This window comes from Pecten maximus, chromosome 3 (assembly GCF_902652985.1).
Source record: "Pecten maximus chromosome 3, xPecMax1.1, whole genome shotgun sequence".
Classification (NCBI taxonomy): domain Eukaryota; kingdom Metazoa; phylum Mollusca; class Bivalvia; order Pectinida; family Pectinidae; genus Pecten; species Pecten maximus.
The window spans coordinates 1,805,312-1,949,490 of record NC_047017.1 but is presented as its reverse complement, the minus strand read 5'-3'; the positions used below and the strand labels follow the sequence as shown (position 1 = coordinate 1,949,490).

The 144,179-nt window shown below is 36.6% G+C and overlaps 3 protein-coding genes and 1 long non-coding RNA gene across 4 annotated transcripts in view; 2 read left to right on the top strand and 2 right to left on the bottom strand.

Moving 5' to 3' along the window:
* Positions 1 to 49,233, top strand: part of LOC117324561 (xanthine dehydrogenase/oxidase-like) — a 53,833-nt gene extending 4,600 nt beyond the window's left edge. The window contains exons 2-35 of the mRNA XM_033880479.1: positions 1,839 to 1,896; positions 6,164 to 6,260; positions 7,068 to 7,176; positions 9,144 to 9,270; positions 10,292 to 10,353; positions 10,997 to 11,152; positions 14,860 to 14,940; positions 15,076 to 15,214; positions 17,054 to 17,221; positions 17,884 to 17,960; positions 18,442 to 18,535; positions 18,909 to 19,021; positions 22,336 to 22,514; positions 23,364 to 23,526; positions 24,653 to 24,863; positions 30,218 to 30,396; positions 31,423 to 31,542; positions 32,315 to 32,536; positions 33,737 to 33,800; positions 34,282 to 34,351; positions 35,139 to 35,226; positions 36,358 to 36,444; positions 36,717 to 36,908; positions 38,210 to 38,355; positions 39,483 to 39,564; positions 39,666 to 39,761; positions 39,936 to 40,064; positions 40,324 to 40,398; positions 40,982 to 41,034; positions 42,045 to 42,159; positions 43,883 to 43,969; positions 44,540 to 44,707; positions 45,859 to 46,026; positions 46,699 to 49,233. Coding sequence (XP_033736370.1) covers positions 1,839 to 1,896; positions 6,164 to 6,260; positions 7,068 to 7,176; positions 9,144 to 9,270; positions 10,292 to 10,353; positions 10,997 to 11,152; positions 14,860 to 14,940; positions 15,076 to 15,214; positions 17,054 to 17,221; positions 17,884 to 17,960; positions 18,442 to 18,535; positions 18,909 to 19,021; positions 22,336 to 22,514; positions 23,364 to 23,526; positions 24,653 to 24,863; positions 30,218 to 30,396; positions 31,423 to 31,542; positions 32,315 to 32,536; positions 33,737 to 33,800; positions 34,282 to 34,351; positions 35,139 to 35,226; positions 36,358 to 36,444; positions 36,717 to 36,908; positions 38,210 to 38,355; positions 39,483 to 39,564; positions 39,666 to 39,761; positions 39,936 to 40,064; positions 40,324 to 40,398; positions 40,982 to 41,034; positions 42,045 to 42,159; positions 43,883 to 43,969; positions 44,540 to 44,707; positions 45,859 to 46,026; positions 46,699 to 46,749 — 4,026 coding nt within the window. The 3' untranslated portion in view covers positions 46,750 to 49,233. The remainder of the gene's footprint in view (positions 1 to 1,838; positions 1,897 to 6,163; positions 6,261 to 7,067; positions 7,177 to 9,143; positions 9,271 to 10,291; positions 10,354 to 10,996; positions 11,153 to 14,859; positions 14,941 to 15,075; positions 15,215 to 17,053; positions 17,222 to 17,883; positions 17,961 to 18,441; positions 18,536 to 18,908; positions 19,022 to 22,335; positions 22,515 to 23,363; positions 23,527 to 24,652; positions 24,864 to 30,217; positions 30,397 to 31,422; positions 31,543 to 32,314; positions 32,537 to 33,736; positions 33,801 to 34,281; positions 34,352 to 35,138; positions 35,227 to 36,357; positions 36,445 to 36,716; positions 36,909 to 38,209; positions 38,356 to 39,482; positions 39,565 to 39,665; positions 39,762 to 39,935; positions 40,065 to 40,323; positions 40,399 to 40,981; positions 41,035 to 42,044; positions 42,160 to 43,882; positions 43,970 to 44,539; positions 44,708 to 45,858; positions 46,027 to 46,698) is intronic.
* An 11,774-nt stretch (positions 49,234 to 61,007) lies between these two features.
* Positions 61,008 to 139,988, bottom strand: LOC117322923 (atypical kinase COQ8A, mitochondrial-like). The gene is made up of 14 exons (XM_033877888.1): positions 139,788 to 139,988; positions 138,528 to 138,730; positions 136,761 to 137,298; positions 134,749 to 134,815; positions 132,976 to 133,050; positions 127,901 to 128,014; positions 126,721 to 126,806; positions 123,796 to 123,933; positions 122,776 to 122,857; positions 121,764 to 121,857; positions 121,126 to 121,267; positions 65,910 to 66,017; positions 62,782 to 62,934; positions 61,008 to 61,354 (listed from the first exon to the last, which is right to left on the bottom strand). The coding sequence occupies exons 3-14, from the start codon at positions 137,115 to 137,117 to the stop codon at positions 61,064 to 61,066; spliced, it is 1,707 nt and encodes a 568-aa protein (XP_033733779.1). The 5' UTR covers positions 137,118 to 137,298; positions 138,528 to 138,730; positions 139,788 to 139,988; the 3' UTR covers positions 61,008 to 61,063.
* Positions 95,667 to 111,447, top strand: LOC117322924 (adenosine receptor A2a-like). Its single transcript, XM_033877889.1, has 2 exons — positions 95,667 to 96,279; positions 110,005 to 111,447. Exon 2 carries the CDS (start codon positions 110,479 to 110,481, stop codon positions 111,280 to 111,282), a length of 804 nt encoding a protein of 267 aa, XP_033733780.1. The 5' UTR covers positions 95,667 to 96,279; positions 110,005 to 110,478; the 3' UTR covers positions 111,283 to 111,447.
* On the bottom strand, positions 105,814 to 107,453 carry LOC117322925. Its single transcript, XR_004531619.1, has 3 exons — positions 107,260 to 107,453; positions 107,075 to 107,145; positions 105,814 to 106,508 (listed from the first exon to the last, which is right to left on the bottom strand). It is a non-coding gene; the product is annotated as an uncharacterized LOC117322925 (long non-coding RNA).
* Positions 139,989 to 144,179: the final 4,191 nt, after the last annotated feature.

Sequence of the window (144,179 nt, the reverse complement as noted above, 5' to 3'; positions counted from 1 at the left end):
CGACAATGAATACAGATAGTCTAGCTATAACCAAGTTGCTTTGCAAGTTTAAGACACTCGATGTGAGCTTATTTTATCTGTTTGTTTCGTATTTTCGAGAGGAGCTGTACGCACCGTGACTGGTAAACAGTTCCTTCTAATCTGGGTTAGATTAAAGAAGACTGACCTTGACCTCTCGTTGTTATCCGCTGCAGAGATATTACCTGAGCAGAAACCTGGATGAACACACAAGACACACACATATGTCGTTATCATTTTACAGTGTTCTTCAAGTAGTGTGTATTTATATTCTATTGGGATATCCCAAATGGTATATGGATTATCTTCATGTATACTATAAAAGGTTCAACCAAAGGTCACATGTCGAGAGTTTGGCATCTTACTTGAAAGATACCACAAACTATCTGAAATAGACACCCTTTAGTAATCTACCTGATGATAAACTCTTAGTTACCATGTATTTTGTCTCCCTCTACACCAACATTCCACACAAAATTGCTGTGCAGCTTGGGACACTCTCGAGAATAAGCATCCTTCAACAGATGGTTGGGTGGAACTTCTGAACCTAGTGCTCGTATTGAACAATGTTTCCAATCAACGAGGAACACTACTGCAAACAGTTAGTGTTGTTAGAAGGATCGCTTGGCATTTAAATTATAATTATATACACGACGTCCTGCATTAGGCTTCCATGTTTTTATTCATCTTCACCATACATTAACAATCAAATCAACTTCCGGTAACAATATCCGGATTTTGGTAAAAACCAATATCAACAAAATAAATCAATTCCGGAATAGGATTGTCTCACTTCGACCATACGCATGATACAACCAGATATATCACAGACCAGTAAATACTTAATATACGACATGCCCCCGCCCCCCGGAAAATTGGGCTCCGTGAAATTTAAACCTGGCCGTGAGAAATTTGATCACAACATTTCGGCCATTGGCACCAAGATGGCACCGTCATACATGTTTATTGGCTACTTAAGGTAACATTACTCGTAACAGCTCACTCGAAACCACTCAGCAGATTTGAAGTCATTGATGGTGGACATCAATTTGAGAGTCTATTAGGTAATTCATTCGTTTTGCGACAAAAACACTTTGGAACGCTAATGGAAAATGATCACGGATTTACACACTAAATCCATCCAGTTGTCATCCACCTCAAACCACAGGGAGCATTCCATATCCACAAGCGTTGGGCTTTGAGAATCACACGCATTGTCTCTGACGAGGATGTCGATGCAGCTCTAGCTGATACCGAGATCGACAGAGGGAAAAGGCAATGTCAGACTAAAACCTGGCAGAGTGCTAGCTGTGGAAACATTTCACCATGGCACGCCACTTTTTTCAGCAATCTTCCAGAAACACTGATATATCCTGCTGTTGTTTAGTTAATTCGGGGGTATTTCCCCCGAAACCCCAAAGTAACAGCAGACCATTCATTCAATTATGCTTTCGCTCTCTCGTTCTTACCTCGTATTTTCGCGCCATCCACCCAAATACATGTATATGAAAGCTACGTTCAGAGTCCAACAAAGATTTAATATGTTCGGTGTTTACACTGTGCTTTGGGGGTTTACATTATGTTTTTGGTGTCTTCACGATGTTTTTGGTGTGTGTTTTATCATATTGTCCGCGTTATAAATCCTTATGTCTGCGTGATTAATCGGTTTGTTAGATCTAATTGTTGCTGTTTTTGCCAGCGGCTGAAAGCTTTCTTTCTTGAACAACCTTTGATCTGGCTGTCAGAAAACCACAATTCGATTAATCGGGGACTGAAACAAAATTATATTATATTGATTTTCCTTTTAAATCATTTTGCAGGTTGTCGATAACGACTCCGACCCGGAAACAACTCTTCTTCAATTTCTTCGCACAAACTGTATCCTTGAATGTTTGGTATTTCGATAAGGAAAATCCACATAATTGTATAAGACAATCTGGGTATGATCTGAAATGGCTTGTTCGCTCAAAACACAGCTACCTTTGTCTACATTTGTAGTTTCTGTAATCTAGCAGTTGTGTTCTCAAACAGAATGAACTGAACTCTCGCTTACATATCGATAGCTCTAACGATTGTTTGCTGAATCAGGTCCTACCATAATACGCTGTGTTATTCCACTCTTTTGATCAGTCGGAATTTTCTCGCGTGCTTCGTATTCCGTGATATTTTGTTGACGTCATCGCGAATTGCTTCGACACAATACCGTCGTGTTAAGGCTGTGACCTGTTACACAATTTGCTACTGATCGGTATGGAAAACTGTTACGTTCTCCCAGCTCTTGCAACATATTCATGATCCATGCAACGACTTTGCCGACAAGAATTTCCTCAATGATTTTGATAGTGATGACTTTATAGCATCTAAACACAAGAATTGTCGGCGACGTATAGAAAGTCGGGATTCCTTTTAAAATGTTAACGAGAAAAAGACACAGATTGAAATATCATCTGTCACTCAGAATACATTATAATTTTTATAATACTTATATACTATTTGGATAATAGGATGAAAATAGTTTGCCATATCAAAAAGGGACTTTTATTTTTTATATTTTCACTTATTTGCATATGTCAGCAAACAACGTCACCATCCTGCCGTTGCCGACTCGTATTCTTTAGGTAGAAACATGTCACAAGACTCGTAGTTGTTGGATGCAGTATGTATTTCACTCCTGTTAGTTATGTTTTAAAAGTTCCAAAAAACGCTCTCTAAAGCTCGTGTCTTTTGTAACCTAAAAACATCACTCGAGTAAAATAAATGCCATATCCAAACAACCACTCTTTGTGTAACCTCTATTAATCAAATATTGTTCGTGACTTCACTTTTTTCACATGTCCTACTGTATGAATGCATACAGACTGTGACTAGAAGCAACGCTAGATAACAATGATTTCATATTTTTGTTTATTTACATGGTCACGGTAGGTTGACCATACTGAGTAACGTGTTTGTATACTTCTTTTATATTTCAGTATACACTAGTTTTGATGTGAAATAAACAAGCCATACATATTTTATAAAAATTCTCAAAATCTAAGATTTTTTATCTCATCTGTATGAATCCAAGGTGTCACATAATTGTAAAGCGAATCAGGTTTGCTTAAACGACATATGCTTCGAAGCGAAATGTGAACGACACCACCGTCCTTGGGAAACCAAAGCAAAGTCGAAAAAGGTTGATATTTGTCATGTTAATATTTTAGGGCCCGACAAAGGAAAACACCTGTTGTTGTTGTTGATTTTAGGACGATGTATTTGAGAACCCCATGTGGAATCAGTTTTCCTATTTATTCCCCAATATCTCTCATTTTTTGTTTGCTGTGTTGTGAGAAAAGACATCAGTCCTTGAAAAAGGTGTTTCTCAAAACTGCCTGATGCGCATTCAGTGTTGAAAGATATAGCACTGTTCAGTCCGTCGGAGGTCAAATGAGGCTAGGTAGCGTGTAATGTCTTCGTGTTTAGTTTACAATATTTTCTTTAAAATTCAGCGAAGCGGCACAGTCAACTTTGTATGTTGTTTCCATAAGTAGGTCACGTCTCTAGATAAAGTTTAGACGTAATACAGCTAATTATTTAGAAATTCATTCCGAAACATGCAACTGGAAACTATATAAGATCAAAGGTGAAATATCAACCCCATACGGTAAAATGCATTGTTTAGCATATATTAGCCCAGCTACAGAAACGTAAAGGTTTACGGCACACCAAAAATCGTCCGTACAGTGTAAGCACAATCGTTCGATGTGCGATCGTAGTGCAAAGTTGTGCGATTACAACTATAGTTAAGTATGATTGGGTGATACATATTGCTAACTGACAAAAAAATACGGAATGTGTCGTGTCATGGACTTGTGGATTACAATCATAATACATATAATGTTATTTTAGTTTGTGTTCGTTTGAAATCGAAAACGGAACTTTTATCATATGCATAGACATGTACAGTTAGATAGTTAATATTCCTATTCATATATCTTCATATCCGAATATATTTTTATCATTTTACATTGACGTATATTAGTTTCGCGCTTGAAATGCATACAAAAGTGAATTTTGGTATGGTTTCTATATGTGACGACGGATATTTCATGCCTCGACTACGAGTGATATTCTAAGGTGTACTATGTTATATACCCTAATCTTTTGTCCTGGCGGTATTTACAATCAACATCTTTAAGTCATTGGCATGTTTGAAAAACATAAATCTTCGTTATCACGACTCAAATGAACATTACACACCGACCCAATGGGATCGCAACACTCTGTTGATATCTTGTTGAAAAAAAATCGATAACGTAGACTTAATATATTATTCAGATTTAAGCTGATCTGTCTTGGTAGAATACAAGATAACCTAGTTTCTACCTGATGTCGTGTAGGATATTATAGAAACGATCTTATCATGAAAACTGTTACAGACAGTTAAGTATTAGTCATAATCATTTCATTGTTTTTTAATTTTATATCAACAACGATAGCAATCATACAATCATACAATTATGCAATCTTGATCGCCCATCGCACGACACAATCGCACGTATATTATATTGTTATACGTAATCCACACATCGTGTCACTACTATAACAGTATCATAGCTATGATACTATAGATAACAGGAAATCACAGGCTTGGTATAATAATCACATGCTATCATTGCCTTAGTACAACAGCATATAAGTTGGCATTGCCTTGGTACAACAGCATATAAGTTGGCATTGCCTTAGTACAACAGTAAGTTATCATTGTCTTAGTACAACAGCTTATAAGTTATCATTGCCTTAGTACAACAGCATATAAGTTATCATTGCCTTAGTACAACAGCATATAAGTTATCATTGCCTTAGTACAACAGCATATAAGTTATCTTTGCCTTGGAACAACAACTCACAAGTTGTCATTACCTTGGAACAATAACTCACAAGTTGTCATTACCTTGGAACAATAACTCACAAGTTGTCATTACCTTGGAACAATAACTCACAAATTGTCATTACCTTGGTACAATAACTCACAAGTTGTCATTACCTTGGTACAATAACTCACAAGTTATCATTACCTTGGTACAATAACTCACAAGTTGTCATTACCTTGGAACAATAACTCACAAGTTATCATTACCTTGGTACAATAACTCACAAGTTGTCATTACCTTGGAACAATAACTCACAAGTTGTCATTACCTTGGAACAATAACTCACAAGTTGTCATTACCTTGGAACAATAACTCACAAGTTGTCATTACCTTGGTACAATAACTCACAAGTTGTCATTACCTTGAAACAATAATACAAGTTGTCATTACCTTGGAACAATAACTCACAAGTTATCATTGCCTTGGAACAATAACTCACAAGTTATCATTGCCTTGGAGCAATAACTCACAAGTTATCATTGCCTTGGAACAATAACTCACAAGTTGTCATTACCTTGGTACAACAACTCACAAGTTGTCATTACCTTGGTACAACAACTCACAGTTGTCATTCATTGCCTTGGTACAACAACTCACAAGTTGTCATTGTCTTGGAACAATAACTCACAAGTTGTCATTACTTTGGAACAATAACTCACAAGTTGTCATTACCTTGGTACAATAACTCACAAGTTGTCATTACCTTGGTACAACAACTAACAAGTTATCATTACCTTGGAACAATAACTCACAAGTTGTCATTACCTTGGTACAATAACTCACAAGTTGTCATTACCTTGGTACAATAACTCACAAGTTGTCATTACCTTGAAACAATAATACAAGTTGTCATTACCTTGGAACAATAACTCACAAGTTATCATTGCCTTGGAACAATAACTCACAAGTTATCATTGCCTTGGAGCAATAACTCACAAGTTATCATTGCCTTGGAACAATAACTCACAAGTTGTCATTACCTTGGTACAACAACTCACAAGTTAGCATTGCCTTTGTACAATATCACACGAGTTGGCATTGCCTTGGTACAATAGCTTATAAGCTATTATAGTCTTTGATCAACTACTATTAAGTTACCATATCTTTCAAGTTATCCAAATTGAATTAAGAATATTGCATTTATATATTTTTAATATTGATCTGACACGATCAGTTGGTTCCAGTCTTTAAATAAACAAAAATTAGCATATAAGTTCCTTACCTTATATAAGTACGACTGACGGGGACCAAGCTTGGCTGTGGGGAAGGAGGATGTGGCGCATGTACAGTGATGGTCTCCAAGTACGACTCCCATAGCAACCAGGTCAGGTAAGTGGAAATTCATCTGTCTACAGATAATTTGTTTTATTATATGTATTATAGAAAGTCGGTACGACATCGTAAATATGAAATACATTTTGCTAAATGCTTAGCTATAAATGTGAACTACTTATTGTTAAATGCGAAATGCTTAAAGCTGTATTTTTTGTTTCTTCACCGTTGTACTACATATTTTAAAATGTTGGTAATGAGGGAAAATCGTTCCTTTGTAACTGAGGATTACAACACTAGAAATATTGAAAACACGCACGGTTTGCTTCAAAGACAGTATTGCCGCTTTGACAATAAGTCTAGAATAACGGGAGTATATTCAGCTTTTCGAATCACTATGGCCTATTAGATGCAAGTCTTTTTTACAAAAACAGCATTTTGCATTAGGAGGTCTGGCTAAAGGATTGATGCTAAATGCGAAATGCTCAGTAGACCTAAAAATAGAAGTGTCTGTCTTGAACCAATAGACGCCTTGTTTACAAATTATTCGTTTTAGTTCGATTACCCACAATTACAACGGAACGTTTTTCTTCCGGGTTTCTACATTAAAAATTACACACACAAAAACAAAACCAATTTAGCATTTCGAATAAAACATTTAGCATGTTGTACCGGCTTTCAATAATGTCTTTATACAAAAACAGGTCGATGAAATAATGTCTATATTGAAACGGAAATATAAACACTGTCGTAAACACTGATGTTAAATGGCGAATCTGTTATATAGCAGTAATAAACATACGATGTCCATATTATAGGTTATGCAATACAGATTTTTTTAAAATTATTATTATTTCTTTTTAGGCATTTCTCCGTAAATGCATGCCTGGCACCGATTTGTTCACTTCACGGTCTAGCCGTTACGACAGTGGAAGGCATCGGGAGCATCAAACATGGACTCCATCCAGTACAGGTACATAGAGAATACATATAGCCAGTGTCTTAATATAAAAATGGCGAGCCTTGGCGAGCCACTTTTGTCTTTCGGTCCCGAGCCAGCTTATATTCTAAGACACTGACCATGTATTCTATTTATCCTGCAACAGTAATAACAAGAAATATCTTTTAAAATGATAAACGGCATAGTTTTATTGCTGGTGGTTATAATGTAAAACTGCTGGTAAAATAAATTAACAAACTAATGCGCTTCACCACGGATAAAAAAATTATATCAGTTTGAATAATTTGTGTTGATTAGAAGACTGCATTTGAATCAGGAATACAATTTTATTAATTTGAAAAGATACATCCACTTATTCAGCTTGTATTCAATTTTAACTTGGTTTCGTTTTTAAATGCATATCTTCATTTTGCATTTACCGCAGCATTGACCAATCACATACTTCATCTTGACCAGTAACGCCATCTGTCGCGTCATATCCGGGGCGAAAAGAATATTATACTGCTATGCCGAAAAATAATCATTTTGAAGTGAAACGGTATCAACAATGATCCAATACGTTCGCCTTTTAAACGTTGTTTTACTTGGAAGGAAGTCAGTCGAATAAACGCACGTGCTAAGATTTCAAAATACAGCTGTTTTCCGTCACTGCCGTACACAGCAAAATATATGGTGGGTGTATTCCGACAATGCGCTAGCAGTTGCAGGATAAATAGCTGTTAGGATGCACATCACGTACTCGGCAGCTACGATGGTCACAGTAATCAATGAAATAAAAGTTAGATAACACATATTACCTAGAATTGTATTCGTGTGTCTGTATATGGTTCTGTAAATGAGGTATAGTGTAAAGTAACAAGATTAAATGTTTAAGATCCTATATCTGAGCGAGGTACGGACAACCCCCCCCCCCCCCCCCCCCCCCCAAAAAAGCCCCTTCACACTAATTAAAAAGTGGACAAAAGCCCCTTCATATGATATTTATTTTTCTGTTGATTTTTAATTGCTACATATACACATGTCATCAGTGGCTTCGGCAAAAGCCCCTTCATAAAAAAATGATATTTATTTTTTTATGATTTTTAATTGCTACATATACATATGTCATCAGTGGCTTCGGCAATGTAAACAACCGGTTCCAACAACAACTACTTGAACTGTTACATAAATAATAAGCTGTTACACAATATTTGCAGTATATTAGGAAGTCAAAAATTATGTGTAATCAGTGACAATTTGTTCATTGTGGAGAGCTTTCCTGATTTTTGTTTCTTACTTAATAACATAAAGTTTGAAAGAATAAATTATGATGTTTAACCACAGACATACAATGCTACACTGACATTGAACTAAGGACCTTCATTTTCCACACAATTATGCTCCAAATTTCAAATAAAAACCACAATATATATATAGTTTCTGTTTTTCAAAAGTACAGATTCATATAAAGTATACCAGCTAAATTCATAAAGAATGGGCTTTTGTCCAGGGGGGCTAATGTCCGGGGGGGGGGGGGGGGGGGGGGGGGGGGGGGGCTTTCGTCCGGAGGGGCTTTTGTCCTAGGGGCTAATGTCCGGGGGGGGGGGGGCTTTTGTCCTACACTCATCTGAGCACACAAAAAGTATAATAAAACTGAGTTGTTCTTTTAGTCCCAGTATCAGGTTGAATATTGGCCTTCATTTCAAACTTAACAAGTAAACACCCATACTCCTGAACAATTGATAAAAGATAGAGTATATCATTGGTGCCAACACTTTTGTAAATTGCTGTAAACCAAATTATTTCCGTGACGACTTAATTTCGAGTTTTGATGCCTAACGACTTTTCGCGGCGATTTACTTTCGCGATTTTCAGTCAGCAAAGGTCTGCTGTACCTTTTATTGAAACTGTTTCGCTGTGATAAATTTTCGCGAAATTAATCGCACGCAAAAATTATTTTGTTTAAAGTATCATCATTTTTTACACTTATCATATTGTAGGAGAAAATAGCCAAGTCCCATGGGTCTCAGTGCGGGTTCTGTACCCCCGGGATCGTCATGTCTATGTATACACTCCTAAGGAACATCCCTACTCCGACCATGAAGAACATGGAAAGTGCCTTTGAAGGTCAGTGAAATAGATTATGCCCAATCAAACCTTGAAAACTCAGCAAAATATATGAAAAAAGAATCAGCATAAATATAACTAATTTGTGGATGGTGAGATCTATAAATAACGAATGGGGATTAACGTGGTCTCTTTCTGTGAGGGTTTTAACTTTTGAATGAATATTTTTATGTTGATGACGTATTGAACGCTGGGTAATGATTGTGTGTATGCATATTATTGGCAACCAGCCCGGTCCATATTTTATCTAGGCAATTAGAAAAAATGCTACATATGAGGCCACGTTGGCACTTTGTAATTCCCTTTCTGGTGTACCATAACACCTTAACACACACCTAGTTACCAAGCCCGAGTTTCCTCTGGCCCTGACACTATGTCTGGTGTATGGCCATTGGGGCCCTACATCCCTACACCAGACATGGTGTCAGGGCCAGAGGAAACTCGGGTTACTTGAGTACACTTAGTACACACTAAGTGTACAGGAATATAACTTTATTAATGTGTCATTTGAAAAGATACATCCACTTATTCAGCTTATATTCAATCTTAACTTTGTTTCGTTTTTACTGGACATTGAACAATCACATACTTCATCTTGACCAGTAACGCCACCTGGCGCGTCATATCCGGGCCAAAAGAATTAATTTACGAAAAATCTGCCGAAAAATAGCCTGAAATAACTAAGATGTTAAAATGATCCTCATTGTTCTCCAATACTCAATGGAGGAAATGGACTAGGTTATGCAAGAAAGCGTTGGGAAGTCTTCGATTAGCCAATTACTCATTTATATCATTTCAAAAAATAAAAATCATTTTGTGTTGAGCTACTTTCAGCTATTTTCAACCTTCTTACTCCAAGCGTTGGGTTATATTTTTCTGTGATAAGTCGATATCTGTCACACGAATTCGTGATAACGGGAACTGGGCCTTCAATGTCGAATCGGCAGGGGCATGTTAACACCATAGAGCAGTAATAATGCCCGGATGTTATAAACAATTTAACCTATGACTTTTTGAACAGGTAATTTGTGCAGATGTACCGGATATAGGCCAATACTGGAGGGTTTTAAGGCCTTTACAAAAGTAAGTAGTTTGTTGTTGATGGATTTAGTTTATATAAACTGTCTATATATATATACATTTTTTTTTTAATTAAATTGAAATATAAAAGAGAAGCTACATATTAAAAGGAATGTTTATTGCACCGCTTTATCAGAGATATTGCAACGTAGTAGTATTCGTGGAATATTTTCGTATAAATGTTGTTGGCATAACCGATAATCTTGCCGATAATCTTGGATCATCGTTTCTACGTTTTTCACACACAAAAAAAGTGTTTAATGTGTAGCGGAATTGGACTTGACTGAACGTCGGTGGCCGGGTACTTAAATAGTTTGAGCGTCTGTATTATATATATAGTTCGGAGGTCCCGGGTTCGAGTCCCAGTCTGGTCGTTGCATTTCTTCCCTCCTGTTACATTTACCGCCCGACTAAATACCTAAGGAATTGGTATAGGGCCTCGTGTGTGTCTTTGAGTGGAAGACTATGAAGGAGGGAGGAATGTAGCGGAACTGGACTGGGCTGAACGCCGGTGGCAATGCAGCTCAAATGGTTATAGTGCCCGTCTAGAAATTGGAGGTCCCGGATTCGAGTCCCAGTCTGATTGCTGTATTTTCTCTCTCCTGTTACAAATGTACAATAATGTTGTATGGTCTATATATCCCAGGGAACCTGTGCTATGGGTGAAAACTGCTGTCGCAACCAAACCAAGGTGAACACCGATTCCACCAGACCCATGGTAAATGGGCACGGCTCAGTTGTTCAGATGTATAGCAACGGGACCTCGACAGACATATCTAATGGTCATGATGACAATCCCCAGGTAATTACATAATACAAAGTTTTATTAATACATACAAGATCAAAAGACAAGACATTCAAATCAATATAATAATATAATTTCTGCTCATTACCTTTATAATATCTTGTTTCATATTTTTATTTTTATTTTTTATTTATTTATTTATTTTTTTTAATTAAGCATTAATGTCATTTTTTTAGTTTCATCGGGGTATAAAACAAATTTTGTTTGCAAACTATATGAATCCGCGTATGAATATCTTTCATAGAAGAATGAAAAGAATTTTTCGACCAATCACATTTGAGTATTTACCATGAAAACAAAGAAAAATTAATTATATTACTTTGATACACAAATAAATATTTACACGTGCACAACTCACGCAAGTTATAAAAGATATGATTTAGTGATATTCCACTGTTTAGAGGGATAGTTCCGATGGTTGTATATTGGATGTATAAGGGGAACGCCTGTGGCCTGACTACACATACGTATAGTATTATCCTAAAACTGTAAACATTTTCGGATTAAAATTTAATATTGAACTAAATTGACACAAGGATTCTGTTGGTTAAACCTTACCCAGTGTATGCTGGAGCGAGGTTTGATATATATAATGCTACCCGATTATTTACTAATTCGTAAAACGTTGCTAGCCAGAAAACAACCTGTGCTTTTGAAGCATTTCAGTTATGGAGTCGTTGTTATGATATTTGTTGCCTAGCGACACTAAACTATTGTACTGTGTTTGAATTGTTATGTATTACCTGATTGGTTGGTTCTACCAGTACGTATAGGTAATTGATACCGATATAACAATATTGTAACGTCACAAAGAATTAAAATATATAATACATTACGTCGCACGGTTGTCTCTGCAGAGAAAGGTAACCGTCCTAGTAAAATAATCGACAGTGTCATATAGAAATTAATCTAAAATAATTCACTTATATTCTAAAAAACCTCAGTAATATTATCAATAAAATCTTACACTCCTGGCTACGTAACATGGAACTTATCAATATGTTAGATAGTTCCTCGCCAGGTAAACAGTTTAGATATTTCAAATATAGAGTCGCTCAAGCAAAACTGAAAAAGAATAGAAATCATTATTATATATATGGGTCACGGGCCGGTAAGCACTATTCATCTGGTGGTACAATATTAATGTACACCTGGTCAACGACCTTATACATTTGTGTTAATACTGGTACATGTAGGTCAGGAATGTGACTCCGATTATTTAAGATATACAGAAGTAAAATAAGTATGTCAAAGAAGATTTAATATCATGCTCTCCACCCAATATACATATATGGCCGTTGTACCGAATAGGTAAAGAATGGATTGGTACGAGTGTGAGAATAGGTTTTAAAAGATTATTGGGAAGTTGTGAGAAGGTAGAATTAACTCAATCAGAGAGGACGTGGAAAAGGAATAGGGGAGGTTGAGGGTAGTTGATTGCAAGGGAGGGGGTTATAAATATCGGATGTTGTGAAGAGGGGATGGAAGAGGTTGTGTGGAGGGGATGGAGGAGGTTGTGGGGAGGGGAAGGAGGAGGTTGTGGGGAGGGAATGAAGGAGGTTGTGTGGAGGGGATGAAGGATGTTGTGGGGAGGGGAAGGAGGAGGTTGTGGGGAGGGAATGAAGGAGGTTGTGGGGAGGGGATGGAGGAGGCTGTGGGAAGGGGATGGTGGAGGTCGTGGGAAGGGGATGAAGGAGGTTGTGTGGAGGGGATGGAGGAGGTTGTGGGGAGGGGAAGGAGGAGGTTGTGAGGGGGATGAAGGAGGTTGTGTGGAGGGGATGAAGGTGTGGGGAGGGGGAGGAGGAGGTTGTGGGGAGGGAATGAAGGAGGTTATTGGGAGGGGAAGGAGGAGGTTGTGGGGAGGGGAAGGAGGAGGTTGTGAGGGGGATGAAGGAGGTTGTGTGGAGGGGATGAAGGAGGTTGTGGGGAGGGGAAGGAGGAGGTTGTGGGGAGGGAATGAAGGAGGTTGTGGGGAGGGGATGGAGGAGGTTGTGGAGAGGGGATGAAGGAGGTTGTGGAGAGGGAATGAAGGAGGTTGTGGAGAGGGAATGAAGGAGGTTGTGGGGAGGGGAAGGAGGAGGTTGTGGGGAGGGGATGGAGGAGGGTTGTGGGGAGGGGAAGGAGGAGGTTGTGAGGGGGATGAAGGAGGTTGTGTGGAGGGGATGAAGGAGGTTGTGGGGAGGGGAAGGAGGAGGTTGTGGGGAGGGAATGAAGGAGGTTGTGGGGAGGGGATGGAGGAGGTTGTGGAGAGGGGATGAAGGAGGTTGTGGAGAGGGAATGAAGGAGGTTGTGGGGAGGGGAAGGAGGAGGTTGTGGGGAGGGGATGGAGGAGGTTGTGGGGAGGGGAAGGATAGGTTGTGTGGAGGGGATGAAGGAGGTTTTGTGAAGTGGATGAAGGGGGTTGTGGGGTGGGGAAGGATAGGTTGTGGGAAGGGGATGAAGGAGGTTGTGTGGAGGGGATGAAGGAGGTTGTGGGGAGGGGAAGGAGGAGGTTGTGGGGAGGGAATGAAGGAGGTTGTGGGGAGGGGATGGAGGAGGTTGTGTGGAGAGGAAGAAGGAGGTTGTGGGGAGGGGATGAAGGAGGTTGTGTGGAGGGGATGGAGGAGGTAGTGGGGAGGGGATGGATAGGTTGTGTGGAGGGGATGAAGGAGGTTGTGGGGAGGGGATGAAGGAGGTTGTGGGGAGGGGAAGAAGGAGGTTGTGGGGAGGGGAAGGAGGAGGTTGTGGGGAGGGAATGAAGGAGGTTGTGGGGAGGGGATGGAGGAGGTTGTGGGGAGGGGAAGGAGGAGGTTGTGGGGAGGGAATGAAGGAGGTTGTGGGGAGGGGATGGAGGAGGGTAGTGGGGAGGGGATGGATAGGTTGTGTGGAGGGGATGAAGGAGGTTGTGTGGAGGGGAAGGATAGGTTGTGGGAGGGGATGAAGGAGGTTGTGTGGAGGGGATGAAGAAGGTTGTGGGGAGGTGAAGGAGGAGGTTGTGGGGAGGGGATGGAGGAGGTTGTGGGGAGGGGATGAAGGAGATTGTGGGGAGGGGAAGGAGGAGGTTGTGAGGGGGGATGAAGGAGGTTGTGTGGAGGGGATGAAGGAGGTTGTGGGGAGGGGATGAAGGAGGTTGTAGGGAGGGGAAGGATGAGGTTGTGGGGAGGGGAAGGAGGAAGTTGTGGGGAGGGGATGGTGGAGGTTGTGGGGAGGGGAAGGAGGAAGTTGTGGGGAGGGGATGGTGGAGGTTGTGGGGAGGGGATGGATGAGGTTGTGGGGAGGGGATCTTGGAGGTTGTAGGCAGGGGAAGGAGGAGGTTGCTGGGAGGGGATGAAGGAGGTTGCTGGGAGGGGATGAAGGAGGTTGTGAGGAGGGGAAGGAGGAGGTTGTGAGGAGGGGATGGTGGAGGTTGTGGGTAGGGGATGAAAGAGGGTTGTCGGGAAAGAATGAAGGAGGTAGTTTGCGAAGATTATATTATGGATGATGTCGAGAGAGGATTGTGGACATTATGAGTAGGGGATTGGTGAGGTTGTTAGCAGTGGATTGGTGAGGTTGTTAGCAGTGGAATGTGGAGGTCGTTAGGAGTGGATTGGTGAGGTTGTTAGGAGTGGAATGTGGAGTAAGTATGGGATCGAGAAAGTTGTGGGAAGTTGATTGGGATTGTGAGGGGGTGGGGGATTTCGGAGGTTGTGATGATGGATCAATGTAGATAATTTGTACCAATTCAGGGACCGTCAAACGGAGACATCCAAACAGACCTTGTACCGAGTGACTCAACGCAGGATCCAATCTTTCCTCCTCAACTCAGGGTGAGTTTTACCTCATTATTTCTCGGTTAACTTAAATTTTACAAATTCGCAAATAAATATTATCTCTTTTAAAGATGATACGACTAAAAACCAACATATTGTAGAATTATTCCTAAGGTACCTTTTTTTTGCCAGACGAGCAAGTATGACGACCAGACCCTGTACTATAAAGGTGAACGGTCAGTATGGTATCGGCCGACCTCGCTTGACCAGCTACTCGAACTCAAGGACCGCCACCCAACAGCACGACTCGTCGTCGGTAACACGGAAGTCGGTACGTGTAATGATTGGTGTGTAAATCAATTACGTGTGGCAGACACTTTATAGAAGTGATTGGTGTTCATGTGAGGTCTGATATAACTTGCTTCGCAACTGTTGTAAAATATATTAAGGGTACATTGTACCTCAGAAAAAAACATCACTCCCCCACAGTTACGTTATCTGCGGATCGATTCTTCTGCTAGTACGGAGTGGATTAGGGAGGTTGTTAGGAGTGGATTGAGAGGTTGTTAGGGGTGGATTGGGAGGTTGTTAGGGGTGGATTGGGAGGTTGTTAGGAGTGGATTGGGGAGGTTGTTAGGAGTGGATTAGGGAGGTTGTTAGGAGTGGATTGGGAGGTTGTTAGGAGTGGATTGGGAAGTTGTTAGGAGTGGATTGGGGAGGTTGTTAGGAGTGGATTGGGAGGTTGTTAGATGAGGATTGGGAGGTTGTTAGGAGTGGATTGGGGAGGTTATTAGGAGTGGATTGGGAGGTTGTTAGGAGTGGATTCGGAGGTTGTTAGGAGTGGATTGGGAGGTTGTTAGATGATGATTGGGTAGGTTGTTAGGAGTGGATTGGGGAGGTTATTAGGAGTGGAATAGGGAGGTTGTTAGGTGAGGATTGGGAGGTTATTAGGAGTGGATTGGGGAGGTTATTAGGAGTGGATTGGGGAGGTTATTAGGAGTGGATTGGGAGGTTGTTAGGAGTGGATTGGGAGGTTGTTAGGTGAGGATTGGGAGGTTGCTAGGGGTGGATTGGGAGGTTGTTAGGAGTGGATTGGGAGGTTGTTAGGAGTAGATTGGGGAGGTTATTAGGAGTGGATTGGGAGGTTGTTAGGAGTGGATTGGGAGGTTGTTAGGAGTAGATTGGGAGGTGGTTAGGAGTGGATTGAGAGGTTGTTAGGAGTGAATTGGGAGGTTGTTAGGAGTGAATTGGGAGGTTGTTAGGAGTGGATTGGGAGGTTATTAGGAGTGGATTGGGGAGGTTATTAGGAGTGGATTGGGAGGTTGTTAGGAGTGGATTGGGAGGTTGTTAGGAGTAGATTGGGAGGTTGTTAGGAGTGGATTGGGAGATTGTTAGGAGTGGATTGGGAGGTTGTTAGGAGTGGATTGGGGAGGTTATTAGGAGTAGATTGGGAGGTTGTTAGGAGTGGATTGGGAGGTTGTTAGGAGTGGATTGAGAGGTTGTTAGGAGTGGATTGGGAGGTTGTTAGGTGAGGATTGGGAGGTTGTTAGGAGTGGATTGGGAGGTTGTTAGGAGTGGATTGGGAGGTTGTTAGGAGTGGATTGAGAGGTTGTTAGGAGTGGATTTGCAAGTTGTTAGGAGTGGAATAGGGAGGTTGTTACATGTAGGAGTGGATTGGGGAGGTGGTTATTGGGAGTGGAATGGAAAGGTTGTTAGGAGTGGATTGGAGAGGTTATGGGGAGGGTATGGAGTTAAATCGTTCTCTCTAAACGAGCAGTACGTGTATATTGAAAAAGGGTTACAACAATAAATAAATATATAAAGTTTTGCATAATTTTCTGCGTCACATGCAATTCGATAGATATTGACGACACATTGTTTTATTGTGTTTTGGTCAATATGGCAGATTTTGAGGTAAACTTCTCTCGGTTAGATTGTCCATATAAATAACAGATTTTGTAGCTTAGAGTGCACTAGTATCTTCTGCCATTGTAAGATCCTGTGTAAAGTGAAATTGATATTAATATGGCATTTGTCAAATGTTATCATATTTTGTAAAATTTATATTTATAACGTCTTTCCAATATATTTTTACAGAATTTCGGCAGAAAAATTTATGATAACAGACTAATTCTGTTCTATTTTCAATTGACCTTTATTGAAATTTCAGGCGTTGAGATAAAACTGAAGAGCATGCACTACCCAGTAATGATTTCTCCAAGTCATATACCGGAACTACAGAGTGTGGTCACGGACGCCGAGGGCATCACATTAGGAGCCTCCGTCACCCTCAGCCAGCTTGACGAAAACCTTCGTGCTGCTATTGACACCATGCCTGGTCATTAACTGTTTTCTGATACTATATATTTGTATTACTCGACTTGATTATTATAAATCATACCTCAATATACTATACCATAGACGAATTGTCAGAATAATGCCCGTCCATTTTAAACTGGCATTGTTTGCAAGGTTAAAGGTCATAATCACTGTATCTGTTGCCAGGTCAAAGATCAACATCCTGTTGATCGAAGTTCATTCTTTCTGATTTATGTCGTTAATAGAATTTCAATTTCCAAAAAAGCCAAATTCTCCTGAATATTTCTATAATATTGCATCTGGTTCATTACTGACCTCCGCAAATATATGGACTTACTCACTGAATCTGTGTTTTATTTTATCGCATGAGTGATGAGTTGGGTGCATGGCTATTTCCTTCATAATATTAAGTATCATAAATTACTTTTATTTTCGGAAGCTCCAATTCTATGAAGAAAATCGTTATCATTTTGAGGGAAAGTGTATCAACTCCTTCGGTGTTCAAATATTTTTGATAATTTTATACGTGCATCAACATTTTAAGAATTCATGAAGTAAGGGCGATTGGGTAATTGTTACCATTCCTGGTACAATAGTTCAGCTATTGACGTCTGACACATATTTGCCTAAATGCTTATTTTTGACGTCAAATACATTTCTTTGTTTGTTTTATTTGTACAGAACAAAAGACAGGTATATTCCGAGCTATTGTTGAAATGTTACGTTGGTTTGCTGGTCACCAAATAAGGAACGTGGCTGTAAGTATCACAAAGTCATCTTCTAAAGAACAAAAATTCTACTAAAACGTCTATTTGTTTTGTGTACTTATGCTCTTATTCACTGACATAATGCCTTTTTAACAACGTTTAATTAATACAACGAACACATAATTTATTTGGGTGGAGTGTAAGTGTAACTGTTGATGTATAAAGTGTGATTGTTTTTTTCGTTTTTTTGTTGTTTTTTTTTTTTTTTTTACTCATGTATTTTGTATATGTCATATATTGTAAACAAAATTTGGAAAAAAAAAATAAAAAATAGATTTTTTTAAAAATCTGTTAAGCTGAGATAAAGGCGTGCTCTCCTTTCGATATGTAACTCTAGTAGACAATTATTGACATTTCCTATTTTAACAAAGTAATGGTTAATATATTAGATAAAAAAAAATAACCTGATCTAATACATGCATATAATATGTCGTCCTGTCCACTTTTAATATTGTATCCACACGTGTTCCAGGCTATTGGTGGGAACATCATGACCGCCAGTCCAATCTCGGACCTCAACCCTCTCTTCATGGCGGCTGGCGTCAAATTACAATTCGTATCAAAAGGTAAATACTGATAAATGTGTCTAAAGGTTCACAATTGTTCAATTACATTTAAATGTATCTGTTTTTATGATTAATCATTCAACCAGATTTCTTTCATTTCTTTATATCCGTATTTACAATCATGAAAATAATAACTATCCACAAATGTCATCCTAAGATGGCATTACAACACAGCCGAGTGTCAGGGAGTAAAGGACACAAGAAATATATACCTAAGTGTCAGAAAGGTAAAGACCACTATGAATATGTATATTTGGATATTGCATTTTTTTTAATGCAATTTTTTTTTTTTTAAATGTATTTTTAATTTATTTTTTATTTTATTTTATTTTATTTTTTATTTATTTATTTATTTATTTATTTTTTAATTAAGGTGGTAAAAAACGAACGATACCCATGGATGAACATTTCTTCGTCGGATACCGAAAAACTGCAGCTCATTCGAATGAAGTTCTGGTGTCATTGACAATACCTTACACGCAACAGGTGAGATAGAATTTGTGTTTGAATGTAAAATAAATGAAGTTTCACTGATATTTTTTATGATAATAAATTTAACTTCATAAATAGCGAGGGTCGACAGGTATATTAAAGGCTCTGGGTTTATATTATTCTCGCCCACGAAGAAATGATTTTCTTTACCACATGATACTCATGGTCAATAGTATCTTTCTTCGGTTGATAAATCAAGGTATTAACCAAAAAGAAAGGCTACATAGAAACTGTACCCATGACAAAAATATGTATGGTATATTGATAGTGAAACAGTAAAAAATTCTCAGAATTTAACAAGAAGCTTAATCATTAATTATAAAGATGTTGTATTGAAATTAATATTTACTTTCTTCTTCGTCTTTGTAATTGTTTTATCGAATGTAAATTGTATTATTAATATCCCAAATACCTTCTTTTGTTAAATTCCGCATTCATACTTTAGAAAGTGAAATTTAAAAAAAAAATGGTGTTGACTTTGAAGTCAATAATCGTATTTAATAAACCGACACGTGATCCACTTCTGACTATTTGTAGACAGAAAAGAGTTAACGTACATAAAAGAATATCTATGTATGTATATCTTATATTCTATTTTAAGAATCTCTCCACAGTTGAACATGCGACTTTGGTTACATGAATAAATCGGTGAACATAATGCATAAAGAATGTTGCCTTCTCCTATTACAGACCCCTTTAGAATCGTCAGTAAAACGTGAGACATAATTCATTATTCCCAGACCAGTTAAGTTACCACAGCATGTATATATTTTAATTCTGTTACCATACTTTACATAAAATGCTACTTGTTTGGTTCGTTAAATTTTTTCAAGAAAGGCCGGAAAATCAGTAAAAAATATTTTATTTTCTTATATCAAACTGTCATGTTTTATGCTATGAATACCAGATAATTGCTTCTACTATAGGAACAATCAAACGTGTATATTGTTTTTCGGTTTTTGTTTGTTTTTGGTTGTCTTTTTTGGGGGGGAGGGGGGTATTACTGTCCACAATTAATTAATGAAATTACTTTTTCTTCATTAATGTTAAAATGGTTAGGCGTGTCCAAACTAATAGATACTGAAAATACTCAATTCATAGAACTGTATATGGCAATTAATGGTATCATTCTTTTAGGTGATATAAGTAATATCTGTATAAAGTTATATATAGTATATCTGTATATAATTATATATGTTAAATCTGTATAAAGTTATATATAGTATATCTGTATATAATTATATATGTTAAATCTGTATAAAGTTATATATAGTATATCTGTATATAATTATATATGTTAAATCTGTATAAAGTTATATATAACATAGCTGTATATAATTATAAATGTTATATCTGAATATAATTATATATGTTATATCTGTATATAATTATATATGTTATATCTGTATATAATTATATATGTTATATCTGTATAAAATTATATATGTTATATCTGTATATAATTATATATGTTATATCTGTATATAATTATAAATGTTATATCTGTATATAGTTATATATGGTATATCTGTATATAATTATATATGTTATATCTGTATATAATTATAAATGTTATATCTGTATATAGTTATATATAGTATATCTGTATATAGTTATATATGGTATATCTGTATATAATTATATATGTTAAATCTGTATATAGTTATATATGGTATATCTGTATATAATTATATATGTTAAATCTGTATATGGTTATATATGGTATAGCTGTATATAGTTATATAGTTATATATGGTATATCTGTATATAGTTATATATGTTATATCTGTATATAGTTACAATGTTATATCTATATATAATTATTTATGTTATATATGGTAGAGCTTTGATACAGATACACAAGGCAATTTTGTTTGTAAGACGAGTCGGACGATGTAATTTTACCATGACGCCATTTTACCTGAATAAATCTACAATACTGAACTTAACCCGTCAAGTTTTTAACACAGGTGTGTTTATTCATACAATCGTCAGAAGTTACATTGGAGCTAGCAACGCGGTTATCGTGATGTTTGCTCTGATCTTGAAAGTCCTTGAATTTTTATAATCAAGTGCGGTACATATTTTCTAATATTTACGATGTCCAGCCATAAATTTTATCTGAAATATCCTTGTGGAGGGTAAACATTTCTGAGATTGTATGTTTCTAGTCCTGTAGACTGGGAGGGGGTAAGAGATGGGGTCCAAACAGGGATTTTAAATTTAGATAAGAATACTTTGCTTTAAAACGCTTCTTATCCTAATCAACTAAGTTGATTTAACCAATTTTCTAATACTTTAACCTAAAGGTAAGTCTGATTCAGACCACACAGGGGTTTGTTTAGGGAGAATTCACTTGCGAGGAAAGTGAGGTTTTGTTCAACACTTTTACCATTCCAGAACACCTGATGTTGATTTCCTTGTATTTTTAAAAACAAAAAGATAAGCTCAAGCTGGTAATTCTTATAATGTCCCGAAACATTATTTCTATTTCTTCCACTTTTTCCCTCGACGAGGTTTGCAATATGTTTTTCGAAAAAATGAAGGTCGGGATTCAGACAAACAGGGGTACATGTCAAATGAACAAAGATTTTCATCCTAATTTTTGTTTAAAGATAAATGTCGTTGATGGTAGATTAGAAATTCTACCATGTTTCCTATGTAACGCCAGTTTTGATTGGTTTAAAACCATGTATTATTTTCCAATAACCCACGCTCGTGGCAATAATACACGGTAGTGAGTCACGGCTGTTACAATTTTATATATCTAATATTCACACATTTTACAAAAGGTTACCATAGCCGAGTGGGCTAATGGCTCCGTCTTCCAATAATTTTTTATCACGATGCGAGTTCGAATCCTAGGGAGGCCCCCCCCCCCTTTATTTTTTTTATTTTTTTATTTTTTTATCCTTTTTTTTCAAAATCAATGCCATATGATAGATGCTCTTGATCGTAGTACTGTATTGCCTGTATATTTCATCAACAAATAATGCAATACTCCAGAAATAAATTACAAGGTTTTCTCGGGGTTTCTTTGCTTTTTTTCTATTAGAAAGAGGTCGATCTCAGAACTAAACAGTACATGGTAGAATAGAAATAATCAACTTTGACTCGTGTATTGTTGCAGGATATACAACTCGGACTCGGATATTTTGCAATATTAATTAATAACTCAGGCCTGCGGCCTTCGTTATTAATTTAATTGCAAGATATCCTCGTCCTCGTTGTATATCCTGCAATAATACACGAATCATCGTTAATTATTTCTTAAATATGGCTGGCAATGGTGTTGATTTATATTGCAGAATGAATACTTCTATGGCTACAAGCAGGCGTACAGGAGAGAAGATGATATTGCCATCGTTAACGCTGGAATCCGTGTACTACTAGAGGGCAGCACTGTCAAAGAAATGAGTATGGCGTTTGGTGGAATGGCGCCCACCACCGTGATGCCGGTCAAGGCTATGAAACAGGCAGTTGGCCGGTAAAGGAAAACTCACTACAGCGTGTCTAATCTCACTTTTACGGGCTCACGGTTGTAAAGGTCATAACTAGAGGTCAAACACCAACTCGTTGTTGTGAACACTTAGCTGGAATCTGGGAGGTCCATTTGATTGCCATTGGTCAACAGCTTATTATTGTAGTGAAACTTTCCTGAATTAGGGTTGTCAAGGTCATAGCCAGGGATCATCAATCAAGTCAATGACGTGTACATTTTTCTAAACTTAGGCATGTCAGTGTCACTGCTTAGGTTGGAATGCAACTAATTGTAGCGTAGTTGGTCACGTGTTGGGTTGTCAATTTCAGAGAATGTGGTCGTCACTCGATCCATTGCAGTGTTCACTTGTATGGACAAGGGGGTTCTCAAAGTCACAGCTAGGGGTCAACGATCATCACATTGCTGTGTATGGTTGTCGGGGTCAGGGAAGGCAATGTCATAATTGGGGGTCAACTGTCAATAATTGCAGTTTGCATTTGTCTGAACTGCATGATGTCAAGGACATAACTTGATATCAACATTCAACTCATTGTAGTGAACACGTGTCTGACACGGGATTATCTAGGTCATAGCGATGGGTTCAACTGACAACTCATTGCAGCATAAACTTGGGTCTGGACTCAATGATGTGAAGGTCATAGATACATGTATTGGCCAACATGCAATTCATTTCAGTATACACTTGTGCTTAAACTCTATGATGCAAATGCCGAATGTATCCAACAGACACTTCTTCGCAGCGCACACATACTGATGCCAAATCGATAGCTATTGTACAAGTCACGCTGTTATTTGATTGACAGCATATTAATTGCCTCTGACTTTTTATTTTAGGGAGTGGAATGATGACCTTGTCAGTGACATGACCAAACTTTTGGTGGACGATCTTCCTCTGCCAGCTGGCTCACCAGGTGGTATGACAGAGTACCGCAGTACACTTACCGTTAGCTTCTTCTTCAAGTTTTATCTCACTGTCCAGCTCAGCCTCAACAAACAGGTACATATTTCTTGGAAAGTAACCGAACTTACCTTGATGACATCATCAATATTACAGCTTTTGTTATATCCAGATTAATGCATTAATGTGTAACCCCTCTGTTTTTATTTTTGCTTATTTGTTTGGTTACTTTCGGTGGTATTAATTAATTTTCCCAAACATGTCAATTAAATGAATGTATATATATCAAACTCTTCAAACATTACACGACACCATGGACCTTTTTGCATCCTTGCAAATAGGTCATTGTCAGATTTGAAAAACACGAAATTAAATTGACTTTGAGTACATGTAATATGCAAAATCATAGTAATTGAATACCTAGAAACTACCTTCCAGGTATGAGTCTAGGTTAAAATGGCTTAGCAGTTAGCATTGAAAACCTAAGAAAAATCTTTGATAAATATCATATTATATCATATACAAGTGGCATTTTTTTATGACTAAATGTCACAAATTGTAACTTAACCATGTGTCACACCATACCCTATACCAAGCTGTCACCTGGATTAAATACCTTATCATTAATGTTTTTCTACGATTGTAACATGTTAGAGGATATCAAACATAAAATAAAAACATTGGTACAATGACATCTGGCTCTTATGATCTCATTGTAACGTACTTTTTTTTAAAAGACTAAATAAGGGTTTGAGTATGTTTTTGTTAATTCGAAGAAATGAAGCTATCAAATTTTAAGGTCTTGGCGCAAAACATCGAGAACTCATGAAACGCGTTCTCATTGGGTCATGCTTTTTGGGTCATGCTTTAGTTATATTATTGGAACTACAGGAAGTTCCATAGTACTCAACTGAATGATCTCAACCTTGAAAGTATTTAATTTTTTTTAACGCAAAAAAAAAATAATATGACGTCATTCCGATTGGATCCTGTTTGACGTAACACTCTGTTTGTTGTTGTTGTCGTTGTCGTTGTTGTTGTTGTTGTTTTGTTGTCGTTGTTGTTGTTGTTGTTTTGTTGTCGTTGTCGTTGTTGTTGTTTTGTTGTTGTTGTATTCGTTTTCATTTTGTTTTTCACCCTTTATGCACGGTCTCTACTGTTACAGCAATTATGATACAACTTTAAAAGCACAAATATTATTATCACTAACAAATCTTCGTTTCAGAACCTGACCAATGGAAACAAAGTTCCGTCATCCTATCGCAGTGCCACAGCTCTGTTCCAAAAACAGTCCATCAACAGTACACAGGTATTTGAAGAAGTAGCCCCGGACCAGCCTGTTGACGATCCACTGGGGCGCCCCCTTAACCACCTATCTGCCGCCAAACAGGCGACAGGGGAGGCTACTTATGTTGATGACATTCCACCATACAAAGGTACCCGTTTATGTAAACTACACCATCGAGCGAGTATATTAGCTATTTCTGTGTTGAAATAAGAGAACTGTTTTGTTAACGACTGTGTTACTGAACTTTGACATGGAAATATGAGGATGCGTGCTACCCTACTGTGACTCGGGCACTAGGGATGCAAACATATACACTTCCTTGACATGGATAGCTAATCATGCGTGCTGTCTTTCTGTGACATGAACACTTAAGGACATATGTCACCCTACTGTGATTAAGACACTTCAGTAATAATGCTACCCTACAGGAACACGGAAATGTATGCTACCCAAATGTTAAATGGACACGTAAATATGTATGCTACCCTACTGTTACACAGACACTTAAGGATGTATGCTACCCTACTATTACACATACACTTAAGGTTGTATCCTACCCTACTGTTACATAGACACTTAAGGACGTATGCTACCTTACTGTTACACAGACACTTAAGGGTGTATGCTACCCTACTGTTATATAGACACTTAAGGACGTATGCTACCTTACTGTTACAGGCACTTAAGGGTGTATGCTACCCTACTGTTACACAGACACTTAAGGGTGTATGCTACCCTACTGTTACATAGACACTTGAGGATGTATGCTACCCTACTATTACATAGACACTTAAGGGTGTATGCTCCCCTACTATTACACAGACACTTAAGGATGCATGCTACCCTACTGTTACACAGACACTTAAAGGTGTATGCTGCCCTACTGTTACACAGACACTTAAGGACGTATGCTACCTTACTGTTACAGACACTTAAGGGTGTATGCTACCCTACTGTTACACAGACACTTAAGGGTGTATGCTACCCTACCGTTACACAGACACTTAAGGGTGTTGCTACCCTACTTTTACATAGACACTTAAGGATGTATGCTACCCTACTATTACATAGACACTTAAGGGTGTATGCTCCCCTACTATTACACAGACACTTAAGGGTGTATGCTACCCTACTGTTACACAGGCATTTAAGGATACATGCTACCCTACTGTTACACAGACACTTAAGGACGTATGCTAGCCTACTGTTATACTGACACTTAAGGGTGTATACTACCCTGCTGTTACACAGACACTTAAGGACGTATGCTACTCTACTGTGACATAGACACTTAAGGACGTATGTTACCCTACTGCGACATAGAGACTTAAGGGTGTATGCTAGCCTACTGTGACATAGACACTTAAGGACGTATGTTACCCTACTGTGACACAGACACTTAAGGACGTATGTTACCCTACTGTTACACATACACTTAAGGGTGTTTGCTACCCTACTGTTACACATACACTTAAGGGTGTATGCTAGCCTACTGTTACACATACACTTAAGGGTGTATGCTAGCCTACTGTTACACATACACTTAAGGGTGTATGCTAGCCTACTGTTATACTGACACTTAAGGACGTATGCTACTCTACTTTTACATAGACACTTAAGGACGTATGCTACTCTACTGTGACATAGACACTTAAGGACGTATGTTACCCTACTGTGACACAGACACTTAAGGACGTATGTTACCCTACTGTTACACATACACTTAAGGGTGTTTGCTACCCTACTGTGACATAGACACTTAAGGACGTATTCTACCCTACTGTTACACAGACACTTAAGGGTGTTGCTACCCTACTGTTACATAGACACTTAAGGACGTATGCTACCCTGCTGTTATACTGACACTTAAGGATGTATGCTACCCTACTATTACACAGACACTTAAGGGTGTATGCTACCCTACTGTTACACAGACACTTAAGGACGTATGCTACCCTACTGTTACACAGACACTTAAGGGTGTATGCTACCCTACTGTTACACAGACACTTAAGGACGTATGCTACCCTACTGTTATACTGACACTTAAGGGTGTATGCTACCCGACTGTGACATAGACACTTAAGGACGTATGTTACCCTACTGCGACATAGACACTTAAGGGTGTATGCTACCCTACTGTTACACGGACACTTAAGGACGTATGTTACCCTACTGTGACACAGACACTTAAGGGTGTATGCTACCCTACTGTTACACAGACACTTAAGGGTGTATGCTATCCTACTGTTACACAGATACTTAAGGACGTATGCTACCCTACTGTTACACAGACACTTAAGGACGTATGTTACCCTACTGTTACACAGACACTTAAAGATGTATGCTACCCTACTGTGACATAGACACTTAAGGGTGTATGCTACCCTACTGTTACACAGACACTTAGGGGTGTATGCTACCCTACTGTTATACAGACACCTAAGGACGTATGCTACCCTATATAGCTACTGTAACACAGACACTTAAGGACGTATGCTTCCCTATATAGCTACTGTTACACAGACACTTAAGGGTGTATGCTACCCTACTGTGACATAGACACTTAAGGGTGTATGCTACCCTACTGTTACACAGACACTTAAGGGTGTATGCTACCCTACTGTTACACAGACACTTAAGGACGTATGCTACCCTACTGTAACACAGACACTTAAGGACGTATGCTACCCTACTGTAACACAAACACTTAAGGACGTATGCTACCCTACTGTTACACAGACACTTAAGGACGTATACTACCCTATATAGCTACTGTTACACAGATGCTACCCTACTGTTACACAGACACTTAAGGGTGTATGCTACCCTACTGTTATACAGACACTTAACGATGCATGCTACCCTATATAGCTACTGTTACACAGACACTTAAGGACGTATGCTTCCCTACTGTTACACAGACACATAAGGACGTATGCTACCCGACTGTGACACGGACATTAAAAGTGTACCCAGAATGATACTTGATATCACTTGATACTTGATAAGAGAAGTTATCGAAAACTGCACCTAAAACTGTCTTCGCTGACCCGAGATATAATCTGTCTTTATATAGCCAAGCATTGGGGCTGTTCTTCGCTTATAGATATATAGCTGTGACATCACAATTGACCAGCCATTTCCCGAATATCAATCCATCATTATATATAAAATGTTGATACAGCAACCAATCTCCTCAGTACAACATATACTTCAATGTCAAATGTTAAAATACAGTGACATCGCACTGTATTACACGGTGATATTTGATAGCCTGCTTCATCTGTCTCATTTGCGTATATGACGTCACTGTTAGATAAGTGACTATCTAGGACGAATGACATTCGCATACAGGTATACATTCCACGAAATCGCACATATCTCGAAAACGATACAATATTGTCACATAATTCTTTTCACTGTACTTTATTTACAATTTTATCTAAAAATAAATTACCATAAACATAAAAATAATTCAAGGTACACTTTAAGGATGTATGCTACCCTACTATGGTACGACACTTCTGCATACTACCCTATTCTAACAGTAATTCTTAAGGGTATATACTACCCTTCTCTGACATGGAGACTTAAGGGTATATACTACCTTCTCTGACATGGAGACTTAAGGGTATATACTACCTTTCCCTGACACGGAGAGTTAAGGATGTATACTACCCTTCTCTGACATGGAGACTTAAGGGTATATACTACCTTTCCCTGACATGGAGAGTTAAGGGTGTATACTACCCTTCTCTGACATGGAGACTTAAGGGTATATACTACCTTCTCTGACATGGAGACTTAAGGGTATATACTACCTTTCCCTGACACGGAGAGTTAAGGATGTATACTACCCTTCTCTGACATGGAGACTTAAGGGTATATACTACCTTTCCCTGACATGGAGAGTTAAGGGTGTATACTACCCTTCTCTGACATGGAGACTTAAGGGTATATGCCACCTTCTCTGACATGGAGACTTAAGGGTATATACTACCTTTCCCTGACACGGAGAGTTAAGGATGTATACTACCCTTCTCTGACATGGAGACTTAAGGGTATATACTACCTTCTCTGACATGGAGACTTAAGGGTATATACTACCTTCTCTGACATGGAGACTTAAGGGTATATACTACCTTTCCCTGACACGGAGAGTTAAGGGTGTATACTACCCTTCTCTCACATGGAGAGTTAAGGGTATACACTACCCTTCTCTGACATGGAGACTTAAGGGTGTATAATACCCTTCTCTGACATGGAGACTTAAGGGTGTATACTACCTATCTATGACATGGAGACTTAAGGCTGTATACTACCTTCTCTGACATGGATACTTAAGGGTGTATACTACCCTTCTTTGACACGGAGACTTAAGGGTGTATACTACCCTTCTTTGACACGGAGACTTAAGGGTGTATACTACGTTTCTCTGACACGGAGACTTAAGGATGTATACTACCTTTCTCTGACATAGAGACTTAAGGGTGTATACTACCTTTCTCTGACACGGAGACTTAAGGATGTATACTACCTTTCTCTGATATGGAGACTTAAGGATGTATACTACCTTTCCCTGACACGGAGACTTAAGGGTGTATACTACCTATCTCTGACACGGAGACTTAAGGGTGTATACTACCTTTTCCTGACATGGAGACTTAAGGGTATATACTACCTTTCCCTGACATGGAGACTTAAGGGTATATACTACCTTCTCTGACATGGAGACTTAAGGGTATATACTACCTTTCCCTGACATGGAGACTTAAGGATGTATACTACCTTCTCTGACATGGAGACTTAAGGGTATATACTACCTTTCCCTGACACGGAGACTTAAGGGTGTATACTACCTTTCCCTGACATGGAGACTTAAGGGTATATACTACCTTTCCCTGACACGGAGACTTAAGGGTGTATACTACCTATCTCTGACACGGAGACTTAAGGGTGTATACTACCTTTCCCTGACATGGAGACTTAAGGGTGTATACTACCTTCTCTGACACGGAGACTTAAGGGTGTATGCTACCTTTCCCTGACATGGAGACTTAAGGGTGTATACTACCTATCTCTGACATGGATACTTAAAATTGTATACTAGCCTTCTATGACATGAAGACTTAAGAATGGACACTGCCAATCTCTGACATTGAGGCTTAAGAATGTATGCTACCTATCTCTGACATGGAGACTTAAAGATATATGCTACCATTCCCTTAATAATAGGGAATACTATATTCATACTTAAGGATGTATACTATTATACTCTGACATTAAGACTTAATTATATATACTGACATGGAGATTTGATAATGCATATTACCTAGGATATTTTCCTGTGACAAGAAAGTATTAGTTTGTATTGTGATATAAAGGTTATCATCTATAAGCTTCCTTAAATATTAACATTAATACTTAGTCCTAGAAATATTTCCCTATATGAAGACTTATTAATTTTACTCCGAATGATTCTTTTTGCCATTCCTTTAGATGAGCTGAACCTGGCATTCGTATTCAGTACCAAAGCCAATGCCAAACTTATAGAAGTAGATCCCAGTGTTTCCTTGACAATGCCAGGTGTTGTGGACTTCATTTCCTATAAGGATATTCCTGGACATAACATGTGGGGACCCATTGAACACGATGAAGAGTTTATGGCTTCAGAAAAGGTATTTTCTTCATATATTGGCTGAACGGTTTTGTCACTTAAAGTCATTTATAGCAGATATTAGGGTATTACGATTGGATTTATATTGGAAATATATGTATAAGTATATGTGAGTATAGGAAATTTGATTTGAAGTATTATATTGGTATATGTGAGTATAGTATATAACAGTATTATGATTAAAGTTGAAGTATAAGTCTATGTATGATATATGGGTATAGGGTATTGCGATTGGGTTTGAAGTATATATATATTGATATATGTGAGTGTATTATATTACGATGGGATTTGATATAAGTATATGTATAATATATGAGTTTTTTAGTTCCATTGGTTGGCTTTGAAAACCAAGTATGAAATAAAGAAAACATCATCATATGTATTCACATGAACGGTACACAAACGCCGATTAAGAAATGGAAACTACTTGCTGTTAAATGCGAAACATTGTCTATGGTTGCTAAACATTTTCATTATTACTATGAGACAATGAAAAACTCAATAACTTAGATGGAGAGCATCAGTTAGTTGGAGAGCATCAGTTAGTTGGATAGCATCAATTGAATTGTATACAACAAGAAAGATCTTTTTTAAAAAAGATAAACGGCATAGTTTTAATGCTGGTGGTAATAATGTAAAACTGCTGGTTAAATAAATATAAATTAACGAATTAATGCGTTTCAGCAATGATAACAAATCAGTTTGAATCATTTTTGGTGATAACAAGACTGAAGTTGAATCAGGAATATAATTTTATTAATGTGTCATTTGAAAGAAAAACATCCACTTATTCATCTTGCATTCAATCTCAACTTTGTTTCGTTTTAACTGCATATCTGCATTTTGCAATTACCGCTACATGGACCAATCAAATACTTCATCTTGACCAGTAACGCCACCTGCCGCGTCATATCCGGGGCCAAAAGAATATTATACGACTATGACGGAAAATATTTTACCAGACAGTTTTGCTACCTATACCTTTTGATGACATGTTTGATGACCACGATACCTCCATTTGTTACAGGTAGTGTGTATGGGACAGATAATTGGTGCCGTTATTGCAGACACACAGACACACGCCCAGAGGGCTGCCAAGGCTGTCGAAGTTAAATATGAAGAGTTTAAACCCATCATCACGATAAAAGTAGGTTGATATTAAACACTGAATGTCACAAACATTGAAACTAATATATCTATGTCCCTTTAATCACAAACTTTAGTCAACAACCGACAGAACTTGTATCCCTTTAAGGGCCGCAGTGGTCGTGTGGTTAAGGTGTCCCGACATTTTATCACTAGCCCTCCACCTCTGGTTTGCGAGTTCGAAACCTATGTGGGGCAGTTGCCAGGTACTGACCTTAGGTCGGTGGTGTTTCTCCGGGTGCTCCGGCTTTCCTCCACCTCCAAAACCTGGCACGTCCTTAAATGACCCTGGCTGTTAATAGGACGTTAAACAAAACCAAACCAAACCAATTTTTCCGTTAAATTCCATTCGGTCAATAAATGAAATATATTATAAAACATGCCCTTCAGGTTGTTAAATGTGAATGTGCCCGTGCTTTGGTAAATTACAGCCAGTGTATGATTTGAGCGTGACGTTTTGGTGATTACACTGTAACCTTCTCAAGACATTTGATATTTCAGTCGGATTGAACTTGAATTGGAAGTGAATGAAACTTCAGCTCCAGTTCCGACTTTTTGAGTGTTTCACCTTTTGGATACAATAAGAGTAGGGGCTAATATATTTTTCTATAAATACTGACCAGAAACAGACGTCTGTGTAATAACTAATACGTTTCCTTTGTCGAGAAGTATATACAAATGTATGTGTTACATGTATGTCCGAATATACCAGAAACCCAGTAGATGATAGAAAAGGGAGACAACTGAAGCACAATTCATATATTTTCAAACAGGAAGCCATTGCTGCAAATTCATACTATGGAGAACCAGGGGTGATTAAGAAAGGAAACCTGGGAGAAGGATTTAAAATGAGTGACCATATACTTGAGGGGGAGGTACACGTAGGAGGACAGGAACACTTCTATCTGGAGACAAATGCGGCTTTGGCTGTACCTAAACACGAAGATGGAGAAATCGAGATGTTTGTTTCTACACAGAACCCTGCTGAGACTCAGGTAAAGCATAAAATCCTACTGAGACTCAGGTAAAGCATAAAATCCTACTGGGACTCAGATAAAGCATAAAATCCTACTGAGACTCAGGTAAAGCATAAAACCCTGCTGAGACTCAGGTAAAGCATAAAATCCTACTGGGACTCAGGTAAAGCATAAAACCCTGCTGAGACTCAGGTAAAGCATAAAACCCTGCTGAGACTCAGGTAAAGCATAAAATCTTACTGAGACTCAGGTAAAGCATAAAATCCTACTGAGACTCAGGTAAAGCATAAAACCCTGCTGAGACTCAGGTAAAGCATAAAATCCTACTGAGACTCAGGTAAAGCATAAAATCCTACTGAGACTCAGGTAAAACATAAAATCCTACTGAGACTCAGGTAAAGCATAAAATCCTACTGAGACTCAGGTAAAACATAAAATCCTACTGAGACTCAGGTAAAGCATAAAATCCTACTGAGACTCAGGTAAAGCATAAAACCCTGCTGAGACTCAGGTAAAGCATAAAATCCTACTCAGACTCAGGTAAAGAATCCGATCCTGCTGAGACTTAGATAAAGCACCAAATCCTGTTGAGACGAAGATAGGTAAAAACAAATACCTGTTTCGACTCGGATATAAAGATAACCCTGCTGAGATTAAACACAACACCCTGTTGTGACTTTGGTAAAACTCAAAACCTGTTGTGACTTTGGTAAAACTCAAAACCTGTTGTGACTTTGGTAAAACTCAAAACCTGTTGTGACTTTGGTAAAACTCAAAACCTGTTGTGACTTTGGTAAAACTAAAAACCTGTTGTGACTTTGGTAAAACTCAAAACCTGCTGTGACTCTGGTCAAGCAAAGAACCCTGCTTAGGTTCAGATTAAACACAAAACCTGTTATGATTATGGTAAAAGACAAAAAAAAACATTATAATGGATTCATAATCAATAAACTGTGGATCAACTTTGATTATCACAAAATTAACAATATTCGGGAATAAAATGCATTTTGTTTGTTCATTCCGTTTAAAGTACTCTATGATTTTGGCTCACTAGCCATTATCTCTATTGTGACACCAGAATTCACTTTAAAATATTTGACAGAATTATCAAATATGATGACATCACTTAAGGTATTGATAATTTAAATACATATTGGTCTTTTTTGATTGTTAAACTTGTTTCGATGTATTGATTTCGTATCTGAAAATTGTTTACAGATGATGGTAGCTCAGGCTCTTGGTGTTGCCGAAAATAAGATTGTCATCCGTGTGAAAAGAATGGGTGAGAAATGAGTATCCAATTTAACAATCCAACAGTTATGATTTTTTTTTTTTTCAAAATTAAGTTCAAGTTATGTTGAATGTGCAGTTTAAAGTGTACCCTGAATGCTTTTGTTATGGTTGTTCATTGCTAGCTAACGTTGAAGTATGAAATGTCGTGAAGGAATTACGCGCTAATATTGTGTCGTTTTTGAAACTTGCGCGATTTTCTGGAACATAGTAGATAGTGACCTATCTAGCTGTGACGTCACAAAAGTGTAATATCCACCATAATGTATATAGACGAATGAGACAAACGTATTTGAAGCGCGAGATCGAATATCACCATGTATTAACTTATTTAATATTTACTCACGTGCTCGGTAGTTGAATCTAGACTTTCAGATTCCACATCGCATGCGCAATCTATACGTACTCCAGAAATGTATGTGAACCTTAAAATTCGTGCCTAAACTCATTTGACTAGTTCTTGAAAACCACAGGAGGCGGGTTTGGAGGGAAGGAAACACGAAGTGTCATTTATAGTGTACCAGTCGCCTTAGCTGCAGCGAAGTAAGTAAAACCTTATTTTACCGACACCCGAGTTACACTAACTGACATCTACAATATACCAGAAAACCTGGCTACAATAAAGCAAATACACTTGACTTTATCATAACCTGAGTTTACCGACCACTGCCTTTACTGACATATACACTATACAGCAACCCTGGCTTCAATACACCAAGTACATTTGACTTTACCATATTCTTGGTTTGCCGACAATTGGCTTTACTGACGCACAACCTTAATGATAGCCTAGCTTTTTTGTCTGACATGACCTTATTTATTTTGGCCTTTATCAACATTTATTTAATTGACTTGACAATTTATCTTCATCGGGACATTAAATATGGTAACTGGCAATTTCACAAATATTAAGTGGAAGTTGCAGCATAGTCTGCAATCATAATGAATAATGGTAGGGTTCAAAATATACAGAATGTCATGGTCTTGACGTTCTGTTGAATATAAAAATTTGAAAATTGTGAAATTTATTTAATTATGAGGCTTTTGCAACTTCCCATCTAAATTTTATCATTTCTGTTTACATTTTTTAAAAGTCTTTTCAAATATTGGTACTGATTATTTTGTTTTCAGACCTCTTCGCCTTTTAGTTTTATTATATATTTTTTCCAGACTTGGTGTCCCTGTGAAATATTGCTGTATATTGTTTGAGAATTAGTCGCCCTGTGAAGCATCACTGTATATTGTTTCAGACTTGGTGTCCCTGTGAAATATCACTGTATATTGTTTCAGACTTGGCCGCCCCGTGAAATATCACTGTATATTGTTTCAGACTTGGCCGCCCCGTGAAATGTATGTTGGACAGAGACGAGGATATGATTTCTTCAGGCGGCAGACATCCCTTCTATGGCAAGTATAAGGTAAATCATCTGACAGACCATTATCACGTCCAATATTATACCACCATCATCTGACAGACCAGTATCACGTCCAATATCATACCACCATCATCTGACAGACCATTATCACGTCCAATATCATACCACCATCATCTGGCAGACCATTATCACCTCCAATATCATACCACCATCATCTGACAGACCATTATCACGTCCAATATCATACCACCATCATCTGACAGACCATTATTACGTCCAATATCATACCACCATCATCTGACAGACCATTATCACGTCCAATATCATACCACCATCATCTGACAGACCATTATTACGTCCAATATCATACCACCATCATCTGACAGACCATTATCACGTCCAATATCATACCACCATCATCTGACAGACCATTATCACGTCCAATATCATACCACCATCATCTGACAGACCATTATCACGTCCAATATTATACCACCATCATCTGACAGACCATTATCACGTCCAATATTATACCATCAATATTTACTATTAGTCACAAGGCTATATGTCCACTCAACCATCGCATTATAAGTCTGCATGACAAAACGTCTGGATGTTTCTGTCACCCTTTTGACATATTGTGTATTTCCAAAGGTGTTGTCGGGGAAAACAAAAGAAGTTATTTGAACCTGTTATAATATTCCCAGTGGACCAGGGAAAATATGAAACATGAAACGTTTAGCATAGCAAAAGACAACCAATTTGAAACGTTTAGCTAACAAAAGACAATACAAAAATGAAACGCTTAGCATAACGAAAGACACAAAAAATGAAGCGTTTTGCATAGCAGAAAGCACTACTAAATGAAGCGTTTAGCTTAAGATATCACACTCTTTTTCGCCCTAGAATTCTATTTAATATTAGTATGAATATTTTCAATTTGAAACTACTTTAAAACACATTATATATTACTTCCGTGATTAATTCTCCCCTTTCCGATACGTTTTGGATACGGCCACTGATAATGCTACACCCCAAAAACTCTACCATAAGTTCGAGATAATAATGTTGTCATTAAGAAAGATTTCGTAATTTTAAATGATTGTATAGTCTTTTTCAAAACAAACTATATATGCTTTTATAAACATGTAATGCTCTCGATGTCCTGCCTAGGTTGGATTTACAAAAGATGGAAAGATTCTCGCACTTGAACTGGATATATACTCCAATGTCGGGTGCTCCCTCGACCTGTCCAGACCGGTGAGTAACCTTTTTTGTGATAATAGAAGGAATTTGTTGTCGTCCGATCTAAGTAATGTGGTGAAATGGTTGTGGATTCAATCTGAGTGATGGCAAGAAGTGCGGCGGTTTCTTAAATAGAGTTGTGTAAACTGGAATGGTGATCGTAAAGGGTATTAGTTATGTCTCCGTAGTAGTAGTATAGTAGTAGTAGTAGTAGTAGTAGTAGATAATATAAATAATTTTCTTACCTATCTACGTGACTGTTTTGGATGTTTTTGTCTGCATTTCAGGTCATTGAGAGAGCGATGTTCCATTCTGATGGATGTTATAACATACCAAACATCTGTGTAACGGGACGGTTATGTCGGACAAACATACCCTCAAACACTGCCTTCCGTGGCTTTGGTGGACCACAAGGCAATTTTCTGTCCGAAACCTATATGGCTGACATAGCAACTGCGCTTGAAATGTCCCCTACCAAGGTAAGATTATATATAGCAGAGGATATCTCCTTGTCTGTCTGTAAGTGTTTTTAGATTATATACTTTATACAGATTATCATGATATGGAGTTTTCGTACAAAATCACAGCAAAATGCCCTCCAATTGACCTTGAATCTCAAATTCAAAACAAAGGTGATTTCTTAACACAAGTTCACTGTAGCGGTCTTACAGTTATCAGTTATCATATGTTTAAAACGTTTTCTTGTTCTTTTTAGAAGATGATTTGTTCAAACATTTTTTTTGTAGTGTTAATCGGCATAAAGATTATTCATAACGATATGTTTTTCGGTATGTCCTTGGTCCCTCCTCACCAATTGTACTCTAAAATTGTAATCACTCAGTAGACAATTGTTACTGTGCTTGTTCTTCCGGTCTGAGTGAAAGGAAGGAAATTCTTCAGCTGATATTGCACTTGGTTTACCTGTGCGATAAAAGGCATCCATACATTGAAGGACATTGGACGAATACAATCTGATGGGTTTTTCTTCATTTGTCCATTTATACACATGATGTGAGGATTCAATTCTTTTGTGATCCCGCGTTGTTGTGCACGTGCCGCGTATACAGTGATTAATGTATTTGACAGATGAACAAACTTACGTCCAGGCCAACAAACGTGATAGATACATCTCGTTATTTTATCAGTTTTTGTAAAATAGATATAATTCCTGAAAAAAAGCATGCTTAATACAATTAAACACACCGTGTATGTTAGAGGAAAATGACAATTTGGGAATTAATATCAATTTAAATATTTATGAGATATTTGAATACTTAATCAACTTTAAATCAACTGCAATCTTGAGTCTTGATTATTCATAAATTTTGGAAGGCGGTCATTACGTAACAGAAATGACGATATATATAATGTCAATTTTCAGAGTCACAAAAGTACATGTTTCCAATTATAAAAACGACTGAAAACCTGTGATTTACTTAAACATGCTACAACAATTTTTTTAATTCAAACATTGAGTATTTACAGATTCATTGAAGACTCGCTGGCGACTACAATGACTATAGTTAGAGAATAGTTTGTGATGAGCTAGCGAAAAACAGCAGTCGCTCATTTATCGTTAGGGTTTCTAGTATCTATAAAGTCTGGTAATACATGTAAATGAATGAGTGAATAATGAAATAATTTAGGCGAATCATTCCAAGGCGAATGAGGATATTAACAACGAGCCTTGATGTGCGAATAGCATGTATCACCGCAGTCACCAATCGATTGTAAATGACAAAAATGTCTTAGTACTCTATTTGTTATCCTTTTTCTCCAGGTCCGGGAAATAAATCTGTACAGAGAGGGAGATTTGACCCACTTTAACCAGGTTCTTGACAAGTGTAACATACGGCGGTGTTGGGATGAGTGCTTACAGTGCAGTGATGTCCAACGCAGAAGCCGAGAGGTCGAAATCTTCAACAGGTCAGTGGCATTTCAACAAGTCTTCAATTTATTTTCCTGCTTCTCTTTTCTTCTCACATACACTCCCTGATGTGCTTCTTTAGGGATACAAATGAATTCTAGACCACGAATCAAAACTGTTGGGATCTATTGTAGTAAACAATTGCACCACTGCATTAATCTGCAAAAGATTACTAAAAACCACAACGAAACTAAGGAGTATACTGGAACCAGATTGATTGTCTGGCCAATGGACCGTTCGTCCGTCTGTGTAGGTGATCCATTCCAGACAATTCCTCCTATAGTTTCCATCAAAGTTTTGTGAACCATCGTGGACTTAGCTCTGCTCTGCTCATTCTATCACAGTATTGACCATTTTACTATGACTATATACTGAATCATGTCTAGACAACTTGTGTTGCAGATTTTTATTCAAGTTTTGTGAAACATCATATAATGTGCATTTATTACACGTTTTTCAGCATCTGAGCTTTTTGTATTGCGGTTTTGCTCCTTTGCTATTTTTGTAGACAAATTCCTGGTCAGACACTGCCTCATACATTGTTACTCTAAACTTTTTGATGCTAATGTAGACAGCATAACCTTTATATCTACAATGTATAGACAGAATCCTGCTCACTTCGCCCTTTTTATATTGATTAGTATGTGTTTAGGGTAGAGTGGCAATCAGTCAGCCATCCCGGCGATATTTTTAACATTTCCATATGGATAATATTTTTTTTCAATTTCAACGATGGAAACATGACAACTCTATTAATTATACCTTAGGGTACAGACTAAGCTTGAGAGGGAAAAACTTTGTATAAATGCCTTCGGTCAATCTGGAAAAAAAAATTCTTTACTAGACTACCATATTAGTGATATAATTCAACAATCCTTTTTGTCATACATATAAGTATTTCACCGTCATTTATGTTTTAGTATTTTATATTTTGTATAATAATATCATTGGTAGAGTTTACACTTGGTTAACCATTCGAGTGTTCTGATTCTATATTTTTTTCGTAGTGACTAATGATACATACATCACCCACCATTAATATATGAGAAGATGCCCTCGGTAGAATGAAATCTTTCGAAAACATGACACATTATCACCCCTATAAAATATGATTTTGCTGTTGTAGTGAAAATCGGTGGAAGAAGAGAGGAATTTCTGTTATTCCTGTCAAATTTGGGATATCCTTCACTGCAACATTCATGAATCAGGTATGTAATGTACATATATACAAAATAAAGAAGATATCAACATAACATATAATTCACTTAGATTGTTATTATTATTTCAAATTATGATGTTACTGCTACAGGCGGGAGCGTTAGTGATGATTTACCGAGATGGCTCAGTGTTGATTGCTCACGGAGGGACGGAGATGGGCCAGGGACTACACACAAAGATGATACAGGTATGTGTCATTTAAAATTTTTTTCCCAACCTTCATTAATTCAGACCATCATTTGTCAAGGTCAGTCATGGATATGTGTAATAAGATACTAGTACTATTTCCCAAAACAAAATTGCCCCAGTTCTTTTCACATCCTCTTACTCTATTTTGATTTCTGATGTGATTTTCTTTAAGGTGGCCAGCAGAACATTGAAGATTCCAATGTCCAAGATTCATATCAGTGAAACAACGACCAACACGGTTCCCAACACCTCGCCGACTGCTGCAAGCGCCAGCTCCGATCTCAATGGCATGGCCATCAAGGTTATCATAAAACACATTTATTTTCATGTCCCCAAATCTTCCTCAAGTCTCAAGTATCATGGTTGTTTCCTTTGGTAATAAAAATCACCCCCATTTTGTTCTTAATTGTTAAATATACTGTTGTTTTCTTGTATGTTGGTTAGTAAAACTTAGCCACCGTCTACTACCAAGAAACATTGCCTAAAATTGCCCTTGGTATTAACCAAAAAAAAGTGCAAGATACACTGTAAATGTTGTTGATAGTGTCTTTTGCTTACAGAATGCATGCGATACCCTTCTGGAACGGATTCAACCATACAGGACCCAGAACCCGGAAGGTGAATGGGAGAATTGGGTAAGTCACAGAGATAACTCTATATCAATGTGAAAAGTATGGTTTCTCAAGTCAAAAAGTGTCAAATTCATCTAAACTTCTGGGGTTTAGGTGTGAAACCGAGTCTGCCCCGTATCTAATGTCAACCGAACTTCCGGGGTTTATGTAAGAAACCGAGTCTGCCCCTTTTCCAATGTCTACATATTTGTGTATGGTTTAACTGGCGTTTAATGGTGTAACTGACATCTGTATATATTATGTATATATAATCGTAAGTGTGTTTGTTCTGTAGGTGTCTGACGTTTAATGGTGTAACTGACATCTGTATATATTATTTATATATAATCGTAAGTGTGTTTGTTATGTAGGTGGCTGACGTTTAATGGTGTAACTGACATCTGTATATATTATGTATATATAATCGTAAGTGTGTTTGTTATGTAGGTGTCTGACGTTTAATGGTGTAACTGACATCTGTATATATTATGTATACATAATCGTAAGTGTGTTTGTTATGTAGGTGTCTGACGTTTAATGGTGTAACTGACATCTGTATATATTATTTATATATAATCGTAAGTGTGTTTGTTATGTACATTTGTAGGTGACTGCTGCTTTCTTTGATCGAGTGAGCTTGTCAGTTTCTGCGTTTTACAAGTAAGTCGCATTATCTTACATACAATCGATTTCACTATTACACATTCTTTTTCATCTCAAATGATGCTCTGCTTTCTGAAATAGGTATAGCTTTTATGACTGAGATAATTGGAGAAAAAAATGAAAAAATAACAGAGGCTTTCAGTAATCTAAGGGACAAAATTTGTCGCAGATTTAGGTGAAGCATTAGTTTGATTGGCTGACAGCCTAGATTACATGAATTTGTATCATGGAAAGAGATAGCTCAACCCTTGTGTAAGAGTTAGGCCTCGCACGGACTAGACAAAACATGCGATAAACGGCTTAACTATATATAGTAATGTGTGTGTTTACATTTGGATGGCAAAGAATAAACCTAATGGATTTGCAGTCTTTGAGAGCATAACTGATACCCAAGTCGTGACGTCATTCCATGCGTTTATTTTTTTTTTATTTACCTGCAACACAGTCATTAAAATGCTTGAATGATCGAGACTCGACACGTTGATGTGTATATCCAATCAACAACAACAAATCTTCTCTTCAGTCGTGAAATAAGATGGCATCACACAGAAACTCACTATCGTATGACTTTGCCATATCTGTGATAGAGTAAAGAGACAACTTAAGCCAATGCAAAGTATGCGATAGTGACGTGCCCCTGTATTCCGCCCGTTAACGTTGAGGCCGACCTCGATATCCCTGACCACGATCCTGACATATTGCCTAAAAATAGAGCTGTTGTAGTAGTTGCCTACTGTCGTTATGTTTCTGTGCTGCAGATGAATCAGTTCACGCCATGTGTCCTTACTAATTAAAGCTACACTTCCAAAATCAATGTATAATGCATAACTCCTTCAACATTTGTCTAAAGTTCATACGATGGGGTTCTTTGTTAAAACTCTGTATTACTCCTTCGACATTTTGTCAGAAGGACACATGCTTTCTGTTTTGGTTTAAGTATACGGTGGGTTCTTTGCTATACGTCTTTGCTTCACCTCTGCAGCAAGTATGTGATGTTTTGTCTGTAGGACACCTGATTTGGGATATGACTTTGCCACGAACACTGGGCGCCCATTCAACTATTTCACATATGGCGCGGCATGTTCAGAAGTGGAAGTGGACTGTCTGACTGGAGACAACAAGGTAACATTTTCATCTGATAACCGAAACCTTTAAACATTTAAAAGTACTAACAATAATACACTTTCTGTTAATTGAGATCACGTGAGCACTAACGATTTCTAAAAAAACGGTTAAATATAAACACAAGCAAACTCAAGAATTTAAGATGAAGGCGAACATTTCAAGCTAAATTAAAGGGTTTATAAACCGTAGTATATGGCCCAAGTGTAGTCAGATCACAAACATACCCTCTTACTTTTCAACTGTAAAATCACGTACTAGGCTCAGCATTTTCAATTCTTTAAACGATACATACTACTAAGTTTAAGAATTTCGTACTTTTTTAAATTATGAAGTCCGGTCATGATAAAATTGAAACAAGACTGGCATCAAATTCCTGCCATGAAAAAGACAATTTCATAAGTACATGTTTTATGTTGCTCAAGGGGGAAATTATCCTAGACGGAAAATTACCAGGTATACAGAATATCATAACGTTGTCATTAGGAATATTTTAAGATTTGATTGCCCCACGCGCACTGCGGGAAATGCAATTTGTAAACTCGAGATGTTCCGAGTAAAAATGCAAGATCAGTCGTGAGTACGTCACGGAGACACCGGTGACACTTTATTGGGTTCAAATAAAGCACGGACTTTATTTTAACCTCGGGTAGTTATATGTATGCACTCGTTGTTCATGATAAACCTTGATACACCTACAGTATATATGTGATAGCTATAGGACCATTTATCATCACACTGCATTCTTCGGAAAGTTATGATCCTATAATTTTATGATTATTCATATGATTGTAGACAAAATAATGAGAATGTGCATTCGTTTAAAATTGAGGTTTTCTTATATCAAACCTGTTATAGTGATATCGCCCTCCAAAGTCAAATTTTGTGCTGTCAATGGGACCTATTCTTGTGACGTCACGACTACAGAAAAGTATTCCCGGCAAAGAATACAATTCGTGGAAATAAACACAAAGTCATCAATTTAATTCCAACAGCTTAATCAAAATATGCCATCGTGAGGATATTCACCTTTTATACAACATAACTACATGTACATAAAATGATCAATCGAATATACGCTTAATATAATGACGTCAGGAAAAACCGCATCAATAAGTGAGGACGTCACGAACATTGTACTTCATATCACTACAGTGATGGCAATTGTGAGAGAAATATGGTCTGAATACTTTTGTTTGATAAGGTATATAGTGACAGTTCAGAGCAAATGGAAATATAGAATATAATTGCCATATAATCTTCAATGTTTAAAGTTTGTTACAGTTAGTAAGATAGGATCTCGACAGCTGGTGCACGGGTACTCCCCGTGACAAATGTTTCTATTTCCTCGAACTCCCGTTCGGAGATCGAAAGAAAGATCACATGGTACTCGAAGCCTCACAAATTATTGTTTGATGAAAAGTATAATTAAGTTATCAAACACTTCGTGAATTTTGTTTATTTATTTTCGATTTTGACACAGAATTAAGGTTTTGTGTAGAGAGTTTAGCAATACATGACGTTCAGTGCCTCCATTACGATTTCCGGTAGTATATTTTCGCTACCTCAAGTTCTTAAATCGACAGTATGACCTTTCTCCTGTTAGAACAGTGTCATAGCATTGTTGAAGTATCTTTTATCGAAACATCTTATTCTACAGATGAGAAAATAAAAACAAATTAAATAATTTGAGAAAAAAAACCCATATAATTGTGTTTTACAGGTGCTTCGAACAGACATCGTGATGGACGTCGGTCTAAGTCTGAATCCTGCTATAGACATTGGGCAAATAGAGGGGGCGTTCACACAGGTAAAACTCGTTGTGTATACTATACTAATAATATCAGTAAGTAATTTGAAGTAAGTGTAATAATTCATATAAATTCAAGCAGATTGTTAACATAATTGTGTAAAATGGACCATCAAAATCATTCAGACGCATATATATATATCACAGAGTTAAAATCATAAACCAGTGCAAACATTACCATTGATATTGGATAGATATAATAATAGGGATGTTTACACAGTAAAATGGCAAGTAAATGTAAACATTATCCTATATATAAATCATCTATAGCATACACAAGTAACAGTAATAGATCAGTGCATATCTTCCTATCAGCGTCCGTTATAGAACGTTATACCTTAACATATATTTCAGGTAAAGGAGACTTTAAAGCTGTAAAAAAGCACTAATCATTTCAAAAATGACTATTAGTATTCGTCAGATAGAGTAGGTGTTCTGGCCACTTTAATTTCGGGAATAGCATTTCAAATCAAACAACAGTTTAGGACTATAAACTACACGTGTATATTTCTGTTTGGTATTATAGATATGTGAAGCATTTTATATATAGTTTTGTTTCTCTGTTTTAAGGGCTATGGTCTGATGATGATGGAACAACAGAGAATGTCTCCAAATGGCTTCCTGTTTTCTCGCGGTCCGGGTGCCTACAAGATCCCTGGATTCGGTGATGTCCCCGTAGAGTTCAATGTCTCCCTACTAAAGAGTAGCATTAACAACCGAGCAGTATATTCTTCCAAGGTACATAAGTAGCTTGTACATGTTAGCATTATAGATTGGGGTTTTATCATTTAAAAACATGGGGGTTTTTTTCTTCTTTATTTTTCTTTTTTTTCTATTGACACAAAATATTTGTAGTTTATATAAGGAGTGTCTTTCTGAACATTTATCTGAAGTTGTATAACAACATGTTTATATATTTTAATCGTTTGGGTGGTTATCAGCCAAGGAGGGTCAAGGAGGGTCAATGCTGACACTTTACTATTCCAGAAATAAAAATCTTTACTAAGTACAATTTATCTCAAGAAGCCCTTAACACACACAGTACACAATTACCTATCACGGTCGGATGTGGTTGCTAAGCAATCAAGGTTAAGACGCTATAATGTCGCATTTGAAGTAAAAAGCTATTGTAGTAGATTACGTACCCTTTTAGTTCACATCATAAACAATTTAGGATTGTTACCGTTGATTTTAATCCTCCCATTTATCTACACTGATCCTTCTCAAAATTAATATTAAAGTTTCTACTCACGCTAGATTATTCGTGATTGATTTTGAGACTTAAGATTAAACGAATCTTATGACAAAATGACTAAAAGGCGGCCATATTGGGTTTCACTATTGAGGTTTGTCACCGTTAATTTTCATAAAATACTGATTTCTCGCTAATTTCATATCATATTCATCTCGATCACTAGTTACACATGTCTAGTCTTAAGACTGATTATGGAAGCAATATGGCTAAAAGATGGTTATCTCGGATTTTGGCGGATGAAGTTTGCTATAGCCTTTTCAATATGAACCTTTCTCTTATTTCATATACATGTATATCTTTGTCTGGTTCACATGTTCTGCATGTTCAATACATGAATAAGTATGGTCATTAGCATGGGTCATTAGGTGATTGGACAGTTCTTATGATATTTATAGATTCATATAAATTTATTGGTTTATAAGATGCAATCGTATTTCGTCAATACACTTGAACACATATTTAAAAAAAATACCAGAAAAGTACATAAAAGTACACAAAAATGGAGCTGACGTAGAAATCAATAAGCTCCCTGGAAGGTCGAAGCTAGTCTCTTTAGGCCCAATCCTAGGAGAAAATATGACTTTAGCATAATCAGTAAAATGCCTTAACATGCTTGATGTGTTGTCAAATTTAGGCGATAGGAGAACCGCCACTCTTCCTGGCAGCATCGGTTTTCTTCGCCGCTAAAGAGGCCATAATGTCTGCTCGAGAGGATGCTGGAAAGAATAGGATGTTCCAGTTGAACAGTCCCGCTACACCTGAACGAATCAGGATGGCATGTGAGGACCAGTTCACGAAACAGGTTAGATTTGTTCTTAGAAAATTGAGCTTGAAAATATTTCATATTCTTCTTTACCGATATGCATGTACTTAATATAACGTAACAGATTAGGGTGTAAAGGTACACACACACATATATAGCTGGACATTAATAGCACATAACCACAGTCAGAAAGTTTATATTCAGTAATATGACATGCATATTGCCATATAATGTCAATTTTTTTTTAAATGAATTAGCAAAAATGAATCAAATTCGGGAGACATTCTGTCGGGACAGTGTAGCGTAATGTTTATCATAGAAAGATGATGAATAACATTAATTTAGATGGCTACACTACACAAGTTAGGAAAACATGAAAAATGCCTTTACCTTGTACATATACGTATGTCGATATTATTACCTTGATCATACATGTACGTCGATATGATTACCTTGTTCATACATGTACGTCGATATGATTACCTTGTACATACACGTACGTCGATATGATAACCTACCTTGTACATACACGTACGTTGATATGATTACCTTGTTCATACATGTACGTCGATTTGATTACCTTGTTCATACATGTACGTCGATATGATTACCTTGTTCATACATGTACGTCGATATGATTACCTTGTTCATACATGTACGTCGATATGATTACCTTGTTCATACATGTACGTCGATATGATTCCCTTGCAGTTTCCATCGCCTAAGGAGGGGTCATACAAGCCGTGGTTTGTAGAGCTGTAGAAATTTCAACAGCGGACTTCCCATACCGACGGAACTTTGGGAGCAGTTTAGACCTATTTGAAAAACTTCAATAGTATTGACGTTAAATCTTGTTAACCTAACATAACAAAGGTTTTAATAAGATCTAAAAAAAAAAATGAAAATATTGCTATATATTATTATCATTCCATTTACCATTGTTTAATTGGAGCACTACAATGTTAGGTTTTAAAATGTGCAATTTGTATAAAACATTAAAATGATACTAAGCAGATGTTTTAACTTATAATATAAACTGTTCGTTTTATTGGTGCTATATTTGCTTTTGATATATTTTATACATTAACAGTTGTATGTATACCAAACAGATTTTACATATATATGTGTATAAAAATAATATATAAATGTTACCTTTATATTTTGTAAATCACAAAAAAATCTTGATTTTTTGCAGAAATTGTTTTTATTTGTGATTTTGTGATAATATTGTTATACAGGTGTATGCTTATTATTAACATGGTTAAATATTATTGTGATCTGTTGGTTGTCTTGTATCATACCATGCAGAAGAAAACGAGTATTTATATATATTTATATATATTTATATATACGTTACATTGCAAAACCCTCTGGAAAAATATATATACTAAACTTTGCAGGACGAGTTTTTACTCAACACCATCAGATGGTGGACTGTTAAAATGGCCGTTTGTTCGTGGTTCGCTGTCCATCAGTGAACCAGACATGTTTAAAAATACTATTCGACAAATTTCGTATGGATGTTCCCCCTTTGCCTTGGACATTCATCAATATGGAAACTTGTAGGGAAGAAATGGCCGGTAAGGGAAAATATTGTATACAGACAGTTAAAGGTTTCTTCTCTGGACCTTTCTCAATTCTTCTGTAGAATCGTTCGTGTCAAATGTGGATAATGATCAGACGAAAAGTATAGATACATATTTTGGTAATACCGCATGTCGATATAACATAATTATGATTATTAAGAAGATAGAAAGAAAAGTACGGATAATTTCAAGCTGACTAAAAATTCTTTATCATTAGATGTTATAAACTATTTTATCACGCTAACAAACCACCTTATTACATGGGTATGATTTATACTCAGTAAATTATATATTGTTTTTTATTATTATGAAAGAGACCTATTATGATTAAATTTATGATATGCCAGTGTTTGAAGAACAGTTCGTGTGTTGGGTGTAGTTTTGTTTATATATTACATATATATACTATATTGACACAAGTTAACACTAAAAAAAAATATCATACTGGTTTTTTTTTCTGTAAAATATTAAATAACTGTTTTAGTTAAGAATATGTGTTTTTAAGCCCCGTTTTCAACAAAACAGGGTATATCAATTTGGGTAAGTCTGTCCGTCTGTCCGTCTGTCGCACTTCGTTTCCATGCAATAATTGCAACAAATGTTAACGGATTTTCTTCAAACTTGATAATAAGATTAAATTCTTTAAGGGCTCGGCTAAGTTTGATTGGAATTTGTGACAGACTGTTCATGACGGAAGTATGGCCCATTGATTAACTAAAAACATCGTTTTCTGTCGTTTCTGTGAAATGACTGGAACAACTGTTAACATATTTTCTTCAAACTTGGGAACAAGGTTAAATACCTTACGGATCGGCCAAGTTAGATTGCCACATTAACGGGACGTTGTCTGGCAGATTTATGGCCAGAAGAAAAAAAAAGTTTTCTGCTGTTTCCATGAAATAAATCCAACAAATATTATCTGATTATCATCAAACTTAGTTAATACCTCTCCCAAATATTTTAGAAAAGTCTTCAAACTTTGAAATAGGATTCAATACATTAAGAGTACAGCCAAATTTGTAAATGGTAGATGAGAAGAGAAGTTGACTCTATCCCGTAATACATGTTCGATAATAATTCTAACTTCTTGTTTTACATTTTCTTCGAGTTTCAAGCAATACATTATAGATCAACATAATTTATCATTCTGTCAAGTTACATGGTATAATGACATGCATACTCCTAACCTCAAAAAATGTCTACCAAATATGTCAGGAAAGTGGGGGACATGCATTCCACGAATTTGATTATTACTTCAAAATTCCTTGAGGGAAGACCGAAGGTACTTCTGCTATGAAAGAAATATATATATTAGTGTTCTTTTTGATAGGATATATTATCCCTTATATTATGTTCACTTCAATGATGTGTTCGGTTTTAATTGCAAATAAGAAAATAATCTGCATTTACGTTCAAAGCATGGATAATTCATTTGTTGATACACAAAAAAGGACAGAAGTCATAATTAAGGAGGTCAAGACGTAAATCGGGTAGTAACTATCACCATTTTGTCTTAATAATATAAAAATTATCCATAAGACACAACAGAGAACTTATATTACTACCACAGCATTTATAATGACTTATAGTATACAGTACGTGATTGTAACGTTACATAACCCATGTCAGTCTTGTTAACAATAAAATCATTTAACATAAATTTCTCGAATTTTTATTTATGACTACCTGGGTTGCTCTCTGCTTTCTCCACACTTAGAAATAATCTACTATAACGTAATATAACGTAGTTTACTGCAGTAGCTTGTAATTTTACTGTAGTTTGGTTCGTTTTTTGTTTAACGTCCTATTAACAGCCAGAGTCAATTAAGGACGTGCCAGGTTTGGAGGTGGAGGAACGCCGGAGTACCGACAAAAAACACCGATCTATGGTCAGTACCTGGCAACTGCCCAACTTGGGTTTCGAACTTGCCACCCAGAGGTGGTGGGCTAGTGATTAAGTTTCGGGACACCTTAACCACTCGGCCATCGCGGCCCCAGTACCTTGTAGAAGCCTTGAGTGGCAAATTATCTTTTGAAAATAGTCAAAGGTAACAACTGCCTGATCAACATTTTTTCAACAAATTTGAACGATTGAAAGTACGTCAGTAACGTATATGAACTATTCTACCATGTTTGCTATGCAACGCCAGTTTTGATTGGTTTAAAACCATGTATTATTTTCCAATAACCCACGCTCGCGCCAATAATACACGGTCGTGAGTCACGGCTGTTACAATTTTATATATCTAATATTCACCATTTCATAAAAGGTTACTATAGCCTAGTGGGCTAATGGGTTAGTCTTTTAATGCAATACGCAAGAACAAGGTTTTCTCGTACCTTGCGGCCTTCGTTATTAATTTAATTACAAAATATCCTCGTCCTCGTCGTATATCCTGCAACAATACACGAATCGTCGTTGATTATTTCTTAAATATCAGTAGTAACTTTAACGTACTTTTGCCTGTACCAGTCACCCGACATACTATTATCATTATTTACTCTAGTTCAACCTTCACTAGCTTACTTTAACGTAGCCTTACTTATAAGTACCGTTCTGAGTACGTTAAGGCTTTAAAGGAATTACCTTAAGACGCACATATCTTTAAACAATATTACTGATGTCATTCTATTTGGAGCCAAACCCAGGTCCACAATGTTATGTAAACATCCGCGTGATTGTATATTTCCTATTATTATTATCTTTTCATTATGGAACAGACCGTTTTTATTAATGCTGAATTTTCTTAACATGATTTTCTATAAGTTTCTGACAAGTAATAATGTTATCTGAAAATAAATTGGCAATATTTGGGGTAAAGATAGGATCAACCATTGCGGTAGGTGTTATGGGTGATTAAATGTCGACTTGAATTTAAGTGAGATCATTAATCTGTAAATTATCCGGATACCCATAACTTTTCTTAATGTTATCAAAATATAAACATATATTGTTAATTTCTTGAATAAACTTTATGATAAAATTATATTATTGATTTGACAAATCAAGTGATCTTGGTAAATAATATATACCGTATATATATCATAATATAGGTAAAATATAGATAAAACTTTCCGTCTTAATAGACTTTGGTGCGGATCATTAAAAATGTTGCTGCTGGCTCAGTGGGTTGATTCCTATTGTCACCGATATGATGTGTTAATTAATATCTAAAAAATCAATTTCATTTCTTATATCAGAATGTATACTCCTACATGTAGCGATCCTTTTAGCTCTTACATGAACTTAAACACCATAATCAACAGAATAATAACAGTAAAACCAAATGACTACCTTTATCAATTGATTGCAATTTCCGTATACATGTACACGGCGACGTTGTAAAATTCGAACTTTTTTGCGAACATCTGGTTCACCATGATCAGGATGCTCAAACTCAGTCCGCCCGTCATCAGTCTGTAAATAAATTCATCCTGGTTATTACCATCCTTCTGAAGAACCAAAATGGTCTTTCTCATATTCAGGTTATTAGTCTTGGTCTTTCGTTTTTGATGTTAAATTTTGAGACTGACTGGAGAACTATACAGACGATCTTGTTTTCACTGATGAAGTTTGCATTGGAGGTAGAGTGCATATATCAAAATGTCACGCATGCGTCTTTCTTCAATTTCAGTTTCCAACGATCTATTTTATTAACATAAACATTCATGACAAAAGTACTGGAAACCAGGCAGTGCCTATTAAAAGTCCTCTCCAACCATTACAACACAGTGGTACAGGACAAAGTATATAGAAAACTGTTAAACAGATTACGATGTAATGCAAGGGAGGTAACTGCTATACAAACTGCGTACTTGGGATTTATTTATAAAGAAATACATAGGGGTCAACAGACAATTTGATAGTACTGGATCATTTAGAGTTTCCTCATCCCAACAGATACAGATAAAAAAAAAAAAGAGGCCATTTCACTATCAATATGCCATTTCTGGTGAAGTTACCAACCCGACCACATTAAATAATTTATCTTGTAATAATTTGTTTATACAAATGACGAAGGAAGACAACTTTTTGACTCGTGCCCTGACCGGGCCTCGAACTCACGATCTACGGTACCCAATCGCCTAGCCAGAAATACCCACAGCTTATACCGCTGCGCCACATCGACGTTCTTAAAAAAGAACGTTTCAATGGCGCAGTGATGGTCGGCCCGATACCCTGACATGATCATTGTGAAATTAATGTATTTCAATTTAAATATTTCTCATTTTTATAGTCCATCACCCAAGTAATAGTAATGAGTATTATAATCATACTGTTGACAATTATAATGTATAAAGCATCTCATATATATTTAGAATGAGAAAATTAAACACCAACAAGCATATATATCAACAACAATATTACCAGTAAGAAATCTGAATGGAAAAAGTTGTATCAGAGTCAAACCTATTCCGAGAGAGTAACGTTAATAGTAAGAAGGAGAAAGTTGTACTTGAAAGCCTGTCATGAACAATGAAATTGTCAATATTTAAAAATGCATGTAGGTATGGGTTGTATTCAGCAACATTCGGTGGTAAAGGTCATCGCTATATAGGGTTTCATCTTATGTAACAAATGAAGTCTATTTCAATACTTTCTTATAGCTTTTCCAAACCAGTTTCATTATAAAGCAGAATTATTGCCACATATACGTAACCCATTAGGTAGAGATTCTCTTTGTGGCTTTTCAAGTAAATTAAATAAGTCCCAGTCCTATTTGTCGTTAACAGTTGAGTTTATTCACCGTAAGACAATGACCAGTACAATGTTACAATCAATTACATCAGTTCAAACAATAGTTGTGCACATCGTTAACACAAAGGAATGAGGAACATTAAACAGAATGAAACAGATCAACCTGATAACGTACCTATCAGTCCATACATGTAATCTGTGTATTACAGATCTAACACATGTCATATGTTTCAGTAGGGCGGATGTTATCTTCATCCTCATATACATAATTTATCATAAAATGGTCGCGAATATGTTTGGAAATGACCCTCTCAAACACTTTTCCTACTGTGGACTACAATGATATTGATATGTCGTTTGGTGGAGAATGCTAGAATATCCTCCTTTTCAAAAAGAGGTATAACTTTTGCCGTTTTCCAAATATTTGGATGTCGGAGAACAAAAAGACGATTAAACGAGTCATTTCAGGGGTTTACAAATTGTGAGAGAAGTAATCTTTAACATATATATATATAGTGACTAATTCCATCACATCCGGGTACTTAGCCAAGCTTCAAGATCTCGAGGGCATCTCTGCCTTAAGATTCCTAAATTCGACATTTTCACATACACTCTTCGTCCTGTTCGCAATGACGTGAAATTCGGTGTCAGCGCCTTTAGGAATTGAACAGAAATAATCGTTTTGATGATCAGTTTTCTATGTTTTTCCTCAAACAATATCATGTGATATGGCGTTAACTAAAGAGAGAATAGATTGAGACGAGTCAGCAGACTTCATGATCGCGGATTGGCCGAAGAATAATGTTCGTTAATTCCGTGGACATTTTCGTCATATTTTTTCATATTATTTGCTTTATTTCTGTGTCTTTGACTAAATTATGTCAACTGTCATGGTGGTCGATCTAGCTTTTTGCAGACTGTATCTTACTCTATGTTTTACGTAGTTCTGACGTCATCCAAGATTGGTCGTTTGGTCTTACATTTAATTCTTTATGAGGAATACAATTTTCAGGAAGTTTAAAAACTAGGTTCAAAACAAATGGAATTTCAACATAAACAAGGATACCGTTTTACTAAGGTTCGATACCAGGATAGAATCAAGTAAATTTGGTCTAATTTAACCAAATTGAGAAGGTTCTGATATATCATTAGTATTATTATACGTCAAAATTATATCTGATAAAATATGTCCAGAAAAAATACGTAACATGTAGACATTTTAATCACTATTAAAAAGAAGTTGAGGGAAATTGTTTGGTTTTTGTATGCTGGGTTTTTCGTCCCGTGAACACCCAGGGTTATCTCGGGGTGGGTCTCCTTGTAGTAGTTGGTGACTACCTCACTGAACAACGGGATGACCATTGCACGCTATCCAAAGCAGTTAGGTTAAAGAGTCTTGTCCAAGGACACAACCACAACAGCACAGATCAGTCCGTTTCTCAGCTTCCCCAGAAACACAAACCGACATGTGTAGGAAGCATCGAAGCCATCGTCAGAGACCCACGGTTGGTTGCTCTACGCTACGCTACACTAATCACAATAAATCAATGCATCATGATAATGGAGAACGATTTCAAAAGTATCATTCAGATTCCTCAAAATTAGGCTAATTGGGAAATTGACCCTCAAAAATAAGCCCGATGTGTTTCGTATCATTATGATATAGTTTAGCTGCAGCAAGTGTAGAAAAACACAGGGACTTGAGAATTAGTTACAGTCTACATGTATTTGGACCTCCCCTAGTGTGTATAGTTTATTTTTAGACGTTTTTCGGACTAGATTAAAATTTGGTAAAAAGAACACGTACCCCGTTGTTTATACATTGTATATGCGGAATCAAGCCCCCAAAACGTCTCAAAATGTGCTATAAACACTAGGGGAGGTCAAAATACATGTAGACTGTAACTAATTATCAAGTCCCTGTGTAGACTTTCATTTGTTACTCAATGGTAACCTGTTTTGACGGATATTACAATAGTGAATTTAGCTGATGAATTAGCTTATAACTAAGGTTTTTGCACAATGTTAAAGGTCCAAAGTACCTGTATCATGAGAACACTAACGTCATTACATACTGTATTACATAACATCTTCGTTTTCCTAGAATTAATTTCAATAGAAATGGTATAGACCCTATACATCAATGGGAGAGAAATAAGAGTAGTAAGTTTAATTTGATTTAATTACGTAAATGTGTGATATCATAAGTTGATGGTAAGTCAATAAATATCAACAAATTAATTGAGATAAGAATAAAAACAGACAAAAATATACACTTGTGTTTTCTATAATATCTTGTTGTATGCCAACAACTCCTTGTCTACAATAATATTTTATAGGTATATTCCGTGTATACTAATCGTTCCTTTGGTACAAATCAATAGATGTATCAATAAATAAGAAAATATTTAAGATTGTGCAACATGCAAGTCGTCAGCAGGACGTGCGTAAATGAGATATACATGTATATAGACGACAAGGTCCAATGCCTTGAGATATAAGTTTTAATATGACTATTGAATAATCTATTCCTGATCAATATCATCTTGACAATGGGCCATATGTGTAGCATTACCTACATGATATAGAAGACCAGGACTTCCTGTGTTCACATCTTGGTGTAGAGCTCCTCGTCCCAAACTTGTTAGACTGTCAAACCAGGGGCGGTTTTAGATTACGGTGTGGTGTCTCCATCCCGGAAACTATGCATATACTGCTTCTCAATTATTGGCTCGGCCATAACCGCATTTACCAATATTGTATAAAGTAATATTTAAAGACTTTTCAAGAAACAGACAACATGGGTCCCGCCATTGATAAACTGGCAATGTTACAAGTAGGGTTACAGGGGAAAGAAATATCCCTCATTCCGACAACAAAATCAGAAATTACTTATGTAACCATACATGTGACATTGCCAACATATCCATGACGGGCCATGTTGTATGTCTCTTGAAAAGTCTTGTTTTATGTCTCGTCTTAAAGGGGCATTCATTCCTTTGTTTGAATAAAGTTTAGGTCGTCAAAATTAAACTTACTGATTTTTTATTTTTTTTCAAAGTAGTAAAAGTTATAATCTTTACATTAATAAGGCAGTTTCACTCTTGTGATAAACAAAAGGTCTACGAATAGCAAGTTCTGAAAATTCTTAATTCGACCCGAATTATCACTAATTACCACAAACACATACATTATTTATATATACGATACACATTTTTCTTGTACATTTCGGCGTAAATTTCATTACTTGTAGGCACAGACACTATAACAATCATCGTTTGGACATACATTCATCAATAGAAATTGTGCAAGTTTCTGATGTATGAATAACAGGCCTTTTGGGTCGATCTTGAGAAGCCACCTAACATTACCAATGATTACTCAAATACCTTGGGGACCAGAGTGGGGTCACACAAGGTTTTATAACAGGATTTCTGCCAAGCATCGTCTATTTCTGGACTGGGTCACAGGTCTTACATAATTGTCTCATGAATCAAAGGGCCTGCATTGCTTACCTGAATATACATTTTCTGTATCAGAAAGCATGGCAAATTATTCTCCTTTAAGTTATATTACAATTATTTTCTATTTTTTGAGCTGCCTCTCCCAACAATGGTTCAAACCAAGTGTGGTCAAAATCCTGTCATTCTTAAAGATGAACAAGAAGGAATTTAAAGAATTTGCAATATTTCCCCAATTGGACCCCGTCTCTCTGGTCTCAGGGGAGCTGCACTCCTCATTTATCCAACACTAATTATCCTTTTGCCAATAATGCTGCAGACCAAATTTCATCACAAGGGCCCCGTGGGCCTCAATGGTCAATCTGACTAATTCCACTGATGGAACTTTTGACAAGGCTAAAAAAGAACAACAGTTCTTTAAAAATTGCCACCAGTTTTCACCTCAGAGGTATTAGTCAAACTTGTGAAGTTTTAAGTATGTTTTTCAAAATGGCAGCCATGACAGCCATCTTGGATTTTGGACCTACCAGAATAATACGAACACTTGGTCAGCACCATCCAGGATAATTTGTGGCAAGTTTCATATCAATCCAATCAGTGGAACTTGAGAAGAATTCAATCAAGAAATCCATGATTGTGAATGTATTGTAACCAAATGTCCGCTACTATGATGAACTTTTGATCAGACCAAAAGCAAAAACACTTTGTCCGCTTCCCACACCTTCCATTTAAACAACACTGGATAATACACCAGATCACATTTCATCAAAATCCACACAGTAGTCACAGGAAAGTAAGTAGTATATCTCCACTGAGGATCGAACCCACGACCCTCAGCTTACTGGTCCACCGCTCTACATACTGAGCTAAAAGGAAATTACCCCCAGTGCAAAGCAAGGCCACTAATCACATACTGTATATACTATTTACAATTAAATTGCTACAGTCCTTCAAGATAGAAATTCAAAGGATTTATCTCACATTCTCCTTATGGCCCCAGAGGAGCCACACCATCCATTTATACAATGTTGAATCTCCTTTGCGAAATAATTCAAGATGGCCACCTGTCAGCCATTTTGTTTTTCTGATCAGTCTCAAAATAAAAAGAGCACAACTAGGAATCAATGGGAAGCTACATATGAAATCTAAGAAAGATTAATTTTTTACTTCCAAAATTGCAATAACAAATTTTCATTGCGAAAATCCGTAATTACTGGCTGTAAGTCATTTTGTTTTTCTGATTAGTCCCAAAATAAGGAGGGCACAAGGTGAACCTACATAAACAAGAGGCCGAAGGGCCTCAACGGTCATCTGACTCTAATTTAAAGACACTTATACTATTGTAATTGTACATTCTCTGTAGCGAGTATAGTAACACTGTTGGCCATGGTGGCCATCTTGGAATTTGGATCAACCTGAAAAATAACAACACTTGATCAAGACTATCCCAGAATCATTTCTGTTAAGTCAGAGCTGAATCCCACTGGTGGAAGTTTGAAATAGGTGTTGTTCAGGAAAACTTATGATTGCGCAAACATGTTGCAAAATGGCCGCCATGGCTGCCATGTCAAAGTTTTTATGAGGCCGAAAAATAACAACACTTTGTTGGCTCTCCTTCCTTAACATCCTCACCAATTTCCAGTTCGATGGCACAAGTGGAACTGGAGAAGAAGTTTAAAATGTGTTTTTCAAGATGGCGGCCATCTTGGATTTCACATCAATCCCAAAAATAACAACACTTGGTCAGGACCATCTCAGGATCATTTCAGTTGACTCCCCGTCTTTAACATCCTCACCAATTTCAAGTTCAATGGAGAAGTTTAAAAGGTAAGTTCATGCTGAATCCCACTGCTGGAACTTGAGAAGAAATAGGTGTTGTTTGGATAATCTCAGGATCATTTCTGGCAAGTTTCAGCTCAATCCCACTGATGGAACTTGAGAAGAAGTTTGAAATGTGAAAAGTTTATGGACCCTTTTGGTCAGATGACCTAAAATTTTGAGAAAGATCCATCCAGTACTTCTCAGAAATGGTGATAACAAGAATTGTTTAAGGATGGATGACAAACTATGGATGCAGGGTGATTTGAACAGTCCATCATCTGATTATGGAGTGCTAATAAAAGCACAATTATGTATACGGTCTTGTATCAGTAAAATTCAATATCCTTTCCAAAAATATCTTAATTCATCTGCAACTTCATAAGTGTTTCCATGATAATTAATATCAATTCAAATCAGCAATCTACATAAAATATATTATCAATCTAGAGTTTATATTTCTGCAAAAGACTTTTAAGTTTTAACAAATTTTATTCTTATGATACTGAAGGTGATGCAATGTAATCTATTGAATCTGACAGAAATAGAAACATCTTTATTCTACACCTTACATATCCCATCATCAGTCTAGACCCACAGTTGATTACACTACGCTCTGCAGATACCTGCTATGCTACGCATTACTTATCACTCGGTGGTGTAGCGTAGCATAGCAGGTATCTGCAGAAATGTTTCAAGTTATTTTAAGATATGCGTGTCAATGATAGTAAATTGTGGTTATTTGTTTTTATTTCTAGTAACCATCTCGGGTTACTGCTAGCAACAATCATTATGCTACTGTAGGCCTTGAAGCTGTCAGAAGAAACTATTTGAAAGATTTGAGGCAAGTTTGAGAGTTATTGATTCTATCACTAGAATAGCTTGCTAAATACAGTCAAACTTTGATGTTTCGAAGTTCAAGAGACTTATAACAGAAAAGCTTTGAAACAGCGGGACTTTGAATTATTCATGACCATAGTACACTGCACACTTACGTTAGCGTTTTTCTGCTGAAGACACATGTGTTTACGTTGCATGCATATAAAATATGGAATGTCGATCATTGGAGAATGCATGATTGAATGACAAATAATTGATTTACATGGATATTTATGTATAAGTTTGAAACGTGACTTTTGTGTTTAAAATTGATCCACTTGTTTTACTGTTCCGTAAAAACTCACCGACCACTGATTTCAATGGCGGCGGAGATCATCAAAAACGACTACCCGTATGTTATACAGCAGTGATTAAATGCCATGGCTTCTAAATACACCATTTATCTATCAATTGGGTCTGAATATTAATTAACTCCATGATCAGGAGTGACAACACACGCTATTGTTATACCTATTATCAGTCAGGGCATTTGTGGGAGAGGTGTGAAATCTTGCCGCGAGGGGTCACGACAAACACCTGTCCAGTGGTCAGTACTGGTACATTTTTTGTTCGAATCATGAGATATCAATTACCTGTAATATAGCTAACAGACCATGAAAAAAGTTAAATACATTGAAAAATTTGATTTGGAAAAATTTGAATCATACATAGGTTCGTTAGCAGTATTATATAGTGAGGAATTTCGGGACCTAACAAAAAGTTTGATACAGCGAGAAATTTGAATCATCGAGATTTGACTGTATGCTTATAGGGGATGACACCATCTTGTCACTAGGGCGCAATCATGTCACTAGAGACACCTTGTCAATAGGGCCTTCTTGTAACCAGGGCCATCTTGTCATGCAGGGCCACTTTTTCACTAGGCAATCTTGTCACCAGGGCCATTTTGTCACCAGGGCCATCTTGTCACTAGAGACACCTTGTCAATAGGGCCTTCTTGTAACCAGGGCCACCTTGTAACCAGGGCCATCTTGTCATGCATCAGGGCCACCTTTTCACTAGGCAATCTTGTCACCAGGGCCATTTTGTCACCAGGGCCATCTTGTCACTAGGGCCATATTGTCACTAGACACACCTTGTCAATAGGGCCACCTTGTAACCAGGGCCATCTTGTCATGCAGGGCCACCTTTTCACTAGGCAATCTTGTCACCAGGGCCATTTTGTCACCAGGGCCATCTTGTCACTAGAGAACCTTGTCACTAGGGCCATCTTGTCACTTGGGCCATATTGTCACTAGAGACACCTTGTCAATAGGGCCTTCTTGTAACCAGGGCCATCTTGTCATGCATCAGGGCCACCTTTTCACTAGGCAATCTTGTCACCAGGGCCATTTTGTCACCAGGGCCATCTTGTCACTAGGGCCATATTGTCACTAGACACACCTTGTCAATAGGGCCACCTTGTAACCAGGGCCATCTTGTCATGCAGGGCCACCTTTTCACTAGGCAATCTTGTCACCAGGGCCATTTTGTCACCAGGGCCATCTTGTCACTAGAGAACCTTGTCACTAGGGCCATCTTGTCACTAGGGCCATATTGTCACTAGAGACACCTTGTCAATAGGGCCTTCTTGTAACCAGGGCCACCTTGTCATGCATCAGGGCCACCTTTTCACTAGGCAATCTTGTCACCAGGGCCATTTTGTCACCAGGGCCATCTTGTCACTAGAGAACCTTGTCACTAGGGCCATCTTGTCACTAGAGAACCTTGTCACTAGGACCATATTGTCACTAGAGAACCTTGTCACCAGGGCCATCTTGTCACTAGAGAACCTTGTCACTAGGGCCATCTTGTCACTAGAGACACCTGGTCACCAGGGCCATCTTGTCACTAGAGAACCTTGTCCCGGGGCCACCTTGTCACTAGGGCCATCTTGTCACCAGGACCATCTTGTCACTTAAGACACATTATCACTAAACAATCTTGTCACCAGGACCATCTTGTCACCAGGGCCACCTTGTCACCAGGGCCACCTTGTCACTTAAGACACATTATCACTAGGCAATCTTGTCACCAGGGACATCTTGTCACTAGGGCCATCTTGTCACCAGGGCCATCTTGTCACTAGGGACATCTTGTCACTAAAGACACATTATCACTAGGCAATCTTGTCACCAGGGCCACCTTGTCACCAGGGCCACCTTGTCACTTAAGACACATTATCACTAGGCAATCTTGTCACCAGGGACATCTTGTCACTAGGGCCATCTTGTCACTAGGGACATCTTGTCACTAAAGACACATTATCACTAGGCAATCTTGTCACCAGGGCCACCTTGTCACCAGGGCCACCTTGTCACTTAAGACACATTATCACTAGGCAATCTTGTCACCAGGGACATCTTGTCACTAGGGCCATCTTGTCACCAGGGCCATCTTGTCACTAAAGACACATTATCACTAGGCAATCTTGTCACCAGGGCCACCTTGTCACTAGAGACATCTTGTCACTATGGCCATCTTTCCACTAGAGACATCTTGTACCTATGGCCACTGAGACTTCGCTTAGACTAAGGAAATAAGAGGAACAATTGGATTACCAAAACAAAGCATACATACGACACATACAAAACTCATTTTAATGATTGTTACACTGGACTTTCTTAACCATATCACACTTCTGTTTCCAAATCTCCGAACTGATAATTTGTCCAAATTTCTTCAAAGAGGTCTTTACACTGCACCTTACTGCCGAGTTTAACACATAAGAGGAAAGCTCCCGACATTTTCCGGTGTAATGAATAGGTCTCTGTCGGCGGAGGACAAAGTCTCTGGTCAGCCATTACTGGAATAATCTCCGTTATTCTCTTTGTCATATTCTGAGCTCCAAAGTCAAATGGTTCATAGGAAGACAATGCTTCTCCCAGAATGCGAACAGCATTGACGTGGGCCTCTTCCATGCTCTAAAAGCAGAAAAAATGCAGAGACTTAAAGCATATTTAAACAGGAAGGAAATGAATTCATCAAATATATATTTCAAACTTTTCAAAAATAATTGTCTTATTCTGAAACAAACCAATTGCCTTCCTTTATCGGGTTCGTGCCAGTTGTACCGGCGTACAAATCTGCTTTACTCATAATGGAATGTGCTGTACCAGCAGAACCAAAATGTTTTTTTAGGATTGATTCTTCAAATGTGTACCACTTGAATCCAAGATGGCGGAACTGAGATTTTTTATGTCATGCAAATTGTCTTTTTGTTAAAAATGAGATAGGAACCATTCATTTGCGATGAAATCTAATAAATTATATATGTCAATGTTTGAAGTAACTAATGTGGTATTGATTTTACATCAGTTACGATGTAAAAACAGGAAAATGAATCAATTTTTATGTTTGAAGCCAGCGGCAGCTTCCATTGGTAACTCACTTGAGATTCAATTGCATTCCATTATACAATATTGAACCTTTTTGGTACAACTGGTACGAACCCGATAGAGGAATTAACTCACAGACAGTCTATTTCAATAAAAACCATGTACCTAAGCATTTACTTATCGCCCCTTTCTGGAAACAATTTAAGAAAAATTTAAGGCCTGATATAATACTTTTGTATAAAATTCATCAAAATTGAGCTGAATGGTTCTGGGATCCATTGTTTTTGTTACATTTAGGATATGATCTTCATGTGCTCAGATGGTGGGTTGCAGTATAATGTAGGCAGGTGGCTCAGTTTTGGAAGATGGTTTACAAAAGTTAAATTGTATAGAATCAATTGTAAAAGTCTGAAATTTTTTAAAGTGTTTTTTTTTTTTTCTTTCTTCTTCTTTTTTTAAGGTTTTGCATTAATTACAATATGTAGAAAGTGACAAAGTTTTCTTAGGTGTTTATACAGTTGAATTGAATTCTCCTGGTGAAGTGTTGTTTTGTGGATCTGTACAAGGTACCAGGGTAGTAATGATATACATGTAAATGTAGTATAGACCAAAATGCATTAAACTCTCCATTGTTGAGGTGTCAATGTTAGATCATTGTTGATTTCACTCAAGAGCTCCATGCGGAAATCAATAGGTTTCTAATCTGATAACCCTACTAATATTTAATGCTTCACAATCCCCCATGCGAAAGCGAGTTTACATGAACTACATGAACTGTCCATGTAAGTTCACATCACCAGTTCATGAACAGAAGTTCATGAGCATTTCATGAACAGTTCATGAATATTTTATGAAATGTTTATGAAAATTTCACCGGGGCACACATTAATTTACATATAGAAGCAAAAGTCTAAGAACAAGAGGTTAAAGGTTAACTACAAGCTCCTTATGCAGTCCTAACATCAATTCAAACAACTCATGTTAATTAGATATATAGGTGACATTGTCCTTACTTTACTTTCGTGGCCTGTCAGGAAGCCGACGTCCAATGAGTGTTTGAGAATACCCTTCAGATCCTGGTCCGCAGCAGATCGAATTATCTTGATGTAACCGTCAACAAATTTTTTATCAAACTCACGAGTCGCACCGAAGTCCAGCAGCACAATCTGCTCAAAACAAGATGATTCAATTACAAAGGCAATCTCAATGTTTTATGATTTAAAACCACAGACAAAACAAAAGTTACGATAACAAATTGTACAATAGAGATTAGAGCATAGGGATTGGCTAGAACCAGCTAACAACAACAAGGAAATCGGTTTATGATACCGCCACTCTTATGGCTTGTTATATAAAATTATAAATATTGGACATATAAAATCCTTAATTAATTTATTGGACATATCAAATCTTTAAGTAAAATATTGGACATATCAAATCTTTAAGTAAAATATTGGACATATCAAATCTGATCTTTAATTAAAATATTGGACATATCAAATCTTTAATTAAAATATTGGACATATCAAATCTTTAATTAAAATATTGGACATATCAAATCTTTAATTAAAACATTGGACATATCAAATCTTTAATCAAAATATTGGACATATCAAATCCTTAATTAAAGAATAACCCTAGGTATTTGATTTTGTGATATTGTCCTGATAACCCAAGGTCTTTGATTTCCCGATATCATCCTGATAACCCTAGGTCTTTGACTTTCTTATATCATGTTCATAACCCTAGCTATATAAGTCCTTGCCTTCCTGATAATTAACCATAGGACTTTGACTTTGACAACAGTTGTTAATGCAGTAACTGCCAATAAGCAGGAAAAATCAGCAAATTCGTGCTAATAATCTTTTTTAAATCCAAACCTTTAGATATAGAAGAGGCCCAGATGGTCTGTATCGCCACTAGGATATTTTAGTGATTTTATTTTTGGCAAAATTCTTTAAAAGTGTCTGAAGTCTGAAGATCAAAATCGCTCAATGAATGAAGCCTCAAAGGCACTAACAATGATTTTCTAAAACAAGTAATGATGACCTTGACCAAACAACCTTGAAAATGAAACTTGTCCAAGATATTATGTTCCTTAATTTGTGTGTGAAATGTGATGAAAATCCTTCAAGGAATGAAACCGCTACAGTGCTGTCATTGAATATTCTAAAAATAGAAATGTTTTTTCCAGATGATGCAACTGAATAATCAAGATGGTTAGTAAACACAATCGTTTACAAACACTCAAGTGAATTAATGCCCTGCAATGAAGCATGACAACAACATCTCATGTTATATTTAGCTGTTTTGTGTACGATTTTTAAAAACCGGAGTAGTCAGGGCACTGAATAATACATATGTGAATAGATTGTAAATGTTTGTGCTAACAAGTATGAGCGAATCCCATCCCCACTAACGGATTCCAAAGGCATATGATGCAAAAACAAAAAACTTTTCATCCTCCTGTGAATATATTGATATACAAAAATGTATATATAAGAGTATGTGGTATTTCATGGCTCCCTGCTGATATTACTTAAAGGTCCTTCATAAAATGAAAAGCATAGTTCTGTATTTTTTACATAAAAATATATTCAAACCAGATCCATTAGATCTAATTGTTAGGGGCTGGAGTGAATGAGTAGGATATTTGACCAGGAATGACTTAATCATTTTTGGAATATGAGCCACCCTCACATAGTGTTTTGATCACAATGGGAACCTTTTAATAGTTATTCGCCTTTCCCACTTTTAACAAACTGTACCCATTGTTTTCAGACATTGAAAAGCTCAAGGGAGACGCGTGGCTACAACACTATCTGTATGCATGGTCAAACATCCAAACACAACTTTTGTTTTATTTCTATTTGACACGAACTCCTTTGACAACAACGTCTGTGGGTGTGTAAACTTGTCGTTTATAAACATCTATCAATTTATCACAATAACAAGAAAATGAAAACTATGTTTAATCATTTCACAGGCGGCATATATCATGGAACATATCTCTCCTCGGTAAAATCTGAAAGGGCTGGGTCGGCCACGTTGAACTTGTGATGTCACAGGTCTGGGACACCAAAACAGTGTACTTTCAAACTTAATATTGCAAATCATTCCAGATATACATCTTAATGAAAGGAAGCATTGTTATTTTTCAAACTGGTGACACCGGCATGTCAACCATTTTGTAACATGATTGCACAATCATGGTTTGCCTGAACAACACCTATTTCAAACTTCTTCTCAAATTCCACTGGTTGAATTGAGCTCAAACTTTCCTGACATAATCCTGAAATGGTCCTGACCAAGTGTTGTTATTTTTGGGTCTGTCCAAATTCCAAGCTATGGTCAAATTCACAAACTTCTCGTACTTTGTCCGCTAAAAACATAATGTTGGACATTAAGTGGCTGGTGATGATTGCAGCCATCTTAGTTTGGTTGATTTTCAATAACGACCAACCATAAGGTTGATGAGGGGAAGGAAATTCTGGTGAAATTTTGCCAACTTAGCCGTGATTGGCGGGTTGAAATGTCATCTGAACATGAACACCTTCATATCTTGATCTGTATTTCAATCTGATTGCTTTATTCCTTGTGGCATTTTGATCAAATTTCACACAATTACAAAGAACCATAACATCTTAACATTTTCCAGTTTCTGAGTTGTTAGGTCAAGGTCAACTTTTCTATTTTTAGATTATTCATCCTCAGCACTGTAGCAGTGTCATTCCTTGAAAGGTTTTCATCACACTTCACACACTAATTAAGGACCTTAATATCTTGGACAATTTAATGAGTTTCAGGGTTGTGGGGTCAAGGTCATCATTACTATTTTTAGAAAATCTTCCTTAGTGCTCTAGGCTTCATTCCTTGATATCATAATGCTGTGTTTGACTAAATAATGAAATATATTATTCCTTTAATATTGAAGCTGTTATATTTGATAAACTTAAGTTTCATTTTCATTCAGGGTAATAGGAAAGGTGTCCTAGTTTGAATACTCACAAATCCATAAGGGGTGGGTGATATCTGTTTCAACCTTTGATCAGAAGGATTTCTGGACTATACACTTACCTTGCCTGTATCTGTGGATCTGTTTCAACCTTTGATCAGAAGGATTTCTGGACTATACACTTACCTTGCCAGTATCCGGCTGATACATAAAGTTGGACCAATTTGGATCCGTCTGCATGAACCGATAGACGTACAGTTCCTTCAGACAAAGCTTTAATATATCTGAACCAATCTGTAAAACACAAACAATTTAACATCGTGAGAAAAACTGTAATGTTTTCAATCTCATTCAGGGCATGATCACAAATTTAAAATACCAACTGGGTGGGATCTGGGTATTCTAGCGTAGATTACTCAATATCAGGAATTTTTACAGGTATCAAATTTTTACAAATTTCTTGTACAAGAGGCACAAGGGCCTTAATGGTCATCTGACGGTCTTTCCTGCTGGCTGACTCAAAATACATGTGCTCCGATAAACATCAGATCTAGCTGCTTCAATAATGACAAATTTATCAACCAACTGATTTTGAAGAAGATATATTTAATTCCTTAATAAGTCTTTATGTTTTGCATTCAACCATAGGAGGGGAAAAAGATTACTCATTCAGTTTTTGGACAGTTTCATGTTAGTTAAAGCATGAATACAATTTTCAAATGGTATGTGCCATACTTGGAATCATTTTTACATTTTTCATATAATTTCAATGTTGTCAAATTAAAACATAACATCACTAGATAACTGAAGATAAAAAGCTAGAATTTTCTGTCTAGAATGAGTAACCTAATCAGAACCATGAGTAGGCGATCTAAATGCAGGAATATGTGGTTATTAAGACTTAAAATTCAAAGCTTTTTACTTTAAGTTTATAAATTCATTTTTTATCTGCATGGAGTGTGCGATTACGAAGACACTGAATTTCAATGGGTGAAAATTAATTCTGATGCATGAATCGATGCGGCTGTATGTGATATGGCACGTACGCTTTAAACAAAGTCTTAAAAATAACAGTGAAGTCTGTGATGTTTCACATGATTTCAGCATTATAGTCAGTCAACGGCTAACACAACAGTAATTCGAGTAACTGTCAACGATTTAAACAACAGAAAACTATGTTTGGTGTAATTCTGCACATGCTATATTTAGAATGTTAATTACTTTAATTGATTTTGACTCCAAATAAGGAAGGAAGGCATGGCAAGATGTATATCATTGTTTTAAAGCAATAAATTAATTAAAAAGTTTGAAAATTATATATTTATCTGAGATACTTTATGGCAACAGAAAACATTTTGACAATAATTGTTTTTTATGCATCAAATTTTTTTTACAGCAATTAAATACTACAAGAGGCCCAATGGGCCTGCATCGCTAACCTTGTATTGACTTGTTTTATGATTCTCTGTCCTAATAAAACAAAACAAAAAGTGAATAGACCTTGAATAATCGTTTCAGTTAATTAGAAGAAGCCTGTTAAATGGTTTTAAAAATTTGACCTCTGTGACTCTGAATAAAGTTCAAGGTCATTTCTTTATGAAACTTTGTTGGCTCCATCCTAGGAGAAGAAGTGAGAAGAAGTCATTTGAATGTTTCAACAAATTTGACTCCTATGACCTTGAATATCGATTGAGGTAACTTCATTTAGCATACTTTGTGGGGGTCCATCGTAACCTTTTAGGTAAATATCATGACTCTATCCCTTTTGGTTAATCAGAAGAATTCGTTAAACAGGAAAAGTTGATGCCAGACGGACGAATGAACAGTGACAGATTGAATGACTATGGACGCCACATCATGACATAAGCTTTGGTTACTAAGAAGTAGTCATTTAAAGATTTTCACACATGTGACTCCTGTGACCTTGAAACTCGGTCAAGGTCATTCAATTAGACAGCTGGAAAGTCCTTCACCTCAGTATGTAACTCAGAACAAATATTAGGTCTCTCGGTTATTAACAAGAAGTTGTTAGAAGATTTAAGCATACCTGACTCCTGTGATTTTGAAAGTCAATATCAGATCTCTAGTTATTGAGAAGAAATTGTTTAAAGGAAAACTAAATGTGTGCTGCACCATGGCATAAGCTCACATGTCCTTCAGGCAGGTAAGCTAAAATTTGGTTCTATTTCACACACAAGGATGATTCAGATAAAACTTGGTCAAAATCTACTGAGTCTTTAGTGACAAGAAGAGATTTTAAGGAAAAGTTGACAAATTGATACCAGATGCTTCGTCATGCCAGAAGGGCCATGTGGGCTAGAAAATTAATATGATTTTAATTTCAATGGCCAGGTCTGAAAAGGATATCATTTTGCTCAGTCAATATTAAATGTAGACAGAAGATGATCAATATAAATGAAGCACAGCTCACAGACTTAAAACCAAGGAACATACCAGTTACAGAAACAGATTAACATGTACAATCTCCTGATCAATGAACCCTAAACTCCATCAGATCTGGAGTTTTTGTACAGTCTTCACCGAGTCTGTACAGGATTATAAGAACTGCTTCAATAGTGCAGCCTTTAAGACGAATATTGGCCTCAAGGTAAAAGTTTTGTTTTGGACCAAGGTCCAAAGATTCTTTGGACATGACCATTTCTAAGTACTTTATAAGCACCCCACTAAAAACTAAACACTTTGCAAGGCCTGTACGAACCCTGAAGAAGTACGTACAGATTTATTTGGAAATGAAAATCTGTCCCATTTATCCTAACATACAATAAGTTGACATTGTCATGCAGCAATGTATGTGGTTTTTAGCCACTGCTGGGGACTTGATAACCCGATCAAATAGACACTGCTTAATCAACACTAATTAGACTGTACATGTATGGTCCAACGGACTCTCATTACTTAATGTTGAACCAATCTTTTTCCCTTTCATCCTGTCAAAGATGTTGATATCATTACTAATTACCCATTAAAGCTCATGTAGTAAGCTTTTTACATTTTTTAATTACTGTATGTCTTCATTTGAACCACATTGCTCACTACACAATGAATATGACCTATCAAAGCTAAATACTGAATAGTCCCGGCCATTTTTTATCCCTTTGTACAGTCCGTACCTGGGAATGCCTCCGTTGATTACGTAATCAGCATGTGTCTTAGGTTAGCTACATAAGAAGTCAAACAGGAGATAGAACATTAAGGTAGTGCTGGTATCATATGGCAAGGTGTCGTAGGAATGCATCCTGTACACAGCCATTAACCTGACTGACCCCATTCTGGATTTAACATCAAACTTAAAAGTACATCTGAGGAGAAGAATTTTTATATTTTCTGATTTTTTTTTTTTTTTTTAGCCTTAAGCATGCTAGGTTACGCATGTTGTTAGATAACATATCTATAACATATCACAGGAACCCGGACCTTTGAAAGATAATTTTCTTCGTGGAAAAAACTCAAACATGTTTAATTCCCAAAATTACCTAATCATTTGATATATGTCTATGTAGGAGTAACCCTGGAATAAAAAAACACTTCTCTCTGGTTTCTGAAGTGAGCAGGTATGTTGTCAATATGTTTGTCATCAAATTCTGGGATAGGATCAAAGATTTTGGAAGTAAAGTAGAACATTATCATACACCTGTGGTTGTTACTGTATTGATGGTGGTATAGTGGGATCGTTTAGTTCATTCTTGAAGGCGGGAGTCTCCATTACTAATCTCAATTTTGATTTGTCAACTAGAGTCATGATAACATGTTGGCAATAGTTTGTCCTCTTATTATCTAGGGCATACTTTAAAACATGGTCTGGTCTGTATTACCCATTGACCAATTAAACTCTATGACACACTAGTACTGCCCCTTTAGACTGTGACACATTGACCAATTAACTCCTGGTCTGGTCTGGTCTGACCAATTAGACTTTGTGACACATTGGCCCTTTAGACTCTGTGACACATTGACCAATTAACTCCTGGTCTGGTCTGGTCTGACCAATTAGACTTTGTGACACATTGGCCCTTTAGACTCTGTGACACATTGGCCCTTTAGACTATGTGACACATTGGCCCTTTAGACTATGTGACACATTGGCCCTTTAGACTATGTGACACATTGGCCCTTTAGACTCTGTGACACATTGGCCCTTTAGACTCTGTGACACATTGGCCCTTTAGACTCTGTGACACATTGGCCCTTTAGACTATGTGACACATTGGCCCTTTAGACTATGTGACACATTGGCCCTGTAGACTATGTGACACATTGGCCCTTTAGACTTTGTGACACATTGGTCCCTTTAGACTATGTGACACATTGGCCCTTTAGACTATGTGACACATTGGTCCTTTAGACTATGTGACACATTGGCCCTTTAGACTATGTGACACATTGGTCCTTTAGACTATGTGACACATTGGCCCTTTAGACTATGTGACACATTGGCCCTTTAGACTATGTGACACATTGGCCCTTTAGACTCTGTGACACATTGGCCCTTTAGACTCTGTGACACATTGGCCCTTTAGACTCTGTGACACATTGGCCCTTTAGACTATGTGACACATTGGCCCTTTAGACTCTGTGACACATTGGCCCTTTAGACTCTGTGACACATTGGCCCTTTAGACTATGTGACAATATTGACCTTTTAGACTCTAGTGACATAATATGCCCTTTTGGACTCTTTGACACATTGATTCATTAGGCTATGTGACACACTGATTCATTAGGCTAGGTGACACACTGATTCATTAGGCTATGTGACACACTGATTCATTAGGCTATGTGACACATTGATTCATTAGGCTATGTGACACACTGATTCATTAGGCTATGTGACACACTGATTCATTAGGCTATGTGACACACTGATTCATTAGGCTATGTGACACACTGATTCATTAGGCTATGCGACACACTGATTCATTAGGCTATGCGACACACTGATTCATTAGGCTATGCGACACACTGATTCATTAGGCTATGTGACACACTGATTCATTAGGCTATGTGACACACTGATTCATTAGGCTATGTGACACATCATACCTTTAGACTCTGTGAAACATTGACCAATCAGAGTCTCTGTCACATTCTCATTTGTCACAAGCATTTTTTACTCTATATTTGTTGTATATGAATCATAAATGTGCCAGGATTAATTAATTTTCTGTCTTGTATCAACAATGACAGGGTTTTTTTCCCTGCTGTTGCTACCCCCTCCCTATCACTCAATTCCTTAGAGGTCTCTGGTTGATTATTTGGAAATGGCAGCCAGGACTTATAACTAGATTTACTAAATTGATATTTTCGTGGATAGATATTATGTCCAGTAGTCAACTGATAACTTTGTTCATGGTTGTCAACCTCCTCCTAAGCTGCTTAGCTTCTTTCGATGCATCTCGATGTTGTCACTTAATGTTGTGACTTCACGGTAGCACAGAGGATAATCATATACACACAATATACCGTATTTGCCCTACTAAGGGCGCCCTATCTTTTTTCAAGGAAATAAATCTTTAACTGAGTGTCAAAATGGTGTTCAAAAGTAATAATTCACTCTCTCTCATGCGAAAAGTTTTGCTACTTTATGTGTTCAATTTTCTTCAGCAAATTAAGTAACTAGAACACAAGGTTTTGCCACATTTTGTCTATTCATATAGATGACATGTCAGTGCAAAGAGCACCCGAAACTAAACACACATTCAAATAATAACTTACCATCTTCATTTGAAGATAAAGTAAAAGACTTCATTCTTGTCGATAATTAAATTTTGTTCAGAACAGAAAGCTAATAAAAGACGTTGTAAATCAATTATTAGGTCAAAGAAAACGATGTCTGATATGATCTGGGAAATCACCTGTGTCTATAAATAGAACACAAAAGAGTTCCATTTGAACATGAATAGTGGAACACATGTTCTCTGGTCTAAAGATCAGCTGGCATGGTTTACAAGTTTAAAGGAAATGTATCGAGTGATGTTTAAAGCTTATAATATATGATAATGAAGAATCATTATCATCATTATATAATCTTCATCTGGAATATTTTTATGACTGAATATTTTACCGTTTCCACAGCCTTGGGTATTCTGCTATAAGGTAGTCTGTTTCATAAAACTTCAGAATAACTAATCTTAATAAGGGCGCCCCCACTGTCAATTAACCGCGCCCTTATAAGGTCAAATATGGTATGAACTTTTAGCACACTAAGTAAAACTTATTGGGATGGTTGACCCATTATATCTATTGAGATTCGACTTGCATGAGTTTATACACTTTTGAGGCCAACAAGTTCCATCACAATTCTATTCTTAAAAGTGTGGCCCCTAACTGTGGTCATGAAACAACTTTATCTAATTTTATGGATTTCCCCTAATCATTTTGGTTTTCGAGTTCGGACAGGACTCAGTTAACTACATCTATATTATTTATAATTTTATAGACTTCTATCAATTCTGCCCTCATTCTCCTATATTCTAGTGTTGGTAAACCTACCACTCTGATTCTCTCTGGATAGGAAATATCTTTAAAGGATGGGATTAGTTAGGTTGAATGCCAATTTGAAAAAAATCAAGGGGCCATAACTCTGCTTAATAAAAGCTGACAAAGTTGGCAATCATACTTAGGCTAGCCCTTAAGGTGTTAAACTTGTTATCAAGTTTGAAGAAAATCTATTCACATTAAATTTTGTTGCAGTTATCAATTTTGAAATTTCGAAATCAACTACTTTATAAAGCAATTAAGTCACCAATCCAATACCTATATAGAAAGAGTAAGCCATTTAAAACATTAAAACAAACAAGCCAAGTTTTATACCACACCCTTATTCCAGAGGAATTACTTTCCATAGCAAATCACCAACAACATATTAACATATTATAACACATTAAACCTCGAAAATTTATAGGGAACACTTGTGAGTTCTCCCCTAACAGTTCCCGGCTACGTAATCAATCGTTGAGATACAAGTCCTGACAGGGTGCCTCACACACTACGATGCCATCACCTCACCGATTTGTTTCCTCTCTTTTGATTGGCTGATACAGAATGATAAATTGAAATCGGTGTGAAAGGTTAATCAAAACGTGTGCACAGTGTGTGGACACATTAATATGTTTGCTGGCTCCGGTACATTCATATCCCCCCCCCAACCTAAAACGCCCTATTATGCAACAATTAACATTCTTCCTTCCAGCACACCTCAGTCATAGTGGAATTGGTGGCCATATTTCTTGACCTTTTGACAGTATTTATCAAGCTAATATTATCTTCAAAGCAGATGGGAGTAAAGCTGGACACTTAAGAGGATTTAGAAGAATTTCAGTCGCAAATTTAACCTCTAAACATCGGAACCTAATCATGTATATTAAACAGTCTTCAATGTGTGACTTATCACGCTGGTGACAAATTGTCCTGTGAGAAGTAGCATGATCTCAGGACGTCGTGCATCTGTGATAAATTTTCATGGACTCGTATTACCAGTTTTAAATATGGAGCTGCAGTTCATACATGATGATAAATAAATACAAAAGATCTTTGAACAACATTATTTCTAAAAAGTTCTTTTTGCCTTTTGAAGGTGCAAAACCAAACAAGAAAATCAATTTCCGTTCGTGCTAGAATTTGGATGTTAATGGCCAATTGTTTTCGTGCCACATTTCTATAAACTGGTATCTCGCCACAAAGATGGTAATCTGGATATTCTGTATTTAAATTGATCCTTTCATCGTCGATTCAGACAGAAATGTCTTATCTTACTGTATGAACAATTAATAGCATCACTTTGCCTGAAAGGAATATTCCTTGACTCTTGAAATGTGATAAATTAAAAACTGAAACACCACTGCAGCTAGTATCATTTACTTGTTGAACATATACAGAAGAAGTTCAGGTTTTCGTCTCCAAAACCTGCTACAGTTCTGAAATGGACAAGGAATTTAAGGTGAGGTCGACTGTATCTTCCAAAAGAAATTAAGTGTACATCTCTCCAAAATCAGATAAAAAAAGAGAGGTATTGGAAACATTGGCTTCATTGACAACTAAGTCTGCAAGATTCTACAAGGCTTGGATATGCTGAGTGGCAAAAAGTGTGGACATTCCTCACTCAGGGATCTATACTGTGACATCACTGGACAGGTAGGTACTCAGGGATCTATGCTGTGTGTCATTACTGGACAGGTGGGTACCCAGGGATCTATACCGTGTGTCATCACTGGACAGGTGGGTACTCAGGGATCTATACTGTGACATCACTGGACAGGTGGGTACTCAGGGATCTATACTGTGTGTCATCACTGGACAGGTGGGTACCCAGGGATCTATACTGTGTGTCATCACTGGACAGGTGGGTACTCAGGGATCTATACTGTGTGTCATTACTGGACAGGTGGGTACTCAGGGATCTATACTGTGTCATCACTGGACAGGTGGGTACTCAGGGATCTATACTGTGACATCACTGGACAGGTGGGTACTCAGGGATCTATACTGTGTCATCACTGGACAGGTGGGTACCCAGGGATCTATACTGTGACATCACTGGACAGGTGGGTACACAGGGATCTATACTGTGTGTCATCACTGGACAGGTGGGTACTGTGGGATCTATACCGTGTGTCATTACTGGACAGGTGGGTACCCAGGGGTCTATACTGTGTGTCATTACTGGACAGGTTGGTACACAGGGATCTATACTGTGTGTCATTACTGGACAGGTGGGTACCCAGGGATCTATACCATGTGTCATCACTGGACAGGTGGGTACTCAGGGATCTATACTGTGTGTCATCACTGGACAGGTGGGTACTCAGGGATCTATACTATGACATCACTGGACAGGTGGGTACTCAGGGATCTATACTGTGTGTCATCACTGGACAGGTGGGTATTCAGGGATCTATACTTTGTGTCATCACTGGACAGGTGGGTACTCAGGGATCTATAATATGTTTATTTCTTTATGACTTATTTCCTTCATAGATATCAGTTATTTTCTCTAACCATTACAGTTTCCTCAGCCTGATTGACAGTAAGACAAATAACCAATAACATACACTGTACAGATATCCCCTAGAGTCTGAATGTGATAACTTCAATTTTCTCTTATAATAAAGTCGGGCCACCTCTGTCAGAGCAGTGGTTGATATATTGCTTTAGATCAAACTATTGAGCGATTATCTGAAAGAGCACTGTATTTCATGAGAATTCCCACATGATAAATAACCATAGGTCTATACACGAGATGTTTGAGAATTATTAGTTGAAACGATGCAGTTGCACTTTATATGAAACAAGAGGCCAATGGGGTCTGTATCTGGATTTTGGTGATGTCAAAACAAGTTTTACTACAAATAATTTGCCCAGTTTGAGAACTCCTACTCAGTACCATGCACTGCAGTCAACACGATGAGATTCAAAGTCGATTAAATTCAGAAAAGCACTAAGAAGTACTTTAAATGATTAACCCTAATATTCCTTTTGGACTCCGCGCCTCACCACATTAGGAGCAAGATCCATACTGTTCATAAATAATAAGATCCCCTAAGATACTATATTTGACCTTGACCTCTGACCAATGACCTTTGACAGTGACCTTGGTCTGTGGTCAGCTGACTCAATGTTTAATTCCAACCAACTTTGTTTCCTAATGTCATAACAAAATGTTCCCCAGTGAAAAGATACAAAATTTGACCCCGTCCAAGACCTTTGACCTTGTTTAAGCTGACTTGTTGCTTGATTCTATCCCAAGGTTTATACAAAATTGATTCCCCTTCACCAAAGGATGCATCAGGCCAAATATGGACCAATCATTTCATTCCATAGAGAATAATTTTAAATGTTTTGCGATATTCTCCTAAAGGGCCCAGCCCCTCAGGCCCCTAGAGGCTCAGACTAACCATTTATACAAAATTGGTCCCCTTCATCCAAAGATACAGCATACCCAACTGGGTCAAAACTTTTTGAGTTGTTTATGACTTGTAGTAATTTAAAAGAAACCAGTCGACAGATGCTGGATGTGTCATGGCATAAGCTTACTAGAACCAGGTGAACCCATCTTTCTTCCTTTTCTTACATAACCTTTCAAATATCATAAATCTGTCTTTTCTAATTGGATGAGGAGAAAGCGTTTTATAGATTAGAATATATTTTAGTGACACTTTGCGTTATTACAATTATTCTTGTATTACATTGGAACATCAGTTAGGTCAAAACTGATACTTGTCAAAACAATGAAGTAAATGGCTGGCCAGGGTGGTATATTATATAATCACTAAACTAGAGGCGATAAGGGTTTCTCCAATGTGTCATCTTAATTATTGTAGTCTACTCAAACAATTATCAGTTAACATTATACAGTAATAGGTAATTCAATAAATGCTGACAATAACAATTTTTTTATTTGTCTTTGGGTTAACTTAATATATAAACCGGAGAGTAAAAGTGCTCGACTAGTCCAACAGATGTAAGGTATTTGGAAAATTCACAGTCAGGTACAAACTTCAAGCCCTGGTTATACAGAGGAAGTGAAGATCTCAGTGTTCTACACCTGGTAAAGTATACATTTTTTTATCAAATATTAATTTAGTCATTACTTGAAATCAACATCCAGTCAACTGTATGATGTGTGTAAAAATTATTTACTACATCTGTGCACTTTGTGTAAACAACATGTACTGTAACTTGGCTTGTATTAACATAAACATTTTCTGTTCATATGAGTATATAAACATTTGCTGTACCTGTGTATATAAACATTTACTGTACCTGTGTATATAAACATTTACTGTACCTGTGTATATACACATTTACTGTACCGGTGTATATATAAACATTTACTGTACCTGTGTATATAAACATTCACTGTACCTGTGTATATAAACATTTACTGTACCTGTATATATAAACATTTACTGTACCTGTGTGTATATAAACATTTACTGTACCTGTGTATATAAACATTTACTGTACCTGTGTATAAACATTTACTGTACCTGTGTATAAACATTTACTGTACCTGTATATATAAACATTTACTGTACCTGTGTATATAAACATTTACTGTACCTGTGTATATAAACATTTACTGTACCTGTATATATAAACATTTACTGTACCTGTGTGTATATAAACATTTACTGTACCTGTGTATATAAACATTTACTGTACCTGTGTATAAACATTTACTGTACCTGTGTATAAACATTTACTGTACCTGTATATATAAACATTTACTGTACCTGTGTATATAAACATTTACTGTACCTGTGTATATAAACATTTACTGTACCTGTATATATAAACATTTACTGTACCTGTGTATATAAACATTTACTGTACCTGTGTATATAAACATTTACTGTACCTGTGTATATAAACATTTACTGTACCTGTATATATAAACATTTACTGTACCTGTGTGTATATAAACATTTACTGTACCTGTGTATATAAACATTTACTGTACCTGTGTGTATAAACATTTACTGTACCTGTCTGTATATAAACATTTACTGTACCTGTGTATATAAACATTTACTGTACCTGTGTATATAAACATTTACTGTACCTGTGTATATAAACATTTACTGTACCTGTGTATATAAACATTTACTGTACCTGTGTATATATAAACATTTACTGTACCTGTGTATAAACATTTGCTGTACCTGTATATATAAACATTTGCTGTACCTGTGTGTATAAACATTTACTGTACCTGTGTATATAAACATTTACTGTACCTGTGTATATATAAACATTTACTGTACCTGTGTATATAAACATTTACTGTACCTGTGTATATAAACATTTACTGTACCTGTTTATATAAACATTTACTGTACCTGTGTATATATAAACATTTACTGTACCTGTGTATATGTAAACATTTACTGTACCTGTATATATAAACATTTACTGTACCTGTGTATATAAACATTTACTGTACCTGTGTGTATATAAACATTTACTGTACCTGTGTATATAAACATTTACTGTACCTGTTTATATAAACATTTACTGTACCTGTGTATATATAAACATTTACTGTACCTGTGTATATAAACATTGACTGTACCTGTGTATATATAAACATTTACTGTACCTGTTTATATAAACATTTACTGTACCTGTGTATATAAACATTGACTGTACTTATGTATATAAACATTTACTGTACCTGTGTATATAAACATTTACTGTACCTGTGTATATAAACATTTACTGTACCTGTGTATATAAACATTTACTGTACCTGTGTATATAAACATTTACTGTACCTGTGTATATAAACATTTACTGTACCTGTGTATATAAACATTTACTGTACCTGTGTATATAAACATTTACTGTACCTGTGTATATATAAACATTTACTGTACCTGTGTATATAAACATTTACTGTACCTGTGTATATAAACATTTTCTGTTCATATGAGTATATAAACATTGACTGTACCTGTGTATATAAACATTTACTGTACCTGTGTATATATAAACATTGACTGTACCTGTGTATATAAACATTTACTGTACTTGTGTATATAAACATTTACTGTACCTGTGTATATAACATTTACTGTACCTGTGTATATAAACATTTTCTGTTCATATGAGTATATAAACATTGACTGTACCTGTGTATATAAACATTTACTGTACCTGTGTATATATAAACATTGACTGTACCTGTGTATATAAACATTTACTGTACTTGTGTATATACACATTTACTGTACCTGTGTATATATAAACATTTACTGTACTTGTGTATATACACATTTACTGTACCTGTGTATATAAACATTTACTGTACCTGTGTATATATAAACATTGACTGTACCTGTGTATATAAACATTTACTGTACTTGTGTATATACACATTTACTGTACCTGTGTATATATAAACATTTACTGTACTTGTGTATATACACATTTACTGTACCTGTGTATATATAAACATTTACTGTACCTGTGTATATAAACATTTACTGTAACTGTATATATAAACATTTACTGTACCTGTATATATAAACATTTGCTGTACCTGTGTATATATAAACATTTACTGTACCTGTGTATATAAACATTTACTGTACCTGTGTATACAAACATTTACTGTACCAGTGTGTATATAAACATTTACTGTACCTGTGTATATAAACATTTACTGTACCTGTGTATATAAACATTTACTGTACCTGTATATATATAAACATTTACTGTACCTGTGTATATAAACATTTACTGTACCTGTGTATATAAACATTTACTGTACCTGTGTATATAAACATTTACTGTACCTGTATATATAAACATTTACTGTACCTGTATATATAAACATTTACTGTACCTGTATATATAAACATTTGCTGTACCTGTGTATATAAACATTTACTGTACCTGTGTATATAAACATTTACTGTACCTGTGTATATAAACATTTACTGTACCTGTGTATATATATAAACATTTACTGTACCTGTGTGTATAAACATTTACTGTACCTGTGTATATAAACATTTACTGTACCTGTGTGCATATAAACATTTACTGTACCTGTGTATATAAACATTTACTGTACCTGTGTATATAAACATTTACTGTACCTGTATATATATAAACATTTACTGTACCTGTGTGTATATAAACATTTACTGTACCTGTGTATATATAAACATTTACTGTACCTGTGTATAAACATTTACTGTAAATGTGTATATAAACATTAATTATACCTGTGCGCGTATATAAACTTCTTATGTATCTATGTCTATGTAAACATTTATAGTAGGATGTTTAACTTATAAACATTTTGTCAGGTGACCGCCAAATGATTCTCTTTAAAATGAGAGAATCATTCATCATGTCTCTAGAGTCTGCCTACTCTTGTTTTCTATTGTTACAACCCTTTTATTTTCCAGGACATGCTCCTTTCTAACATCATGCTTTGTTTGAACAATCTGTTTAATGATTAAATTGGCTGTCTGTTGATCAGCAATGATTAATTTGCCCAATTCAAATTAAACCTGAGGCCCAGAGGGTTGTATCACTGACCTGGATAATCAGTGATTACGACAAAACTTAAGCTATATTATAAATACTTTCCCAGTCTGGGATCTGCCACTTGATTACGGTCAATGCTCTCCTTTAACTACACATTTTCTGTTTCCAAATAATTGACAATTGAACTTCAAAAACAATAGCAAGGAAGTATAATATACATTATTCGTGTACTATGATGTGATCTGTGTTTCCTTCCACCTCCACATTTGCTTGTCCAATGGAAATGTGAAAATCAACTATAATACTCATATATCAGCTTGATTTGATTTCTTATTTACTTTTCAACATTTTTAACATTACTGACCTCAGTACATGGATATTCTTGCTAACTGAACATCTTGACAAAATCTCAAAGTAAATCTGTCAATAAATACTAGTTAACAGCTGTGAAATAAATTGTTGGATGGACAGACAAACGGATGGACGATATCATACTTCAATACTTTCGTCAAACTTGACGCCATATAAAAATGCATTCTAGTTGACGACATTGAAATGCTGAAATCTTGGATAAAAAGACTAAGGCATTTTCCTTCCAATATAGGGAGGGTTACAAGGCATATGATATCTCATAAACAGCCTACTAGCATCAGATCAGGGCCATAATTAAATTGTTTATTATACCAAAAAATAATCAGTAATGATGATACTAAAAAATAAACTGAAGATATGAAATATCATTTTTATCACAAACCCCTGTGATCCCGGTCGCTCAATTGATACGATTCCAAGTCAAGGTGTTATTGACAGTTTCTTTTAGAAATGCTTGGAAACAGTGGGCGTGTACATTTGTTGATATTTTCGTGTTCTGAGCAATCTTGTTTTGCAGAATTTTATCTATTTCTGCTTCTTCGACTGCACGAAAACGTTTGCATTTCTGTTCGTCTGCCATTTGTAAATAACTGGAAGGGAGAGACAACTCCTCACAACAGAATGTGGGGGTCGCCATGGGGGGGGGGGACGCGGTCCAGGGAGATATGATATTTATAATGATATCTCATAACTAGCCTACTAGCATCAGATCAGGTGGGCTAATATACATATTCAAATCATCCTGGTATCCGTGGTCCAATATTTGGGTATAAATGTTTTGACCGATTTCTTTGAAACTAAGCAGGCTTAATGACCATGATAGAGATGTGTTTCCCTGAACGGCAATTTGATTCAACTATTTTTGCAAAAGTTATTGCCCTTTGTTATACATATATTTTGTATATGGTATTTGGTGTTTTGTCTGGAGACCTCCTACATTTTATAACTGATTTCTTTGTAACTTGGAAGGCTTTAATCATTGTATGTATAGTTTAATGAGTTGAAGTCTACTTCTTGTTCCGCGTGGCAGGACTCTTGTATTAAATGTGTAGTTCTGATTAGGTATAAGATTGCAAATTAAAAGATGTCTTTTCCGAAACATGAGAGTTTGAATGCAAATACATATAACCTTAACCTTAACACAAATCGTATGTATAAAGTGTAAGGTAGCATATAACCTTAAGTCAACAAATCCTGGTATAATGTGTAAGGTAGCATATATCTTAACTCTAACACAAACCACAGGTATAATGTGTAAGGTAGCATACACCCTTAACTCAAACACAAATCACAGGTATGATTTGTAAGGTACCATATAACCTTAACTCTAACACAAATCACAGGTATGATTTGTAAGGTAGCATATAACCTTAACTCAAACACAAATCACAGGTATAATGTGTAAGGTAGCATATAACCTTAACTCAAACACAAATCACAGGTATAATGTGTAAGGTAGCATATAACCTTAACTCTAGCAAATTCTAGTTTGATGTGTAAGGTAGCATATAACCTTAACTCAAACACATATCACAGGTATAAAGTGTAAGGTAGCATATAACCTTAACTCAAACACAAATCACAGGTATAATGTGTAAGGTAGCATTTAACCTTAACTCTAACAAATTCTGGTATAATGTGCATGGTACCATATTCTTAACACTACCCCAGAACACATGTATAATGTATAAGGTAGCATATATCCTTAACTCTAACAAGTTGTATTTGTTATGTATATATTTACACATCAATTACCATGAACAAATCTGACATTATGCTGAGTATATTTATCTCTTTCTACATTATACAGACTACAGTGAATCTCTATTATATATACATAGAGGTATTATGATTTTCCCATTTTCTATTCCAGACTGTGATCAAGAAAGCTTGCCTGATCTGTTCAACATTTATTGACATTAAAGTCATCTTGATAAAAATGCCACTGAATTGTCTGGACTCGCAAGCTGAAAGACCAGTGTACAAGTTGGTTATCCAAGTTTGTCATCAGGAAGATACAACACATCAAGTCGTTGTTGTATGTAAAGCATAGTAGCTGGATTTAAAATAACAGACAAATATATCAAAGTGTTCTTATAGCTAGATGTCCATTAAGACTTCTTGAAATACAAATGAATGAGACAAACTCAACATTAAGAATGGACAACTTCAGCCATCTTGGATTTGGTGAGGTGTCTATAGACTACAGTAACAACAGCAATAACATATATCACCAATCTTGGAGGGAGATGTCTGATGTTGTGTACGGTATAATCTCCGCTATCCTCATTCCATGTATCTGCAGCGGCAACTTCCTCGTGCTCATTTCGCTCTGGAAGTTTCGCAAGCTCCGTACAAAGACGAACATTTTCGTGGCCAATCTGAGCATCGCTGATTCAATAATGGGTGCTGTTTCAGTTCCTTTGTACACTGCTTTCTTCTTCAACCACGAAAAGTTGGAGAAATACAAATATATCTGCATCGCGAAGTATTCAATCGTCGTGTTCTCATCAAGTGCTTCTTTGCTAAGTCTAGTCGCCATTGCTGTAGATCGGTACGTAGCTGTCCTCCATCCGTTGAAATATCACGTGATTGTGACCCACACACGAATTAAATACTTTCTGATTGGTCAGTGGACATATGACCTTGTAACCTTTACCATTCCTTACTTCTGGAACAACTACGATCAGTATCAGACCTGTAATTTCTACGTTATCTTTCCACAAATCTACTCGGTGCTGATTGTATTTGTCTCCATCGCGATTTGCTTGATTGTGTCGCTGTTCTTGTACATCAAGATATTCAAGGTTGCTAGGCGACATCGGCGCCGTCTTAACATGCCCCAGTTCACAGACAGTAACAACAAACAGATAAGGAAGGATGCAAAGTCGGCTAAAATGATGGCTTTCATTCTCTTTCTTTTCTTCATTTTCTGGCTCCCATTTCTCATGGTTGGACCTTTACGGTATTTGGGCATTGCAGAAAACTTGATGGTGATAATTAAAAACATCACATTATTGATAGCCATGAGCAACTCCATGGTGAACCCGATTGTGTATTGCTGGCTTCGTAGGGAGTTCTCTATGGCATTCAAAAAGCTGTGCTGTTCGTGTGACATTATACGCCAGAGAAACAATATCATGGAGTACAATCTACAAAGTAGCGAACACAGCACAAGGTCAAACAATGACAACAGCCACGTGGCAAGAAGACCCAGACAGAATTCAGAACCTGGCAGGTCGGACGGGGCTGTGCCAAAGCAACAGGGTGTGAAAATAATTGCCCAAGAGAGACTGGATTAATTAGTCAAAAAATTGTGAAAACAAGTCATAGATACTGTCTAATCTGTAATAATAGAAGGTTTTTGATTTTGTAAACAACAGTGTTTACTGCAGAATGTTGTTTACAAGGCATGGTTTTGTGAAGAATGTTGTTTACAAGGCATGGTTTTGTGAAGAATGTTGTTTACATGGCATGGTTTTGTGAAGAATGTTGTTTACAAGGCATGGTTTTGTGAAGGATGTTGTTTACAAGGCATGGTTTTGTGAAGAATGTTGTTTACATGGCATGGTTTTGTGAAGAATGTTGTTTACAAGGCATGGTTTTGTGAAGAATGTTGTTTACAAGGCATGGTTTTGTGAAGAATGTTGTTTACATGGCATGGTTTTGTGAAGAATGTTGTTTACAAGGCATGGTTTTGTGAAGAATGTTGTTTACAAGGCATGATTTTGTGAAGAATGTTGTTTACAAGGCATGGTTTTGTGAAATTGAAAGTCTAACTGGGACAAACGCCAAATATTAGCCTTGTGAATATAATAACTATACAGTTAGATATCATGTATATATCTGATGTAACTTGGTGTGAATAATCTTTACTGTAACTATGTATACTGTACAAATGTTTGAAACATCAGCTTTAAACATGAGGCCCAAAGGGCCTGCATCCCTTACCTGGATATTTCAGGAATCATAGCAAAAATATTCTCATTTCAGTTTTATTACAGAACATTTTCCTACTTTTAGAGCTGCCACTCCCAACAATGATTCAAACCAAATGAGGACCAAATTCAATCATTCTTAAAACATTAGAAAGATGTTAAAGTCATTTGCTATATTTACCTTATTGGGTCCCCTCAATCAGGTCTAAGGGGATCCACACTCCTCATTTATACAACAATGAATCTCCTTTGCCCAATGATGTCCCAGACCAAATTTTCATCAAAATCCATTGAGTAGTTCAGGACAAGTAGAGATATAAGTAATTTCTCTGTATTTCCCTTATCAGGCCATGCTCCTCCCACCCCAAGGGAGCAACACTCTCCGATTATACAACGCTGAATCTTATTTTTATGTTCTAGACTAAATTGCATCATAATCCATTCAACTGTTTAGGACTAGTAGTGATTTCCCTATACCCCAAAGGGAGTCATACCCTCCATTTAAACAACATTACATCTCCTTTTCTCAAAAATGTGTCAGACCTTTCATCAAAATCCATACAGGCGTTCAGGAGCGAGTAAAGTAGCAATCTACAGGATTTACCTAAATTTCCCCTATTGTGCCCTGCTCATCTGGCCCCTGGGGAGCCACACCCCCTGTTCATACAAAGTTGGGCCAATATTTCTATGCCCCAGACTAAACAGTTGGTGAGGACTAGTGGTGATTTGAATGATTTACCTCCACTAGTATTTCACCTATAATGTTCTCCGTCACTCTGGCCCCAAAGAGAGCCACATCTTTTGTTTATACAACAATAGAACTCCTTTGTCCAATTAAGTTCCAGACCAAATCTCATCAAAATTCATTCAGGTGTGCAAGACTTAAGTAGCAATTTAAAAGATTCGCCTAAATTTCCCCTCTGGGGCCCCACCCCTCCAATCTAACACATGTTATTTATCTCAGATACTCACCCCACTGGCCTCCTATAACTAAACTAGCATTAAGTCCGACAGGTGCTGTAAAAATGATTATCAAGAAGACAATCTTAATCTATGAGGAAATGGATCCATGAAATCACTTTACTCCTCTCACAGAAACAGCTTATAATACAGAGGAGTTTTTCCACAAAAATTCAGACAAACGCATGGATCAGTCATTGTTGTCGTCAGACTTACATGTTATACTTAATTAAGCACTAATGAACAATGTAAGATCTATAACACTATACAATTGATATACATAGAGGTTACACAACGAGTGGTTGTTGGATATGGAATTTATTTCACACGAGTAAGTTATTTTTTAAAAGTTACAAAAGACACGAGCTTTAGCGAGTGTTTTTTGCAACTTTTAAAAAATAACTTTTTGAATCAAAGGGAAACGTGGCCAAGTATAATTTCGCGTATGCAAATAAATTGTACCGGTGACGTCCGGGACCCGGTGATGTGACGTCATTAGATTATTGATGACGTCAATAACAATTGCAGCTTGGGTCAAAGTTCACCGTGTTAGCCAATCAAAATGCGTACAGAGTTTATACCACGTGTGGTATAAACAGATTGTTAATCAACAGCTGTAATGATTAACTGATGGTCTGAGAGTTGAATAACACGGGGTATTGTGGTAGAAATCATGTATATTCAACTGGAACCCATTCATACTCAATAAAGAGTTGTGTGGTCATAGGTCTCATTTTCAGAATAAAGTTGCCATGACTTTTTATTCATACCTTGTTGAACATCGGTTTGCTAATTGATTGAATACTAAAATGTATAAGATTATATTGTTGTGTAGCTTGTAATATAATCAATAAGCTGGTACATTAAGGATATATGCTACTTTAATCTTTTTCATACTCATTCAAACGGAAGCAGCTGCCCAGGTTGGTCCAAATTGCGCATGACTCTTTTTTGAGCACATGGCTGTCGGTGCTGCTTTGATATGAAATGATGACTTACGATGATGTGGCGCTTATAATATCGGTACACGGTCATATAATTGCTGTCAAGTACTGTATTGAATGAGTACAAACTGTTCACTGAAATATCTACATGGAAATACTGCAAAATGGTTCAGTAGAATGACAGGAAGTACATCTGTTGATCTCTCTCAACGTGTCACTCGTTTTATCACTTATTAAATTCATTTTTTTGTTGCGTGTACCAAATTATAAATATTCTTGTTTTAATTTTGATTAATAAATTTATTCAATTATAGATATTCAATCGTTTCTGATAGTTTTTTTTTTCTCATCAACAAATTCAATACCCCAGAAATTGAAAGTAAAATCTGAGTCTGACATTTTTCAGTCAGTGTAAACACATAGGGCGACTTCGTTATTTACTATAGTCAGGCTGTTTATATATGCGTAAAAACAGCAACCAATCACTGCCGTGCTTCCAAAAGTGACGCATGTACAAACGAAGCTAAAAATATGTCTTGTTCAGGAGAAAACCATGATTGTGCAATCATCTTACAAAATGGCTGCCATGGTGGCCATCTTGGATTTCCACCCAACTGGATAAATGATCGACAGCACTTGGTCAGGACCAACTCAGGATCATTTCAGGTAGGAAAGAGTTGAATCCACTTGAGAAGAAGATAAAATTGGTGTTGTTTAGGAAAACCATGATTGCACAACCATTTTTACAAAATGGCTACCAAGACAAAGTTATTATTGGCTCTCTTTCCTTAACATCTCTACCAATTTTCAGCTCAATGGCATTAGTGGAACTGAAGAAAAAGTTAAAAATGTATTTTTCAAGATGGCTGCCATGGTGGCCATCTTGGATTTCGGACTAAACTGAAAAGTAACAATACTTGAACAGGAGCATCTCAAGATCATTTCAGGTAAGTAGGAGCTGAATCCAACTGGTTAAACATGAGAAGAATTTTGAGATGTGAAAAGTTCACGGATAGAGACAATGACGGGCAAAGCACAATGGCTTTAATTCATCCTGACCTTCGGGTCAGATGACCTATTATGCTAGCTTTATGTTAAATCTTGTTTTGTTAAATTTCAAAGGTCTACAGATGATGATTTTGTCAGCTCATTTCCCTACCTTATGGATGTTTACAGTTAAGATGGACATGTTCAAGTGATATATCCTATACAGATGTGGAAGAGATAGTGAACATGTTTACTACTACCCAATACACATTTGTATATCTAGAACAAAGCTGTGCATGATGTCACGTATTGTCATTTTGTACAATTATAAAAACAAAAACAATAAACTGCAATACAGAATTTAAAATAAACATTTCCCTGAAATATCCTACATTTATCATATTGTTTACTGTCAAATTTCCTGCACACTTTTCGTAAACAGGAAACATGATTCGCTCAACATTCTCAATTCATGAAGCATAATCTATCCGCATTTCACACTGATAGAGACATATCCAGAGTTAATAGTGAATTTTCTGTCAATTTTCTGGCAATAACGTTAACCTTAACATTGCGGTTGTGTATACTACCCTATTTGAGAATACCCAGATATGACAATAGTTAATTATTACTGCCTATTATAAGGATTGTCAGATTCTGATTGGACACGTATAATGATATGAAAACAAACTTAGTGAGATAGAATTCAGACCAAACTGTGAATATGTCAGTTACGGACTAAAACATTTATCAACATGACCAATTCCAAAGCTGGAGAAATGCAGAAAACGTGATTCAAGATTCTGATGCTGCAGACGGAAAACTTGTATTCAACATCACAGTAACTCTGTGATATCAGTGACCTGGAAGTAGTTAATATTTTCTGGTGTTTTTACATTACAAATTGTTTAAATATAAACATACACTTTGGTTTGGTTTGGTTTGTTTTTGTTTAACAATCAGGGTCATTTAAGGATGTGCCAGGTTTTGGAAGTAGAGGAAAGCCGGAGTACCAGGAGAAAAACCACCTGGCCTACGGTCAGTACCTGGCAACTGCCCCACATAGGTTTCGAACTCGCAACCCAGAGGTGAAGGGCTAGTGATAAAGTGTCGGTACACCTTAACCACTCGGCCACTGAGGCCCCTACATACACAACAGGACACGATGGTTACACAGTTACAATTTTATCATTGACCTATATTGACCTTGCCGTATTGCAATATCCCAATTTTTCAATATCGCCCACCTCCTAGATACGATTAGTCATGATAAGGTTCAAGAGAAATTGAACAGAGCTCAGCAATGCAAGACAATATGGCGGTGACAGCGACACACAGGAAAACACACAGATTTTGTAATTTGTGTATACTTGAGGCTTTGCCTTTGTTCAAACATTGACACACACAGATGGAATAACATCAGTTCAAACATTTTATGAAAGAAAACTGAAATTTGCCTATCCTTTCTTTTAAATCTGCCATCTTTGCATATTTTGCTGCTAACCAAAATGCAACCAAAGGCTTGGAAAGCTCATCTCTGATTGGCTGATATATATAATGAGCATTCATTGTCGAGTGGGTCACCTGAACGTGACCCTGATCGGAGCACCTTCAGATGTTCAGGTGGACGTAGTAGTAAACGTAATTTTAATCAGATTGACATTAAATCAATCTTGTTGACAAAAAAATCATGTTAAAAATGAAATATGGCTGAGAGTCCACCAAGCACAAGTTCAGACTCTATAACAATGAATATTAACAACAGTGGGTTTGAGGTATACTCCAATCCCAGTAACAAAATGATAGTAGCCTGGATTGAAACAAAAAACAGTTTTGATTAACTATCCTAATTTAATCTCATACAGAGAATATTGATGAATATGTGATTATTTTGGCCAATTATTTGAAAAGTTTAATTTCACCAAAAATACCTATCTATATGAAAGGTCAAACAACCTGTATTCATCACAGAAGGAGGCAACTGGAATTGTATTGTGAAAAATGTCAAGAACTGGTCTGTCACAAAAATACCTTTCCTCTGTTCACAAAAGCCATACAATTTGTAATTTGAAATCATTCCTCAGAAAAAACATGATATTAACCAGAGGCCCTGGGCCTTAAGGGTTACCTGAGTTCTAAATACATAATGATATTTCATGTTTTGTTTGTTTTTAAATCAAGAATTTAACACATTTGACCTCTGAGACCTTGAAAGTACATCAAGGTAATTCATTTGAACACCTTGTGTAGCCCTTCATCCCAGCATAAAACTGTCCAAATATCATGGATATGGGCTTCTTGGCTATTAAGAAGTTGTCAAAAGATTCAAACACATTTTACCTATTTGACCTTGAATGTAGGTCAAGGTCATTCCTTCATCTCAGCATACTACTGGCCTAATAGCACGACCTTGTTGGTTATTGAGATTTTGTTTCAAGATTTTAATATATTTGACCCCTGTGACCTTGAAAGTAGGTGAAGGTCATTGATTTGAAAAAAGTTTGTAGCCCTTCATTCTAGCATATGCATGCTACTGGCCAAATATCATGACCCTGGGTATCTTGGTTATTCAGAAGAAGTTGTTCAAAGATTTTAACACATTTGACCTATGTGCCCTTGAAAGTAAGTGAAGGTCATTGATTTGAACAAACTTTGTAGCCCTTCATTCTAGCATGTTACTGGCCCAATATAATGACCCTGCACCTCTTAGTTATTGAGTAAAATTTGTTTAGACATTTTAGCATATTTGACCCCTATGACCTTGAATGAAAGTCAAGGTCATTCATTTCAGCACACTTGATAGCTCTGCACCACAGCATACCAAAGGCCTAATATCAGGTCTCTCAGGTTCTTTGTTGTTGAGATGAAATTGTATAAATGTTTTAGCCTATTTGACCTTGAATGTATGATAAGGTCATTCATTTGAACAAACTTGGTAGCAAGGCCTTCACTTCAGCATTCTACAGGCCAAATATCAGACCTCAAGGCCTCTTGGTTATTAAGGAGAAGTTGAGAAGTTGTTTAAAAGGAAAAGTTGATGCCAGAGAGATGATGACCGGACAACAGACTGACGATGAATACTGCACCTCGGCCTTTAAGGCAGATAAGGTAAAATTGTTTTCAAATTAAAACCATAACTCTGAAATTGAATAAAAAATAATAACTGAAGCATTCAAAAATCATATCAAGGAAACGGGATTAGAAGTAAATGCATCTGATGTTGCTCACAGAATATTGGCACATAAAATTGTTATGAAATGTCTACAGCTGTAACCATTAAGAAGTGTTGGGCGCGCAGGGATCAGCTGATAAATAAATAATACCTTGCAGTAGCTTAGTGGTCCTGGAGATTGATGTAATGTTCACCTCATCTATGTATATCACAGCATCCTGTCACTAAATGGGCACCTGTACTAGTTGGTATCACATAAATTGAGATCAATTTATCCTTGTCACTAAATGGGCAATCATACAAGTTACGTTACATGTAGATCATTATATCCAGTCACTGTAGGGGTGTATGTACTGTTTATGTCATGCATAGATCTATAGATCGCTGTATCCTACCACTAAATAGGGACTGTAATGTTGTACATGTAGATCGCTGTATCCTAACACTAAATAGGGACTGTAATGTAGTACATGTAGATCGCTGTATCCTACCACTAAATAGGGACTGTAATGTTGTACATGTAGATCGCTGTATCCTAACACTAAATAGGGACCGTAATGTTGTACATGTAGATCGCTGTATCCTAACACTAAATAGGGACCGTAATGTAGTACATGTAGATCGCTGTATCCTACCACTAAATAGGGACTGTAATGTAGTACATGTAGATCGCTGTATCCTACCACTAAATAGGGACCGTAATGTTGTACATGTAGATCGCTGTATCCTAACACTAAATAGGGACTGTAATGTTGTACATGTAGATCGCTGTATCCTAACACTAAATAGGGACCGTAATGTTGTACATGTAGATCGCTGTATCCTGCCACTGAATGGGGTGTCTGTAATAGTTAAGTAATACATATGTGTAGATCTGATCTATAGATCGCTGTATCCTAACACTAAATAGGGACTGTAATGTTGTATATGTAGATCGCTGTATCCTAACACTAAATAGGGACCGTAATGTTGTACATGTAGATCGCTGTATCCTAACACTAAATAGGGACCGTAATGTTGTACATGTAGATCGCTGTATCCTAACACTAAATAGGGACTGTAATGTAGTACATGTAGATCGCTGTATCCTAACACTAAATAGGGACCGTAATGTTGTACATGTAGATCGCTGTATCCTAACACTAAATAGGGACTGTAATGTTGTACATGTAGATCGCTGTATCCTAACACTAAATAGGGACTGTAATGTAGTACATGTAGATCGCTGTATCCTAACACTAAATAGGGACTGTAATGTAGTACATGTAGATCGCTGTATCCTAACACTAAATAGGGACTGTAATGTTGTACATGTAGATCGCTGTATCCTAACACTAAATAGGGACCGTAATGTTGTACATGTAGATCGCTGTATCCTAACACTAAATAGGGACCGTAATGTTGTACATGTAGATCGCTGTATCCTAACACTAAATAGGGACTGTAATGTTGTACATGTAGATCGCTGTATCCTAACACTAAATAGGGACTGTAATGTTGTACATGTAGATCGCTGTATCCTAACACTAAATAGGGGCCGTAATGTAGTACATGTAGATCGCTGTATCCTAACACTAAATAGGGACTGTAATGTAGTACATGTAGATCGCTGTATCCTAACACTAAATAGGGACAGTAATGTTGTACATGTAGATCGCTGTATCCTAACACTAAATAGGGACCGTAATGTTGTACATGTAGATCGCTGTATCCTAACACTAAATAGGGACCGTAATGTTGTACATGTAGATCGCTGTATCCTAACACTAAATAGGGACCGTAATGTAGTACATGTAGATCGCTGTATCCTAACACTAAATAGGGACTGTAATGTTGAACATGTAGATCGCTGTATCCTAACACTAAATAGGGGCCGTAATGTAGTACATGTAGATCGCTGTATCCTAACACTAAATAGGGACTGTAATGTTGTACATGTAGATCGCTGTATCCTAGGGACTGTAATGTTGTACATGTAGATCGCTGTATCCTACCACTAAATTATCATCTTGGGTTATGTGATGTTCAATAGGTTTCAGATTGTCTGATATAAACCTGGTTTGTCACTCCTACAAACACAAGTACATTGTACACAGTCCAATGGTGTGGTAAAGTGAAAGGTAAGTCTTACAAAAACGAATACAAGTTATACAGTCCAGTGGTGTGGTAATGTGCAGGGTAATTCTTACAAATATTAATACAAGTTATACAGTACAGTGGTGTGGTAATGTGCAGGGTAATTCTTACAAAAACGAATACATGTTATACAGTCCAGTGGTGTGGTAATGTGCAAGGTAATTCTTACAAAAACGAATACATGTTATACAGTCCAGTGGTGTGGTAATGTGCAAGGTAATTCATGATCACATGGTATACATATCAATTTTGACCAATCAGAAACCGCCATTATGTTTCTATAGTAACATTTCTAGAAACACCTGATGTCTCAAATAATTATAGGCATTAATAAATGTACACCTCTGACTTGACCAAGTTTGAATACAGGAGGTCCATGGGGCTTGTATCACCCACCTGGATAGTTCAGTAATTATGATAAAGGTAAAGTTATACTGTATACGTGGTATTTTTCGCCCCAGGTTATTTTCGCCTTTGAGCAACAAAAGATATTCGCCCTGTTTTAATTTTGCCCTAAACTACTTTTTAAGAAATTATGTCTTTTCCTCGTTTACAATCGAAACATTCCGTACGGAATTCTCGATACAATTGCACTCGGAACACTCTGGATTTATCGAATTCCCCCATTTTCTTTTCTTTGCATATCCTACTGAGGTGTGAAATGTAATCAGGTGTGAAATAAACCATGTTTACCTGTGTTCAGATTTACTTTTAACCTATAATTAGTATCGGTATGAATTGATGGTCAATTTTAAGCAAACACGATGAGTGGTAAGCTCACCATGCTGTGACTTGTTCATTTGTCATCGATGGAAGATCAGTCTTCACAATGGCAAGAATTTTGTGTGCATCATTTTAAGAAATGACTGGATTTTAAAAGTTGCTTAGTATTTATAGTTTTTTTTTAAATCAAATATACTAAACCTAGTTAGCGTCTTCACCCATATTCTCTATTTAACTCAACGTGACATTGTAAATTTACTAGGCCTAGATTTAGATCAAGATTTTATTTCACATACATAGATTGGAATAAAACAATGAATTATTTTATAAATTTAGTGTAATTATATAAAATGTGTTGCTTGTAATTGTATAGAATAAAACACACTTGAAAAGTACAAGGGTATGTTTTGGATCAGACCACAATTAGCCTATGTACGATAACTTGTAAATCCTGCAATTGAGCTTGAAATTTTCGCTACCATCTTAAATTCACCCTATATCATCAAATGGCGAAAAATTAAACGGGGGCGAAAATTACCAGGTTTACAGTATTACAAATACTTTAACCATTCTGGATTCTGCCGCCAAGTACAATGTATTTCAGTCAACTTTTTCCTATCAAAATCAAGCAGTTCTGGTTTCAAAGAACACTGACAAAGCAAAGCTGAGGTTTAGACATTTGACAATTGTAGGAACCGAAATATACATTATACAATGTACTATGATATATGACTCTCATTTCCATCCAACTCCATTTACCAGTTTAATACTCATTTGTATTTGTAATTGAAAGGGCACATGCAACCACTGACCAACTGGAACCTACAAATCAAGACTGAGAAATATTCTCCAAGTACTTTCAAGAAAAAGTGATAAACAATTCAACATTTCTACTGACAAACTTCAAGAGGGCTGTCTGTTCTAAATGTCCACTCATATTCTGAACAAAGTTTTTAATTACACTCAATATTTTGGACCAATCCCTGTAACTAAAATGCATTGCCTTTTGGAGCCGATCCGTAACATTTTACAACTGAAATTTTGAAAGACCAAATTATAACGTAAACAAATTCTTTTTCTTTTGTTTTTGTAAATATTATATGGCTGTGAACATCATATTGCTTTAAAACAGACGTCATCAGGGAGTCATTATAATTATGACAATAAGGATAAAGCTGTTATGATAAATCAACATCAGCAAAAACTCAAGAATCACACCTCGATGCCGAGTTTTACAGTTCACCTAACTTTGCGAAGGTTTCACAGTTGTTTATGAAATAATTTAAACAGCATTTGATAAATTTTGTAATAAAATTTTTTTCTGAGTTAGACTGCACTTGTCTAAGTCAGATTATTCTGATGAATAAGTGATTTTGTAGCTTAAAGTGCATAACTATCTCCCATGAGCATGATACAGCCATGTTGAAAAGACCATTACCTAAAGGGTACACAAGTGATAATGGTTCAGACCAAAATTCATCAATTTGATGGATCTACACTTAATTGGCCCTATTGGGCCCCGCCCCTCCGGGCCCCGCCCCTCCGGCCCCAGGGGAGCCACACCCTCCCTGTTTACATTGAAACTCCTGTGCCCAATAATGCTCCAGACCACATTTCATCAAAATCCATTCAGTCATTCAGGATTAGGATGATTTAAAGGATTTTCTTCTATTTCTCCTTCTGGGCTCCACTGCTCCAGCCCCAAGGGAGCCATACCCTCCATTTATACACAGGCTATATAACAAGTAAATCCATACACTAACACATAACTGTCACTAATTAATTTGTCACACTAGAATGTTGACAAGCTGTATAACATAACTGAAAAAGAACAATGCTTTCACTCCATGTTAAAATAGCAGATATTCCTTGATAACAAAATCACACCAAAAATCTACTTCCAATAAAAATACTCTCGAGAGAAACGAATGGTCTTTTACAAGATTTTTTAATGAAAAAGTAATGTAAAAACATAATTCCCAAAGTAGGGCACTGCACTCGCGAAACGCATATATAAATTGGCTGCATTTAACAAAGATTCTTATCAGACCACATTCCGAAAACAGATTTTTATCATCTCTTTCGGAAATGGATTTGGAGTTGGATAAAGATTTATGGTTTGACATTCATTCTCAAGTTGTATACGCAAACATGTGGAATTTTGATTTCTTTTTCAGACGGAAGTAATTCTCGACTGAAATTAATACTCCCATACTCCCATAAACTGTACTCCTAGCCGAGAACCAGGAGGCGGACTTTAAAAAAAAAAAAAAACATGGTGCAACATTTTGAAAAAATTACCCCCGCAGAGTCCCGGGAACTGACTCATAAAATTGAATGAACTGATAAAACAGTTTTCTTAAAGTGGCAGTATGCATTTGGTGTCATGGGAGTCTTGGATGTTTTATTGATACTAACATTGGATCTGGTGTCTGACCAATCTTGGGGGCTTAAAAGATGACTTGATAGATTTTACAGACTCGCAGTAATCATGTAGGTATGAATCAATATCTACAACATAACTATACGGGATAGCTTAACTAGACAGCGGAAATGACTTAAAGGAATATTTTTCTTAAATGTTTCGGATGTATAAGAATCAATACAAATATTTATCTACTGAAAATAAATAACAGAAACAAGTGGATTCTACGGAGTGGTGTTCTGTGCTACGTGTGTGTTGGTTCTGTGAATTAAGCACGACCTAAACACCGGGTTCTCGTACCGTAGGCACACTTATCGTAATCACCTGTTAACGGCCTTACACTGAGGTGCATGTGTATGTAGAACACTACAAGCTCCTTATAAGCTGTAAAACACTTAAATCAGTGGTGGGAAAAAGGATGTAAATTTAAAGTGATCCTCACTGGCAGTCATTGATGAGGGATGTACACTGTACACAATAATACTGTCATCTTTATCAAGTGTGCTATAGGGATGTCCGTACAGCTTTAATTCACCAGGAGAGAAGCACTTAAATTAATGATCTGAAACGATTAACAGCCATGTACATCATCGTCGATCAGAAGATCCACATTTTGAACTTTTTCAGATTCTGTCATAGTTTTGTGTGAATTGTCCCCTATATACACTGGAAGTGATAGGCAGGAAAATCTATATACATGGATTATATTACAATGATATGTACAAACTCTAACAGAGTGGACAATCATGTGACCAGTCATGTGACCTGTCATGTGATAGGAAGCAGGAAGGTATTCAATATTTACTCTCTTTGCTACCTCATTTCTGAATAACAACTGGACAAGGGTGTGGAGAATCGACCATAACTAACCAGTAAAATTGTAAGTATGACATTTTAATACCACTAAGATGATTCATTGGTATTCTACTGTAAAAAGGATTTCCTTTTATTTTATTAATTTTTTTTTATTATTTCCTTTTGTTTTTGTTGTTGTTGTGGTTTTTTTTGTTTTTTTTTACTGAAAATAACATCTTGTAAAAAGATTTATTGTTGTACATATAGAGGTTTAATTATAACAAAAGGCCCATGGGATTTATCGGTCACTTGAGTTCTGATATAGATACTAGTGGCAGAAGATTTTTGCTTTTAATTAGAAACAAAGATTTTAACATATCGACCCATTAGATCTTGAAAGTAGGCCAAGGTAATTTATTTGAATAAACATGGTAGTGTTTCATCCCAGCATGCTACTTGTCTATAACAGGCTCCTAGACTTCAACTGTAAAGTGCCCTAACTATTACCATCAGATCTGTCCCAAATCCATTCAAATTGACTCAAGTTATCGTGTGCACCAGAACCAATGGCAACGAAAACTTCAAAGGGTCATAACTCTGAAAGTTACTGTGGAATCGGCCCGATTATGAATATATGGTTCAAGGTCATCCATTTGATAAAATTTGTGAGGCTCCATGATTGGAACCTATCAGTCCAATTATCATGATTTTTAACCTTTCAGTTAAAAAGTTGTTTAAGTAATTTGACCCCTGTGACATTGAATACAGATCAAGGTCATATCTTTTGGCAAACTTAGTCAGGTCTCACATAAGGGAAACTATCAGCCAGATATTATGACGTTGGGACTCTTGGTTAGAGAGAAGAAGATGTTAAGATGGAAAAGTTGATGCTGGACGGACAACATATGGGGAACAACAAATGATGGAGGACAGACGGACAGACAAGCTACTTTTGATGGAAGACAGACGGACAGACAAGCTAAAACAATTACCGGATGACAAACGATGCACAATACACGACAGCAAACAAAAAGTCATTAAAACTAGGTCAGTATGACCCTTCAGCTCAGGTGACCTAAAAAGGGTGATCAAAGTGTGATTAATTACCAGTTGTTTATAACAGGTTAGCAAAGTCAATGGTTGACCTCATAAAAGCAAGGTTCTATCATTAACAAGTTATAGGAATCATGGTTGATATAATTAGTATTTTACACCTAACTCTTTCAGTACCGTTGTCGACTATAGTCGACATAAAAATGTGCTCCCTCTTCCCCATTGTCGACTATAGTCGACAGACTAAGTTGACGTTATTTAAGTGTTGATTTGTTGAAAACATCAACCGACATATACAATCATCCAATGCAATGATATATATAATGCGTTCAAAACTTTTGAAAAAAACATTTTGGTTGATAAATTTGTTCTTATTTCGTTTGTGTTACATGTTTTTTCCGTTAGAGAAATAGGTGATATTTTCTCAATATGTTGTTAATGTAAACAATATGGCACCTTGCTACATTTGTATTTTAGATATCCGAGTCTAGGACGTTTCAGATTGTTCAATCTGACATCTAGATCATATTTTGTTAAATATTTCTTAATCATGTACCAAAACAATACTAACCTTTCTGTTTCTATATGAAAAAAACAACACACCAAAAATGCACATGTAGTCTGCAATTTTGTTTAAACTTCTGGGGGCGAGCCTAATAACTATTTTTCTTAATTTAACTGTGAATTCATTCATTTTAACATTAGAAGTTATCAAAAACTGCACCTGTAACCGTCTTTTCTTTCCCGAGGTATATCAGCCGTTAAAACTGGCTATTTTTACCTGTCTGTCAATAGCCAATCAGCTGGTCATCGCTATAGATTGATTCCGAGCTATGACATCACAAGTGTGATAGTTAATTAATTGCCTTGAGTCACTATGGCAAGAATAGGCCAAACCCCACATATAAACATGGTTTTCCTGTTGTTTTAGTATGAATAATGGTAGTTAAAATTGACTAAAGTTGTTTTGTGTTTTACAGATTTACAGTGAATATTTTCAACAATTTTGTAGTTTATACATGTAGACCTATAGGGAAAAAGGGCTTAGATTATGTACAGCCTCAAACATCTATACAGATTATGTGACATTTTTATTTTTGTGTAGTCAGTCTATATCATAATATCTCAACATCTCTTACACAAAATAACATCAGTAAATGTTTTCAAAGTAGACATTGTGGTGATTTTACAGGAATCGGATTTGACCTCAATCTCCAGCACTATACAAGTGTACGGGAAGGGAGACATATTGAAGTCTCTTATTTGAGTCATCATATTTTTTAACAAGAGGTCCATGGTGCCTGTAGCACTTAACTGGATATTTCAGCAAAGCACTTTAACATTACAAAAACTTTTTTCCTTTTTAAATCTACCTCTCAATGGCATGTATTTCTGTCAACTTTTCTAACTAAACAACTTTTTTTTAACTAAATTTAGTTTTTTGGTTCAGAGGAAAATTCAAAGCAAACAAATATGGTGACAGTTCAAAACTCCTGGGCCCCATCTTGTGGCTTTATATCCCCGACCATCATCAAAAAGCCATCTGCCCATATTGCTGAGGTTCAAGACACTTGACATTTGCACTTAAAACTAAATGCAAGTAGGAAGTTAAATATACATTGACATGACTCTGTTTCCTTTGTTTCCTTCCACCTCTACATACTGGTATGATACTCATTTGTTTTTGAAAGTTCAAATTGTTTTATCTAATCCAGGGCATTGTCAAGAGATCAAATTTGACCATGACCTTTGGACCTAAATGGCCCTTAACTTTGGCCCAGTGACCTCGATTCTTGGTCAATTACATCTTGTTTAATACCAACCAACTTTTCTTCACAATGTCATGACAAAATGTTCATCGGCAAAAAATTTAAAATTTTAACCTTTAGTCAGTTGACTCTTTTTGTGTTGTACTCGACAGGTAAAAAGCTTCTGCTCAGCAAAATATGCCCTTTCCTTAAAATTGATGTGAATTTTGATAAAATAAGAAAAACAAAAAATTCAAATTAAAGATTTCCTTCTTTAATGAACAGAGGATACTGTCAACTTCGAGTACTACAGTAAATTTGTGTTTGTTTATGCTCTATTATCACTGTATATTAAAACATGTGATGGTCCGATTGTGAGGTGTTATAATTACTATAGACCTGGTGAACGACAGTGATCGAGGGCTTAATTAACTACCTGTCGAGTTCATTCTACCATTATTTAGTGGCAGAGATAAATAGATCCATCTCGGTAAACTCAGATGGTGAATAGGTCAACTAATACCTGATATTAGTTATTTTATTTATTATTTATGCAGGGGGAATAAAAAGCAGGGATTTCCTACAATTTTTCAGCTGGGTCTTGTTAATTTCTACACGACAAAATGCGACATTGGGAAAAACAAAAAAAAGTGAAATTCATACAAATTTCAGTTTTTCTTTGATGAATATTGCCTTTATATCAATTTTGATTTCATTTTGTTATCTGTAGCTGTTTTTTATTTTTCAATATTGCCTTAATATAGGTCTTTGTAAATGAAACGAATTTTTAAAAGATTTTTTTAGGGGAATTGGTCCTTTTAACGGACCCTGTTTCTATTGTAGGAAAATCCCTGAAAAGTATACAGGGGCCTAGTTGCAAGATGTCTTTTATATGCATATGAAGGTTTCATATTTTTTCCCAAGTCATAAAGGGGCCGCGGTGGACGAGTGGTTAAGGTGTCCCAACACTTTATCACTAGCCCTCCACCTCTGGGTTGCGAGTTCGAAACCTATGTGGGGCAGTTGCCAGATACTGACTGTAGGCCGGTGGTTTTTCTCTGGGTACTCCGGCTTTCCTCAACCTCCAAAACCTGGCACGTTCTTAAATGACCCTGGCTGTTAATAGGACGTTAAGCAAAAACAAGAGGCCCATGGGGCCTGTATCACTCACCTGGTTGGATTAGACAAAATGTCAAAATAATGTTCATGTTCAATTCGTTTTATTTGTCAATCTCAAACAATGCTATATATGGTTATGGTGTGGGGATCCCAACTGCATTAAAGAAATAACGAAGTCTACACTCTCTATGGGTCTGAAAGACCTCAAGAATTGTTTTTAGAACGTCCATTCATAACTTTATGACTAGTAGCGATTTAAAGGAATTACCTCTATTTACCCTATGGGGCCCCGTCCCTTTGGCCCTTCAGGGGTCAGAGTTACCATTTATGCAAAATATGTTCCCCTTCCCCAAGGATGTTTTTGACCAAATTGGGTTCAAATCCATTCATAACTTTATGACTAGTAGCGATTTAAAGGAATTACCTCTATTTTCCCTATGGGGCCCCGCCCATTTGTCCCCTCAGGGGTCAGTCACCATTTGTGCAAAATCAGTTCCCCTTCCCCCAAGGATGTTTCTAACTAAATTGGGTTCAAATCCATTCATAACTTTTTGACTAGTAGCGATTTGAAGGCATTACCTCTATTTCCCCTATGTGGCCCCATGCCTTTGTCCCCTCAGGGGTCAGAGTCACCATTTATGCAAAATCTGTTCCCCTTCCCCCAATGATGTTTCTCACTAAATTTGGTTCAAATACTTTCATAACTTTATGACTAGTAGCGATTTGAAGGAGTTACCTCTATTTTCCCTATGGGGCCCCGCCCCTTTAGCCCCTCAGGGGTCAGAGTCACCATTTATGCACAATCTGTTCCCCTTACCCTAATGATGTTTCTGACCAAATTGGGTTAAAATCCCTTCATAACTTTATGACTAGTAGCGATTTAAAGGAATTACCTCTATTTCCCCTATGGGGCCCGGCCCATGCCTTTGTCCCCTCGGGGGTCAGAGTCACCATTTATGCACAATCTGTTCCCCTTCCCCCAATGCTGTTTCTCACAAAATTGGGTTCAAATCCCTTCATAACTTTATGACTAGTAGCGATTTAATGGAATTACCTCCATTTCCCCTATTGGGCCCTGCCCCTTTGGCCCCTTAGGGGTCAGAATCACCATTTATGCAAAATCTGTTCCCCTTTCTCCAAGAATGTTTCTGACCAAATTGGGGTCAAATCCATTCATAACTTTATGACTAGTAGCGATTTGAAGGAATTACCTCTATTTCCCTATTAGGTCCCGCCCCTTTGGCCCCTTGGGGACAGAGTCACCATTTATCCAAAATCTGTTCCCCTTCCCCAAAGGATGTTTCTGACTTAATTGGGTTCAAATCCATTCATAACTTTATGACTAGTAGCGATTTAAAGGAATTCTCTCTATTTCCCCTATTGGGCCCCGCCCATTTGGCCCCTTGGGGGTCAGAGTCACCATTTATGCAAAATCTGTTCCCATTCCCGCAAGAATGTTTCTGACCAAATTGGGTTCAAATCCTTTCATAACTTTATGACTAGTAGCGATTTAAAGGAATTACCTCTATTTCACCTATTGGGCCCCACCCCTTTGGCCCCTCAGGAGTCAGAGTCACCATTTGTGCAAAATCTGTTCTCCTTACCCTAATGATGCTTCTGACTTAATTGGGTTCAAATCCATTCATAACTTTATGACTAGTAGCGATTTAAAGGAATTCTCTCTATTTCCCCTATTGGGCCCCGCCCATTTGGCCCCTTGGGGGTCAGAGTCACCATTTATGCAAAATCTGTTCCCATTCCCGCAAGAATGTTTCTGACCAAATTGGGTTCAAATGCTTTCATAACTTTATGACTAGTAGCGATTTAAAGGAATTACCTCTATTTCACCTATTGGGCCCCACCCCTTTGGCCCCTCAGGAGTCAGAGTCACCATTTGTGCAAAATCTGTTCCCCTTACCCTAATGATGCTTCTGACTTAATTGGGTTCAAATCCATTCATATCTTTATGACTAGTAGCGATTTAAAGGAATTACCTCTATTTCCCCTATTGGGCCCCGCCCCTTTGGCCCCTTAGGGGTCAGAGTCACCATTTATGCAAAATCTGTTCCCCTTCCTCCAAGAATGTTTCTGACTAAATTTGGTGCAAATCCATTCATAACTTTATGACTAGTAGCGATTTAAAGGAATTGCCTCAATTTCCCCTATTGGGCCCCGCCCCTCAGGCCCCTTGGGGGTCAGTCACCATTTATGCAAAATCTGATCCCCTTCCGCCAAGGATGTTTCTGACTAAATTTGGTCAAAATCCAAATAAGAATTTTTTTGACTAGTAGTGATTTGAAGCAAATGTTGACGGACGGACGACGGACGACGGACGACAGACGACGGACGAAGGACGCCGCACCATGGTCCAGGTGAGCTAACAAACCAAACCAAATCCCAAGTCATAACTGATGGCCATGGCAAAAAAATAATAAAAAATTCACTTTGTTTGCCTCAGGGGTGGGGATTTGGTAAAGTAGGTTCAAAAGTACTGTAAATGACATCCCTTATGCCATCTTTTCATATCTTCCCTATTTCAGATTGATATTTAGTTCAAATTACATATTTTTGGGAGTGGGGTACTTTTTATGCAAGAGATTCATATTATGCATGACACCAGTCAAGCACAAGTAATTTGTCATATCAAAATGTTCATCAGTGAAAAGATACAAAATTTGACGTCCTATTAACAGCCAGGGTCATTTAAGGACGTGCCAGGTTTTGGAGGTGGAGGAAAGCCAGAGTACCCAGAGAAAAACCACCGGCCTACGGTCAGTACCTGGCAACTGCCCCACGTAGGTTTCGAACTCGCAACCCAGTGGTGGAGGGCTATTGATAAAGTGTTGGGACACCTTAACCACTCGGCCACCGCGGCCCCTGGGGGGCAAGGCCCACACACAGTGTATACAAATTTGATTCCTCATCATCCAATGATACTTTTGGCCAAAAAGGAACCAAATCCTTTCATTCCTACAGAAGAAGGATTTTTCATAACTAAGCTATATTTAATAAATAAGTTTTCCAATTGTGACTTTGATTCATAATTTTCATTCATATAAAACTGGTCAAATGTGACCTTTAACCTTGACTACCAAATTGAAATCAGGTTTAGACTTTGTTGTTTTGATGTTATGGTGTGAAAATAAAGACCAAACTCTTCCCAGGGGTTCATGAGGTGTAGGCTTTGAAGGACAGCCTGTCACACTCATTTAACTCATCGACTATAAACAGGGCCATGGTGGTGGGGATTATCACTCTAACCAGGTTTCAAAGATTTCACTCAAAAGCCAAGATAGGGATCTGGATGAGCAGTCGAAAGTCATATACTTTTAGATACTTCCTTAAATAGACAGTTTACATGGCATTCAACTACTTATACGTTGTATCATACTATACGACTGATCTGTTTATGATAGTAATAACACAATGTTAAACAAGGTAATGAACTAAGATCACTTAGGGGGCGTGGTGGCCGAGTGGTTATAAGGTCACTTTAACACTAGCCCTCCACGTCTGGGTTGCGAGTTCAAAACCTACATGGGGCAGTTGCCAGGTACTGACTGTAGGCCGGTGATTTTTCTCTGGGTACTCCGGCTTCTTCACCTCCTTCACCTGGCACGTCCTTGAATGACCCTGGCTGTTAATAGGATGTAAACAAAAACAAACAAACAAAGCTAAAGATCACTTAACACAAACTTTGAGTGAATCACAAACAGTACTACCTGGAGGTTACGGCTACCCTGCCATTGCGTACAAAGAATTCCTAAATACATCATAGGCATTCCATCATGACATTTTGTTAGAAAGCTTCAGTTACAATTATGTATTGTGTTTTTTTGGATTGGGCATTTAACTTCCACTGTCGGAAACTTCACACAAAACTGCACCCAAGTGACAGATTCACTCCAACATACACAAAAAAATAAAAGTCGTACTTGATGTAACCTGACAGCTTCATACCGAAATACACCGTTTATATATGACTTTATGTTACATAATGTGACAGTTTTCACTCTGTTCAGACAATAACTCAGAGCTCCTATAAACAATAGCAGACAAGCAGTTCCGATTCCACTTGTTGAACCTAATAATGATTTAAAGTATTGTCTTAGTGTTAAATTGTTTCAATTATAACATTTTTCTGTGCCAGACTGATCAGGCAAATGTTTCAAATCATTGACAAACCAATCGTTCTTAAGTTTATCTTTCCTGTACAGTGCATTCCCAAAGATGCATTTCATCTATGATAAGTTTAGCAAAATCGTTCATTTCTAACACTTTGAAGGAAGCAGTTTTCTTTTACTGATATTTTTGATGGGAAATTCCAATTTTTTCATGCCAAATTTTTATTTTTTTTTAATGTTGTGATACTGAAAATATTCCATCCCGGTCAATCCATGATTAATTCTGCGACCATACACAAAGTTCTGTTCCTTTAACACTGCATATCTCAGAAACAGCAATCACTACCACCTCATATTTACATGGTGCATGAGGCTATTTTTATTTAGTTTCTGAATTTCAGAGTAAATCTTTTGGGGTTGATCAATCTTTGTAATGCACAAAATCAAGTGATGACTTTTCTTAATGAATTATTCATTTTTGTTCTGATCACCTTTTGTCCATTGTCTTCCGTTACCCATCGACCGTCATGTGTTTTGCATCCGTAAAAAATTTACATTTTCAACTCAGAAACCCCTGAACCAATTAAGAACAAATTTTGCAGAAACTGAAATTTCAATGGCTAAAGGTCAAAATTGTTATTTATCTTGTCCCCGGCTCCCAGAGGAGGGTAAAAACGGTTAAAATTGGCTGAAATTTCAAAAATCTTCTTCTCAAGACCCAGATAGGGTAGAATCAATGACTCTTCATAGATGGGAGGGTCTTAAGGTCCCTTATGAATTTGCAGCATGATCACAGCATAGATGCAGTATGAATGCAGCATGGAATTGCAGCATGAATGAAGCATGACTGCAGCATGGTGCCTAATTTACCTCACTATATATTCTTACTAGTTAAAGCATGATTGCAGCATGTTTCAATTATGCAAATTATGCTGGGATCATGCTGCATTTATGCTTTAAGGAAGCATGGCCGCAGCATGATCCCAGCATGGTCTGTGAAGCATGATCCCAGCATGGTCTGCAGCATGATCCCAGCATGGTCTGCAGCATGATGCCAGCATGGTTTGCAGCATGATGCCAGCATGGTCTGCAGCATGATCCCAGCATGGTCTGCAGCATGATCCCAGCATGTTTCAATTATGCAAATTATGCTGGGATCATGCTTCAATCATGCTTCATGGCAGCATGGTTTACAAAATCAATGAAAATCATGCAATAAAAACTTGAAGAATACTTTTGTATTACATTTTATTTGGTAATTAACATGGTATAAAACTTTTCATACAGGCTGTTTTTTCTAGTTCAAACATTTAAAACTTATCAATGAAATGAGAATGTGACAAAACAAATTTTAATTCTAATTTACCCATGGTACTTATTTTATTTGCCTCTTATATTCTTTTTCTCAAAACTTCCATCACATACACAACACAGCTATCTTTTTCTAGTACAATTTTCAAATACAACTAATATCAATTCATCCTAGCTAGAAGTGGTTTGTTTCAACAAAAATAGTCAACAAGATATACAAGTTCAATGTCAGTACATACTACAGTATGTATTTATAATTCTGTGTTTTTTTTTCTAAAATAGTAGGAAAATAGTACAAAATAATATTTTCCAGCAGAGTTATAGTAGGATATGTATACATTTTGTCACCGACGCACAAGACTGATTTCAGACAGTATACGTAGTTTCCTCGAAGTAGCCCAGATGTACTGGAAACTGTTTTCATGTGTGTCCGTAAACTTAAAATAAACAAAAACAAGCAACAGTCAATGACTTCTTCTATCGAATTTAACCCTATTTCTAATAAACTGTGAAAAGATTATCATAATTTTGGAATCAATTCTAAATACTGACTAAATGAAATGTTGATTGACAATTTGAACAATGGTGTGTTGTTTGATGTAGCACGTACTGTAGTGATATATCTCTGTCACTGTCCCCGGGGATTTCAATACAACCAAGCTTGAGACGACTATATTATATTTTTTGCTAGTACAACAAATAACTAACAAGGATTTTTAGATTATATACATAATTTTTTTGGGTATATATATTAATGTTTACACTTTTATTATGAAAGGAAATGTTGTATACCTCGACAGATAACACATCTCGAATAATCTTAATTAATGTGAAACATAAACTTCTTCATTTCTCTTCATTCCTTTCTGCTTTGTGTTAAGTCAATGCCATCAATTTGGACCACAATTAATGCATGCGGTGTTCCTCATTCCAGAATGTACTGCATGAAGACTCAGTCTCTGTTGGAAGAAAGAAAGACTTTTAGAATATTCTTTTATTTCAAAATTAGAATAATTGTCAAGTTTTTGAAGATAATGTATGTATTTAACTTATGTACTTTTCATGATCACTTTGCTATCATTTTCATTATGTTTGCTTTGGAAGCCTTTTTATCAAGAAAATTTAAGCCAGCCACACAAAGCTACAAAATAAAACTTGCCAGGATGACTTAATTATTAATTAAATCAAGCTACTCCCGAATTCTCCATCAGTTCATATCAATGTGAAACTGCAATATACTATACATAAAACAATGTTACTTACTTATAATTCATCTTAATTCACCTATTTCATTTAATCGTTTCAATTTGATGCAATAATCTGCAAACATCGATCCTCAAAAGAATGTGGAGGTAAAGATCTTTCACGAAAGGTTTCATTATCCAAAACACAAATTTTCCTCACCATTGTTTGTGAATACGTATGTACGTCATAATCATAACAAGGGTTGTGTGAGTGGGGGGAAAATGCAATTTAAGTCGGGCCGAAGATCGTTAATAATAAATAAATAAAATTGAAAACTTACGATTGTAACACATGGATCGGTACTGCGTTTCCTTCGGCCGTGTAATCTGTGATAAATTAATCATCAAAACCCTGAAATAATAAATTATTAGGTATTATTGATATGAATAGATCTATATCAAATTCATCGTCGTATAATGTGAAACGATGTCAGAACGTGAAGAAGATTATATAATTAAAACTTACCCTGTCTCGTAACGATGTTTGTCGGTAAAAATATGCATCGGTCGTCAAAAACAACGAGAAAGCTGATATTCATTCGTCGGTAACTTGAAGTAAGTCGATCTTCTTCAGTAAGACTGGAAACAAACTTCGTTTTTAGGCTATCGTCGTGTTTGTTTATACTTTTCTTCTGGAAATAAACATCCGGTGAATTCAAACATGGCTATCAGACTTTCCGCTAAACTCGTGTGTGTTGCATCATGGGATAAATATTTTACTGCCAGAGATTAACACGATTCATTTTTACTTGTGCGTGTTTTTTATTCTAAATCATAAACTTCTATTGTGTCATACTTTTAAGATAAATATTACAGTATTTAATACTTGCATCGTGCACATTTAGATCGCACGAGCTCGAGGAGCACTCTCGTCACATCTCGGGAGCAAGGTAAACAAACGAGGTCATAGGTGAACCGAACGATAAACATGTAATCTGACCAGAGGTTTTGGCCTCGTCTGTCATACGCCTATTGTTTAATATGGATGTATTTTCAGACGAGGAACCGACCAATGCACGTTTTCTTTTTATGTTCACGATTTCAAATAATTCAGATTAAAGTACGGGAATATCGTCTGTTGTTAGTAAACTCATGTCGAGGTCGAGATCATCACAGCGCTTAACTTCAATATACGTTTTACAAGGAAGCGTCCGAGTGACAACATAAGTTCGACACATGTTTATTGGAGTTTATAGCGATGAATGTTGTGTCAAACACGACGTGATTTCGTATGCTATTATCAGATGTAATCTTAACACCGCATATATCCAGAAAGTATGCGATACAAAGACAAAGAGCAGGTGATTTTAATCTTATTTGATTGAATTAAAAGCGATATTCCAAGCACATGTGTAACTGTTGGTAGAGTGACCCCGATTTTGTTTTGGCGAACATGTTACATGTGTGGCTACCTGGTAGTAAGCTGGTGCATGGTAAATGGCAACGTCTTGGTTTATGTCAGTGTTTGGATAAAGTGACTGATTCTATCTCCGATAAAAAGTGTATAATCGAAGCAAAAGTCAATATACTGGTTCTTCAAAAAACGATCTAAACTCTGAAAATTTGAATGAAATTTTTATAGGGATGAGTTTTAAGTCGTCACACGAATGTACTAACTTGCAACATTCATCAATGTTTAAGTTAATTCCTTCTGAGATAGAACTACAAGTGAAAGCTGACAAAATATCACATTTAAAAGCTGTGAACCGTTATACTAACAAAGAACATACTTATAAACGAAATACTTAATTTAAATAATTGTTATTGAATTTTAAATAAATATGTGTGGTACTGATCAAGTATAAAAAGGAAATGCTGCAACACAAACATGTTATTAAAAATTATTTTGTTATCACCATTGATACCTGGAAATTTTCTATATTTTATTTAAAATTAAAAAAAAGATACTAAAATATCTAATACCAACTTTTGTTAATTTTCTGTATCTTATTTTATTAATTAATAATTGTTTAGGTTAATCTTGGTACCTGGGAAATTTGGTCCTAGATTTTGGATCCTCGCTTGGACCTACATTTCACCCACAGAAATTTTGTGATGTCCGAACAAAGGAATGCCCTTTTAAGCTAATGCAGAATGGCCAAGCATATACACATTTCAACTTAAACAATTCATGTTAATACATGAAAGAATGGTGCAGTTCATTAAATTAACTAAGTTAATACAGCATAATTGCAGCATGGTACAGTTTGTATCTAAAATGGCAAAGTTAATACAGCATGGTTGCAGCATGGTACAGATCCTATCTAAAATGCCAAAGTTATTGCAGCATGGTTGCAGCATGATGCATTTCATATGATAAATTTACTAAGTCCACACAGCATGATTGCAGCATGATATGATTTGATATCCAAACTGGCAAAGTTATTGCAGCATGGTTGCAGCATGAAACAGTGCATATGATAAATTAACTAAGTCGACAAAGCATGATTGCAGCATGATAGAGTTCAGATATTCAATTACCTCAATTTTTAAAGCATGGTTGCAGTACATGCTGTACAGAAGCATGGTACCATGCTGCTATGCAGCACATGCTGCAATCATGCTGTGAAACTAGCAGCATGATGCCAGCATAAAAGCAGCATGATTGCAGCATATGCTGCATTGCAGTCCATGCTGCAAATTGATAAGGGGTGCTTCACCAAAATTGTGAATTTAATGACCCTTGGGTTCCACATTTGTCCCTGGGGAGAGGATGAACCTTTATTGGGAAATCACACATTTTTAAGCATGATCTGTTTGATTGCCATTGGAAATGATACAAACTTGGTAAGAATTATCAGTATGGGATGCCAGTGTGATGGTAATTATGCACACGATTGCCCTGACTGACCCCAGTGGCAGAGGGTGGGAACGAAAAAGGTCAAATTGACTGAAATATTTCGGATCTCAGGTGACTGCATGTGGGCCTCTTGTTTTATATAAATAAAACATTAACTAAAAATTCATTTTTTTTCAAAGTCAACAATTAGATATTGTAGAAGGAAGGCATTCATAAATTGGTTGTCATAGCTAATTAACTCTCTGCAACAGCAATGAAAAATCAATTCAAAACCCACATCAAAAATTCATTTACATCATGAAATTATTCAAAATAAAAAACTGAATTAAATATTTCAGAACTCAGTTGACTGTTTAGGCCCATGGGCCTGTTTTTTAATAAAACATTAACTAAAAATTCATTTTGTTTCAGAGCCAACACAGGAGAGTGTGGGAGGAAGACATTCATAAATTGGTTGTCATAGCTAACTCGGCAACAGCAATGGAAAATCAATTCAAAACCCACATCACTAAACCATTAGCATTATGAAACTATTCAAAATACAAAACTGATACCAAAGAAGTGAAGCAGCGAAGAGTGGGAGAGTTTTCATTCTTTACGACAGTTTTCTGAGCAGTATGAACAACGTCAGCAATATATCTGTCTTTGACAACGACACAGTGTCAGAGAGCACAGGGAGGGAAATTCAAGGATTTCCGGAATATTGCGGAGTTGGTCCTTGGTATCTTATGCGTTTTACTTATCCCTTGTATATGCTTCGGAAACTTCCTTGTGATCATCTCCTTGGTGAAGTTCCGACGATTACGTACAATTACATACACCTTGGTGGGAAGCTTGTCCGTTGCCGATTCCTTACTTGCAGTCCTAACACTTCCGATTTACTCCATGTTTTATTTCAAATTAACATTTGTGCAATCTGTAAAATATTTGTGTCTGTTTAAGTTTTCCTCAGTCTGTGCTTCAATGACTGCGTCCATGATCAACCTAGTTGCGATCGGTGTTGACAGGTATGTGGCCATTTTGCATCCGCTGAAGTACAAAACAATTTTGACGTATAAGAGAGTTCGGATTTTCATTGTGTGTATGTGGATCTACATTGTGCCAGTGTGCGTTCTACCTCTTGTCTGGAATTCTTATGACGAGGTTCAAATATGTGACTATTTCAAAATTCTACCACTTGCCTACACGATATACGCTGCGTTCTTCTCCATTGGAATCAGCCTTGTGGTGTCTCTCTATCTGTATATAAGGATATTCCTTGTGGCCAGGCAACAACAAAAGCAGGTACGAAAAGACAGCTTACGAGGAAACCATTCCATAGATCCTCAAATGGAAAAGGACACAAAGTCCGCGAAAGTTATGGCCCTTATTTTGTTCCTCTTCTATATATTCTGGGTACCATTTACCATAATAGGACCCATTAAATACAGTGTAGATATAGACAATGACTTAGCCGAAACCCTAAAGAACATAACACTATTCCTGGCCATGACAAATTCCATGATTAATCCGATCATATACTGCTGGCTCCGTAGGGAATTCCGGGAGGCCTTCCGCTCCATTTGTATCGACTCATGTTGCTATCATTCAAAAGCAAACCAGAAGGAAAATTTCGGAAATTCATTACTGTTTAATAGTATTAGTACAGAACAGCATAGAGAGGAAGCCAAGTCCAAAATGGCTTTGTGAAGTCCTGAGCGAGAATAAATGGATTATAGAACTTCGATTTCTTATTGTACTTACAAAAGTTGCTGTAGTTTAAACTCTACATTAAGGTTTTATTAGACAATAACCACAGCAAGTCTTAAGTTTAACTGTTCAAAAAATTACTTGAAATAAATGATCACAAAGTGATACTAGTATTCATTATCGTCTGATCTCTATAATGTAAGTTTGATCCTTTCTGTACATTACTGTTGTATTGATGTACAATCATGCTGGGTCTTGCTAAAGCAATACATGGCCTCTACGGGCCCCGCTGAAAATAGTAAGTGACCTTGACCAAAAAACCCTGAAACTCAAACTTGATCTGTAGCTACTCATACTGAAGTTATATATCAACTTTCACCAACATACCTTGAAGCATGGCTGAGAAAAATGTAGAAAACTGAGTGGACGGATTGACAAACGAACGGAGATGAACAGGGCAGACACTGATAGTACCCCAAGTTTCACTGGTAGGCGACTAAAAAATAACCACAATCAAATCCCATGAAATATATGTAAGAATTAACTGACCATTCTCCAGAAGACTGACCCGATCCAGGCTAATTGGGAGCATCAACATTCAATATCCTTTGAACATGTAACATGTAACATGCATGCAGAAAGAAAGAAAATATTCTTCTGCAAACTTAATTCACCACAGTCATATCATCTTGGTCAATTCATTCAGCTGCAATAATGTCACACCAATAACGGGTCCTATTTGGGGTTCCATAAAGTAAATAAACAACTAGTATGTCACATTTTAACATATTTTTTTTAATCACATAATGTGTCTGATTTTCCTTAACTATACACATAAGCGATATTTTGAACTATTGCATGGCTAAAATGACTATTGCATGGTCACGTGCGAACTATTGAACACCTGTGACATTTCGGAATTTCGTCCTACCCTTTCAGATGTCAACACTGCTGACTACAGTCATCCATGGTGACTTTTAGGCCGACAGGAAAGTCGTGATGTCAGTGATTCAAAACTGTGACTATGTAATAAAACAAGCATATCATGGTTGTGCAATACTCCAGAATATTTTAACCTCAGCCTCGTGCAATAGAACATCGGTCGATTACCAGTACCCGATGTCAACTATTCTGGACTATTGCACAGACAACGATGATATATTTGTATAATAGAAGATAGTGGACAATTAACAATAGAATAGTAGAAAACATTACGATACAGCAAACGTAGCCCTGATCATACAATGTACGTATGGCTACTGTAGGGACTAGCTTAGTAACAGTAAAGGAATTTAACAAATACCAAGGACTCTCTGGCTGTGTACAAGGTCACTAATACCCTCAGCCTCACTGGCTTAGGAATAAAGGTTCTCCTGAGCCCCAGAATCCCCCTCATAGTCTCTGGCTGTGTACAAGGTCACTAATACCCTCAGCCTCACTGGCTTAGGCATAAAGGTTCTCCTGAGCCCCAGAAGCCCCCTCGTACTCTCTCCCAATAACATTTTGTCCACATTGTGGGACCCGTTTACGATTAGTCATTACGTACATCAGATACCTTAAAGATCCTTATCACTTTCATTGTGATATGATTTCCTCATAGATTTGATTTTGAGGAAATAAATCAGCATTTCCTTCCACATGAATTATCATACACAAGGGCAGGTCACAAAAGAAATCGGCCCTAAACAGATAAGTGGTATACTGAGTTTCTAAGTATCAAAACAATGAGGTATAAATTTGTTGTGAAATCCGGTCGGCCCATCAAGGCGTCTTTAAGCCTCATCAGACACAGCTTACTGTGTCCTCTTGGCCTAAAACCCCTTATATGAATTGTCTATTAAGCGAAATTTCCAAAACTAAAATACACCAAATCTCAGGGGTGCACTGAAGGACTTTAAGTTAGGCACAATTTGCCAATACCAGGCATTTTCCATCTTAAAAACATCAATCATGTTTTTCCTGTAGGCCGTATTTAAACAAACCTAATCATGCTGATCCCTCATACACACCTGGACCAAACACAAAAGTCTGGGATATCAAATACAGAGTAATTAAAATCCACTTAATGACATATCAGTTATTTGCATAACCTGCTTATTTACATAACCTGCTTATTTGCATAAAATTCACATGACCTGATTTTTACTTCTTTGTGTTTTTACTCTGGGTATTTGCACAGACATTTACACTGAACTCCACTTATCTGCAACTGATCTACATGATTCTATAAAATGTGCTTTCACTTTAAAAACATCCATAAATCAATTCATTATGATCCTGTTTGGTTTGACTGGTTAAGTACACATCAACATATATAATGTAGTCCTGATCCAGTCTGTATTAGAAGACACTGATCTCTATTACAGAATAATCATTGATTAAAACATTTAACATGAGGCACAAAGGGCCTGAATTGATCACATGGCCAGTTGAGAATTATGGCAAAAATTACTATTTCCAATTTTTTTTTTTTTTGCCTGTAATATGTTGGTGATGTTTAGGAAAAGGTATACAATCTAACAGAAGTGATATGATTCATTGATGTATAGGAGAATCATAGTGTAAGGGTTTTGCATAGACGCATTGTCCAAATCAGCCGATGTATTGAAATACCATAAATTACCTCTGTGGATATTGTTATTAAATATAACATAATCAATGTGAAACCCATTGCATATATGCAGCAATGTGAAGCATGTTGATGATCCTGTGTAGTATACATAGTGTACATAAATAGGTCATATCTTTTATATATTTCTCAATGGTGACCTTGCAAATAGGCCAAGGTCATTTGTATGCTGAATCTTTATAGCACTCTACTGGTAAAATATCATAAATTTGGGTGATCTCGAAGATCATTGAAGTTTTTAACATATCTATCACTTGTGACCTTGAAAATATATGTCAAGGTCATTTATATGAGGAAATTTCATAGCAATCCATAGCAGAAACCAACTGGTAAAAGATTAGAGCCCTGGGTCATTTAGAACTTCAAAAGAAGATTCACAAATGTCTTTTTTAGTATTTCAACCATGTGACATTGAAAATAGGTCAAGGTCACTTAAATGAGGAAACTTTATACTAGTCTGCCCTAGTTACCTGCTGGCAAAATATCATCACTATGGGCTTTCTGGAACTTGAGAATAATATTCTGAAGGTTTTTTTTTTAAATTAGCCCTGCAACCTTGAAAATAGGTCAAGGTCATTTACATGAGGAAATTTCACAGCACTCAATTGCAGAAACCTAATAGATAAAGCCGAGTGCCCTGGATCTTTTAGAACTTGAGAAGAAGATTAACAAATGAGTTTTTAACCCTTTCGCGCATGTGGCCTTGAAAATAAGTCAAGGTTATTTATATGAGGAAAATTTAAACCACTGTGTCCTAGGTACCTGAAAGAGAACCATGATCGTGCAACCAAATTACAAAATGGCCACTGTTACTTCTGTGTCAAATATTAAATGAGCTTGAAAAATCACAACAATATGTCTACTTCCCTAACTTAACACCCCACCTATTTCCGGCTGGCACCAACGAAACTAGAGAAGTTAAAAATACTTTTTTCAAGATGGAAGCCATCTTGGATTTTGAAAAGATCTGAAAATAACAATACTTGACTAGGACCATCTTATAACCATTTAAGGTAAATTTGAGCTGAAACCTTCTGATTGAATTTTAAAAAAATTACATACAACACAGGACAAGAGACGAAGCACAATGGCTATATGTCACCCTGAAACTTCAGGCTATGTTATCTAAGGAAAACTGGTCTAGTGATTATTGAGGCTTCATTTAGGCAGGGATACACACACTGGTTTCCAAATAAGGCACAAACTAAAAAGTCAGCACTTTGTTACATACCATGAATGGAAGATTTCAGACAAATGCAAATATTTTTTTTTGTTTTCAGATTGAAAACGTTTTAATCTGATTGCACTGTCAACTTTATTATCAAATATAATGCATATTAATGTTGTATTCTACTCTGAAATTGCCATATTCATCAGATATAAAGCATATTAATGTTTTCTTACTCTGAAACTGCCATCTTTTTGGGATTTTATTTTTAATTTTTGACAACAACATGTTCATTTCATCTCAACTAGCCAGGGAAAACTGTTACATACTAGGAACAGGAAGCTATAGGTAAAATTTGCTGTATCAACATTCCTGTACCACTACAGAATGCACATTACCATTGATACTGTTACTGTACCAACCTAATACAATGAATTCATGACATTCTAAAGCCACTCAACATTTAGTGTAATAACACAACCCCAGCACCCTAACCATCTCTTCTTCAGAAACTGAAAGGTGAGAACCAATCCTAATAGATTGCTCTTCGCACAAAAAAGATTATAGCCCAATAACCACTAATGCATAGAATAATTTTACACTCAATCTTAGAAGCCATATTCACAGATTCACAGACATTCCGATTTCTCCGCAATGTAATTTGAACCACAAAGTGATAAGAAAACACAAATGTCTTAATAACTTTGCTTTAGTAACGGAAAAAATCCATTCCTTAAGTCTCTGGTGGATATTTATACAAAGTTGTTTCAAGATTTGTCAATATTGAATTCCTTGTGGTGCTATAAACAATTGTACATTTTTGTTGGTATGCCCGCCTGTTTCATGTAACGTTTTACAAGCATCACATGAATAATTCAAGCGATGCAGTTTTACATAAATTAGGACAAGTTTCTGGTTCACTGTGACTCGGCTTCTTCCTGTGGTAACGAGAAACAGGAAGAGAAGCAGATCGTCCTCATGATCACAAGCCAGTTTCATTATGTACATATATATATACCTATCACTCCAAGGTTTTAATGATTTTTCTCTGACAAAACATCTTTTCTAGATAAAAGGATACATTTATGCATTCATCTTAACTGAGAATTTTTTTTTTTTATTGACAAAATATTCATTTGATCGTTTTCTCTTCAGATATTGAACGGACAACCTCATCGAGCATGAAATAAAGATACTACACAAATATGTTTATATTGTGCTTCCTCAATTAGCTTTATTTAGTTTCACCGTATTTTACAGAGTGTAAGCCCATATTAAGATCCGAGATGATGGCCGAAATTTTCCCTATTGCATAGGCTTAATGAAACAAGAGGTCCAATGGGCCTGTATCACTCATCTACTTCTGAAGTGACTTTGATTTTGTTCTGGATCGTTTATGCATATACTAAGCTGATTACCACTATATTCAAATATCAGAGCAGGCAAGGTACTGTAGCACCTACATTTTTTTTTTTTTTTTTTTTTTCGTTTCTTTAATTTCAATCAATTTTAACCTCTCTACTACATCACAATCACAAAAGGTATATGAACAAGCTTATCATTATTAAGATGTTTTGATTCATGTATTTGATATTTGAAAGAAAATTCGGAATTTAAAAATTACACGGAAAAAATTCAAACAATCATATGTTCAGGATTTAATTATCAAAATTTTACAAAATAGTCTACTTTTGCTTTTGGATATGTATAAAGGGATCATACAGGCACTGACTATCTATATTTCTGGTTAGATAAAATGTCCAATAATATAAAAAAATATTCTTGATATAACCATGACAAAATAAACCATGAAAATTATATAAATACATTACAAAACAGTTAGTGCTACTACGCTACAGAAACTTAAAATAAAATTCAACCTGTAAGGTAGGAATGTGTCAACCATATATACAAGGATATTTTGTTACAAACATGTTTGTCCTAGGATACCAAGGAAAAGAATACACAAATGAAATGATCATCCAAACAAGCTGTTTGGGGCCATGGTGACTAAAATCAAGCTGTCATTTACTAAAAATTCAAAAAATCTATTGAAATGTCATCTGCACACAAGTAAAATGCAATTGGACAGGGACTGTAAGCAGTTCGTAATGTTTCTATTTTAAGGCCCACACCCTCATGCGCAAATATTTGCATCGGCAAATACGTTCTCATCGCAGGTCAATGTTCTACCAAAGAAAACTAAAATGGTTTTCATTTCATGTTGAAGAACTATTCAAACTATTTAAATCTTGGAAAAACACCGTTATCCACAATTGTCACTTTTTTGTTACAATTGTAACTGTGATGTGGTTTATTAATATATATACAACAGCATAAGAATTATTAAGAAGTTTCAACAATTCTCCTGCAGATGTTTAATGTATAGGAGTAAGATACATTGAGGATATCTAACAGTGTCTTCAGTAATACCAAATATATTTCACGAGTGGGGCTAATATTTTGATATTTTTCACGAGTGCGCAGCACGAGTGAAAAATATCAAAATATTAGCCACACGAGTGAAATATATTTGGTATTACTGAAGACACTGTTAGATATTCTGTTTATTACATTTTTTATCAACGAAAACCCTACCCCGTATGCTAAGTAGGACTACAGCGATAATTTGTAAACAAAAACAGTAGTTTCCCCTGTCCAGGTGCTGACATATATGTCAGGCTTTCTGATTGGTCAATTATTTTGGTATTTTCTAATCTTTAATTTGATTGGTCAAATCAGCAAAAGTGATATTTTTCACTAGTGAAAAATATCACTTTTATAGAATGAATAATTTTTGATATTTCACTGGTAAAAATGTAATAAATTTGTATGTGCCACTTATTTTTCAGAAACCAGCAAAACTAGTGAATACTGTTACCTTGTAAGAGATTAATAAATTTATTTTCTAAAAGTGTCCTTTATTATGTTGGTTTATTTTAAAGTTCATTTACATTCATTACTGCTCAAAACAACAACATAAAACAGAGATCCCAGAGAGATCTTGACGGCGACCATTGAATGATCTTTATAGGTTCCATGTCAAATTGATCTTCTCTCTATTTTTCCCTTCCTCTTACTAATCTGTGTAAATTGAGAAACATCCCTCCAGATTGTTTTCAGATTGGTCCCAAAATGCAATACGAGGGACCAAGGACAACCCACATATGTAATTTTAGAAAGATTCCTTCAATACTTTCTGAGAAATAGCGATAACAAACTTCAATAGTCAAAATCCAAGATGGCTGCCTATCGGCCAAGTTGTTTTCTGATCAATCCCAAAATGCAATATGCACAACTTGGGATCAAGGGGAACCAACATATGATATTTCAGAAAGATCACTTCAGTACTTTCTGAGAAATAGCGATAACAAACTTCAATTGTCAAAATCCAAGATGGCTGCCTGTCGGCAATGTTGTTTCCGACTGGTCCTAAAATGAAATATGCATAACAAGGGACTTGGGCAACCCACATATGAAATTTCAGAATGATCACTTCAGTACTTTCTGAGAAATAGTGATAACAAACTTCAATTGTCAAAATCCAAGATGGCTGCCTGTCGGCCATGTTGTTTTCCTACTGGTTCCAAAATGAAATACGCATAACTAAGGAACAAGGGGGAACCAACATATGAAATTTGAGAAAGATCACTTCAGCACTTTCTGAGAAATAGCGATAACAACAATTGTTTAGGGAGGGACAGACGGATGGACGGACCACAGACCACGGACCACGGACGCAGGGCGATTTGAAAACATGCTACTAAACACCTAATTTGTCATCTGGGAAGAATAAAGGGAGATAAATCATTTGAAGTTTTTTCTTTGGGATAAATATTGTTATTGTATAGGTTTAATGCCATATAAGAGCACATGGGTACTCGGAAGACAGTAACCCTCTGACATTTACAGACCTCTGGGGAGCCCCCACCTGGGGAATTGCCGCCTTTTTACACCCGGAATCCTATGTCATTCTATTTTCAGTAGGAGTGTATATTTTTCATTTTTCAAATCTCAAGACCCCACACTTTATTCTCGTATATAGAAAGCACCCATTTCATATGTTATTTACTCAGGAAAACAGTTACAAACGTAAGAAACCTAAGAAACACATTTTCCTCAGGGACTAGGTTCAGGTGAAACACCAGCTGATTGGCTGATTTAGTTGAAACAAGAGATCCCAGAGGGATCTTGGCGCCCACCATTGAATGATCTTCATAGGTTCCATGTCAGATTGATCTTTTCTCTTTTTTTCCTTTCCTCTTACTAATCTGTATAAATTGAGATCCCTTCAGTACTTTCTCAGAAATAGCGATAACAAACTTCAATTGTCAAAATCCAAGAAGGCTGCCTGTCGGCCATGTTGTTTTCCGATTGGTCCCAAAATGCAATATGTATAACTAGGCACCAAGGGGAACCTACATATGAAATTTGAGGAAGATCCCTTCAGTACTTTCTCAGAAAATAGCGATAACAAACTTCAGTGGTCAAAATCCAAGATGGCTGCCTGTCGGCCATGTTGTTTTCCGATCAGTCCCAAAATGCAATATGCATATAACTAGGCACCAAGGGGAACCTACATATGAAATTTGAGAAAGATCCCTTCAGTACTTTCTCAGAAATAGCGATAACAAGAATTGTTTACGGACGGACGGACAGAGGGACAAACGGACAGACGGACGGACGGACGGACCACGGACCACAGACGCAAGGCGATTTGAAAAATAATGAGATTTTAAAACAATTGGGGACAGTATTTCACACATCCACTTACTTCCCTTACGATACATGTACACTTTTGAATTGATCACATGATAATGAACCACATTATTGATTGTATGATTAGATGTAAGTATAAACTATAAGTATACAAACATGTTATGTAATGAAGATTAGAAATCTTCATCATGCTGATTCTACATGTCGACACAAAATAATACAGAAATAGTTTCCAGTGGTAGGACAGAAATACCGCCAATGAATCAGACAAATTTATTACACGTCAAAGACACCAGGACAGTTCTGTAACGTACTGTACATAAAAATGTTAAACAGGTGTGAACAGTATGTTTCTGTTGATATATTTCATTATAAAGTATATATTTGAAGAAAAAAGACAATTCCTCATCCTTATGTACATTTTAAATATTTTGATACTTGTTAAAACCTTAACCATCATGTACATGTATGTCACAACAGTTCAAGTCATTATAATTAAGCATTTTTATGTCAGTTTTTTATTTCTATAACTACTAACTTCCAGTATGATTTAAGTCTATGAAACCATGATAAAAAGAAATTGGACACTTATGAAATAGGTCATATAAGCATGCCATTCATTAGGAATAAAGATTATTTTGTTAACACTTGAGACACATGATGATGTACAGGTAATTCTGATCGTGTGCCTGGCTACCTTCACAACCTTCAGCTGTTTATTCACACCTGTTGCAGTATCTTAATCCCCTACACTCCTCATGCCCCTGTGAATGTTGACCGGTAGAAACACCTGAGTTGATACAGGTGTCATACTTAATACCCAACACTCCTCATGCCCCTGACAATGTTGACCGGTAGAAACACCTGAGTTGATACAGGTGTCATACTTAATACCCAACACTCCTCATGCCCTTGTGAACTGAAACGTTGACCGGTTGAAACACTCGAGTTGATACACATTCCATACTTAATACCCTACACTCATCATGCCCCTGCGAGTCTTGACCGGTTGAAACACCTGAGTTGATACAGGTGCCATATTTAATCCTCCCCTTCATTCGTCATACCCCTGTGCATGTTGATCAGTTGAAACACCTGAGTTAATACACGTGCCGTACCTAATCCCCTACACTCAGGTGGCACTTTTCACTCTGGAGGTAAATGACGACCATAGCACTTGAAGCATACTGTATATGTAACATACAGACTGTCTGAATGCCTACATAACAAAGGTTCTGTTCAAGGTGAACATATGTTTCAGAATGTAGATTTCAATACCCTTGGGTAAGAAATCTTCCAATATATATAAAGTTTAAATCTCCCTTACCTTGTCCCGGATTTCCTGTGACAGGTCTTCACACTGGTCCAGTGGAATCCCTTCCATATATTCTGTTGTTATTACCTCCCCTGTACTTAATTCATCAATAACTGCAGGGACAAGAAACTGTGGCTCGTTCCTCACCAGCTCTCTACAACAGATAGTACAGGTAATGGTTACATAATTATAATGATAACGGATATTGCTAAAGCAATACATGCCCCCTGGGTCTCTATTAGAGATTTTAGCTTAATTGACCCCTGTGACCTTGAATGTATATCTAGATCATTATTTTGAACACACCTGATAGCCCTTCACCCCAGCAATGCTACAATCCTAATGTCAAGTCAATGGGCCTCTTGGTTATTTGAATGGAAATTTGACAATGGATGCTGCACCAAGGCATAACATAAGGGCCAGGTGAGCTAAAAACAAGAGGCCCAGAGGGCCTGCATCACTCACAAGGATATTTTAGGGTGAGGGTTTTTTGTTGTCTCTCCCATCAATGGTTCATATCAAGTATGGACCACAATCTTATCATTCTTCAAGAAGAGGAAAGATTTGAATTTATTTCATTTTTAATATTTCCAATATTGAGCCCCCAAGGAAGCCACATCCTCCACTTATACAACAGATAATCTACGTACCTAAATCTGCGAGCACACCTCGCCTCCCTGAGATAATCCACCTCCCATTTCAACTCGGTCCTTGCAACTTCAATCACACTGTCTATATATACACCTGTCAATCAAATAAACAGAAAATTAAACAAATATCCATGCAACACATTATAACCAGAAGACAAGAGGCCAAGAAGGTCTGCATTGTTCACTTGGATATGGCAGTAAATATGGGGAAACAGTCTACATTTCCACAAAAGAAGGATTTTGAAGAAATTGCTATATTTCCCCTTGTTATTGGGCCCTGCCAATATATTATTCCTCAGATTTACTATCACAGCCCTCACACCTTGACAGCCATATTCCTCATTATTATACCTTTACGTTTTTTTCTCTAAACAAAAGTAATGTGATAATTTGACTATCAGCCTCAAGAGGATTGCGCATGTGTTTCTAGGACTATCACACAGTGTGACAGTTCGAAAAAACTGTCACACGGCGAACTGTCACATCCCTGCCGCAACGTCGTCAGAACGTTTGAAAGACACAACGACATGCAAGTGCTTAATTGACACAGATTGTTTGTTGTTGCAGATGGTAGCCTAATATTTTGTTTTCTCTCGTGAAACTGTCAAACATGGATCAACACATGCATTTTCAAAACACCACAGACGTAGAGATCGAGTCATTATTAACGGATAGAGATAGTCAAAACACTAAAAGGATCATACAAACGTCTGTCAAGTTAATGGAGGACTATATAGCAGATTCTCATACCAGCACAAACATCCTATATAGAGAAAAAAAAACGTAAAGGTATAATAAAGCAGTTATCAAATGGGGTAATTCGGGCAATAGTAATTTTGTCAGCCCCTCATCAGCAACGGTTGCCCTCGGGCTAAAGCCCTCGTGCAACAGTTGTTGTTTCGGGGCTGACAAAATTACTATCGCCCTCATACCCATTTGATAATTGTATACTATCACACCCCTCAAATCTACTGACACACCCTCACATTAACAGCTACTGGGTTCAGCTCACCTTTGGGTATGATGTTGAACATGTTCAGAACGCCCATTAGGGAACGGATATCACTGTCTATACACTGGGCAACTCCTGGGAACTGTGAATAAAATGTTAAAGAAACAATGAAATAAAAACTTTCATAGCAGGGCATACATTTAAACAAACTTGGCAGTCCTTCACCATAGCCCTGCCCTTTAAGCCTCTTTAAAGACATAGCAAATGATTCATATGACATCATTTAACTAAAACTCATTTTCAATCAATAACAAAAGCGATTAATATAAGTTGATACAACATGTATCCAAATGTTGAAGAGTAAATAAAGTTGATCATTTTATTAAGAAACATTTTCCAGCCTCTTTTTAGACTACCAACAAAAAGTATGCAAAAGGGGGATTCTAGTCAACACATCTAACACATTGAATGAAACTCCAAATTGTCTCAGATATTATCATAGTTGTTTTATAATTGTGTGAAGTTTGATCAAAATCCCCCTGGGAATGAAGCTGCAAAAGCCCTGAAAATGATTTTCTAAAAATAGTAACTGTGACCTTGACCCAACCTCCCTGAACCATGAAAATCAAACTTGTCGGTTATAATGATCCTCTAAAATTGAGTGAAATTTGATCAAAATTCCTCAAGCAAAGAAGTCACTAAAGTAATGACAAAAATCTGTTACATATGTATGTACAGACAGGGAAGAAAATCAGTCATATATCAAATATCATCCATATTTCCTTCACAAGGTTGTGCAAACTCGGCATCAAGGTGTAATTTGCCTGAGTTTTTGTTCATAATGAATAATCAAATCAGCCTAACATTTTATCTTAATTGTCAGAACGACTCCCTGATGACATCCGCTTTTAAGTAATATGATATTTACACTCAGTCCTATAATATTTACAAAAACAAAGGAAAACAGTTTTGTATGACTTGCTCCACAGGAGACCAATCCGTAACATTAACGAAATCATTTCTTTGTTTTTTCTTATATTTCACAGGTAGAAATTTAATAATTTTAGAAACACAAGCTACCTGAACTTTCATGGCCACCTTCCTGTTGTCCTTCATCACACCACGGTGTACCTGTCCTATGGAAGCAGACGCAAATGGCTTCTCCTCAAGGTCAACTAGATCTTGCCAGTCTTGACCAAAGCTCTTAGTGACTGCTTTCTGTAAAATATTATCAGTTTAAAAGATGCAACCTCAACCTCTCCCTATTTGACCCCCAAATAACCTCCCCTCCCCCTATTTGACCCCCAAACAACCTCCCCTCCCCCTATTTGACCCCCAAACAACCTCCCCTCCCCCTATTTGACCCCCAAACAACCTCCCCTTCCCCATTTGACCCCCAAACAACCTCCCCTTCCCCCATTTGACCCCCAAACAACTTCCCTTCCCCATTTGACCCCCAAACAACCTCCCCTCTCCCTATTTGACCCCAAACAACCTCCCCTTCCCCCATTTGACCCCTAAACAACTTCCCTTCCCCATTTGACCCAAAAACAACCTCCCCTCCCCCTATTTGACCCCCATACAACCCCCCCCCCCCCCCCCCCTCCTTCATTAGACCCCCAACCTCCCCTCCCCCTATTTGACCCCCAAAAAACCTACCCTCCCCCTATTTGACCCATCTGTGCTTTTTTGAATTATAAGTTAAACAGTCCAGTCATTATAGTCATATGTCCCTGGCAGTTGAAAGTAATACCCAATCCACAGACTCACTAAAATTTCCATGTGATGTACAAACTGACATCTTAATTTGTATGTCTTTTCTACATATACTTTGTATAGTTTAATTGACATATTCATCAAAGTGATGTTCATGATGTTCAATGGATTCTGAAGATCAGAAGTTAATCCTGATAGACATTTGCTACAGTAGGATCAAGAATTTGAAGAACGAGCATCTGGAGACCGGAAGCTCGACTTGAAGTTGATAAAATAGATTCTTTTCATTTATTTATTTTACAAGGGATTGCTGGGTTGTATTCTGGAATCTGTATTTTGTATGCACACATGGCTTTCTGTCTACTCCAGTTTAATCCCCATTACATAAGAATGTGAACTGGATTAACATTGCTAGTCATATGGTTCCCTAAATGCAGGTGGATGGGTGTGTTAGTGCAAAATAATTTGATTGTTTATGCTGATTTAAAATGCCCTTCCCACCACTGAGATTGAAATAAATTGAACACCCTCCCAAAGAATGGACCAGGAACTGCACATAACTTTTATTTATGAGATATCTTATATAAAGTATATAAGATATCTCATAAAAGATACAAGATATCTTATATAATATATAAGATATCTTATAAAGAAAAGTTTATAAGATATCTTATAACAAACGAGACTCGTGAGACCGGCAAAACATAAAAGTTCGAGAACGACTGTTCCCTTTGTAAGGTAAATTCCGTTTTGTTGGAAGACACGTGGAACATTCACAATCAACCCTCTGTCGCGATCACGATCAGCTTGGCACGGTGCAGCTGTCGTGTTCGAGCTAATATGAACATATGGCAATTATAAATCTGTTTTAAACCATTTTATGTAGATTCAGCTTCATCTCGGCTCTATCTCAAATTAAAATCTCGTTCTTTATCAGATATCTTATAATCGAATTATATAAGATATCTTATGTAATTTCATATATAAGATATCTTATATAATATATAAGATATCCCATATTATATATAAGTTATCTTATAAAATATATAAGATATCTTATTTAATTTTCTTTATAAGATATCTTATATATTATATAAGATATCTTATACCTTTTATGAGATATCTTATATTATATAAGATATCTTATAAAGAAAATTAAATAAGATATCTCATTTAATATATAAGATATCTTATCAAGTTTAAAAGATATCTTATATAATTTGGTAAAATCCTGGATCAACGTTGCTCCTTGAATAAATGACAACTTGGCTTGCCACAGTTCACACTTAAATCTTAGCGACACCAAATGGTGTTAAGAGAATTCCAAGTTTTTATATAGTATTGCACTTTTGCCCTACACCAGACATGGTGTCAGGGCCAGAGGAAACTCGGGCTAGGAAAACAATTATCTTTAAAAGATGAAATTTGAAATAAAGTTGCTGACATGATTGTTGATACATTCAAGAGTGAGTGATTATTTTTGAATTTAGAACTACTAATATCAAAGTTACCCATTGATCAAACACTGGAACTTCAGATTATTTTTACCTAGAACTGTATCTTAGGTCATTCATTTGAACAAATTTGGTAGCCCTTCACTCCAGCATGCTACAGACCCAATCTCAGGTCTCTGGGCTAATTTGTTATTGAAGAGAAGTCATTGAAAGATTTTCACCTATTTGACACCTATATCCTTGAATGTAGGCCAAGGTTATTCATTTGAATAAACATGGTAGCCATTCACCCCTGCATGCTACAGACCCAATCTCAGGTCTCTGGCCCTCTTTATCATTGAGATGATTCAGAAGTTCTTTGAAGGAAAACTTGACTCCGAACCGAGGCATAGGCTCACTTCCTCTTCAAGCAGGTGAAAATGAAGTACTTATCATTTGTTTACCTCTTAGAATGTTTATGTTTATAAATTAAACAACAGGTCCATGGGGCCTGTATCACTCACCTGGATATTTCAGTAATTATGGCAAAGCACTCTCAAGTTATACTGCAAGTACTTTTCTTATTTTGGAATCTACCTCTCAGTATCATTTATTACTGTCAGCTCTTTTCTTTAACTTTTTCGGTACTCATAATAACTTTAAAGCTGTAGAAAAATTCTACCGTATCCTTCATGACATCGGAGACATCGCGGTAAACATGCCTTCATTCATTTGTGAAAAGTGAAAGACAGATGACGGACAGACAGACAGCCAGATACAGGACAAACAAACACAGGACAGACAAAGAGTTTAATATTTCAAGTTCAGAATGAATGAACTCAAAATTGTTCCTCACCATCATCTGTGCTGTGGGCATAATGTCCGCCCCTTGTCTGACGCGGTCAAATATCTTCTGTATCTCCGGAGGAACAACAGCAGAATCTACAATACAAAGTACACACTCATGCATGATTCTGATCTCACTGGATATTAACAGTACTAGGGCCATACTGCCTTAAGTTGTGTGTGCTTTATTATTTTACTTAATGTTGGACTAACAAGAGATCCAAAAGGTATATCAGTGCCCACCAATGGATGATCTTTAATTGTCTTATAACAGACTGACCTTTTCTTTACTTTTCCCTTCCTTCTTCTCTTCCTCTTAATCATTTGATAACAAGGGGAACAAACTTTCGGAGAAATATCAATCCAACATATAAAATCCAATAAAACCATGGTTGCTTGCTTTCCGGTTCAGTCTCAAACCTGAGCATGCACAACTAGGCCAAAAGAAATATGAAATCTAAACTTACTTTCTATCTAAGAAATATTTATAACAAGCTGCAAATGTAACATGGGAACATACACATTTAAGTTTGAGAAATATTTTTCCAGTACTTCTCAATAACAATCCTAAGTTAAATTCCAGGATTGCTGGTGGTTATATTGTTTTACTGATTAGATTCAAAATAAATTGGGTACAACTCTCTCTGAACCTAGTGTATAATCTTATCTACCTTTGACACCAATCATCTGTCCCAGTTTGAGAGTAGATCATCCCGCGACACAATTTTGAGAGTGGATCTCCCCACGACACAATGTATTATCAGACCTACCTTGTACACTGATCATCTGTCCGAGTTTCAGATTGGATCTCCTCGCGACACAATGTATAATCAGACTTACCTTTGACACCAATCATCTGTCCCAGTTTAATAGTGGATCTCCCTGCGACACAATGTATTATCATTCCTACCTTTGACACCAATCATCTGTCCCTGTTTGAGGGTGGATCTCCCCGCGACACAATGTATTATCATTCCTACCTTTGACACCAATCATCTGTCCCAGTTTAATAGTGGATCTCCCTGCGACACAATGTATTATCATTCCTACCTTTGACACCAATCATCTGTCCCTGTTTAATAGTGGATCTCCCTGCGACACAATGTATTATCATTCCTACCTTTGACACCAATCATCTGTCCCTGTTTGAGGGTGGATCTCCCCGCGACACAATGTATTATCAGACCTACCTTGTACACTGATCATCTGTCCGAGTTTGAGAGCAGCTCCCCTCGCCCTACACAGTGTATTGACAACCCTCTCAGCATTGGCTTCATTGATGAAAATACCAGTAGTGTTGGAATCTAAAAATCATAACAAGACTTGTTAGAGGACAAAATACTCTAAAATATTCTATAAAATATCTAAACAAGAGATCCCAGAGGGATCTTGGCGCCCACCATTGAATGATCTTTATAGGTTCCATGTCAGATTGATCTTTTCTCTACTTTTCCCTTCTTCTAAGTCTTACTAATCTGTGTAAATTCAGAAACAGCCCTCTAGATCTAGTACTTTTCAAACAAGGGGAACCTATATATAAAATTTAAGATTTAGCGATAATGGCTGTCTGTCGGCCATGTTGTTTTCCGATTGGTCCCAAAATGCAATACCAGGGACCAAGGGGAACCTACATATGAAATTTGAGAAAGATCCCTTCAGTACCTTCTGTACAATAGCGATAACAAACTTCAATTTTCAAAATACAAGATGGCTGCCTGTCAGCCAGGTTGTTTTCTGACTGGTCTCAAAATCCAATATGTATAACTAGGCACAGAGGGCAACCTACAAATGAAATTCAGAAAGATCCTTTCAGCAATTTCTGATAAATAGCGATAACAAATTTCAATTATCAAAATCAAAGATGGCTGCCTGTCGGCCATGTTGTTTTCCGATTGGTCTCAAAATGCAATATGCATAACTAGGCACCAAGGGGAGCCTACATATGAAATTTGAGAAAGATCCCTTCAGTACTTTCTCAGAAATAGCGATAACAAACTTCAATTGTCAAAATCCAAGATGGCTGCCTGGCGGCCATGTTGTTTTCCGATTGGTCTCAAAATGCAATATGCATAACTAGGCACCAAGGGGAGCCTACATATGAAATTTGAGAAAGATCCCTTCAGTACTTTCTCAGAAATAGCGATAACAAACTTCAATTGTCAAAATCCAAGATGGCTGCCTGGCGGCCATGTTGTTTTCCGATTGGTCTCAAAATGCAATATGCATAACTAGGCACCAAGGGGAGCCTACATATGAAATTTGAGAAAGATCCCTTCAGTACTTTCTCAGAAATAGCGATAACAAACTTCAATTGTCAAAATCCAAGATGGCTGCCTGTTGGCCATGTTGTTTTCCGATTGGTCTCAAAATGCAATTTGCATAACTAGGCACCAAGGGGAGCCTACATATGAAATTTGAGAAAGATCCCTTCAGTACTTTCTCAGAAATAGCGATAACAAACTTCAATTGTCAAAATCCAAGATGGCTGCCTGTCGGCCATGTTGTTTTCCGATTGGTCTCAAAATGCAATATGCATAACTAGGCACCAAGGGGAACCCACATATGAAATTTGAGAAAGATCCCTTCAGTACTTTCTGAGGATTAGCGATAACAAGAATTGTTTACGGACGGACGGACGGACGGACGGACCACGGACCACGGACACAGGGCGATTTGAATAGCCCACCATCTGATGATGGTGGGCTAAAAACAGAAATGAAAATACTGGTATTAACTGATTTGTTAGCTTTAATTAGTGTTATTTAAACTTAAATATCTCCCCTACTAAGAACCAGGGTCTTAGTTAGAGATCCACTTTCAAGATTTGAACCCAAATGAACTTGACCTTTCACCAAGTGACCTGGATCTCTGGTCTGTTGGCGCCTTGGTTAATTTCTACCAATATCATATAGTGTCATAAAACATTCATCAGTGAAAAGATACTATGATTCGTCATGTCATTAAATATTCATTAGTGAAAAGATACTTTGATTTGTCATGTCTTAAATATTCATCAATAACAAGAAATCCCACAATGGAAGGATCTTTATTGGTTCTATGTTAGACTAATCTTTTCTCTACTTGTTTACAAGGAGAACATACATATGAAATCTAGTAGAGATCTATGAAGAACTTTCTGTGAATTAGAAATAGAAATGCTTAACTTCCACTGTAAGCCATTTTGTTTCCTGCATCAGACTCACATCACATGAGCACAACTAGGGACCAAGGGAAACCTACCCGTGACATTTGAGACAAGGTGAACCTACATTAACAGTTGGAGAAAAATCCTTCTAGTTTTTCTCAAACAAGAGACCCAAAAGGGCCTGTATCCTTCAACTGGATTTTGAAGAGTTTGCTATATTTCCCATATTGGGCCCCATCCCTCAAGACCCTAAGGGGCCAGACTCATCGACCATTTATACCAACTTGGTTCCCTTTAACCCATGGGTGCTTCAAACCAAATATGGACAAAACTTATTTAAAAGAATTTGTGACATTGTCCCTATTGGGGCCCACTCCTCAGGCCCCTTGGGGCCAAGACCTAGCCTTTAAAAGAAATTGGTTCCCCTACACCAAAGGATGCTTCAGACCAAATTGTGAAATAAGAACAAAATCCTTTCATTCCAACAGAAGAACGAGTATTCTAAAGAATTTGCTATATTTCCCCAGGCCACTCAGGCCCCTTAGACCCAACATTTATACATTAACAGTCAATGAAAACATTATAGTGTTGGGCCAGAAGTATTAACATCAGAGTTGGCAACTTCGCTCAGTACTACACACACCTGTCAGGTTGGCCAAATTACTTACAGGTAGTTCAAAAACGGGGAAGTAATAAAATTAATATTTCTTCCTAAAATCACTAAATAATGTGCTCAACTATTCACATACAGTGGAACTTCGTTAACTCGAAGTCGACGGGACCACGAAAAAACTTCGAGTTATCCGAGTGTTCGAATTAAGCGAGTTATCGTTTTTGGTGAAAAGTTTGGTCAATATTTGTCAACATTATATAATCATTATAACTTCGCTCTGTCGCTCATCAGTTTAGTGTGAAGACTGGTCAATACATGTAAATATATATGCAATGTTTCGTTATGTCACTTGTAATTTGGTGTAGTTTTGCCGATATACAGTCACGATAAAGTTTCTTTCACTTAGTCACTTCAATAACGATCTGATGTGCAAGTCATGTTTGCAAAAGGTAAACGATAAAACGGAATTCGACAAAATAACAAGTTATTAATGTCAAAACAAATAACCGTTTAAGTTTAACACAGATTGCATACAAAACGTAACAGAACCATTACCTTTTATTGGACATATATAAAATACTGTTTGATCGGCCTACTTACTTTTTATTGATAACCACGCCATTTCCATACATGTATTAGCACCAGAAGTTGGGCTGCGCATGTGCGTATAAAATGTTACTGTAACTGAGTTGGCGTTTTATCCGATTTAATAGACAGCACTGACCGTTACAGTTGTACTCTGAACACCTCGGCAGTAATTACGCTATTGTTTCAGCAGTTTAAAGATTTAATAGGCGCCGGTGACTGTGTCATTTCTACACCTGTAAAAACATCAGCCGGGTAGATCTACCGGTGTGTCAGAGATTAGTTCCGCTTGAGCGAACGGGTAGATGAGTTGTTGACTATCGTGTGTACTGATATCGGCGACCGCCTTGGGAAATTACCTGATGTAAGTAAAGCAGTACTTTTTATCACCAAGACTTGTTGTTATAAGATTCAACCGACAAATTCTTTTATGAATTTATGAAACACTTATAATATAGCATGTAGATTAGTAGTGCCGATATGTTCAGTATTACAAACGGAATTTAGCTCTTAAAAAATGTCGGCGTTTGCCACCGATCGACGAAAATTATACTTCGAGTTATTCGAACATTTCAAGTAGGATTTTTATTGTTGGGACCAAATTTTTACTTCGTATTATCCGAGTTTTTCGAGTTATCCGAATTCAAATTTTCCGAGTTTTTTTTACTAAGATAAAGAGAGAATTCGGCCGGGACCGGCGAGGTACTTCGAGTTAAGCGGGGTATTCGAGTTATCCGAGTTCGAGTTAACGAAGTTCCACTGTATATCACTTCCACACATTCAATGACAGACTATTTTCCACACAGTCACATTAAATCATATGAAATTCACAAAGTCAACCTCCTTGGTTTACAACACGTCCGGTCTCTACGACATCACATAACTTTTTCAAGATTCTTTACCTATACTGCAGTAAATCTTAAATATCACTAATTTTAGATCAAAATTTGTCTCTGTCAGGGAGAGTGCGGTCATTGTAAACATCATGAATGACCACCACCACCAACAGATGCACTAGTTTTGTCAATTTTATAAAACAAACTATCTGATTTAATCATATTGTCACTGATCCATGATACAGACATTTAATATCAGTAATTATCGGGTTAAATTGAATGAAAAAATAGGATGCTGATGTTTTGGAATATCTATCGCCCACTGATTGCAAACAAAGTTTAAGAATATTCAACAAAAGTTTGTAAGCAACTTGTGTTTAATCTATGACAATATTTCTGATATCCAAGACCTTAATCCTTCCAGTACTTCTTGAGAATAAGCAATAACAAACTTCAACTCTTCTTAAACAAAGATGGCTGTCTGGTGGCCATTTTTTTCTGGATCAGACACAAAATCAAATGTTTGCCAAATTGTTTACCACGGATTTCTAAATCAAAAATTTATAACCAAAAGTTTCAAACACAGAACCAATATCAAGTCAAATCCAGCAGCCATCTGTGTTTTCTGATCATACTCAAAATCAAATACGAACAACTAGAGACAAAGGTGAACCAACATATAAGTTTTGAGAAAGATCCACGCAGAACTTTTTGAGAAATAATCAAAACTTCAACTGTCAAAATTCAAAATTGGTGCCTTCTGGCCATTTTGTTATCCAATTATTCCAGAAATTCAATATGCACAACAAGAGACCAAGGGGAACCTACACATACAAAATATGAAAGATCCATGAAGAACTTTCAAAGAAATAGTGATAGCAATGAATGTTTAGGGACAGATATAGCTATACAGATCATGGACGATTCGTGATTTAAATAGCCAACCATCATTCTTGATGAGCTAAAAATAAGCTGAAACAATTTCATGATGGCTGAGTTATCAGATGAAAGACATTGGGATAATGTATAAAATGAATCACCAAAGTTATATGTGTTGATAAGGGTTAAAATCAATTCTATACTGACCATCAGGTTTGGACAGACCCAGTTTCCTCTTGCCCACTTCTCCTATTGTACCAGCCAATAGTCCCACTGCCAGCCCTGTCAAATGATGAAAATATCAATTAGTCAAATTCAAGAAAATATTATAATCAAGGCAAATGCAAGTTGGACATAAAGTTGGTAGTAACACTATGAGAACAAGATTGTCATATATACAGTTTCATACAAGAGGCCCAAGGGGCATGCATCAATCACCTAATTCTAATACAACTATAAAGTTGATCTAAGTAACTTGAGCAGATACTTAACTGATTACCACTTTATTGAAAATAGCACCATAGGCTAGGTTAATTCATTTCAATCAATTTTGTAATCCTTCATTCCAGCATACTACTGGCCCAATATCAGGGCTCCAAGCCTCTAGGTCATTGACATTTGACCCCGTGACCTTGAATGTAGGTCTAGGTCATTCATTTGAACAAACTTGGTAGCCCTTCACCCAAGCATGCTACTGACCTAATATCAGTTAACTGGACTTCTGTCTATAATGATCAATTTTGATATTCCCCATGAGTTTATACTATATAACAACCCTCTATATAGCGACCACCTCTCTAATGCATCCTGTGATTTTGGAACAGCATTCACCTGTTGGCCTTCTTAAACCGATAAATTTCTATCAGCCATATATATATCCTGCTCTTGTTTTAGTCTATAAGAGTTGCCTCCCCTTAATCTGCTCTTAGCAATTCATTCAGAACTAACTTTACCTTACTTCAGGATCTATCAATGTTGTGTATCACTCACCTGTGTGCTGCTGTAATTGGAGCCATGCCATGTTTTTTTACAATAATTACTCACCTCAAGGCTTTTAGTACTTTAACAATAATTATGATGCAAAGGTGTCACTTCATTCATGATTTCTCAATAATATAGATCGATTTAGAAATTAAGATATCTGACTCTTGGTAAGAGAGTAGAAGCCTTACACTAACTCAATAATTGATGAAGTTGGTTGTCTACACCTGCATGTGCTACATCAAAGGAGTTACCTTTCTATAATCAAAAGAGTTATCCTTCCTTTACGGTATGCAACATTTTGTATCAAGCTGGAGAGAATTACCAATGTTTTGCCAATCCATTGATATCCAGCAGAAGAGCAGACGCCATCAATGAACTATTTATACTGATCGGTGTTTTATAGCCTGATAGGTACATTTAATAACAAAATGGCAACTTATTCCCTTGTGATGATTTCGTTTTATAACACAATTTGGAATATTTCTAGCATTTATCATAAAAACTAAAAATCCCTTAATCCTATTCCAGAATAAACAAGTGGCCAATGGGCCTTAATAGTCAACCGAGTCCTGAAATATTTCAGTTAATTTGACCCTTTTTGACCCCACCCATCAGCCTCAGAGGGGTTACTCAGGGTCAACGTGATTCCCATCAAACTGCCATCCCATATTCATAAATCAAACCAATCTTGTATTATTTCAACATTATTTCAAGGATATGTTAAAAAATTATGCAAAAAAAAGTGGAATGCAATCAGTTTATGCCAAACACATAGGCAATGCCATACCATAATACTCCCATCAAAATTCAACATTGTCTTCTGACTTACCATCAAATGTTTCTGAGGGGTTAAATTGTTGCCCATATATTTTGCTCAAAGCATAATGTTATTGTTACATTTAACACATTATCAAAATGTTATTTTGTTAGATAGAGATGGGATCTTTCTTTGTTAATGAACAGCTGCCTGATTGTACATTCTGATCTGTCACTGACCTCCATAGCTGGACAATCTGCTGACCATGTTAGCTGGAACTTTTCTCTCTCTGGCTGAGGGTCGCAGCTAGAACACAAATAACAAAGTCAGTATTCTCTCTCTAGCTGAGGGTCGCAGTTAGAACACAAATAACAAAGTCAGTAATCTCTCTCTGGCTGAGGGTCGCAGCTAGAACACAAATAACAAAGTCAGTAATCTCTCTCTGGCTGAGGGTCGCAGCTAGAACACAAATAACAAAGTCAGTATTCTCTCTCTGGCTGAGGGTCGCAGCTAGAACACAAATAACAAAGTCAGTATTCTCTCTGGCTGAGGGTCGCAGCTACAACACAAATAACCAAGTCAGTATTCTCTCTCTGGCTGAGGGTCGCAGCTACAACACAAATAACAAAGTCAGTATTCTCTCTCTGGCTGAGGGTCGCAGCTACAACACAAATAACAAAGTCAGTAATCTCTCTCTGGCTGAGGGTCGCAGCTACAACACAAATAACAAAGTCAGTATTCTCTCTCTGGCTGAGGGTCGCAGCTACAACACAAATAACAAAGTCAGTATTCTCTCTCTGGCTGAGGGTCGCAGCTACAACACAAATAACAAAGTCAGTATTCTCTCTCTGGCTGAGGGTCGCAGCTACAACACAAATAACAAAGTCAGTATTCTCTCTCTGGCTGAGGGTCGCAGCTAGAACACAAATAACAAAGTCAGTATTCTCTCTCTGGCCGAGGGTCGCAGCTAGAACACAAATAACAAAGTCAGTATTCTCTCTCTGACCGAGGGTCGCAGCTAGAACACAAATAACAAAGTCAGTATTCTCTCTCTGGCTGAGGGTCGCAGCTACAACACAAATAACAAAGTCAGTAATCTCTCTCTGGCTGAGGGTCGCAGCTAGAACACAAATAACAAAGTCAGTATTCTCTCTCTGGCTGAGGGTCGCAGCTAGAACACAAATAACAAAGTCAGTATTCTCTCTCTGGCTGAGGGTCGCAGCTAGAACACAAATAACAAAGTCAGTATTCTCTCTCTGGCTGAGGGTCGCAGCTACAACACAAATAATGGCAGTTATCTCTCTCTAGCTGATGTTATATTTAGACCAAATGAAAAACAAATTTCGTCATGAGACCTAGAAGACAAACTTCTTCCTAAACTACACTGAATGGACGTTGGTTCTTTGGGGATTTCCCCACTTTAATTCAAATTTTGTCACTGAACACCTTGCTTGATTCCATGCAACTTTGCTTCAAAATGTCATAACAACTTAACAGTTAAGAAATTCAAAATTTGACCTTGATGTTTGACCAAATAACCTTAACCATTGGTCGGTTGATAACTTGTCTGATTGTGACCAACTTTGCTTCATAATGTCATAACAAAATGTTAACCAGTTTAGAAATATAAATCTGACCTTGAACTTTGACCCAATGACTTTGAGCTTTAGTCAGTTGACACCTTGCTGTATTGTGACCAACTTTGCTTCATAATGTCATAACAAAATGTTAACCAGTTTAGAAATTAAAATCTGACCTTGAACTTTGACCCAATGACTTTGAGCTTTTAAATTTGGTCAGTTAATACTTTGCATTGTGACCACGGGGAACATTCATATGAAATTTGAAAAAGATCCATTAAAAACTTATGAGAAAAAGCAGTAATTTCAACCTGTCAAATTAAAGTTCAAAATGGCTGCATGTCAATTACTTTGTTTCTGACCAGTCTCCAAATTCAATACGCACATCTAGGGAACCTACATATGAAATTTGAGAAAAATCTATTCAGTACTTTTTGAGAAGTAGCAGTTAGAAGAATTGTTTATGGATAGACGGATGACCGGACTAACTACTAACACAGATGAAAGGTGATATGAAAAGCCATCCATCTGATGATGATGGGGAGCTGATGATGATGGGCTAAAAAAAATTATCATCACACTTCATTCAAGCTATGTTATTTACAAAACAAAAAGTAGATAGAAATACCATTTCTCCTTTTTTTCTCAAATTAAGACATTTATTAATGTACCTTTTGTTCAGGTGCCTTGGTCACAGGTTTCTTTGGAGTGGATGTTTTCTGGATGGGTGTAGGCTTGCTAATGGGTTGCTCCAGAGTTGATGTAGATGGAGGTGGAGTCACGTTTTGTTTAGTCGAACTTGTGTCAAAGCTCGCTGTAGTACTACTCATTATATTTTGAGTTGAGTCTATGTGGGAGCTTTTATCTGTTTTTGAAGTAACAATGTCTTCAATAATTTTCTGAACTGGTCTAGATGGTGTGTCAACAAAATTATGCTCAAGGTTTTGAATTGGAGATGTGTCAGTTTCCATGGCAGCAGATTGTTCATTCACAGTGGTATCTCCAAGCTTCAGACCATGACTAGCCATCTCTTCTTCTAGCTGGGATGTAACACTCTCATCAAATCCAATGGTCTCGTTTTCAACAAGAACCTCTGGGTCAAAAGGGTACAGGTTGTTCTGACGGTGGAATCTGGCTCTGACTTCGGACAGTGTCCACCAAAATTGACACCTGACTCGCCATAAGTCCTACCTTGTCCCGCATTGAATTCTGAAACAACATTTCGATTTGAACAAGATTTATCATCATAAGAATACCAGATAGCTCTGCAGGTATATTAATTTTTAATCCTTTTCAACCAATTGGAGGCCTTCATTTTTTCCATAGAGAGGAACACTGTTAAATTGTTTTGCTCACAATCCCTTGAAAATCCCAGCAACCAATTTTTTTTTTATTTTTCAGATTTATATTGGATAATTTGACTGTGCCCTCTACCTCCAATCCCACAGACATAGTATTTACAGCTGCGCCAAGTCACAACAGTGGGGTCCTAGGTCCCATAATGACCCTGTTGTTCGGGATGATTCGTATACCCAACAACTTTCCTGATTTAGTCAGGAATTTTCCAATTTCAGCCTTCTAATTGCCCAGTCTCCTGATAATATTGATCAACAAGAGATCCTAGAGAGATCTTAGTGCCCACCATTGAATGATCTTTTTCAGTCCTATGAAAGATCTTTTCTCTATTTTTCCTTCTTTCCCCTCTTCCTCCAAGTCATTTGGTAACATGGGGAACCTACATAGAATGTCTAAGAAAGATCTAAGAAATACTTTCTGAAATGTTAAAATAAAAAATTTCAATATCCATGATGACCGCCTGTGAGCCATTTTGTTTTTCTGATCAGAATCAAAATTGAAAGGGCACAATCAGACACCAAAGGGAACCTACATGTGAAATTTGATCCTTCCAATACTTCTGAAGAAATAGCGATAACAGGGATTGTTTACGGACGGACAGATGGATGACTGATGGACGACCAATGACACTACAGGGTGACACTGATTAGGTTCAAATGCATGCATCATAATTTTACAGATTACCAAAGCAAATTTTAAAGAAATCTGCAGAAAAATGTTGGAGATCTCAAGACAATTTTCAATTACATACAAAGAAATACAGAAAGGGAACTAAATATTGCGAAATGTGTTGAATCAAAATGCTGCTCAGGAGAACACTGCCATATATATATCATGATTACTAAGCCGGGTAGCCCATCATCTTTCAAGGAAATTAGCTGAAAATTGTAGGAGGACCAAAATCAACACCAGACAGACAGAAAATGTCATATCACAATAATCCAGTCAAATTTTGAGATCACAATAATAGATTTTTATAAGAAAACTCTGATAGAGCAGACGGCTCATTCCAGTGAATGTTTTTACAGTTCATCAATCTACACGTATACCAGTTACAATGTATATATGTAATGGTCACTCACCTTGATGTCACCCTGGCCTGGTGATGACCTCACTTACTTGGTCCTCCACTTTATTGACCATTTGACCAGCTGCAGATTTGAAGGTGGAATTGTACCACACTTGTTGCCACTTGGACCGCTGAGTAGCAGACATTGCCTGACCGATCTTTTCCACCCCTCGCAGGAACCCGACCAAGTCTCGTGACATGATGGCTGGTTGTCACCTGTGATAGTTAAGTTCCACAGCGATAAGATAACTAACTCTTATTCCAATACTCATTTTCTTAATTGATACACTAAAAAATTGGTGAAGTAAGCCTTCAGGAATCACATCTCCAATAAAATGAACAACAGGTCCTAGACTGTAAGCTAATCCCTATCTAATACTCTGCCACTACCCATTACCTGCAAACATGGCAAGCAAGCAAAAGTCACTTATTCTTTTGGAAAATAGCACTTTATTGTATTTTCTATCCCTCAAAATCCTTAAATACATTGTACCAATTTTAATTGCTCCTGCACGCTGGTCATACATGAACACTAATGTAAAGTTTTGTTGAATTCAGCCTACAGTTTTCGAGAAACATATACAAATGTATTGGAAAACAAATTTCAACTATCAAAATTCAAAATGGCCGTCTGTCGGCCATCTTGTTTTCCGATCAGTCTCAGAATTGCACAACTAGCTAGCTATATAGGGCCCAAGGGTAATATTAACATACATATGGCATTTGTTGTTTATTTTAAGTACAGTCATGTGCATGTGCAGGACAGACACCGGATGAAGAGCGATTTAGGTCTTGCCATCTGATCATAATGAACTGGAGTAAAAACAACAAGTCCACTGTAAACTTTGTTGGGGGGCTAATTAATTACAGTTTTATTAATTATTCAAAAGTTCATAACCATTCCCAGGAAGTTTTAGGTGTCGGTTTTGCGCATACATGCATTTTTATCAAAAAAAAATCTGCGTCACCTAGGTATCTATCTATAAATAGCTTTTATAGCGAGTTATAAAATATAAACATGTGCCCAACCTGACGGTAATGTCGACAGTGAATTATTTAGTATTCAACATTAACACTTTATTTTACCATATTCAAATCAGAATTTATTATTTGTCATGAAATAGAAATTAAGACTGAAACACTTATGCAATAATAATCGTCTGTACATTACTGGATCGTTACGCAAATCCTAGGTACACTGATGTAACAGTGAAGGTGAACGTTAGGTCGGTTGCGTAAGCCGATGTCGGCACCACACATAAATCGTACTTACAGTTTGTTGGTGTGCTGAGTTCAGGGCTGCCAGGAGGCCTACAGTCTATAGTAAATAGTAAATGGATTAGATTAACTGTTAACTAAACATAGTTTCACTGCATGGTGGAAATAAACGTCTATGATAAACTCCTCTCTATACACATTCAGCGTGACAGTGCTGAGATGATTGCGACGGGATTTTCCAGCTGAGAGTACTGTAGAAGTCTCGTACGCTTGTCCCAACCCCAAGCCGTTTCATTTTAGGTGCTTCAGTACACTTGTGCCGAGTAAGATTTGAGAAATAACCAAACGGTTTGTAATCAGTGATGAACCCCTTTACAAATGTTTTGATGTGGTTAATAGATAGTTACAGAAACATTAAAAACAGACATTTGAATTTTTTTTGAGAAAATTTGAGAAAAGTTTACTAGCCGATGAACGTTTGGCCTGAAATAAGTCTACACGGGTTAGCCACACGCTTACCTAGCTATGTACGGTTAACTCACACGCCTTTTTCGTGTGTAACGTAAAACTAAAGAATTCAGAGAGTTTATCTAAAATGATTTTTGGATTAGTGTTTATCAATATCGTGCGAGTTTTTGGCTGTTTTTTTTTTTTTTTTTTTTGGAAAACAAACAAACAAACAAAAACAATGTAAAAAAAAAAGCTCAAATTAAACCGTTTATATGGTTTTATATGAATATGAATAGCTGTTTTTGTCATGAAAATTATCAATACCACACTATTTTGACCATTTGAACAAAAACAAGCCTGGCACAACATAGATGAACACTACTACATTGATATTATTGTAACTGTTTCACAAAAGAATACTTTAGATAAGCTCTCTGAATTCTATAGTTTCTGATTATATACCAATTATAAACTAGGCCATTTTATCTAATTCAAATAAATTTCTATTGAAATATATGTTTTTGATATTTCTGTAACAATCCATTAACAAACATAAAACATTTATCGAGGGGTTCATCATTGGTTACAAAAACCGTTTGGTTATTTCTCAAATCTTTCTCGGCACAAGTGTACCGAAGAACCTATGGTTTCACTTCTTCATAGTGGTTTCGTTAAAGTCTTAGTTCCTCATCATACAATGTAGTTTTGATTTCCTCTCTGTTTTTTTCTTCTTTAAGCTGACACCAAACACATCCGCCAGGCCAATAGTGTCAGGTAGGCATTTATGGTTATGTCCAAAATTTCCAACTGGAATATTATTAACCGTGGCTATTGACGCTGTACAGTTGAGATTTCTTTCATACCTCTCCAATACACTGTACGTCATTTTCTTGTTTCAATGGTTCAGTTCTTTATTACTTTAAACCATTTGGTTTATCAGTACAGTGCATATATATACAGTGCAGACAGGAAAAACAATACCATATGTACAGACACACAACACACTCGCAGCGTACACGTTTGTATAGTGTAGAGAGACATCTCACATAATTATTCTCGATACAATATGTTCTCACATTAAGTTTCTATGTCACACATGTTTCAATATTCCCACCTTACACTATACGTTACTTACTTAATTTCTATGTCACACACAACGTTATAATATTCTCAATTTACATTTATACGTTACTTATTTAATTTTTCATTATTGTCCTCACAATATATTTATACTTTCCTTACAATACATTCATTCATTATACTCCATTATATTTAAACGTTAATCAATTTACATTCACTAATGTTCTTACATTACATCTACCCGTTTCTCACCTTACATTCATTAACCATCTCACAATACATTGAGACGTTACATTATATTATCTAATCTAATTATCATATTTAATACAACCACTGCTTCGATACTACATTAACATTATTACGATATAAGACTATTTGTGCTCAACTCTCTCGCTTTTTGTTGCTCAATCTGATAAATTTTGCTAAATTTGACAAATCTTTTCTATTATCTGTTTTCATTAATTGCAAAAATTTAAACATACTAGGATTTTGAGTATAATACCTCTTAATACACTTACTTCTTATATCTTTAAAACTTTCGCATTTAATAATAAAATGATATTCATCCTCGATATCCCCGCTATTGCACGATGTACAGACTCTACGACATCTATCTGTATTATCATAACGACCTCTCTCAATATTTAACTTATGTGACGACAAACGAATTTTCGATATTTCTTTCGAATTTTGAGTTAGATATTTCTGTAAACCAAAACCTTCATTAATATATTCGTATAATGAACACTTAGAAGATGACTCTATCTTTTCTATGCAGTCTTGTTGGAATATATCATACATTCTACGTTTTATAATATCAATATCTTTGTCTATTATATTATCACTATGCCAGATATATCCTAAACCCATTCTATATAATTCTTCTCTGATATTATCTGACCAATCACTTCCCTTCTCAAGCATTTCTTGGTAAATAGCATTTAAAATGCAGTTATTTGTAGTCTTCAATTTAATCCAATATTTAAAAATTCTCAATTTTCTTACAATTGCCATCGGTATTCTTCCTAATTCCTGATATATCATATAATTTGCTGTACTTTTCTTAACTCCTAATAATCGTTTACAATAACTCAAGTGCAATTTTTCTATATTTGGTGCTTTGTGAAACCCCCACACTTCACTACTGTAATTTAAAATACTAGCAACATAAGTATCAAATACATGAAGCTGTGTTTCAATATTAAAAAAGTTTTTCTTACATACATTTGACACTGCAAAGAGAGCTTTCCTACCCTGTTCAGAAATTCTATCTTGCGCTTTCCTAAATTTACCATTAAAATTGAAAAGAATACCCAGGTAATTAAAATCATTTACAGTCTCTAACTCGCAGCCATTATAAAACCAAGTATCATCTTCTCTTAATGGAAAACCTCAGCATTAAAGATGTAATGGCTTCCTCTGTCATTATCAAGGAAATTTACTTGTTACTCTGCATTGGCCATTCTGATAATACTAAAACTTGCAAAATATAATTGTGATCACTTTTTACCTGGAATTTACCTGGTGGTCACTCATGTGTGACCGAACCTGACCATGGTGCGAAAATGGAAAAGTTGGCGAGACTGAGCTAGTGTTCAGTCAGAAAGTTGGCGAGACTGCAAGCTGGAATTAACTCGTCCGTTCTGACTCTATAAGATCTCAAATAATATAATTACTACAATATTATTCGTACGGTCTATGATGTAATGCAGTATGCAGAGGAACACAACATACCAGGAACGTTGTTGATGGTAGATTTCGAAAAAGCTTTCGATTCGGTTTCATGGGCGTTCATAGATAAGGTTCTAGGCTATTTTAACTTTGGGAAAGATATAAGGAAATGGATAAATACTCTTCATAATAATGCAAGTGCATCTATCAATCAAGGTGGAAACATATCAAAACATATTAAGATTCAACGTGAATGTCGACAAGGCGATCCAATTGCACCATACATTTTTATTCTCTGTGCCGAAGTTTTAGCTGCAAAAATTAAAAATAATAATCTCATAATTCTCCTATTCTAAATGTACAGTATGCAGATGATACAGGTCTGATATTGGATGGATCTAAAGAGTCGCTGAGAGAATCTATTTTTGAACTAACTACTTATGCTAAGATATCTGGTCTAAGATTTAATTCTAATAAATCTCAGGTGATATGGATAGGAAGTAGGAAGTATAGTGAAGAAACGTTTTTGCCTGAAGTAAATCTGTTGTGGGGACAACACAATTTCACTTTCTTAGGGATAGAATTTTCTGTTGATCTGGATAAAATTCCTAAAATGAATTTTGACAAAAAAATTGTAAAACTTAAATCTGTTATTAACTTATGGAAAAGAAGGAATTTGACACCATTAGGTAAGATTAATATTATTAAATTTCTGTTGATTTCACAACTTAACTATTTGTTCATTACTTTGCCAAACCCTTCAGAAAAGATGATTGCCCAGTTAAATTCTCTGATTCTGGCTTTTTTATGGAATAGTAAATGTCATAAAATAAAAAAAGATGTTGTTATTCAAGACTATATTGATGGGGGTTTAAAGATAATTGATGTTCATTCTTTTATTGACTCTCTAAAGTTAGGTTGGGTAAGAAGATTATTTCACTCATCTGGTAAGTGGAAATTAATTTTAAATACATATGTTGATTTTAGAAAACTATGTAACTGTGGAAAGGAATATATTGATTTGTGTAGATCCAATTGTAAAAACTTTTTTTGGAGGGATGTGTTTAAATCATTAAATATGCTTAATAATTCAGATTCTATTAGGCTTCCAAAACCAGACTAAATTTTAAAATCACCCATCTGGTATAATAATGATATCAAGGTAAACAACAAGTATGTTTTTTTTTATCAAAACTGGTTTTATGTGGGCATATTAACAATAAATGATTTAATTAAAGATTCAGAT

What these genes read in the sequence shown, in the direction of transcription:
- LOC117322923 (XM_033877888.1), bottom strand. Translation starts at nt 137,117, where the DNA reads ATGGCTAGTCATGGTCTGAAGCTTGGAGATACCACTGTGAATGAACAA. An exon ending in GGGTCTGTCCAAACCTGATG is followed by an intron (nt 128,015 to 132,975) that starts GTCAGTATAGAA and finishes TATGATTTTTAG; the next exon opens with ATTCCAACACTACTGGTATT. An exon ending in TGACAGGCCACGAAAGTAAA is followed by an intron (nt 61,355 to 62,781) that starts GTAAGGACAATG and finishes TTCTGCTTTTAG; the next exon opens with AGCATGGAAGAGGCCCACGT.
- LOC117322924 (XM_033877889.1), top strand. Translation starts at nt 110,479, where the DNA reads ATGTTTTATTTCAAATTAACATTTGTGCAATCTGTAAAATATTTGTGT.